The sequence below is a fragment of the Caretta caretta genome, chromosome 4, assembly GCF_965140235.1.
Source record: "Caretta caretta isolate rCarCar2 chromosome 4, rCarCar1.hap1, whole genome shotgun sequence".
Classification (NCBI taxonomy): Eukaryota; Metazoa; Chordata; order Testudines; family Cheloniidae; genus Caretta; species Caretta caretta.
This window is the reverse complement of record NC_134209.1, coordinates 77,462-220,677: the sequence shown is the minus strand read 5'-3', so window position 1 is coordinate 220,677 and position 143,216 is coordinate 77,462. Positions and strand designations below refer to the sequence as shown.

Below are 143,216 nucleotides of genomic sequence, written 5' to 3'. Positions count from 1 at the left end.
CCAACAAAGAAAGGAACAGAACGCCCCCAGCCATCAACTTCAGCCCCCAACTAAAAGATCTCCAGGGCAGGATCAAAGATCTACAATCTATTCTGAAGGATGATCCCTCAATCTCACAGATCTTGGGAGACAGGCCAGTCCTCGCTTACAGACAGCCCCCCAACCTGAAGCAAATACTCACCAGCAACCACACAACAAAAACACTAACCCAGGAACCGATCCTTGCAACAAACCCATTGCCAACTCTGTCCACATATCTAGTCTAGGGACACCATCCTCGGACCTAATCACATCAGCCACACCATCAAATGTGCCCAAATACATTTGTTAGTCTCTAAGGTGCCAGAACTACTCCTCATTTTGTTTTTGTTTTTTGCTGATACAGACTAACACGGCTCCCACTCTGAGCTAAATGAGTGCATCTCTCCCCAAAATAGATCTAGAAGCACAAAGAACACCCTGGAGACCAGGCCTTTAAACGTTAGGAAACATCAGAGTTAAGGTGACGTGTACATACTTCGCGCAGTGCTGTTGTGCATGTGTGTTATGATACAGACTCACAAGTGTGGCCTTGGGGTCAATTCCCTGCCCCCCACAGCATCAATTTCCTCCAGACTCCCAAGGGAAGTGGTGCTTCCTCCATCCCTTGATGAGATGCCTTTCTGGAGTCTGCTTTGGTCCAAAACTCGCTACTGCGCCATGCAGGAGGCCTGTGATGTGTAGGGGGCCAGATGAGATGATCTAAGAGTCTCTTCTGGCCTTCAAGTCTCCAAACCTCTGCAAAACCACGTGTGGCACATGGAGCATCCTCTGATGGTTCCACGTGTGGCGTGCTTGAACCCTTGCACGACCACTGAGTGTGTGGGGGTGACCCAGGGGGAGCAGCTCAAACACGCACAGGAGCCGGCTCGGGGCAGGACATGAGCCCTGCAGGGCAGGGGTGGGGGTGGCAGTGACATCACAAGGGCCTTTTGCAGCACTCAGCTGATTGGTGAAAGGCGGTTGGGAGGCGGTGACCTCACAGAGAGTCCACGACAACGGCCAGGGAGGACAGGCTGCAGGGCAGGGGGATCTCAGAGACCCCCGGGGCTTTGCTGCAGGGAGTCTCCTTCTTGAGGTGTCTCCTTGAGGACTGAGAGAGAATTCAGGGACTCGTATGTGAGTGCGAGGTGGAGCCTCTCTGGAGTTTTCTCCTTTCCCACTGCTCATTGAGCGAGAAGACAGACGTCCCTGTGGAGAAGGGAAGAGCCCCAGAGAGGTTTGGTACCGAGGCAGCCTGATCCGCCCGGTGCTGGCCAAATTCTCGGCACGGAAAACAGGAGGTTAAGGTTGGACAATTTTCCCCCAGCTAGGCCTTTGTCCCTTCGAGTCCTTGGGGTTTGTCTTTTTTGGTTTCCCTTTTCCTGCTTCCCTGCCTCCACTGGGGAGGAGGGGGCTGCTCTGTAGCCCTCATGATGGGAGGCCTCCCAAAGAGATGGGACAGGAAGCGTGCTCTGAGAGTGATCCTCACCGGTGACCTGAGCCATCCCTGGGCCATCTGGGGAACCCTCAGCCACCGCCAGAGTTTCCACGCTGATTGGCTGAGCAGGGGGTCTCGTGGCAGGGAGGAGATTCAGGACTTTGTTGTTCTCCTTTAAGGCCCAGCAAATAAGCCAGAACCAATCATCTGCTTGGTGAATTGTTCTCCTTCTCGCTGCTGATTGTCTCTGAGCCGTTCCTGGTTCTCACTGGTGTTCTCGTGCTTCTAAAACACTTGCTGAAGAATCAGTGTGAATGGTTGTTGGTCTGTAGCTCATTGCAGGTCCCTTTATTCTGATCATTCAGTTTGTGAAACTCCAGACTCATGGTTCGTTTGAAAGTCAGGACATCCGGTTCCTGTTCCCAAATCTATCCCGACAGGTTGTGTGATGGAAGACAAGGCCCTTCGCCTTTCTCAGCCTTTGTTTCTCCTTCTGTCAGTTGGGGAGAACAATCCTCTCACACCTGCCTCCCGGTGGGGGGCGGCTGGGGAGCTGTGGGGACCTGTTTGAGAGCGTCACTCGGAGCAGTGTATCATAGGAGGTGTCCTGTCGGGTTGAGTCATTCCAGAGGATGATGTCAGGCAGCAGAACCCCATTTTCCCAACCTGGCATGACACAGCGTTGCATGTGAACCGAACCAAGGGCGCACACAGGTCCAGAAGCCGGCGATTTCTCCTTTGGCCGCTAGATGGCGCTGCAGGCTCCCACATCCCCCTTCTCCTGGTCAGCGCAATGGGGGTTAGTCCCCCCAAAAAGAACGCCCGTCTCGCTTTGAACGTCCCTTGACGTGCACCCTGTGGACTGTCGGGATACGTGTCCAAAAGTTGCAGGGCTTGTTTCATGGTCTCCACAACGACAATCTTTCTTCCTTTTTAGACGTGACGACCTTTTTGGTCAAGAACCTTGATTATTCGGGGACTTATCCCAGAAGACCCAAAGTATTTGGAACATAAGACTTGTTTGGAAGGGCGCACAGGACTAAATTGTTTTTGGCTATAGCAGGTTCCTTGTCCCAAGAATGACGTCAATCCCCCTTCCAAACAAGCTACAAATGATCTGTTACCAGAATTGCCCTTTACCTTGGGGTACGCCCATTTGTTAGGGTTACTCTTCTGGTGGGGGGAGATTCTGCAATTCTGTCAATGTGCTGCTTTTGTCACTTGTGTTTTGCTATGGATCGCTACTCCTTCCTTCTGCAAGTTCCCTCCCAATGGAGCTACCCTGCAGGACCTCGGTTCCCCAGGGCTGGGGTCTTCCAGCCCCCAAATCTGATGAACACAAACACACACACACACACACACGAACATAGCATGTCTGAGAGGACTGGGGAATCAGCACTCACAAGCTGACCCCTTATGTGTCCCTGGACTGAGTCAGCTGGATTGAACAGCAATTTAAAGCTGTTACCCTCATATGTCCTTGGTCTCACGGGGCTGGGCTGAGCAACACCTTAATCTGCCAACCTCCTCTGCCCCCAGGTTCAGCACCTCCCTATCCCCACCTTCACCCAACAACCATTCTGCTAGTAACCCACTTGTTGAGCAAACCCCACAGGATTTTTGGGTGCTGCAGGGATCTTTGGCTTCTTTAGCAACAACAAGGAGCGTTGCTGCAGAGTGAATGGAGAAGCCAAAGACACCCATGGAGGTGGGGTGAGGGGGGAGAGCAATCAGCTTAACCATGAAAGTTATTTATTTCCAGGTAGTAACCTTACAAGGAGACCCAAACAAACAAAACCGTTCCAAGATGAAATCTAACTGAAATTTGATGACAAAAGTTAGGGCTAGCAAACTATAACTGATCACATGAGGCAGGGTCAGGAGGCTATACCTAGAGAGAGACAGAGGCAAAGAAAGAGACAGATGGATCTCAGCACTCCTTGAAGCTGGAATCGATCAGGGTTCCCAGGTGGCCTTGGTCGCTGAGGGACCGGAGCGCTGGAGCCAGGCAGAGCCCCCAGCACAATCAGTCAGGAAAAGCGAATGAGGAGGACTTGTGGCACCTTAGAGACGAACCAATTTATCTGAGCATAAGCTTTCATGGGCTAAAGCCCACTTCATCAGATGCATGCAGTGGAAAATACAGCAGGAAGTTATAGATATATCGATACAGAGAAGAGGAGAAAATGGGGGTTGCCATACCAACACTTAATGAGACCAATCGATGAAGGTGGGCTGTTAGCAGCAGGAGAAAAAAACACTTTTGTTGTGATACCTTAATCGATTGGTCTCGTTAAGAGTTAGAATGGCGACCCCCATTTTCTCATCTTCTCTGTGTATATATATCTATATATCTTCCTGCTGTATTTTCCACTGCATGCGTCTGATGAAGTGGGCTTTAGCCCATGAAAGCTTATGCTCAAATAAATTTGTTCATCTCTAAGGTGCCACAAGTCCTCCTCGTTCTTTCTGCTGAAACAGACTAACACGGCGATCACTCTGAAGCCGCACCAAAGGCTCTTACGTAAATTAAGTTGTCATGGGATAAGAGGGAAGATCCTTTCATGGATTGAGAACTGGTTAAAAGACAGGGAACAAAGGGTAGGAATAAATGGTAAATTTCCAGAATGGAGAGGGGTAACTAGTGATGTTCCCCAAGGGTCTGTCCTAGGACAAATCCTATTCAACTTATTCATAAACTATCTGGAGACAGGTTGGTAAACAGTGAGGTGGCAAAGTTTGCAGGTGATACGAAACTGCTCAAGATAGTTAAGACCAAAGCAGACTGTGAAGAACTTCAAAAAGATCTCACAAAACTAAGTGATTGGGCAACAAAATGGCAAATGAAATGTAATGTGGATAAATATAAAGTAACGCACATTGGAAAAAATAACCGCAACTATACATACAATATGATGGGGGCTAATTTAGCTACAACTAATCAGGAGAAAGATCTTGGAGTCATCGTGGATAGTTCTCTGAAGACGTCCACGCAGTACGCAGCGGCAGTCAAAAAAGCAAACGGGATGTTAGGAATCATTATAAAAGGGATAGAGAATAAGACGGAGAATATCTTATTGCCCTTATATAAATCCATGGTACACCCACATCTTGAATACTGCGTACAGATGTGGTCCCCTCTTCTCAATAAAGATTTACTGGCATTAGAAAAGGTTCAGAAAAGGACAACTAAAATGATTTGGAGTTTGGAACGGGTCCCGTATGAGGAGAGATTAAAGAGGCTAGGACTTTTTGGCTTGGAAAAGAGGAGACTAAGGGGGGATATGATAGAGATCTATAAAATCTTGAGTGGTGTGGAGAAGGTGAATAAGGAAAAGTTATTTACTTGTTCCCATTATATAAGAACTAGGGGCCACCAAATGAAATTAATGGGCAGCAGGTTTAAAACAAATAAAAGGAAGTTCTTCACTCAGCGCACAGTCAACCTGTGGAACTCCTTGCCTGAGGAGGTTGCGAAGGCTAGGACTATAACAGGGTTTAAAAGAGAACTGGATAATTTCATGGAGGTTAAGTCCATTAATGGCTATTAGCCAGGATGGCTAAGGACTAGTGTCCCTATCCTCTGTTTGTCAGAGGGTGGAGATGGATGGCAGGATAGAGATCACTTGGTCATTACCTGTTAGGTTCACTCCCTCTGGGGCACCTGGCATTGGCCACTGTCGGTAGACAGGATACTGGGCTGGATGGACCTTTGGTCTGACCCAATATGGCCATTCTTACGTTCTTATGTTCTTGTGTTTTCAAACAACGGGTCTTGGTTTTGTTTTGGTGTTTCTCCTACCTGTCCGCATTTTCATCAGCACCCTTTGCGAGCTCCCCTTCTTAGGGTGGCTAAAAATCACAACTAAAATTTTTATTTAAATTCCTGGTTCTGTGGATGAAGGGAAAGCAGTGGATGTATTGTTTCTTGACTTTAGCAAAGCTTTTGACACGGTCTCCCACAGTATTCTTGTCAGCAAGTTAAGGAAGTATGGGCTGGATGAATGCACTACAAGGTGGGTAGAAAGCTGGCTAGATTGTCGGGCTCAACGGGTAGTTATCAATGGCTCCATGTCTAGTTGGCAGCCGGTATCAAGTGGAGTGCCCCAAGGGTCGGTCCTGGGGCCGGTTTTGTTCAATATCTTCATAAATGATCTGGAGGATGGTGTGGATTGCACTCTCAGCAAATTTGCAGATGATACTAAACTGGGAGGAGTGGTAGATACGCTGGAGGGGAGAGATAGGATACAGAAGGACCTAGACAAATTGGAGGATTGGGCCAAAAGAAATCTGATGAGGTTCAATAAGGATAAGTGCAGGGTCCTGCACTTAGGACGGAAGAACCCAATGCACAGCTACAGACTAGGGACCGAATGGCTAGGCAGCAGTTCTGCGGAAAAGGACCTAGGGGTGACAGTGGACGAGAAGCTGGATATGAGTCAGCAGTGTGCCCTTGTTGCCAAGAAGGCCAATGGCATTTTGGGATGTATAAGTAGGGGCATAGCGAGCAGATCGAGGGACGTGATCGTTCCCCTCTATTCGACATTGGTGAGGCCTCATCTGGAGTACTGTGTCCAGTTTTGGGCCCCACACTTCAAGAAGGATGTGGATAAATTGGAGAGAGTCCAGCGAAGGGCAACAAAAATGATTAGGGGTCTGGAACACATGACTTATGAGGAGAGGCTGAGGGAGCTGGGATTGTTTAGCCTGCAGAAGAGAAGAATGAGGGGGGATTTGATAGCTGCTTTCAACTACCTGAAAGGGGGTTCCAAAGAGGATGGCTCTAGACTGTTCTCAATGGTAGCAGATGACAGAACGAGGAGGAATGGTCTCAAGCTGCAGTGGGGGAGGTTTAGATTGGATATTAGGAAAAACTTTTTCACTAAGAGGGTGGTGAAACACTGGAATGCGTTACCTAGGGAGGTGGTAGAATCTCCTTCCTTAGAGGTTTTTAAGGTCAGGCTTGACAAAGCCCTGGCTGGGATGATTTAACTGGGAATTGGTCCTGCTTTGAGCAGGGGGTTGGACTAGATGACCTTCTGGGGTCCCTTCCAACCCTTATATTCTATGATTCTATGAAATATAGGGTTTTTTGAAAATTTACATCAAATTTCTTATCTACATATTGCTAGTTCTTCTCTTCCATTTTATGGTCTTAAATTGTCAAAGTGGATGTTTTCTACTTGTTTGGTTTTTGGTTTCCTAAGTGTTAATAAGATTTCGGATTTTATGTCGATATTTTTCTACTAAGAAGTTTCACACTTAAAATGCTCATCTGTGCTGAAAAAGACAAGCCCAAGGCCTCATTAATATCCCCTAGTATGAGACTATACAGACGCAGAATTGAAAATCAAGAAGCCTGTGCTCTGCGCCTCCTTAGTCAAGAGCTTTGAGATCTGCTAGTGAAAAGCGACGTGGACGAGCGGGAGGATTTCTGGCCAGGACACTGTACTTCCACAAGTAAAGAGCTGAAATGCTTCAACCATCAGGATTTGCAGTTTGAAGTCAATAGGACTTGTGCCCTGAGCATTCTCGAAAACCCCTCTCTTAGGTGGCTAAAGGCAGGCTGAAGAGCCTAATTTTGGGCTCCACTTTTTGGAAACTTTGGCCGGTATAAAAAAATTGCTATTGTAAATTACTGAGAGTTTAAATAACTTTTTATTGTTAAAACAAAATTGTTTTACTGTTGAAGTGACAGATTTTATGCCACTACATGACAAGTTCTTAATAAAAATACACGGAGTCCCTGACACTGCAAACGCTCACTGAACTTTAAACCACGGGACTGTTTCTATGAGTAAAGTTCTGTGTCTGTTTAACTGTCTGCAGGATCCGGGAATTAATTTTCAATATTTGGATTTTTGCATATAGCAATTTTATAAATCATGAGACCCAGTGGCTGGGAGGTGTGGGGGCTGCGGGCTCTGGGGTGGGGCTGGGGATGAGGAGTTTGGGGTGCAGACAGGGCAGGATTAATGCAGGGGCTCTAGGGGCTGCAGTCTGGGCTAAGGGGGCCTCCGCAAAAAGATCTCCAGGCTGCCAGAAGTGCAGATCTTTTGGTGGGGTCCCCTTAGCCCGGGACCCTGGGCTGCGGCCACTAACGTCCCTGCGTCCGGCCCTTCCTAGCGGGGAGCAGGGAGGCGGCTTCGTGCACTGCTGTCCCTCCCACACCGTGCTGGGCTGGAGCTGGAGCTGTGAGCGCCTGGAAGCTCCTCCCGCCCGCTGCCCTCGCCTGCAGGCTCCACCCCCGCAGCTCCCATTGGCCCGGTACTGCAGCCAATGGGATCTGTGGGGGCGGTGCCTGCAGGCAGACGCAGGACAGCGCAAGGAGCAACCTTCCCCGCCCCCGCGGGGCTGCAGCCAGGGACATCCGTGCCGTGCCGGCAGCTGCAGGGTCACTCCGGGAGGAGCAGCGCAGGGCCAGGGCAGGCAAGGAGCCTGCCTCAACCCCAGTGCGCCCCCAAATGGGAGCTGCCCCAGGCAAGCACCCCGCACCTCACGCCCCAGCCCTGAGCCCCCTCCTGCACCCTAAGTCCCTTTCAAACCCCTACCCCCACCCCAACCTCCTGCCCTGAGCCCCCTCCTGCACCCTAACTCCCTCCCAGACCCCCACCTCTACCCCAACCTCCTGCCCTAAGCCCCCTCCCGCATCCTAACTCCCTACCAGAGCCCCACCCCTACTCCAACACTCCTGCCTGAGCCCCCTCCCTTACCCTAACTCCCTTTCAAACCCCACACCCCCACCCCAACCCCCTGCCCTGAGCCCCCTCCCGCACCCTAACTCCCTCCCAGAGCCCATCCCACCCCAACCTCCTGCCCTGAGACCCCTCCCACACCCTAACTCTCTCCCAGAGCCCCACCCCAACCTCCTGCCCTGAGCCCCCTCCCACGTTCCAAACCCCTGATCCCCAGCCCTGCCCCAGAGCCTGCACCCTCAGTCGGCCCCCTCACCACCTTCCGCACCCACCCCCATGCCTCAACCTACAGTCCCTCCTGCGCTCTGAACCCTGCATTTTTCACCACAGCTGGAGCCTGGGGGCCACAAAATTGAATAGCCCTGGGCCCAAAGAGGCTGCGCGGGGGCTCAGGCCAGAGGACTCCCCCAAGCCCTCTCCCCACCAGCAGCACGGTGCTCCAGGGGGAAGGGGCCTCTCTCCCCGCTGGCAGCAGCGAGCTCCGGGACCAGGAGAGAGGCCTGTGGCAGCCCTTCATCCCCAGCTGGCTCCCCTCCCATCTACCCCTCTCCTCTCCAGGCCCCTGCTGCGTGGCCCTTCATCGCTGGTGTGCGAGCGCGTGGCTGAGAGGGAACTTAGACTCCAACCCCCTGCTCGAAGCAGGGCCAAGCCCAACTAAATCATCCCAGCCAGGGCTTGGTCAAGCCGGGCCTTAAACACCTCGAAGGAGGGAGATTCCACCACCTCCCGAGGGAACCCATCCCAGTGCTTCACACGCTCCTAGTGAAATAGTGTTTCCTAACATCCAACCTCGACCTCCCCCACTGCAACTGGAGACCATTGCTCCTTGTTCTGTCATCTGCCACCACTGAGAGCAGCCGAGCTCCATCCTCTTCAGGTCGTTGAAGGCTGCTCTCAAATCCCCCCTCACTCTTCTCTTCTGCAGACTAAATAACCCCAGTTCCCTCAGCCTCTCCTCATAAATCATGTGCTCCAGCCCCCTAATCATTTTCATTGCCCTCTGTTGGACTCTCTCCAATTTGTCCACATCCTTTCTGTAGTGGGGGGCCCAAAACTGGACACAGTACTCCAGGTTTGGCCTCACCAGTGCCGAAGAGAGGGGAAGAATCATTTCCCTCGATCTGCTGGCAATGCTCCTACTAATGCAGCCCAATAGGCCGTTAGCCTTCTTGCTGTTAGCCTTCATGTCCAGCTTCTCGTCCACTGTAACGCCAGGTCCTTTTCTGCAGAACTGCTGCCGAGCCAGTCGGTCCCCAGCCTGTAGCGATGCATGGGATTCTTCCGTCCTAAGTGCAGGACTCTGCACTTCTGCTTGTTGAACCTCATCAGATTTCTTTTGGCCCAGTCCTCCAGTTTGTCTATCCAGCATAGGGGTAGGGTCCCACTTTTCATTTCTACTTGATAGCATGTTATTTAATAAAATGGATACATTCAGGAGCAATAATGGTCTCGATGAGGTTTGAAATGCAATGTTCTGAGCTTGGCCGTGGGGTGACGGTTTATTTGTGACTTTCCTGCTGTGAAGGAGGAGGAATAACATGGGTCTGGATTTCTCAGATTCATTCATCTGCAGAGGGGAAGAATGTGAGAATGGGCCTTCATGGGGTGAGATGGGACCTTCAGGGAAGTCTCTTGATGTGTTTCTTTTAAATTACAGAGTCTAGCAGGGCTCTGCTGTTTATTCCCTGCAGGTATCATGCATTCCTAGATCTGGAAGGTTTAGCTCAGTGGTTCTGAACCCGCGGCCCATGGGCCACTTGCAGCCCAATCAGCACACAGCTGTGGCTCATGTGACATCGTCAGGGGCATTCAGGTAGTATCTGTGTTGTGTGGATGCAGCCCACATAAGGAGGGGGCTCAGGACTGGGGCAGAGTGTTGGAGTGTTGGGGGAGAGGGCTCCAGCTGGGGGGGGGTGGGCTCTGGGGTGGGGTTGGGGCTGAGGGGTTTGGGGTGCAGGAGGGGCTCAGGACTGGGGCAGAAGGTTGGGGTGCGGGGAGTGAGGGCTCCTGGTGGGGGTGCAGGCTCTGGGGTGGATCCAGGGGTGAGGGGTACAGGCTGCAGCGGGGAGTGAGGAGTCCCCCCAGCCCTCTCTCTGTGCAGCAGCCCGGGGCCAAGGGAGAGGCACCTCTCCCCTCCTGCACGGCCTTGATAGCCTGCTGCACAGCCGCGCGGCTTAGAGGGAACTTAGGTAGCTGCCAGGCAGCATGAAGGAAACACCACTGAGTGGTGCGATCCCCACAGTCATTGACACAAACAGGCTGCTCCAGGTGTCACGGCAGTCACACAGCCAGACAGCTTTGGACGGGTTGGGAGACACCCCCAGTGATGCCCTGGATGTATGGCTGGAGGAGGAGGAGGAGGAAATTGGGCAGTTACCTCTGCATGACATTTTCCTGGAGTGGCTTCCCTGGGTGGAGTGCCACGTCTGGGCTTGGCCGACTAGCATGGGCTGGTGGGGCAGGAGAGTGCTGCAGAGCTGGGAGGAACGGCTGTGGGAACCGGACGTGGGGAGGTTGAAGTGTAGGTTCCTGGAGGCCTGTGCAGCGCTCAGCCCGGAGCTGCAGGGGTGGAGTCCTGACACGAGAGTTCCCCTCGGCCCCAAGAAGCATGTGGCCAGGGCCAGTCTTAGGGTAGGGCAGTGTGGGCCCCTGCCGAGAGAGCTGTAGCCAGGGGGCACCGTGGTGCAGAGGCTGCCTGCGGGGTGCAGCCTGGCGTGGCAAGAGCGTCTGCTTCCCTGCTCCTGAGCAGAGCCCCGCTGCTCCCCATCCCCAGGGTGTCCCTCCCAGCATGGCTCCACATTCTGCCCCTGCCCTCTGCTCCTGCGAGCCGGGTCTCCCTGTGACGCTGCACTCCGTATTCTGTACGGAAATGTGCTCACGAGTATGAATATGACGTAACTGGAATATGCTTTATGCAAACTGCCTCTTGTGACAGATCATTGAAAAAGTTCTCATCAACTGAATGAGTTCATCCTATTTGTATGCACATGTCATTTCCATGTCTGAAGTTAGAAATATGAGGTATAAACGTGGATTACTAATGTCGTCAGGCGAAGGGAGGGCCATTAATGGTATTTCAGGAACTGGATGGCTCCAGTTAACTAGAACTAGTTGTGAATGGTTTTGTTTTCCTGTAAGCCTTCCTGCGGATGTGTGGGCAAGCCCATAAAGTATGGAGACTGGGGTCTCACAGGAACATGTGACCATGTCACCTGATACTGGAATCCATCTTAAACCAGGTACTTTTCCATAAGGAACTGGGAGGGTCAAGCTGAAATAAGGACTGCCGCCTTTTGCCAAATCTATATAAAGGGGTGAAACAGGAGGGAAGCTGCGGCCAGTCAGCAGAAAGCCCCTGCTCACCATCCAGGATGTCTGCTGGAACTAACATAAACTAAACGGGGAAGGATTGGGACCGGACTAGAAATGCGTCCAGTCTGTGGAAAAAAGCTCATTGGAACATCTTTGAGGGTGAGATATTGCATGGAGCCAGTTTCTTAGTGTATTAGGTTTAGCCTTGTGTTTGTTTTATTTTACTTAGTAACTTACTTTGTTCTGTCTGTTATCTCTTAGAAACACTGAAATCCTACCTTTTATACTTAATAAAATCACTTTTGTTCATTAATAATCCCAGTGTAAGTCATTGGTCCCTGGGGGGAGAGCAGTCTGTGCAGATCTCTCTTTAGAAGGAGAAAGAGGGCGAATAATATGAACTCACACTGCGTACAACTTATGCAGGGTGAGACGAGTTTATCTGGGGTTCAGGCTCCCGGGAAGGCGCTGCACTGGGTGCTGGGGCAAGACCCTGTTAACTGAGCCGCCCCAGGGCTGAGGGTTTCTCCGTGTCTGAATTTGGCAGAGGGTGTGGCCCTATCTCTGGGTCTGTGCTGGAGGGGGCCTGCAGGGTCTGGCTCAGCAAGGCAGAGTCAAGGGGTGCCCAGGCTGGCAGAAGGGTTAGGCTCCGTGGTAGCTCAGAACATCAAGTGACAGTCCCAAGGGGGGCTCTACAAGTGAACCCGCCAAACTCCCCTTCCCCTCCCACCACCACCCCAGATTGTCCCAGTCCTGCCGTTCCTCTTTCCATGGGACCAATGGAAGATGAATGGGGCCAGCCAACGGGAGCGGGAAGTTGCCAGACTCTTCTAGGTTGGGAAGCGAGGGGAGGGGACGGGAAGGGATTGGGAACTAAAACTGCAGGGCAGAGAGACAGTAAGTCTTAGGGGGTCCCGATCCAGTCCCCCAGCTTCTAGCCCACCTCCGCTCCCAGGGGACCTCTCCCTGTGCTCCAGCTCACACCCACCCAGCTTCCAGGCCCCCCCCCCGTGCCTCTAGGTCCCAGCCCACCCAACTCCCAGGAGGCCCCTCTCTGTGCCCCCGGAGCCAGGGGGACTCCTCCCTATACCCAGAGCTCCCAGCCCCCGGCCATGTCCACACAGCTCCCAGGAGGCCCCTTCCCTGTGCCCCACAGGTCCAAGCCTCCCAGTTCTCAGCCTCCTGCTGCAATTCTCCCCAGTTTTCAAGGTCCCCTGCTGCATGCCACACTCTGACCCGACAGGTCCCCATGCTCCCCAGCTCTCAGGGGCTCCCCCTTTTTCTTACTCAGCCCAAAGGGACAGGCTAGTGCAGGGGTTTGGGGAGATTTCGGGAGTCAACCTTCCACCATCACCACTCACCCTAGCTCCCTCCATTGCGCTGGAGCGTGTTAACCGCCCCCTCCCCCAATCACCCCCTGCTCTGGGCTGGGGGAGGGGCACTTGACCATTGGTGATGCTCAGCATTGGGGTGGGAGAAATCTGCCCTTCTGGAGCCCGCATGTCACTGCCCCCTCCCGGTATCCCCACACCAGTGTGAGTCTATCCAGCCACGTCCGGTTCCTTCCCCCCCTTTCTGGGGCTCTCAGGTCACCATGCGCCCCGGCCACCACAGCCCTCTGGTGCCCTCCTGTCACAGCGCCCCCCTTGGGCTGCGACCCTCTGGGCTCTGGCAGCGGAGCTGGATGCGCGGCTGAGTGGGAGAGGTTGGGAGGTGCAGGAGAGGGACGCCGGCCCCAGAGCCCCCTCGCCCTGTCGGAGCGCGGCCGAACGCCTGCTCCATCGTCTTGGCTGTCCTGCTCAGCGACCAGACGAGGGGTCCCTGGGGCACTGGCTGGGGGAGTCAACGTGACCGCTGTGGGGTTTCCCCTGGGGCCCGTCACCGTGGCATCCAGACGTGAGTCACTGCGGGGCAAGACCGGCCCTCCGGTCTTTCCCCAGATTCAAAGCTGGTAAGGACAGAAGGCCCCATTCTGATCAGCTCACCTGCCCTTTGAGAAAGGCTAGATTAGGAAAGTGAGACACGAGGGGACATTTTAAGGAATGATTGGTTGTGAACCCTATATTTAGCCAATTTTCCCCCAGAAAATTCAGCTGCCCTGTGAGTGCTGTTGGGCCGGAGCTGGAGTCTCTGTGTGAGGATCACACTGCGGGAGAGGCAGGTCAGTCCTGCTCTTTGTGCATTTTCCAGCACAGGCTGGGGACAGAACCAGGACCCAGGACCCCGGAGACAGGAGCTGGAGTACAGGTCTGCCAGGAGGTCGCTGCTGCCCTCTGCTGGCTCCAGGACGCCTCACACCCCCCTCCCCGCAGTCCAGATCCCTCTGCCCACAGAACTGTCCTTTATCCTGTGTTTACCATCGGGGCCATGGGCATGAACCAGGGTCCCACTGCGCTCGGCGCTGTACAAACACAGAACAGACTATCCCTGGTTTCTTCGTCAGGCGCTATTAAACTGTCTTAGTTGCATTACAGTTTGACCAGCATTAGCTGTGATAATGAAGGCAAAAGCTGTGTTATAATGGGGGCTGGGAGGCAGGAATTATGGGGAGAGCTGGTCAGATCCTGGATTTTCTATTTTAGGGGAAATTTTAACATATTGAAGTTTGCTTTTGATCCAGTTCAGAATGAAAACAAATATTTCTGAAACTGCCAATTAGAGAGAATTAAAAAAATAATAATTTTAGAAAATATAACAATTTTGAAATTTCATTTAGTTATTTTAGAAGATTATTTTTACATGGTTTCTTGTATTTAATGGCTACTACGGACATATCAGAACAGACTATGTAAAACATTCTCTTTTATAAAATCATTAAGGGCAGCTGCTACTTAGGTACCAGTAAAAACATTTTAACTTTCTAGATCAATGGGTCTCAAACTGTGGTTTGGGACCCCAAAGTGGGCTGCGAACCCATTTTAGTGGGGTCACCAGGCTGGCTTAGACATGCCTGAGGGCTTCGGTGAATGGACTCAGGTTACAGGACCCCTGCCTGGGGCTGAAGCAGTGGGGACCCAGAGCAGTGGGGCTCAGGCAGGCTTGGACTTCGGCCCCCCCTCCTGGGGACATGTCATAGTTTTTGTTGTCAGAAAGGGGTCATGGTGCAGTGAAGTTGGAGAACTTCTGTTCTAGATCAAACATCCCCTGTCAGCCGCTCCCTCACCCAGAGCCCCTGGGCTGCCTGACACCGGCACAGTCGTCCTCACAGCCACAACAGAGTGAAGCTACACCGGATCACAGCAGCTGCAAGAGCCCTCCATCAAGAAGGGAACTCATCACGCAGAGAGGAGGCAGCCCCAGCTCCTGGGAGACCGCAGGGGGGTACGGATGAGCCTGGAGTGGGCTCCGGGGTGCGGGATATGGACAGGGAGCTCCCCAACCAACACCAGGCCCCCCCATCCCCACACCAACTAGTGCAAATCGCTGTCCACGCAGCTCAGACGCTAATCATCTCTTAAAGGAAGATTTGAGGGGGATTTTTGACCTTTCAACTCTGGAGAAATAGGGGTAGGGAAGGGTACAAGGCCCTGCCCAGAGTGAGCTGTTTGATGCCAGCTCACGCCCTGCGATGGGCCAGGAATCAGCTCCCTTTTGGGTGAAGGTGCCTGGCTCAGAGGCATCTTTAAGCCCAGCCACCCATGAGCAGAGGGGAAGGCTATAAAGTTTGCACTGGCTGCTCCTGTGCTCTCTGCCACCAGGAGAGATGAACCCTGGGCACCAAGCACCCAAATTCCCCAGGGAGGAGCCACCAGCACGTCCCCGTTACACTGTGGTACGATCCAGTCTCACCCCGGAGGTGAGAGTTAAACCCAGCAAGCCCTGCAGGCTGCATGGGACAGGCAGAGGGGCTTGGCCCCGTCTGCGTGTGTCCCTTGAGGGGTCTCTAGGCCATCTGTGCCTCTCACCTGCCGCCCTCCCCAGCCTGCGGTGGGTCCAGGCAGCCCCACGACGGGGGAAGGAACAAGGCAGCTGCCCTGCTGTGCTCCTGAGCGCAGGGACAAGGAATGCCGGGGCAGCTGCAGCATCACTCCCCGGGACAGACCCAGGAACGTCACAGAGCGACTGGACCGGGAGGGAGGACGGACCCGCTGCCCTGGCGTGTCTGCAAGGCTCTGACTGGGCGCCCGCGGGAGTTTGAGTTAAAAGTTGCTTCTGCTGATAAGCAGAAATTATAAGGTTTTGCTGTTGCTAGAGAAATTGCTTTCGCCCGTGAGGGGTTATGACTGGTGAGACGTCTAGTCATGCTTTGAGTAAAACACTTGGCGAAGAAGGTATTGTAAGAAGAACTCTCATTTTAACTCGATCCGGAGGGTGAGAAAACAAGCTCATTGGAACGTAACTCGGGGATTCGGCTCAAGGCCAGAACGGCTCGGATTTTTATCCCTTGCATGACCAGACTGTGGAGAAGCCAGAGCCCCAGATGACACAACGCTGACTGGCCATTAGGAGAGGTCTGTCTGCTTTATTGGGAGTGGTGAGCATTAGATGCTCGGTGAGTGTACTCTGCTGATCAGTTGCTGATTGCTAACAAATACATGTACATGTTTAAGAATATTCACAGTGTGATAAAGGCTCTTTCACTGGAAAAAGGTCCTGTTAACCCGTAGAGGGTCACTGCACCCCGAGGGGGAGGAGAGAGCTGTAAATTGTGAGGGCAAAAGAGGTGGTCTTAAGTGGGGTTCCCCAGGGATCTGTTCTGGCTCCAGCGTTTAACATCGTTATTAATGACCTGGATGTAGGTACAGAGAGCAGACTGATCAATGCTGCAGATGACACAAAGCTGCGGGGTGGGGGGAAGGAGGTTGCCAGCACTTTGGAGGATAGAGCTAAAATTCAGAGGGACTTGGATAAACTGGAGAACTGGGCAACAGACGACAAAATGAAATTCAACAAAGGCCAATGTGAGGTGCGCCACGTAGGGAAGGAAAACCAGATGCACAAATACAGAATGAGGCGAAGTGGCTCGGCAGCAGCGGTGCTGAGAAGATCTGGGAGTGGTGGTGGGTGGGTGTTTGTTCGTGGAAAGGCTTGAATCATAAATGATGAAGAGTTCAGGTGTACTAAGTGTTTCTTTCAAACTCTGATACTGATGGTAAATAAACCACAAACGGCTGAAAAAGTTTTGAATCTGTTTCTCTCTCTCTGTGCAGATACGCCTACAATAACTGTATTTGACAAAACTCACACAAAACTTAAACCTGTTGCCTGAAAGTATTTTTAATGCTAATAGTTGCATCTATTTGACATTTTTCTAAACACTTTCTCAACGGTTCAGATAAATTACATCTTTCTTGGAGACAAGTATCGGGGGGAGCCGTGTTAGCCTGTATCCCCAAAAACAACGAGGAGTCCGATGGCACCTTAAAGACTGTTGCCAGCACCCAGTGCCCAGAGGCCAAACAACAGCAGGGGTTCGTTACCCGGTGTGCGTCACTCAATAATCACAACGGGGTGGAGAAGCAGAAAAGTTTATTTGCAGCTGCAAACAAAGTGTAGGGAGAATAGAATCTCAAATCCTGCACCCAGAGCAGGTCATTACACACACTTTTATATTCCTTAATGCTACTGCACTACACATCAGCCAATTAAAACTTTACACAAATACTCTGCCTTCCTTATATGGGTTACAACAATGTTTACTTTCTGCAACCGCTAACAAGCATTCCTAGCAACTTAAACAACCAGCACGTCCTGCCTGGCCTTGTAGTTCTCTCTCCTATTATCTTTAACTTGGCGTCAGCAAACCTTACACTATAAGGCATTATCTGCGGCTGCAACATTGTTTTAAGAGCAAAAGAGCTTACTCAAACCAGCCAGGCCTAAATTCTATTCAGGGGCGTTGAGAAGAAGCCCTTCGGCCTTCAGCAGGGAGACTTCCTCGACCCTTATTGCCTTCCATCCCCTCGACTTAACTAGTGGCCATGCCCTGGGGTCTCCAAGAAGACTAACCGATTTATTTGGGCATAAGCTTTCGTGGGCCCATGAAAGCTTATGCCCAAACAAATCGGTTAGTCTTTAAGGTGCCACCAGACTCCTCATTATCTTTCTTGGAGGTTATTTTCAGGCTATACTATGGCTTGATTTTATTTTTCATTTAATGCACTAAGAATAGAAACAATATAGGCCCTGGGCACATTTCACAGCACTGCAGGCGGTCGTTGAACAGGGCACTTGTGGTGTGAAAAATGTTTCTCTTGAGTCTGGACCGTGGCTATATCATGACCAAGAAATTTGGACCTTGACAAAAAATAATTATCTACCCCGGCATTAAGGGCTGCTCTGAAGAGGACGGTGATCAAGTGTTCTCCAGGTGCACTGACAGTAGGAGACGGAGGATTTAGGTTAGACATTAGGAAAACTCTCTAGCTCTAAGGACAGTTCACTGTGGGACAGGTTGTCACAGACTCACAGGCCAGTGCCCTCTTGGCTCCGTATGACCCCTGGGGGGGAACCGGCCTTTCAGAGTATTGACCCTACATGAGGTCACACTCTTTGCTCAGGGTTTAAACTGTAGGCTTCTCCTCTGCCTCCCAGTACCACCCGCCCGTCTGAGCCTCCAGCATGCCTGCCTCTCTCGAGCCTGCAGCAACTCTCAGCCAGCGCAGCACAGAAGGATTTATTGTACGTCTGGAGCACAGCACAAGACATTCTCAGGGGCGTCCATCAGGGTCTGTCCCCATCCAGGTGGGCTCAGGCCGCTCTTTGTTCCCAGACCAAAAGTGAATCCTCCTTTCTGCAGCCCACCCCATATCACCTCCAAGGCCCCACCTCCATCTGTCTTCTTTCCCGGGAAAACAGGTCTCCAGGTGACTCTCTCTTCAGCTCTTTATTCTCTCCGCTGCCCATAACTGGCTGGCTCCAAGTTGGGATGGGCCTTCAGGTTATCAGTCGCTAAGTTACAAAGTGTCCAGGCCATGGTCTGGGGTCCAGGCTGCTAGACTGGGTCACACCTGGTCCTCTACAACAACAGACACCCCACCTCCCACCTGGGTTAGACATGCAGCACACGGGGGAAACTGAGGCACACAGTATACATACGCAACGTTAGGAAAATACCCCACTTCATCACACAGGTTGCCTAGAGAGGATGTGGAATCCCCGTCGTTGGAGGTTTTTAAGGACAGGTTGGACAAACACCTGTCAGGGATGGTCTAGGTTAACTTGGTGCTGCCTGAGATTGGGGCTGGACTTGATGACCTCTTGAGGGCCCTTCTAGCCCAGCATTTCTGTGGCTCTATGAATGGTGGAAAGGACATTAGAGGCACTTACAAACTAAACGCAGACACTTATTCCTGTCCAGCAGACATCCTCAGCTGATGATGGCAACAGCGCGACCAGCTGCGAGTAGACCCGGCCATTTACCGTGTTATAATCATGAAATTCGGCAGGAAAAAAAGCCGTCCCCACCACAGACGCACGAGCAGTTACTGCTGACAGACCTAGCTCACCGCACCGCGCAGCCAGAGGACGGCGTGCCCACACTGAATGGGGCAAACACTGAACTCTGACTAACAGAGTTTTTATCCATTAAAATGTTGGAAATTATTTTGTGCAAATAAAACATTATTACAGAAAACTATGACATCTGAAAAGCAAAACGTGGTTCAGTGAGCAGAGAGACGAGGCCGGAAATCCCACACGGGACCCTCCAATTGCCAGAGAAAAGCTAGGGAGGGGTTGACTGGTTCTTGTAGGGAGACAGAGCAGAGCTCATCCGTCTTCCTCTCGGGGGTCCCCTCAGGCCGTGGCACGGACTCCACCAGGCTCAGTTAAGCTGCAGAAGTTAAACACAGGCAACGTCTGTCAAAGGGAACCTGCCATCATGTTTTGCAATGACAGTGCACACTGCGGTCGGGGCGGTCGCCCTAGTGGCTGCAGGGTTCAGTGGACAAAATCTCTAGCCCCGCTGACAAAGCTTGTAGCTCCAGGGTCAGAGACCCGGGTTCCTGGAGCCCCAAGTGCTGGGCTCTGTCCATGCTGCTTCCTCCCTGCAGTTCACTGGAGACTGTTCTCTGAAGCAGCTGGAGTTATCCTTGCAAAAGCTGAACTCAGCCCACGCTGTACCAGCAGCCACAGAGAAATCCCTCTCACTAGAGTCTTTCACACCTAAAGTCATGGCAGAGAAAACAAGGGGGATTTGGCTGCAAACCTGCTCCTGCACCCCCAGTGTGAATAAAAGGGAAATAAGAGATCCCGAACTCCCCTGTTCTGCTCCTTGGGGCTGGTTTGCTAGAGGGGATGGGCCAGGGAGACTCAGGGTCCAATGACTTGGACTGGGTCTCTCTCTCCAGAGGCCTCAGTGAGAGCAGTGAACCCCTAGGCTAGAGCCCCCGTCACTTACCCTGGGCAGATAGGTCAGAGCCACTAGATCCTTGGTCGTTTGCTGTGCAGAGGAGGAGGAGAAGAGAGAGTATATTAGCGTCTCTCACAAGGCAGGGTTTCAGCGTAGTTAGTAGATACGGGGACTCCTATCCAAAGGGAACAGTCATCACCTGACTCTTCCCGAGCAGTGAGCTGGTTGGTGCACAGATCAGTCTACAGGGCAGCTGCCCAGGATTTCCATTATTCATGTGGAAAAAACATCACCACTGCAGGGGGACAGCACTGCTCTGTGCTCTTCATGCCTCGTCAGAACGGGAGCCCAGACTACTCAACATTCAATGGCTGGCAAAGCAGGAGATGCTGGGCTAAGGATACTCCTGCCAAACAACCTCAACTCCGCCTCCTTTGGTCTGTGCCCCAGAGGGGTCCCTCACGCAGACCACAGATGTCACCCTCCCCCCGCCAATGAACAGCAATTCCCGCCTTAATCAATGGCGCTGCACCGAACAGTGTGGACGGTATGAAGAGGAATGCAGATTTGGGGTGGTGCTGGGCACACAGACAAGGACAAGTTTGGTTTGGCATGGTGCTGGTCTACTTCCTGTTCCTATTCCCAGACCCACTGGGGCAGAGTTTGAGTTGCGTGGGAAGCATCATAATTAAGACCGTACCAAATTCACGGTCTGTTTTGGTCAATTTCAGTCACAGGATGTAAAAAATTGTCATTTTCATTATTTCAGCTATTTAAATCTGAAATTTCACAGTGTTGTACCTGTAGGGTCCTGACCAAAAAGGGGCTGGGGGGAGGGGGGCAGCAAGGTTATTGTCGATGGGTCACGGCATTGCCACCCTTACGTTTAGGGTGCTGCTGGGGGGGCACTGCCTTCAGGGCTGGGTGCCTGGCCAGCAGCCACCGTTCTCTGGCTCCCCAGCTCTGAAGGCAGCACAGAAGTAAGGGTGGCAATACTGTGATCCCCTCCAATAACCTTGCAAACCCCCTCCTCCCCCCACAACCCTCTTCTGGGTCAGGACCCCCAGTTTGAGAAATGCTGGTCTCCCCTGTGAAATCTGTATAGATTTCATGGTCCGTGATGCGTTTTTTATGGCTGTGAATTTGGCCATAATACCTCTGCATATCCTGGTTTGCCAACCTTTGACTTCTGGGAATTAAACACTCCCATTCTGAAAGGACACAGGGAGCCCAGGGCAGGGCTGAGCACCTGCAATCTTAACTCCCCATTAACAAAGTTCTTGCATGTGAATTTCCGTTCTTTTGAAGTAACGAGGAGGAGGGAGGGAGGCACGACTGAGAGCTAGCTGTAGGAGGAAGGGTGGTGCTCGGCGGAGGTTTTGTTGGCACTTCTCAAACCCCCTCCGTTACCTGCTGGAGGCACTCCGGAGAGGGTAAAGAGAGAGCTGGATGACTATACCCTAGCAGGGTCCAGCAGATCTGTGCACTTTATTCTGGCTCTTCATACCAGAAATTAGAGGGCCTCAGATGCAGTTGATAATTTTTGTAAATATTTCCCTTAATTTTAGTCTTGGTCCTGTTCATAAAGCTAATTACAGGAGACAACTGAGGAGGGGATTTGAACTTGTTGTCATAGAGGTGACAGAGTGGTGCTGATCTGAAGTCAGTGGAAAGACTCCCAAAGCTTTGAAGCCAATGGATCAGGCCCAGATTTCACAAGCACCAAAACCAACTTTCAGATAAGACAAAAGAAGTGTAACATTAAAAGCAGGTCAGACACCTTCAGGGTCACACTCAGCCATACACAGCACAGCTCTAGGGGGATAATTATTCAGCCCAAAACCACCGTATACATTCCTGACTATCGCCTTGTCTACACTACTAAAATTGGGACCCATGCCCGCAAGCCATGCAGTTCCACCAGAGAGAGCAGGGGTGGAGCAATTGAGGAGATGGGGTTCTGGTGTTTTTAACCCTTGTATCATCTAGACTTCCTCGGAGCAAGGTTAGAGAACACGTGTCTACAGCCACTCTACACTACTGAAGACGACCTCTGCTGGGAAAACAACACAGCAGGGCACAGATTATCCAACAAGTTCTTAGAATGTATTGGAGACCATTTTTCTTTCAGAATGTGGAGAAAGCTATTAGGGGAGAGGATGTTCTAGATTTGGTTTGACAAATAGGGAGGAACTGGTTGAGAATTTGAAAGTGGAAGGCAGCTTGGGTGAATGTGATCATGAAATGGTAGAGTTCATGATTCTCAGGAATTGTAGGAGGAAAACAGCACTATAAAGATAATGGATTTTGAGATGACAGACTTTAGCAACTCCCTGAGTTTGCTAAGGTAAGATCCCATGGGAAGCAAGTCTAAGGGGAAAAACAGTTCAGAAGAGTTGGAAAGTTCTCAAGGAGACATTATCAAGAGCACAAGTGCAAATTATCTCACTGCACAGGAAAGAAATGAAGGATGGCAAGAGACCACGCTGGCTTAACCAGGAGATCTTCAATAATCTAAAAATCAAAAGAGAGTCCGACACAAAGTGGAAACTAGATCAAACTACAAAGGAAAACTGTAAACAAATAACAAGTATGTAGGGGCAAAATTAGAATGGCCAAGGTGCAGAACGAGATCAAACTAGCTAGAGACATGAAGGGTAACAAGAAAATGAGCAGCACACAGCAGGAGTTTGCCTGGGATTCGTGAGTATCCGAGCGTGTGTTTGCTGGGAGGGCAGTGTGAGAGCCTGAGCGAGTGCCTGATTGGCTGGTAGCCTGCAGGGGGCGGGCACTGGGGCTGTCTGTTTGTTTGTTTCAGGGAAGCCTGGCTGTTTAAAAATAGCCAGAGCTTCACGAACCAGCTGAGCGGTGGGGGACAGCAGAGCAGCACACAGCAGGAGTTTGCCTGGAGTGAGCCCAGTGAGGCTTACATCTTGACAACTTCTCTGAGGAAGCTCATAGTAGGAAGGTGATATGGAAGGGGGGGGGTTCAGCTGTTGTGACCTGCACTGGATGTGCCATGTTTGTCTTTCTTCCACAGGACAGAAGCGACTTTGTGTGTACAAAGTGCAAGCTGGTCTCCATATTGGAAGAGAAGATTGAAGGTCTGGAGCAACAGATAACGACCCTGCGTTGCATACGAGAAACGGAGGATTTTCTGGACAAAAGTCAGGATATGCTTCTACGGGCACAAAGCTCTAAAGATTTAGAGCAGGTTGCACAGCGGAGCCAAGAGGCCAGTGAAGAAGCTTGGCAACATGTGACCTCCAGAAGAAGAAGGGGGAATGTCCGGGTTCCAGCAACGCAGACACAGGTAACTAACCGCTTTCATGTTCTCTCCACAGGTACCATTGCGGAGAGTGGACCAGATGATATGTCTGGGGGGAGAAAGCAGAAGGAGACTCCGCTGGTTGGAAGGCATGAGATGCACTGTCCTGAGATGGGGGGTTCCACGACCACCACTCCGAAGAGAAGGAGGCAGGTGGTGGTGGTCGGGGACTCTCTACTCCGGGGGACTGAGTCATCTATCTGCCGCCCTGACCGGGAAAACTGAGAAGTCTCCTGCTTGCCGGGGGCTAAGATTCGCGATGTGACAGAGAGACTGCCGAGACTCATCAAGCCCTCGGATCGCTACCCCTTCCTGCTTCTCCACATGGGCACCAATGATACTGCCAAGAATGACCTTGAGCAGATCACTGCGGACTATGTGGCTCTGGGAAGAAGGATAAAGGAGTTTGAGGCGCAAGTGGTGTTCTCGTCCATCCTCCCCGTGGAAGGAAAAGGCCTGGGTAGGGACCGTCGAATGGTGGAAGTCAACGAATGGCTACGCAGGTGGTGTCAGAGAGAAGGCTTTGGATTCTTTGACCATGGGATGGTGTTCCATGAAGGAGGAGTGCTAGGCAGAGATGGGCTCCACCTTACGAAGAGAGGGAAGAGCATCTTTGCGAGCAGGCTGGCTAACTTAGTGAGGAGGGCTTTAAACTAGGTTCACCGGGGGAAGGAGACCAAAACCCTGAGGTAAGTGGGAAAGCGGGATACCAGGAGGAAGCACAGGCAGGAATGTCTGTGAGGGGAGGGCTCCTGCCTCATACTGAGAATGAGGGGTGATCAACAGGTTATCTCAAGTGCTTATATACAAATGCACAAAGCCTTGGAAACAAGCAGGGAGAACTGGAGGTCCTGGTGATGTCAAGGAATTATGACGTGATTGGAATAACAGAGACTTGGTGGGATAACTCACATGACTGGAGTACTGTCATGGATGGTTATAAACTGTTCAGGAAGGACAGGCAGGGCAGAAAAGGTGGGGGAGTAGCACTGTATGTAAGGGAGCAGTATGACTGCTCAGAGCTCCGGTACGAAACTGCAGAAAAACCTGAAAGTGTCTCTGGATTAAGTTTAGAAGTGTGAGCAACAAGATTGATGTCGTGGTGGGAGTCTGCTATAGACCACCGGACCAGGGGGATGAGGTGAATGAGGCTTTCTTCCGGCAGCTCGCAGAAGCTACTAGATCGCATGCCCTGGTTCTCATGGGTGACTTTAGTTTTCCTGATATCTGCTGGGAGAGCAATACAGCGGTGCATAGACAATCCAGGAAGTTTTTGGAAAGCGTAGGGGACAATTTCCTGGTGCAAGTGCTAGAGGAGCCAACTAGGGAGGGAGCTTTTCTTGACCTGCTGCTCACAAACAGGGAAGAATTAGTAGGGGAAGCAAAAGTGGATGGGAATCTGCGAGGCAGTGACCATGAGTTGGCTGAGTTCAGGATCCTGACACAGGGAAGAAAGGTAAGCAGCAGGATACGGACCCTGGATTTCAGGAAAGCAGACTTCGACTCCCTCAGGGAACGGATGGGTAGGATCCCTAGGGGACTAACATGAAGGGGAAAGGAGTCCAGGACAGCTGGCTGTATTTCAAGGAATCCCTGTTGAGGTTACAGGGACAAACCATCCCGATGTGTCGAAAGAATAGTAAATATGGCAGGCGACCAGCTTGGCTTAACGGTGAAATCCTAGCGGATCTTAAACATAAAAAAGAAGCTTACAAGAAGTGGAAGGTTGGACATATGACCAGGGAAGAGTATAAAAATATTGCTCGGGCATGTATGAATGAAATCAGGAGGGCCAAATTGCACCTGGAGCTGCAGCTAGCGAGAGATGTTAAAAGTAACAAGAAGGGTTTCTTCAGGTATGTTGGCAACAAGAAGAAAGCCAAGGAAAGTGTGGGCCCCTTAATGAATGAGGGAGGCAACCTAGTGACAGAGGATGTGGAAAAAGCTAATGTACTCAATGCTTTTTTGCCTCTGTCTTCACTAACAAGGTCAGCTCCCAGACTGCTGCGCTGGGCATCACAACATGGGGAATAGATGGCCAGCCCTCTGTGGAGAAAGAGGTGGTTAGGGACTATTTAGAAAAGCTGGACGTGCACAAGTCCATGGGGCCGGACGAGTTGCATCCGAGAGTGCTAAAGGAACTGGCGGCTGTGATTGCAGAGCCATTGGCCATTATCTTTGAAAACTCGTGGCGAACGGGGGAAGTCCCGGATGACTGGAAAAAGGCTAATGTAGTGCCCATCTTTAAAAAAGGGAAGAAGGAGGATCCTGGGAACTACAGGCCAGTCAGCCTCACTTCAGTCACCGGAAAAATCATGGAGCAGGTCCTCAAAGAATCAATCCTGAAGCACTTACATGAGAGGAAAGTGATCAGGAATAGTCAGCATGGATTCACCAAGGGAAGGTCATGCCTGACTAATCTAATCGCCTTCTATGATGAGATTACTGGTTCTGTGGATGAAGGGAAAGCAGTGGATGTATTGTTTCTTGACTTTAGCAGAGCTTTTGACACTGTCTCCCACAGTATTCTTGTCAGCAAGTTAAAGAAGTACGGGCTGGATGAATGCACTATAAGGTGGGTAGAAAGTTGGCTAGATTGTCGGGCTCAACGGGTAGTGATCAATGGCTCCATGTCTAGTTGGCAGCCGGTGTCAAGTGGAGTGCCCCAGGGGTCGGTCTTGGGGCCGGTTTTGTTCAATATCTTCATAAATGATCTGGAGGATGGTGTGGATTGCACTCTCAGCAAATTTGCAGATGATACTAAACTGGGAGGAGTGGTAGATATGCTGGAGGGCAGGGATAGGATACAGAGGGACCTAGACAAATTGGAGGATTGGGCCAAAAGAAATCTGATGAGGTTCAATAAGGATAAGTGCAGGGTCCTGCACTTAGGACGGAAGAACCCAATGCACAGCTACAGACTAGCAACCGAATGGCTAGGCAGCAGTTCTGCGGAAAAGGACCTAGGGGTGACAGTGGACGAGAAGCTGGATATGAGTCAGCAGTGTGCCCTTGTTGCCAAGAAGGCCAATGGCATTTTGGGATGTATAAGTAGGGGCATAGCAAGCAGATCGAGGGACGTGATTGTCCCCCTCTATTCGACATTGGTGAGGCCTCATCTGGAGTACTGTGTCCAGTTTTGGGCCCCACACTACAAGAAGGATGTGGATAAATTGGAAAGAGTTCAGCGAAGGGCAACAAAAATGATTAGGGGTCTGGAACACATGACTTATGAGGAGAGGCTGAGGGAACTGGGATTGTTTAGTCTGCAGAAGAGAAGAATGAGGGGGGATTTGATAGCTGCTTTCAACTACCGGAGAGGTGGTTCCAGAGAGGATGGTTCTAGACTATTCTCAGTGGTGGAAGAGGACAGGACAAGGAGTAATGGTCTCAAGTTGCAGTGGGGGAGGTTTAGGTTGGATATTAGGAAAAACTTTTTCACTAGGAGGGTGGTGAAACACTGGAATGCGTTGCCTAGGGAGGTGGTGGAATCTCCTTCCTTAGAAGTTTTTAAGGTCAGGCTTGACAAAGCCCTGGCTGGGATGATTTTATTGGGGATTGGTCCTGCTTTTGAGCAGGGGGTTGGACTAGATGACCTCCTGAGGTCCCTTCCAACCCTGATAGTCTATGATTCTATGAAAACATTCTACAAATACATTAGAAGCAAGAGGAAGACCAAGGACAGGATAGGCCCATTAGACAATGAGGAAGGAAAGACAATAACAGAACATGTGAAAATGGGAAAAGGGCTTAATGACTTTTTTGTTTCAGTTTTCACCCAAACGTGTCATAGTGATTGGATGTCTAACATAGTGAACACCAGTGAAATTGATGTAGAATCTGAGGCTAAAATAGGGAAAGAACAAGTTAAAAATTATTTCGACAAGTTAGATGTCTTCAAGTCACCAAGGCCTGATGAAAAGCATCCTAGAATAGTCAGGGAACTGAGAGAGGAGATATCTGAGTCAATAGCTCTGAAAAGTCATGGAAGATGGGAGAAAGGACTGGAAGAGGTGGTTAAGCACTGGAATAAATTGCCTAGAGAGGTTGTGGAATCTCCCTCATTGGAGGGTTTTAAGAGCAGGTTACTCAGGGATGGTCTAGATAATACCTAGTCCCGCCATGAGTGCAGGGAACAGGACGAGGTGTCCTCTCAAGGTCCCTTCCGGTCCTACGATTCTATGGTACTAGAGCAATAGTTGGACATTTCCCTAAAATTCTCAGTGTAGACAAGGCCTATGAGTGGAAGCGAGGATCTCCTGTCAGTGGCTCCAGGCTAAAATCCACAAGCAAATACTGATGGCCGTTCAGAGATGGCCACTTGAAAAGAGGCGATGGGTCTCTTGTCACTTACCCTGAGCTACAGCATAGCCATCTCCCTTCTTCCCTGCAGAGAGAAGGCAAATTTCAGTGAATTCAGCTCCCAAGGCAGGAACCGACTCCGATCTGTGTCCACGGCTCAGAAACCAGGCCCCTGGCCCAGCACAGCCCCCTGGCGCTCAGTAATGGACTCAAGGTCCCAGGCGCTCACAATTGGCAGGAGAGAAAGACACAATGAGACAGTTTCCAAAGACCTCGGCGCACCGGGTGCTGAGCTCTTTGGAAAACCTAGCCCCATATAAACTGTAACCCGCACCCAGTTTCTGGGTCTGGCCCTCCAGCAGCTCCCATTGGGGGTCATTAGCTCAGTCCCGCAATGGGGCAGTTACACCGTACTGACACTGGCTCCTGTACTGCTGTTGGCCTTAGGCGGGTGTGCAGGGCCTGGCAAGTCCAGAGAATCCCCCCATCCCAGGCTCTTTACCTGGGCGTTTCTTTTTCCAGACGACTACCACTCCGATTATAACACCAATCAGGACAGCTGCAGTGATAACTCCAGCCACAGTGGGAATCAGATTGTTATTTGGTTCTGAAATGGAATGGAAAGAATGATCAATGGGGAAAAATCTCCTTCCCCCCACCACTAAAATCCCCCTTTCATCCCACTGCAGGGATCTGTCAGTCAGCTCCCCAAGTTAGGGCTGAGTCCTGCAACCCTCCACCCCTCCCAGTGCAGCCACCATGCATTGCACCCCACCATAGGAAGTCCTGGACACAGTCTCTACCACTTCCAGTCATAATAAATATTTAGCACTTAAACTCGAAGACTTTTATAACGTTAACCAATCTTCAGAACCGTGGGAGAGCATGGATGTCAGTATCGTCCCTACACGGGAAAGGGGGAAGACTTGCTGAAGATCATACAGTGAGGCAGTGCAAGAGCCAGGAATCGACCCAGGAATCCTGACTTCCAGCCCCTCCTGCTCTAACCCACTAACCCCAGCTCCCCTTCCAGAGACAGAACCCAGGAGTCCTGGCTCCCAGCCCCTAACCCCCCTTGACCATGCTGACTTTCATGACTAATGGAACACAGTCCCACTGTGGAAATCTGGTGCCAAACTGGAAACTGACTTCAAAGCTCTGGATTTCCCTGCCATGAATGGAGTTACAGACACAATGCGTGTTTTTTGAGGGGGCAGGAAGTGAAGAGGGGAGGAAAGAAATATTAATACTGTTTTTGGTTTATATAAACCTGTTAAACCCCGAGTTCTGTATACACTTTCAGTTTCATGAATCAGCTTCTCCTGTTGTCTGAAAGAGCCACATGATAATACAGCAAGAAGAAAAATATTTCGAAGAGAATAAGGAAATGTGGGTTATGACACAAAAATTGGCAGGGGACGTGGTAGCAGGATCGTGATGTGAAACCGTCTGCTGACGAGAGTCCCGGTGCACGTTGCCCGCTCAGAAATCGTTTGCACTTCCAAATGCTGCATTTTTCCCCATCCCAATTAACCAAGCAAAAAGATGGCTGGAAGGCAGCTCCATCTGTAATAAATTATTCCTAGACTTTCTTGTGCTAGGGGCATAGGAGTCTCTCCCCCGTGATGCAGGGCTCAAATCTGCCTCCTCACTCCATTCCAAGGCCATACCTCTCTTCCAGCATCACTGCGTACAGAAACAAGCTGCTCCCAACATTAAACCTCTCTCTCTGGCCACATGGGCAAGAATGAAGGGCCCGTAGAGCTGTGTTTCCGAGAACCTGCTGAATCATAGGACTGGAAGGGACCTCGAGAGGTCATCTAGTCCCGTCCCCTGCACTCATGGCAGGACCATGAGTACCTGAAGTTGAGACCGGGCTGCAAGCTGAACCAAGACCAATTCTGTCTGGAAATAAGGGGCAGATTTGAGCTTCCCCTGGGATGTGGTAAATTCTCCATCCCTTGGAGACTTTACATCTGGAATGGGCATCTCTTTCTGAAGGATGAGCTCTAGTTTGCTCACAGATGACCAGACTGGTTGCTGGGGTCCCTGGTGTGATTCCCTCCCTGCCCTGGGCTATGCAGGAGCTCAGAGCAGATGATTAGAATGGTCCCTTCAGGCCTTAATGTCCCACTGTTAATCTTCTCCCTTCAGAGACACTGTATTGCTGAGATGTATCGAACAGCCCCAGAGGCAGCAAACTGGAGAGCAAGACATGAGCCCCAGGCACTGTGGGTCCCAACTCTAGCACAAGAACTTGACTGCAGAGGGACAGGGCCAAAAAGGACAGGGCCTCACAGACCCTGAGGAAATTCCAACTTCAGCCTAGAAATCCGAATGAGAATTTTTCAGGGTTTGAGTTTAATGGATTCCCCCTCTTCCACTCGGAAAACACACAAACTCCTTACCCCAGGAGACAGAGAGTGGCTCTAACAGGCTTTCATGCTCCACATGACATGAATAATGGGCTTTGATCTTGGGATCAATCTCCATTGTCACCCAGGTCTGATAGGTCCCGTCCCCACTGGGTAAGATGCCTTCAGAGTAGGTCTCCTGCTGTCTGCTCTCCCCATTTCTCAGCCAGGTCACGGTGATGTCCCGGGGGTAGAACCCACTGACCTTACAGGAGAGGGTGGTGAGGCCGTCATGAGATGACCTGTCGCTCACTCTAACTGTTGGGCGCACTAGGAAAAAGAAGAAATTGAAGTTAGTTGTTTTCAAGCTCTAATCCAGGCAGCCTTTGCTGGAGCTTTACAGCATGAAATTCTGAGACCCCAGCGGGGGGAGAGGATGAGAGTCCATGAGACGGAATCCCTCTGATGAGAGAGAACCACCATGTTAGAGGATTTCTGTGCCCAATTCACAGCATCAGCAATGGTGAACCCCCAGTCCAGGTCCCAACCAGTGACACAAGTACCTTGAAAGTCTTCACTAAGCTCCAGATACACGTGTCAATCATGTGCTAGGTTTGTGCCCATCTCCTCTCAGTCACTGGATTTGAAAGAGACAAGAATCTTGCCCTAGCCAGGGAGCAAAAAATGGGATGGATAAACTGACCAATTAGAGATGGAAAGGGTCACAAAAAGTGTCACAAAAAGTGACAGTGCTAAACTGCTCCTCAAACTAGCTAATATTAATTGGCAAAAAGAAAAGGAATACTTGTGGCACCTTAGAGACTAACCAATTTATTTGAGCATAAGCTTTCGTGAGCTAATTTCTTGTAGGTTACCACCAAATCTATTTACCCCAATATTATGGATTTCAAAAGGAATTACATTAATGTTGAAAAATCAATTTCCTAGCCCCTTAGCACTGAAATATACATTACACTGCTGTGTTTGGCTTTTTCTTGTTGACATTTGTAAAGATGGCAAAGGACAAAATAATGTTCTGCTGAGGTTTGTGAGAGAAATAAGCAACTAGTATGTTGCAAAAAACTGGGTACAAATTTCAAATAACCTTGAACAGCAAGTGCAAACTGTTTGGGAAGGGAAAGATTAGGGTGTATAATTATGCTAACTAATTGAGGAAATTTGTGTCCATGGTAACAGACAAGGTACATACATGACTAATAGTGAGTTAACATTTTGAAGCAGACTATGTTGCAACTGTAAATAGTAAAACATTTAACCTCTTCCCTTCTATGGTTGTGCTGATTAATCTTTAACTAAAAAGCTTTGGTAATAAAGTTGAGTGTGATTATCTGATGTCTTATTGATAAAAGAATCAAGGAATAAGTAAGAGGGTGTTGCAGCAAAGGTAGGTCTTGAGGAGGAAAACTTTAAGGACAAGGGGAGCCTTCTTCCTGGTTAGTATGGGGAGGGCAATTCCACATGTAGGGGATGGCACGGAAGAAAGCACATAGGTGACTGTGGGAGAAGTCTGGACAAAGGAAACAAGAACAAAGCTACCATCATTGGTGGAACACAGGGGCTGGGGGTCACACAACGAATATGATAGTATAGACAGTGAATGAGGAAGAATTGCATGGTGAATGAAGCTAGTGTCCAGAGAAGTGGTGGCTCTTCCATAATTAAGCAAAGTGCTCTAACATGCACACGCATTGGCAGATTGCCTTGATAACTACTGTGTCACACCAGGGGAAGAGCTAGAACGTGTGCTGCAAATTTGGGCTCATTTGATCAGCTTCTCTACAGTGAGCTGCTTTTAACATTTTCAGTTTCTTATCTTTTTTTCCAGCAGCGCTGGTGGGGAAGGGGTTGTTTCCCCACCCATCCCTGGTGCAAGGTTAGCTGAATGGCCCCCTACCCCATTTTGGAACTGGGGCTGGGGAATGGAGATGTAACTTGTAGTGACCTCCTGGGTGGGGCTTGTCTTCCTGCCTTACCTTTCCTCTGCAGAGTCTCCTTCCCGTACTCTAGAGCATTCCTTAGCCAGGGAATACATCTCTCCTCCAGGTAATGTTTCCACTGCTGGTTGTCAAATACTTGAGCATCCCATCTCCTCTTAGTGATCTGAGCCCCAATATCTTCTGCTCCCAAAGTCATGGTCTCCTTATCGAAGGTAAGGAAGTCTCGTCCGTCATATGAATCCTGGTAAAACCCCCAAGTGGTGTTGTCTTCCCGGAGATCACAGCCGTATATCATCTGGATAATGTGAAACCCTGAAACACAGCTGAGGGTCAGCAGCAGCCTCTCTCTGAAAATCTCACCAAGACCCCACTGCAGGTAGCTCAGCGGGTCCTCCCCTTGCTACTGGGCCCTCCCTCCCCTGAGAAATGGGGTTCCCACTTATGCTGTTGGGTCCTAAACCCTCCCAGCTCCTTTCAGGAGGGAACCCAAACTCGCAGTGGGCGCCCTCTCCAACTGTTGGGTCTTGTACACTAAAGACCCCCCGCTGCAGAGTTCACACCCTTCAAGAGTACCTCACTGCTGCTTGTTCTTGTATGTTCCCTGCGGGGGGTGCAGGGTGGCACAACCCCAAAGGGAATACTCTGGATATTGCAGGGGTCTATCCCCTCCAGGTCTCTTCTGCTCTCTGATGATGCCCCCAATACTGTTAGTCAGGGTCATTCTGGAGGAGAGAGTTTGGGGTGTCTATACCCCACTCTCTCCTGCTCTGGTTGTATTAATTTGCAGGGTCCTCAGGGTGACTTGGTCCCCCACCTCCTCCATTCACAGTACCCCCATGTCCCTGTAGGGAAGGGGTACAGGAGATCTGTCCCCCACACTAACCTCTGCTCTGGTTTAATGATCTCACAGACTCCCCAGGGTCCCTCTGTTTCCCTGCCCCATCTTCCCCGTGCCCCCAAATCAATCTCGGAACGGCAAAGCACCAACTTCGAATGCTTGGCCTCTTTTTCACACGACCACTGTCTCCAGGTTATTCCCTGTAAGGATCAGGCCATTGACGGTCCTTAGTTAAGCTGGCCACCATTTTCCCACAGCTGGGGGCGGGGATGTGGGGATGGGGACAGGGATGCTGTGGTGAACAGAGAACACTGTGAGGATCACAAGGAAGACTGAAACGCGTGGGGAACGGATCAGACCCCTCACTTGGCAAACAGGGCAGAATGTGGGGGCAAAAAATACCCCATACAGGGTCCCAAATATTTTCACTCCTCCCCCACCCTGCATTAGATACATCGAGGTAAATGCTTAGATTTTCAACAATCACTAGTGATTATGAGTGCCCACCTGAGACCTTTTAAAGGGGCGTGATCAGAAAGTGGGAGCACCCAGCCTCTGAATCTCAGACACCCAAAAATCACTAATCACTTCTGGAAAAATGTCGGTCAAGGGATTAAAATACAATTTGGGGTCACAACCACAGGTGAGAGCCGAGCCCACGAAGCTGTGTCCCTGAACTATGCCCCAGGTTTAGACAAAAAGCAGTTACTAACATTCCTGTGACGGTTGTTCTCAGAGATGTGTTGCACACGTCCATTCCACGCTAGGCGTGCGTGCCCCGCACACAGTCGCCAGAAACTTTCCCCTCCGTGATACCCCTCAGGCCGGCTCTAGAGCCCTCTGGTGCGGCGTGCTCATGTCGCAGTGCGAGGGGACCGGTTGACCCCGCACCTTCTCAGTTCCCTCTTGCCGGCAACTCCAACAGAGGGGTAGGAGGGTGGCTCGTGGAATGGGCGTGTGCCACACGTCTCAAAGAACAACCGTTCCAAAAAGGTTGGTAACCATTTTTTCTTCCTCAAATGCTTGAACACGTCCATTCCACCTTCAGTGACTCCCAAGCAGAACCATAAGAGGTGGGCTCGGAGTTCATGGACACGTGGATTACAACACTGCTCAACCAAACCCAGCGTCATCTCTAACTAGCTGGGTGACGACATAGCTGGAAGAAAAAGTATGTCCTGACGCCCAGGTCACTGCTCTGCAAATGTCCTGGATCAAGCCTGGGCCATGAACACCACTGAGAAAGCTTGTGATCTCATAGAACGGGCCGCCAGGAAGGCGGGTGGTGGGATACCTGTCTGCTCGTACCACATGTGAATGCACAATGGGATCCACAATGAAATTCCTTGAGCTGAAATGGGTGGGGCTTTCATCCTAACAGTTACTGTCACAAAGAGCGGTGTGGATTTACGGATCGACTTCCTATATAGTTCTTTGCAGAACACTGTGCCCTGCCTAACATCCAGAGTGTGGAGATGCCATTCCTTCCTGTTCTTGTGCGGCTTCAGGAAGAAAATGGTCAGGAAAATAGCCTGATTACTATGAAACTGCGAGACTACCTTCGGGAGGAACACGGAGTGGAGGCGAGGTTGTACCTTGTCGTTAAAGAACACTTATACGGAGGTTTTGACATAAGAGCTCTGATCTCCGAAACCCTCCTGACTGAGGTAATTGCTACCAGAAAGGCGACCTTCCAGGAAAGGTACAACAGAGGGCACAATGCCAGTGGCTCAAAGGGAGGCCCCGTGAGCTCAGACAGGACCATGTTTAAGTCCCCCAGGGGGATGGTGTCAAGACTCTGGCACTTTGAGTGCAGAAGGTGGTGGCCTGCAAGGACTCTAAAAATTAATAACAGGTTTCAGAGTAGCAGCCGTGTTAGTCTGTATTCGCAAAAAGAAAAGGAGGACTTGTGGCACCTTAGAGACTAACCAATTTATTTGAGCATGAGCTTTCATGAGCTACAGCTCACTTCATCGGATGCATAAAGTGGAAAGTACAGTGAGGAGATTTTATATATACACACAGACCATGAAAAAATATACATTGTAAGGAGAGTGATCACTGTACTTTCCACTTTATGCATCCGATGAAGTGAGCTGTAGCTCACGAAATCTTATGCTCAAATAAATTGGTTAGTCTCTAAGGTGCCACAAGTCCTCCTTTTTTAAAAATTAATACTGGCCACTCCCGGCTGGTAATGCTGCCACCACCCAAGTGAAAATCTGCCTTTTGCCAATCCAGAAAAACTCACTTGGGAAGTTTTTCTGAGACCCCTCAGCTTTTCCATCCCTTCCTCAGGGAAGCCGAGAAAGGAAACAAAAGAAAAGGGGAACCCAGCTGTTGTATCAGCTGATCAATATATGCACAACCTCTTGACCTCATAAGAGGCAGAAATCCAATCGTGCTCTTAAAAAAAGGAAATTTTATTAAAAAAAAGAAAAAGAAAACCCCTTTGGAAAAGTTAGGTTATTGCTAGATCTTAAACGAGCAACCGCAAGGATTAATCACTGAGAGTAGCTTTCTTGGGGTCCAGCTTAAAGGTTACAACAAAACAAAAGCACCTGGGGTTAGCACAGAGGAATCCACAAGCCATAAAAAGAGACAAGCCTAATTGCGTCTACCTGAATATTTCCTGTTCTACTTCCATATCTGTGGTTCCAAATGAGTAGTTTCTAGGTATGATCCAGATGACTTTTCATACCTGGCCCAGAGCTTTTTACAGCATAACTGCTGCCCTGTCCCTCTGCAGCCGAGAGAACAAAAGACCCACACACCCAGCAGTCTTTCCCAATTTGAGAGGGTACAGCTTCCTTATTGGTTCCCCTGGTCAAGTGCCAACTCATTTGACGTTTACCTCTTAACCCTTCACAGGTAAGGCAATTAGGGTACAGCGGCTAAGGAGGATTCTAAGGCTAACTGAATGGTTGGGGAGTTACATAAGGGTGCTACCCACCCTCATTTATCACAGACGGGTTCCCAAATTTGTGGGTAAAGCCTTTCAAAGCCTTTCAAGAAGTGAAGGGACATTTCATGTGAAAAAACTGACCACCCACCCACGCACCTGGGGGTAGAATGCAGAGATGGCGGCTAGCTGCACCTCAACAGATGGAATCGCTAGATCTGGCTGTTCCCAGACTGTTCTGGAGAATCTGCTTCATCTGAGAGATGACTCAGCCGGTGAGAGGCAGGGGTGCCGGAACAGGGGGACCGAGGGGCCAGGGCCCTGCCACTTCAGCAGCAGGGGGAAGGGGGCAGAGCCTCAGGAGAAGAGCTGGAGCGGGGCGGAGGGTGTCAGGGGAAGAGACGGAGTCACAGTTTCAGCCCCGGCCCCCCCCCCACTCATAGGGAGGTTCTGGCACCCCGGTGAGAGGCCTTGCTGGGTCGACCAAATGGAGAAACGCTTCCACTCGGGGAGGTAAGTAGCTCTGGTAAATGGTTTCCTACTGCCTAGCAAGACCTAGCAGACCTGCTCCACACAGGCCAGTTCTGCAGGCTTCATCATGGAGCTGTCAGGCAGATGGAGCATTTGGCCATGATCTTGCGAGATCAGGTCCAGAAGGGGAGGGAGCGGCATTGGAGTAGCTACTGACAGGTCTAGAAATAAGCCAGACTAGTGCTGACGTGGCCAGGCTGAGGCTATGAGAATAACCTTCGCCCCGACCTCAGCAAGACCTTGTGCACAAAAGGAATGGGGGGGAAGGAGCAGAACAGGTGCTTTCTCCAAGGGAGTAAGATGGCATCTGTGAGCGATCCCGGGTTGCAGTCATGCAGACAGCAGAACTGCTGACATTTCCTGTTCTGTTTGGTCATGAACAGGTCTACGAGTGGAGTGACCTACCACTGGAAACTGGCCCGTGCTATGTCGGGGCATAGGGACCATTCGCGGTGAGAAGAGCTGATCTGCCAGCTCGTTCTGGGCTCCCGAAGGTGAGAAGCTTCAAGGTGGATCGAGTGCTTTATGCAGAACTCCCACAAGCAAATGGCCTCCTGACACAGGGGGGAGAAGAGCGGGCCGCTCTCTGCCTGTCGATGTAAAACATGGCTGCCATATTCTCTGTAAGAACTCACACCACCTTGCTTGCGATGGGGAGTAAGAACACCTGATGTGCTAGGCAGACCGCCCTGAGCTCTCTGATGTTTATCTGTAGCAAGAGTTCCTTGCTGGGCCCACTGACCTTGTGTCCTGAGGTGCCTGAGATGGGCCCCCACCAAGCTTGGATGCATCTAACATTACGGATACTGAGGGTTGGGGCCTGACGAAGGGAACGCCCAAGCCTACCAACCAGGGATCTCTCCACTAGTCAAGAGGGGCAAGGACTGGGGTAGTCACTGTGAGCACCGAGTCCAAATGATGGCAGTTTGGCCGGTACACTGAGGCCAGCCAAGCCGGAAGGGGTCTGAGGTGCAACCTCGCATAATGCACCATGTATATGCACGCGGCCACGTGACCCGACAGCCTGAGTGGGCGTTGGCCTGTGATGACACTGACTGGAAGTGGGCTTCTGGGAGGAAGGCCCTGTCCTGGGTAGAATTGAGCACCGCTCCGATAAACTCTATCCTCTTAGTTGGGATGAGTGTTGACTTCTGCTCGTTTATCAGCAGGCCCAGTGCTCGAAAGGTTGCTTGTACAAGGTGGATGCTGGCTTTTATCTTGGACTTGGACTGGCCCTTGACCAGCTAGTCACTGAGATACGGATACACCTGTACCCCTCACCTTCTCAGGAAGGCTGCCACTAGAACTATGCATTTCATAAACTCCCATTTGGCTGCTGATAGGCCGAATGAGATGATGGTGAACTGGTAACGAGTCTGGTTCACAACGATCCTGAGAAACCTTCTGTGGTCTCAGAAAATAGAGATATGGAAATAGGCATCTTTCAAATCGAGGGCGGCGTACCCATCCCCTGGATCCAGGGAAGGAATGATGGAGGCCAGGGAGACAATGCACAACTTCAGCCTTTGAGGTGTTGCAGGGCTAGAATGGGTCAGAGACCCCCTTTGACATTCAGGATGAACTGTGACGTTGCACTCCATATGCTTTATGGAAATATGCTTATGAATGTGAATATGATGTACCTGGAATATGCTTTACGCAAAATGGCTCTTGTATGATGTCATTAGAAAGCTTGTAATCTACTGAGTGTGTTCATCCTATTTGTTTGCATGTATTATTTCTATGTCTGGAGTTGGGGAAATAAGATATAAACTTGTATCACTGTTGCAGTCACACCAGGTGAGGGCCGTCAATGGGGCATTAGGAACTTGATGGCTCCAACTGATTAGGACAATTGATGGTAAATGGTTTATTTACCTGAAAGCCTTCCTGTGTACGTGGGGGACAACCCAGGAGGAATGGAGACTAGAGGTCTCAGAGACAGGTGACCATGTCACCTGGTCGTGAAATCCATCTTAAATCTGGTACATTTCCATTTAGCAGGAGGGGAGGGGACCCAGAGAGACAAAAGATTCCCACCTTGTGCCAAAGTTATAAAAGGGGGTGGCAGTCATGAGAAACCCCTGCTTATCACCTGAGATGTCTGCTGGATCTGACAAAGACTGTACCAGGGGAAAGGATTGGGCCCAGACTAGGAAAGAGTCCAGTCTGTGAAATAAACTTATTGGAACATCTTTGAGGGTGAGATATTCCCTGTAATCAGTTTCTTAATGTATTAGGCTTAGACTTGTGTGTTTTGTTTCATTTTGCTCTATGACTTACTTTGTTCTGTCATTACTTGAAATCACTTAAATCCTACTTTTTATACTTAATAAAATGACTTTTGTTTATTAATAAACCCAGTGCAGGTGATTAATACCTGGGGGAGCGAAAAGCTGTGCGTATCTCTCTATCCATGTTATAGAAGACGGACAATTTATAAATTTGCCCTGTATAAGCATTTATCTGGGGTTTGGATACCATTGGGAACTGGGTGTCTGGGCACTGGAGACAGGTAATCTTCTGAGCAGTTTTCAGCTAAAGCCCGCAGCTTTGGGAGCGTGGCCCAGACCCTGGGTCTGTGTAAACAGGCTAGCATGTCTGGCTCAACAAGACAGGGTTCTGGAATTCCCAAGCTGGCAAGGAAAACTGCCTCAGAGATGATTTCAGCATATCAGTGACAGTCCCAAGGGGATCTCTGTGACTGAACCCATCACAGGAATAACAGGAGTGAAACCCTGTCCCTCTTAAGTTCCGGTGCACCTCCTCCATGGCTCCTACCCAGAGAAGACCTGGCACCTCCTGGGCTAAAAGTTGCTCATGAGAAGGGTTCCTGAAGAGAAACAGGGTTGGAGGGTAGGAGGGAGGCATGGAAACGAACTGAAATGTATAACCCTCCTCCACCGTACTCAGCACCCAATGGTCTGTGGTGATAAGGGACCTGCTGAGCTGAAGCAGGAGAGATGGACCAAAAAACAAAAGGGGGGCAGGATCTGGTATGGGAACTGATTATCTGGGAGGACCAGGCAGCGAGGCTGAGGCAGATGGGGGGGCTGTCTGCGCCTGTAACTTCTGTTCTGCTTTTTGAACAGGCCCTGACAAGGCGGCAGGCATGGGAAGCGGGCAGGCTGTTAGAGCTTGAAATGTTTCCTCGAAGGCACCGGGGCAGGGAGATTCAAGGACTTGAGGGTGGCTCTGGAGGCCTTCAGGCTGTGAAGTTTGCCATCCATCTGCTCTGAGAAGAGCGAAGTCCTTTCAAACGGAAGATCTGTAGGCCAGAGGACTGAAGCGAGGAGCCCCTTTGTATGGGCACAGCTGACGCGATAGCCCCGGCTGTCGCATCCGCTGTGTCAAGGGTGGCTTGTAGGGAAGCCCTGGCCATCGCCTGCCCTTCCACCAGAGCAACAATCTCCTGCCTGGACTCTTGGGGAAGCGAGTCTTTACATTTCAACATGGAGTGAAAGTCATATCTGCCCAGCAGGGCCTGTTGGCTGGAGCTGTAGTCCATTAGCAGAATACATTTTCCTACAAAAATGGTCTTGCTTGTTTGAGTCTTTTGACTTGGGCCTTACAACCCTGGCCTTTCCCTCTCATTGGCTTCCGAGGCCACCAAGGATCCAGGAGGAGGATGGGACCATACGTACTCCTACCCTTTGGTGGAGACATAGTACTTCCTTTCTGCCTTCTTTGACATGGAGGGCAGTGAGGAAGGGGTCTGCCACAGAGTTTTAATTGGACCCATGATAGCCTCACTGAGAGGCAGAGCTACCTTCGATGAGGCCATTGCCGTTGACCGGGCTGTTGGAAGACTTTTTAACTACCTCCCCCTAAGTTCAAGGCCACCTTCTTCAATAACTTCTGGTGTGCCTTGAAGTGTCCTGGGGAGGGAAAACACCCATCCCTGCCTCTTCTGGGGAGGAGGAGGAGGCAGCCTGCACCAGCGTGGGACCTTCCTCTTCTCCTTCTGCACCAACTCGATCCCGTAGCTCCAGGTTCTGAGAGTCTGTGCCTGGCTCAATATCGTAGTCGGGATCAGCTGCTGTTCAGTGTGCCAGAGGAATCCTTCTCTCAGACACCACTGAGTAGGGGCACCTAGACGGTGGGCCAGGCAGCGGAGGAAAACCCCAGGGGTTTCAAAAAGGCCACTGTATCTGCATGGGCCATTGCCCACTGGGCCAGGCGCTCGGAGGAACCCCCACCCCAGGATCCACCATTGCATAGGGCTGGTTGCTGGGGTACTGGTACTAGGTCCCTCAGCTGAGTGAAAGATTCAAACTCCAACTTGGATGATGAGTCATCTTGTGGGGACGAGGGGGGAGTGGTACCCGTCGGCTCCAAGGGACGGTGCTGAGGATCCAGGGATCGGGCCGAGATGGGGAAGCTGCTTCGACATAAGCAGAGAGCAAGGGGCCTGGTACCAGACGGGAGCTCGGGGCAACATGCTCCCTTCTGCTTCCCCCACAGCGGGCACCAACTCTTGCACTGCCAGCAAGGGTGGTAGCGACCATGCCAGCCAGTCCCTGGCCACCGCAAACCCCTTTGGGATGGACGGCACCGCGACCCTGCTGTGCCTCACGGCCCCTCTGGTGCCGGCGGCTGGTCGGGCACCGGACTCCACAGGGCCTGTGGACAGGGCGGAATCGACGGTATCGCCGCGGAGCAGGGGCAGAGGAGTGGCCAGATGCAGGTCGCACTCCCCGGCACTGAACCGGTGGCAGAGCTGACCACGATCCGCAAGAGGAGTCTCATCCATGCACTTTAGACAGCTGGAGTGCAGGTCGCTCAAAGGCCTGGGCTCGCTGCAGGGAGCACCGGGTTTAAAGCCCGGAGATCGAGACATGCCCAGTTCCAGGAGCAGAAGAAACTCTGCTACGAGAGTCCAACTAACTATTTACACCGAACAACTAAAGTCAAAAGGTGAAAAAACAACAGAGGGGAAAAGGGATGGAGTAACAACGAGAGAACAATTGAGAATCTTGAGAGGTGCAGGGCGGCTGGTCACAGAACATGCAGAGATCCCAAGCCAGGCACCCGAGAGGAGTGGGGTGGGTCAGGCAGCCCCACCCACCCCTCTTCTCCTCCATGCTGCACTAATGGGGTCTCAGAGGGACTAGACCCTGAATTCCCCCATGTGCATGTTGGGGGCAGACACAGCTAGAGAGGGCAACACTGTTGGTGGCCAAGATGCAGGACTCAGGACAGTCTCCGGCGAGCTGGCAGCCCCAGGACTTCGAGGACGGGGTAAATGGGGGGAGGAGGGCAGGAGGGGGCATTCGGGACCTTGATCGGGGAGGGGGCAGAGGGGACAGAACAGCAGCTCCCCAGCGCAGGGTTAGGGGCGAGCGAGCAGAGCCCCTCTCTCAGCACTGGGGAGGCCAGTGTCCGTGTGAGCAGGTCAGGCTGGACAGGCTCAGCAGCAGGGGTCCAAGGGGCGAGACTAGTCAGGAGAGGGTTAAACTAGCTACAGAGGGGGCGCGCTAGGGGGGCAGACACTTGGCAACCCTCCGCCCTGTCGCTTAGTCCCGGGGCAGGGCCACCAGGAACCCAGGTGTCCAGGACAGGATGGGAATTAGATCTCATCGCTGCTGTCTCAGTGCTGGGAGCCAGGAGGGATTGGGGGGAGGGTACCAGGAGGGGCTGGGGAGACTCCTGGGTGAGGACCAATGTCACAGGCCAGTACCACTGACACGGGGGAATCAGGGATTTTCACTCGCCAGTCCCCTGTCAGGAAGGGCAGAGCAATTACATCAGGGAGACCCTCACCTGCCAGGGACAGTTCAGCAGCGCCAGGCACTGAACGCTTATGGATCATCCCCGGGCTAAGTGAGACAGCACAATCTGGTGGCTACAACCCCACACATCAGGGACCGAGCAGGAAGAACGGCTCTTTACACATCTATCAATAGTGTGCAGGGGAACCTGCCTGACCCTGGGGGCTCCAACCGGGGGACACGGGCTGGGGTTTGTGCTGCCAGGAGTAAGGAAGCCCGGGAGTCTCTGCACGTTGCAGGGGCTGATTCTCTCACTAACTCTCCAGCCCAAGTCAATGTCAGTCCCTCACTCTGCGGAGTGAAGAGGAATCTGACCTTCGATAAACTCACTCTGGAAATAAGACAAAGCGAACAATGAAGGAGGCTCATAGGTGAGCAGCTTCTCCCCAGGGCTGGGTGAATGCAGCACTGTTTGCTCTTGTGACTTCACTGTGTGTCTCATGATAGCGGGTAGTTTTATTAAATCCCCAGTTCCTGGACTCATGGGATTAGAGGAGCGTCTCAGCTCTCTTTTCTTACAGCAGTAACTTCTAGTCCTTCTAGGAGCAGGGAAAACCCTGGAAATGTGTCCCCTAAAGGCTCAAACCAGAGGGCAAATAAAAATAACCTCCAATATTATTCCCAAAATACTCACAACATTTAAGCCAAACTCAGGATTTTGGGGACCTGACTCGTGATGTCTCAACACTTGGGGCTGTCAATACCGGGATTCCCCATCACTCGGTGTCTGGGAAATGAGACAAGACGTCTCAGATCCCTGCTCTAGCTCTAGGGTCTGACAGCGTCACTGTCGTAGTCGGGAGGAACAAACCCCTCCATGCAGGAATCGCTGGGTGCCATTCTCTGGCCTGTGTGACCAGGAGGTCAGACTAGCTGGGTCTGATGGGAACTTCTGGCATTTGCACATCTGCCACTGTGCCTGGGAAATGACCACACATGAGGGGCGGGGGGGTCCCCCGAAGGGCAGCAGAGGCAGCTGCAAGTGGGACTGGTAGCACAAATCTGGGGTGTTTGAGGAGGGGACAGTATGAGAGTCCCACTTTGGAGGGTGTCAAAAAAGGGCTTTCGCATGAACCCTCCATCCTGCAGCTCCTCCCCCCGCCCCATGTCCGTCTGTCCCCCACATTCACACGGACTCCTGCGAGAAAATGCCCCTGAGGGCTGTCCCTTCCCCCCATCCCCAGCATGCATCCCTGTGTCCATTCAGCCTGTTTACGTCAACTGCGCCCCCGCACCCCATGTCCCTGTGTCCCTAGGTCAGGTCGTGTCCCGCACTCACCCTCGCTCTGGTTGTAGAGCTGACCCAGGGTGTTCAGACTCGCTTTGAACCACTTCTGGTGGCGCTGTGCCCACCAGGTCCTCTCGTCCCAGAACTCCGGACCCTCGTTCTCCGCCATCCACGCTGTGCGAGGCTCCGCCCTCTGCATCCCGCTGGTGTAGACGTAGATGACCTGATCGTCCACGTACACAACACGGCTGTACCAGGGCAGCCCCGGGCCGGGCTCCGACACCACCGTGTCCAATACACGCCTGGAGTGCAGGCCTGGGGGGGGGGGGGGGGAAATTGGGGGAGGGGAGAGTCAGACCCAACCAGACCCTGCCAGGGAGCCCCTGGCAATACACAAGAGGCGGTGCCAGCCCTCAGGAGCGCTCCTGTGGGAGGGAGACCTGGGAAAGGGCTCACAGACCCGCCTGACTGGGGAGCAAGAGATGGTGGGGTAAAAGGAGAAAGGGAGGCAGGGTTGGAGGGGGAGTGAGGAGGGGAAGGGGTGGGGAGGGTACAGGGCGGCTGGAGCATGTGTGAGGAGTAGGGGAGTATATTGGGGGTACAGGGGAGTGTGAAGAAGGAAAGGGGGCCCAGGAGGAGGGGCAGGACTGGAGTGCGGTGTGGGGAAATGGAAGGGAGTGTTATGGGAGAGGGTGGGGCAGGAGGACTGGGGGATGGGAGATGCAGGAGCTGAAGCTGTGGAAGGCAAGGTGGGCAGGGGGATGGTCCAAGCTACAGGTGGGAGCCAGGACACTGGCTGTGCACACAATTTACTATAACTTATTCAGAACATAAGAACGGCCAGACTGGGTCAGACCAAAGGTCCATCTAGCCCAGTATCCTGTCTACCGACAGTGGCCAATGCCAGTGGACCGAGAGGGAATGAGCAGAACAGGTCATCATCAAGTGATCCATCCCCTGTCACCCATCTTAGAGACACCGTCCCCGCCCATCCTGGCTAATAGCCACTGACGGACCTGTCCCCCATGAATTTAGCTAGTTCTTTTTTGAATCATGTTATAGTCTTGACCTTCACAACATCCTCTGGCAAGGAGTTCCACTGGTTGACTGTGTGCAGAAATAGTTCCTTTTATTTGTTTTAGACCTGCTACCTACTAATTTCCTTGGGTGACCCCTAGTTCTTGTGTGATGGGAAGGGGTAAATAACACTTCAGTATTCACTTTCTCCATACCAGCCATGATGAAGACGATGATTTTGTCATGGATATTTTTAGTAAAAGTCACAGATAGGTCACGGGCTTCCGTGATCTTTTCTTTGATGCCCGTGACCTGTCCAGGACTTTTACTAAAATATCCATGGCAAAACGGGGTGCTCAGCTGCGTCACCCACACACCGCCTGCAGGGGCTAGGCAACTGCGGGCCACTCAGAGGTCCGGGGTCCCCCTGCTGCCCACTGCAACTGGGAGCGGTTGGTCCCCCCACAGCCCACGGAGCCCCCTCACCGCTCCTGGCTGCTACAGGTGGCAGGGGGACCCAACAGCTTCCGGCCGCCACGGGCTGAAGTCACGGAGTTTGCTGGAAGTCACAGATTCCGTGACTTCCGCGACCTTTGTGAAAAAAACATAGCCTTAGTCTTGATTTTGTAGACTTTCAGCATATCCCCCTTAGTCGTCTCTATTCCACCCTGAAAAGTTCCAGTCTTATTAATCTCTCCTCATGTAGCAGCCATTCCATACCCCTAATCATGTTTGTTGCCCTTTTCTGTACCTTTTCCAATTCCAATAGATCCTTTTTCAGATGGAGCGACCACATCTGCACACAGTATTCAAGATGTGGGCATCCCATGGATTTATAAAGAGGCAATATGACATTTTCTGTCTTATTCTCAATCCCTTTCCTTATGATTCCCAACATTTTGTTAGCGTGTTTGATTGCCACTGCACATTGAAAAAAACAAGGAGTCCTGTGGCACCTTAAAGACTAACGCATTTATTTGAGCATAAGGTTTCGTGTATGCATCTGACGAAGTGGGTTCCAGCCCACGAAAGCTTATGCCCAAATAAATTTGTTAGTTTTGAAGGTGCCACAGGGCTCCTCGCTGTTTTTGCTGAAACAGACAAACACGGCTACCCCTCTGAAACTGCACATTGAGTGCATGTTTTCAGAGAACTATCCACAATGACTCCAAGATCTCTCGAGTGGTAACAGCTAATTTAGACCCCGTCACTTTATATGTATAGTTGAGATTATGTTTTCCAATGTATATTACTTTGCATTTATCCACACTGAATTTCACTTTCCATTTTGTTGCCCAGTCAACCAGTTTTGTAAGACCATAGAATCATAGAAGATCAGGGTTGGAAGAGACCTCAGTAGGTCATCTAGTCCAACTCCCTGCTCAAAGAAGGACCAACCCCAACTAAATCATCCCAGCCAGGACTTTGTCAAGATGGGCCTTAAAAATCTCTAAGGATGGAGATTCCACCAGCTCCCCAGGTAACCCGTTCCAGTGCTTCACCACCCTCCTAGTGAAATAGTATTTCCTAATATCCAACCTAGATGTCCCCCACCACAACTTGAGACCATTGCTCCTTGTTCTGTCATCTGCTACCACTAAGACCAGTCGAGCTCCATCCTCTGTGGTACCCCCCGTCAGGTAGTTGGGGCTGCTATCAAATCCCCCCTCACCCGTCTCTTCTGCACACTAAATAAAACCGGTTCCCTCAGCATCTCCTCAGAAGTCATGTGCTCCAGCCCCCTAATCATTTTCGTTGCCCTCCACCGGAGTCTTTCCAACTTGTCCATATCCCTTCTGCAGTGGGGGGCCCAAAACTGGAAGCAATACTCCAGATGTGGCCTCACCAGTGCCGAATAGAGGGGAATAATCACTTCCCTCGATCCGCTGGCAATGCTCCTACTTATACAGCCCAATATGCAGTTAGCCTTCTTGGCAACAAAGGCACACTGCTGACTCATCTCCAGCTTCTCGTCCACTGCAATCTCCTTTGTAACGCTTCACAGTCTGCTTTGGTCTTCACTTATTCATGCTGTGGCTGCACACCAGGTCCCCTGTAGGGATCGGGCCCCTTGTCGTGCCAGTCACTTCACAGGCCCTGCCCCACAGAGTTCACAGGCTGATCCCCCGGCCCCACAGATCCACAGGCAGGATCAGGGCCAAAGGGGATGGGGAAGGACGACAGCTCCCAAAGCGCCTGATGATGCAGAGACTGAATCCCTGATCCCTTCACCCATGTGAGTGTCCCACTGACGTCAGACACGGCTCTGGGGAGTTACGCACACGTCTGGGGGGGGCATCAGGACCTGGGGAGGCGGCGGGACAGGCTGATGCAGGCTGGTAACTTATTTGATCCCGTTAGTTTCTCAGTGTCTCAGGGGTTTTTTAGTTTCAGATCCTGCAGACTCGCAGTGTGGACCCTCACTCACTCTCACAGCCCCCTGGAGCCTTCCCTCACCTCAGTAACGTGACACACAGCGCCTGCAGGATCGGGGCCTTGTTCCAGAGTTCCTAATGGCCAGTTACAGACCAGAGCCTCCCCGCCCCCATGCTGGGCATCGGACACACACAACAGGGACAGCCCTGACCTGGCTTATGTATGAGCTGAAGAACAGACGGATCTAACGGGGACAGAGCTCTCCCCTTTTCTTCCCCTCAGCTCCTCTGGCTGCCGAACGCCCTGCGTCCCTCCTGCCACCACCAGCCACTGTCCATTTCACTCCCCTTCAGTCACAATCAGATGCCGGATCCGGCGAGCAGAGCTGCTGACGCTGCTCCTCCCTAGCTAACTAATTAAATAGTCAGTGGAGCAGAGGGACTGGACCCGGGATCTCTCACCTCCCGGGTGAGGGCTCCAAACACCCGGCTACGCACAGAGCTGTTCTCACGCCCCTGCTCTCTGGTCCAGTTCTAGTTCTCCCCAAAGAAATGGCTCCCACAGGAGCGATGGAGGGGGCCCCACAGCAGAGTGCCCCACAGCTCAGGGGCTAGGGCACCCTGTGAGGTGCCAGAGGCCTGCTCAAATCCAGTCTCCCCCGCAGGCAGAGGGGGCCTGGAACCAGGAGTCTCCCACCCCCCAGGTGATGCTCAAACCACTCGGCTCCTCCCACACTGTTGTGTGATCTCATGTGAGAGTCCGATCCAGGAAGCGGCCTGAGCACACCCACCGCATCGGGCCCCCAGACGAGTTAGGTGGAGGACACCTGTCGTCCCTCGGTCCATGCATCGCACTGGGGCTCAGGCGTCCGGGTTCCTAGCAGGAAGCTGCAGGGCGCAGGCCCAGAGGCAGGAACACAGATCCCGAGAACTGTTACTGCACGAACGAAGGTGCCAAGTGTGTTCAGGCACCTACAGGGCTCAGCAGCAGCCAGGGGGAACTCTGTGAACCCCAGAGGGGCCTGATTCTGGGATTTAGGCATCTTAGCCCCTTTACGACTCTAGCCCTTGGACACTGTAGTGACGGGAGCGACAGCCACAGCATGGATCAGAGTCTGATCCCGCTCCTGCCTCTCAGAGACCTGGCTCCCTGCCTCTGACACTGCCCTGCAGCGGCCTCTGCTCCCCACTCGCCTGCTGCTTCCAGCCCCTCCCTCTCCCCTCCTCACTCCATCTCTTCTTTTGCAGGGCCCTGCACCTAACTTCTCTCCTTTCTTCTCTCCACACTGCTGTTGTCGACCATCCATCCCGCTCCTCCCCTCAGTCACCCTCTGTGATCCCCACCCCGGCTCTCCCTTCCTTTCCCCAGCTTCCCACACTCATCCTCCGTAACTTCGGCTTCCAATATGGCCCATCTGACCCTCTGCTCTTTATCTCCTCCCCTCCCCTCCGCATTCACCTGGCCGCCCTGGGTCAGCTCCCCCACTCTCCGAAAGGGCCATGCACTGGACTTGGGTTCACCAAGCCCTGCTCTGAGTTCTCCAGTGTGGATTCGCCTTTTTCGACCATCCCTTGGTTTCTCAGCATCACCCACCGATCACCTCTCCCCTTGATTTGTAATGTGTGTGCCTCAGTTTCCCCTATGAGCTGCATGGTTAAAGAGGTGGGGGAAAAGGTTGTTTACTCTGCAGAGATCCAGGTGTAACTGACGCTTGGCTGTCTGGGGTCTGGGCCCCATGCCTATGGGGACTGCCTGGACATTCGGAACCTAGCGACTAATGAGACCCATCCTCTGCAGGAAAGCCAGTTGTGACCAGCTGGAAAACAAAGGGCTGAGGAGGCAGCCAGGGGACAGTGTTTGCCAAGAACAAGAACAAAGGACGGGGCAGGTGGAGGCCCTTGGGGTTAAGTGTGGAGTTTTGGAAGGAGGAGAAGCTTTGTCAACAAAACGATCACCCCTCCTTGGGAGTGGTTTTATTTTGTCAGCGGGAGAACTCTCTCCTGCCGACAAAGAGTGGCGACACCAAGTGCCTTACAGCTGTCAGGTGAGCAGTGTAGACATAGCCCAAGTGGTGATTTAGGCTAAGTCTACACTGGACAGTTCCAAGTGCTGCCCGCAGGAGCGTTCCCACGGCAGTGCTTTGACCTGACCGTGTGGGCACCCGCAAGCACTGGGAAGAGAGCTCTCCCAGCGCTCCTGGCAAACCAGGCCGACTAGAAGAATAGCTCCGAGCACTGGAAGCCTGTCTACACTGGCGCTTTACAGCGCTCTAACTTGCTGCACTGTGAATTGCCAGTGTAGACAAGCCCTTAGCTATGATGCTTTCAAATTGTGTAGAAATGGTACAAACACTGCATGTACAGCCCATGTTTATTCCACCTGTTTAAACTTCATTGTTAACACCTTGGCCTTCTCTACACACATTCACACCAGTTTACATTAAGGTGCGAGTTAAACTGGTTTAGTTAAATCAGTGCAAGAGGCCCTGTGGACACTACTTTTCCAGTTTAAGAATGGCTTTTTTCTGTTGACCTTAAGTCAGCTCCAAACTCTCCCCTTGCCCTGTGCTCACCGCCAGAGACCAGACACATCCCCTCCCTAAGCTGACACCTCTAATTAGACTTGTCTCCATTACAGACACACCCCATCACTGACCCTGGGGTCGGACTGGCGCTGACGGAGCCCAGCTGGACGGAGCCAGGGACAAGCCGCACTCAGGAGCCCCAGGCCCTGGGGGGAAACCCGGCGTGAAGAACCGTCCGGGAGCCATTAAAGTTCCGAGAGACCCAAGAAGCCTTTTTCCTTCATTTCATCCTGGTCTCTCTGGGGGGTCAGTTTACTCCAGCCACTAATCCTCAGCCCGGCTCTGCCCACGGGACTCGGCCGCCCAGCCCAGAGACGCGGGCAGGGACCCAGCCTGGGCAGCGCCTGGCCCCGGGGATGCCGGGCAGCGCCTGGCCCCGGGGATGCCCCGCAGCCCGGGAGCCGCACGGGGCCGCGAGGGGCTCGTCGGCGGGTGCAGCACCCATGGGTGCCGGTCCGAGCGGGGCCGCACCCCCCGGCTGGGGGCGGTCGGCGGGAGACGCCGGGGTCACCGCTCGGGTCAGGGGCGCTCCGCCCCCCACGGCACATTGTCCCCGCAGCCCCCGGCAGCGCCGGGCACAAGGGGGCCAGGAACCCCCCCCCGGTCACTATAGCAACGTCACTGATCCCTGTCAGCGACCGCTCAGTGCCGGGGGGGGCGCGGGGGGGGTTTCCCGACACCTCTGAAGGCAGAGCCCAGAACCGCCCCCCCCGGCACCCAGCTCCCACCACCACCCCCGACACCCCCCTGGCCCGGCTGCTCCCCGACCCGACCCCCAGCTCCCCCCGGCCCGGCTGCCCCCCCCCGACACCCAGCTCCCCCCCCCCGCACCCCCCGGCCCGGGGTCTCCCCCCGATGCTCACGGGATCGGGCCCCCGGCAGGGCTGCAGCCCCCAGCAGCGGCAGCAGGAGGCGCAGCGCCAGCGCCATGCCCGGACCCCCCGCAGCGCGGCCGGACGCGGCCCCGGGACCCGAGAACGCCGCGGGGGGCGGAGCCAGCTCCTCCCGCGGCAGCCTCCGGCCTGCAGGGATTGGCTGGGGGGGGGAGCATCCCGCCAATAGCGACGCGGAGCCCCGGAATCGTCACCGGTCGCTGGGCAGACCCGGGCGGGCGGCGAGGGGAAGCGAAAGTCTGAGCCGGGGGGGAAACGGGGGATTTGGCCTCACCGGAGTGTCCCGCTGGGGAGAGCCTGGGCGGCCCCGGCCCCGGAGACTACAACTCCCATGATGCCCCGGGGCGGGGGAGGGGCCGGCTCAGCTGCGGGGGGCGCTCTCTGGGGAGGGGGGGGCCGGCTGTGTGCGGGGGGGGCGCTCTCTGGGGAGGGGGGGCCAGGCTGTGTGCGGGGGGCTCTGTCTGGGGGGGGCCCGGCTGCGGGGCGGCGGGGGGTACTGTCTGGGGAGGGGGCCCGGCTGGAGGGGGGCCCTGTCTGGTGAGGGGGGGCCCAGCGGTGGGGGGTACTGTCTGGGGAGGGGGGGCCCGGCTGCGGGGTGGGCGCTGTCTCGGGGGGGCCCAGTTGGGGGGGCGCTGTCTGGGGAGGGGGAGCCCAGATGTGGGGGGCACTGTCTGGGGGGAGGCCGGTTACGGGGGGGCACTCTCTGGGGAGGGGGGGCCCAGTTGTGTGCGGGGGGCTCTGTCTGGGGAGGGGGGGCCCGGCTGCGGGGGGGGCTCTGTCTGGGGAGGGGGCCCAGCTGCGGGGGGGGCCTTATCTGGGGAGGGGGACCCGGCTGCAGGAGGCGCTGTCTGGGGAGGGGGCCCAGCTGCGGGGGGGGCCTTATCTGGGGAGGGGGGTCCCGGCTGCGGGGGCCGCGGGGGCTACTGTCTGGGGAGGGGGGGTCCAGCTGCCGGGGGTGCTGTCTGGGGAGGGGGGGTCCGGCTGCGTGGGGGGGGGGGGCGCTGTCTCTCCCAGGCGGTGCCGCAGGGTGACCCGCTGCCCGGACAGTGGTGGGACCGACCCGGCTTTGGGGCGTTATCTCACATGGGCACCTATGGCCCCCCGGTCTCTCCCAGACCCCGGCTGGTCCGGCCGCTGCTGCCAGGAAGCTGCCGGGGCCTGCGGGACTTTGGTGGAGCAGGGAGCCCCGAGGCTGCGGGCGGCTTCCCGGGAGTCGGAGCAGAGCCTGTTCCTGCTGCCTGCAGATCTGCGGGGGCTCAGCGTCCTGTGCAGCGCCGAGCCCCGCCAGCCACACTGCGAGCAGCCGCCCAGGAGAGAGAGGGCCACAGCTCACCACGGGCCCCACAAGGTGCCGCACCAACCCGACACTCCTTTACATTTGCCGTATCGGGGAAATTCACTGTATTGTCAGCATGGGCACCGACGCCCCTGCGAATAGTGTTTACCTCCTGTTTCCTGTAATTACTGTGTTGAATTGTGTGCGCCTGTGTGTTATTTCTTGGGAGCCTCCAAATATCTGGCAGGTAAGTGGGGGACTGGAACGCATGAGGAGAGGCTGAGGGAACTGAGGAAGAGAAGAATGACGGGGGATTTGAGCGTTGTTTTCAACTACCTGAAAGGGAGTTCCGAAGAGGATGGATCTAGACTGTTCTCAGTGGTAGCAGATGACAGAACAAGGAGTAATGGTCTCAAGTTGCAGTGGGGGAGGTTTAGTTTGGATATTAGGAAAAACTTTTTCAGGAGGAGGGTGGTGAAACACTGGAATGCATTACCTAGGGAGGTGGTGGAATCTCCTTCCTTAGAAGTTTTTAAGGTCAGGCTTGACAAAGCCCTGGCTGGGATGATTTAATTGGGGATCGGTTCTGCTTTGAGCCGGGGGTTGGACTAGATGACCTCCTGAGGTCCCTTCCAACCCTGATATTCTATGATTCTACCCTGGTGTTAGAATTTCCCTCCTACGCTGCCCTAATGACCCTGCCAGGAAGGGGCACGGGGTGGAGGCACTGCCAAATAAATTCACATGGGAAGAAAATAAGGAAGTTGCACCCTGCTGAGCTGGAGGCAGGATACAGAAGAACCCAGGCCTGTCCATCAAGGCCTATACGGAGATTACCTCCTTTAGGGCTAACCTGGCGGAGGGGGGGCACTGTGATGCTGTGGAATGTGGGAGGTACTTCATCATATTGTTGATACCAGTATTATAAAATTGCGATGAATTGTGTGAGATATGCCATGTAAGGTATCTGTGAAAATGTTATGATTAGCTGTGACAAAGTGGGACTGTTCTTAATATTTCCCCTGAATCGTGTGGGGAGTGCCTCAGTTTCCCCTATGCAGTTCTTAAGTATATAGGTGGTGGGGTAAGGGCGTATGATCATTGCAGAGCCCTAGAGGGCAGGTGTGTGCAGGGGTCTGGACACAGAGAATGGCCGACACCCTGTTTCCTGGCCACTGATGGCCTGGGCCCTTCCCCCCTGCGAGGTGAGAGCTAAAGGGTTGGAGAACAAAGGAATCAGGTGACCTCCTGTCCCCGGAAAGGGACAAAGCCCAGAGGAGGAGGGGCTGGAGGGAGTTTCAGTTTGTGGCTGGCTGGAGATATGGAGTGAAGGGCAGACGTGGTTGTCTGGCTCACTGCCCCCCACAAAATGGACCAGCTGAGGGGTCCTGTTCTCTGCACTTACAAACTCTGTTTTAGACCATGTTTCTGTCATCTAATAAACCTTCTGTTTTCCTGGCTGACTGAGAGTCACATCTGACTGTGAAGTTGGGGGGCAGGACCCTCTGGCTTCCCCAGGAGCCTGCATGGGCAGACTCGCTGTGGGAAGCGCACAGAGGGGCAGGGGATGCTGAATGCTCCGAGATCAGACCCAGGAAGGTGGAAGCTGGGTGAGCTGTGTGTCCTGAGGACAGGCTGCTCACAGAAAGGAGACTTCCCCAGAGTCCTGACTGGCTTCATGGGGAGCAGTTCCAGAGCATCGCCCGGGGACTCCGTGACGTTAGCCAAGTATGATCATCTTATTGATACGTTTGTATCTCCTTTGTAGTGTGTGTTATAGATATGTAGGGTATATCTGTGTTTCCAAACTTGTGCTGGGTTTCTGGGTGACTTGTGCTGGGTTTCTGGGTGACACCCCTACACAGACTGGCATCAGCACTGCCTGGCCGGTTCAATGGCCCATCGAGGATCATCATCTGTACAATGAACTCACTGAAAGGCCAGGGACTACACCTTCTGACTCAGCAGGACTTGTAGGGCCATGTCTATGGACAGGGGACTCTAAGGCTTTGTCTACACTCCCCAGCTTTTAGCGACACGGCCCTGTCACTAAAACTTTGTCAGTGTGAACTTTTTTTGTTGGCACTGTTGGCGACAAAAAATTTCCACCCCCTATGAGCGGGTTTGCATTGTCGACAGGACTGGGCTCCTGCTGACAAGGTGACATTCACACTGCTGCTTGCTGTGACAAAACTTTTGTCTTTCACAGGGGGGCTTTTTTAAGCACCAGGGAACAACAAAAGTTTTGTCGTTCACTTGGCAGCGTAGACAAGCCCTAAGACCTTTCCATGCCCGTGTTCTGTAAGTTTGTGTTTGAGACACAGGAAGCACAAGCCACCTGGAAAAGGAACAGAAAGGTTAGCTGCATCATCTCCATTTTCTCGTCATTCCTGCTCCTTATCTCTGGAGTGACTTTTCTACAAGCCGAAGCTCTGAAAAAAGGACTGAATGACCCTTCCAAGCTGAGGATCTGTTCCAGAGGGATTTTCAAGTCAGCGAACTCACCAATACTGCTAAGAGCTTGATATACGGACCTTGAAGTTTCTGTATGTATCGGAGTGCTTTATCGTTTAACAACCCTCTTCTTTTTTCCTTATAATAAACCCTTCGTTTTAGACACTCAAGGATTGCCTGGCAGCGTGGCATTCTGGGTAAAATCCAACCTAATATTGAGCTGGCACGGGGCTGACCCTTTGGGGTCAGCAGAATATTCTGTATAGCGAGCAGAGTTTTTAAATAACTATTCACTGTACTGGCCCTAGGTGCTGATTGGGAGCCAGACAACTGAAACAAAATGTGATTTCTTTTTTCAGCTTCTCAATTACCAGTATGGGGGATGAGAAGCACAGTTTATGACTGGTTAGTGAGTGTCATAAATATAAAGGGAAGGGTAAACCCCTTTAAAATCCCTCCTGGTCAGAGGAAAAATCCTCTTACCTGTAAAGGGTTAAGAAGCTAAAGGTAACCTCGCTGGCACATGACCAAAATGACCAATGAGGAGACAAGATACTTTCAAAAGCTGGGAGGAGGGAGAAAAACAAAGGGTCTGTGTCTGTCTGTATGCTGCTTTTGTTGGGGACAGAACATGAATGGAGTCTTAGAACTTTTAGTAAGTAATCTAGCTAGGTATGTGTTAGATTATGATTTCTTTAAATGGCTGAGAAAAGAACTGTGCTGAATAGAATGACTATTCCTGTCTGTGTGTCTTTTTTGTAACTTAAGGTTTTACCTAGAGGGATTCTCTATGTTTTGAATCTAATTACCCTGTAAGGTATCTACCATCCTGATTTTACAGAGGTGATTCCTTTACTTCTATTAAAAGTCTTCTTGTAAGAAAACTGAATGCTTTTTCATTGTTCTAAGGTCCAAGGGTTTGGGTCTGTGGTCACCTATGCAAATTGGTGAGAATTTTTACCAAACCTTCCCCAGGAAGTGGGGTGCAAGGGTTGGGAGGATTTTGGGGGGAAAGATGTGTCCAAACCACGTTTCCCAGTAAACCCAGATAAAGTTTGGTGGTGGCAGTGGAAATCCAAGGGCAAAGGGTAAAATTAATTTGTATTTGTAATTTTTTGTATTAATTAATTTTTAATTAATTAGGAGGTTTTCATGCAGGTCCCCACATCTGTACCCTAGACTTCAGAGTGGGGAAGGAACCTTGACATGGTGGCAGAGTGGTGGGATTAACCTGAAATCCTTTTGAGATCAATTTGAGATTTTCTGAACCAGAAAAACAGATTTTAAAAAGGAAATATTTTTTTTCCTTTGGGGCTGCTGGAAAGGAGGTCCAACTGAAAGCAGCTAGTTTTTTCTCTGCTTTGGGGCCAAGGCAGAGACAAAAGGGGTTATCTTTGTGAATTGCAGGTTTTCTTTGCCTGGAGGCAGAGTAATTAACCTCCTGCAGGGAAATTCACAGTCTTCGCAAACCAGAGGTGTTTTTTCCCCCCTAAAAGTAAATAGGGGGGTGTTCTACCCATTTGCCTGGAGACAAAAGTGGCAGGGTTTTTTTTTTTAGGATTTTGATTTTATTTTTTTACAAGGAGCACAGGTTTGAATAGGATTTTTTTTTTCCTTTGGGCTGCTGGTAAGCAGGTTTCCAAGTAGTTGGAGGTTTTTTGCTTTGATTTGGGGCCAGAGCAGAGACAAAGGGAATCGTCTTTTTCTGAGGCTGACAATCATTATCAGAGAATAGATATCCTATTCCAGCACAGCAAAATTTTACAGCCAATTTTTGTTTGTTTATTTCTAAACCTCGGGTGTAAAGTTAGTTAAAACAGAGAGGTTAGGATGACAGAATCCACGGCTCAACAAAAGCTGGAATCAGCCAGATTGCAGGCTGAGGAAAAACAAAAGGAACATGAAAGACAGATAGAACTCATGCGGCTGGAGAAGGAGGTACAGGAGGCTGCCCACAGGAGGGAAATGGAGGCAAGGAAGCATGTGGAGGAGGAGAAGGAAAAAGAGAGGAAGCATGAACTGGAGATGGAGGAGGAGAAGGTAAAGGCTCAGCAGAATATACCAACAAACCCTAGCAATCCTTCTCCAGGTACCACTTCCCATCCCAGAAAGTTTCCCACCTACAAGGCAGGCGATGATACGGAGGCCTTCTTAGAAAACTTCGAAAGGGCCTGCCTTGGGTACAGCATCTCTACCGAGCAATACATGGTAGAGCTGAGGCCGCAGCTCAGTGGACCCTGAGCTGAGGTGGCGGCTGAAATGCCTAAAGAACACATGAACAAGTATGAACTGTTTAAATCCAAGGCGAGAGTCAGAAAGGGGATAACACCCGAGCATTCTCGTCGGAGGTTCAGAGCCGTAAGGTGGAAACCAGATGTGTCATTTACCCGACATGCCTACCACATTGTGAAACATTGGGATGCCTGGATATCAGGAGCAAGTGTTGAATCTCCAGTAAATTTGCCCTTCCTAATGCAAATGGAACAATTCTTAGAGGGTGTTCCTGAGGAAATAGAAAGATACATCCTAGACGGGAAGCCCAAAACTGTAATCGAGGCAGAAGAGATTGGAGCCAGATGGGTGGAGGTGGCAGAGAAGAAGAAAACTGGTCGCAGTTGGAGCAGAGACCAGAAGGGACAACCCCAGACCACACCCTATTACCAGGGGCTGCCCAAGGCCCCACCTACCTCCCAAAGAACCTTCCAGACCCCTTATCGTCCCACCACCCCGTTCTCCAGCAACCCACCTCACCCCAGTGACCCGTCAGCTGGACGATGTTTTAAATGTAACAAGCTGGGGCATGTAAAAGCCAACTGCCCCAAGAATCCCAACAGATTACAGTTCATTGCACCGGAATCACACCAAAGATCCGCAGGCCCAGATACCTCCCAGATACCCTTGGAGCGGAGGGAAACTGTGAGTGTGGGCGGGAGGAAGGTCACCGCGTGGAGGGACACCAGAGCACAAGTGTCAGCTATCCATGCTTCCTTAGTGGACCCCAATTTAATCAACCCAGAGATCCAAGTGACAATTCAACCCTTCAAGTCCAACTCTTTCGATTTGCCTACAGCCAAGTTCCCTGTCCAGTACCAGGGCTGGTCAGGAACATGGACTTTTGCAGTCTATGATGATTATCCCATCCCCATGCTGTTGGGGGAAGACTTGGCCAATCATGTGAAGCGGGCCAAGAAGGTGGGAATGGTCACCCGCAGCCAGGCTAAACAAGCCGTGAGGCCTAGCTCTATTCTGGAAACTTCTATCAGGACCCGGTCAGAGGTGATGGACCCGGACCCCAGGCCAATGTCTGCAACAGCAGTAGTGGATCCAGTCCCGGAGACCCAAACGGAACCAGTCCCAGAACCGGAACCAGCGGAACAACCAGCACCAGACCCATTGCCAGCACTGAATCCAGTACTTGCAACCTCAACACCAGAGGGCACCACCGAACCTGAACCGGCAGCATCCCATAACCCTACACAAGAGGCTCAGCCAGAGCCTAAACCCCAACTTAGTGTCCCAGTGGAGAGCGGTTCACAGTCAACGGAAACAGCCCCATCCCCTACATTGCTTCCAGAGGGACCAAGCATAGGTCCACAATCCAATGAGGAACTGATGTTTCCAGCATCAAGGGACCAGTTCCAGACTGAACAGGAAGCAGATGAAAGCCTCCAGAGAGCTTGGACGGCGGCATGGAGCAACCCACCGCCTCTCAGCTCTTCTAATCGATCGAGGTTTGTTGTAGCAAGAGGACTTTTATCCAAGGAAACTCTTTCTGGTGGACACCAGGAAGACTGGCACCCTCAGAGACAGTTGGTAGTTCCAACTAAATACCAGGCCAAGCTCTTGAGCTTAGCCCACGATCACCCTAGTGGCCATGCTGGGGTGAACAGTACCAAAGACCGTTTGGGGGGGTCATTCCACTGGGAGGGAATGGGCAAGGATGTTTCTACCTATGTCCAGTCTTGTGAGGTGTGCCAAAGAGTGGGAAAACCCCAAGACCAGGTCAAAGCCCCTCTCCAGCCACTCCCCATCATTGAAGTTCCATTTCAGTGAGTAGCTGTGGATATTCTGGGTCCTTTTCTGAAAAAGACACCTAGAGGAAAGCAGCACATACTGACTTTCATGGATTTTGCCACCCGATGGCCAGAAGCAGTAGCTCTAAGCAACACCAGGGCTAAAAGTGTGTGCCAGGCACTAGCAGATATTTTTGCCAGGGTAGGTTGGCCCTCCGACATGCTCACAGATGCAGGGATTAATTTCCTGGCAGGAACTATGGAAAACCTCTGGTAAGCTCATGGGGTAAATCACTTGGTTGCCACTCCTTATCACCATCAAACAAATGGCATGGTGGAGAAGTTTAATGGAACTTTGGGGGCCATGATATGTAAATACGTAAATGAACACTCCAATGATTGGGACCTAGTGTTGCAGCAGTTGCTCTTTGCCTACAGAGCTGTACCACATCCCAGTTTAGGGTTTTCCCCATTTGAACTTGTATATGGCCGTGAGGTTAAGGGGCCATTACAGTTGGTGAAGCAGCAATGGGGAGGGATTTACACCTTCTCTAGGAACTAACATTCTGGACTTTGTAACCAACCTACAAAACACCCTCCGAACCTCTTTAGCCCTTGCTGAAGAAAACTTACAGGATGCTCAAAAAGAGCAAAAAGCCTGGTATGATAAACATGCCAGAGAGCGTTCCTTCAAAGTAGGGGACCAGGTCATGGTCTTAAAGGCGCTCCAGGCCCATAAAATGGAAGTATCGTGGGAAGGGCCATTCACGGTCCAGGAGCGCCTGGGAGCTGTTAATTATCTCATAGCATTCCCCACCTCCAACTGAAAGCCTAAGGTGTACCATATTAATTCTCTAAAGCCCTTTTATTCCAGAGAATTAAAGGTTTGTCAGTTTACAGCCCAGGGAGGAGACGATGCTGAGTGGCCTGAAGGTGTCTACTACGAAGGGAAAAGTGCTGGTGGTGTGGAAGAGGTGAACCTCTCCATGACCCTTGGGCGTATTCAGTGACAGCAGATCAAGGAGCTGTGCACTAGCTACGTGCCAGCGTTCTCAGCCACCCCAGGACTGACTGAACGGACATACCACTCCATTGACACAGGTAATGCTCACCCAATTAAAGTCCAACCTTACCGGGTGTCTCCTCAAGCTAAAACTGCTATAGAACAGGAGATCCTGGATATGTTACAGATGGGTGTAATCCGCCCCTCTGGCAGTGCATGGGCATCTCCAGTGGTTCTAGTTCCCAAACCAGATGGGGAGATACGTTTTTGCATGGACTACCGTAAGCTAAATGCTGTAACTCGCCCAGACAACTATCCAATGCCACGCACAGATGAACTATTAGAGAAACTGGGATGGGCCCAGTTCATCTCTACCTTGGACTTAACCAAGGGGTACTGGCAAGTACCGCTAGATGAATCCGCCAAGGAAAGGTCAGCCTTCACCACACATCTCGGGCGGTATGAATTTAATGTACTCCCTTTCGGGCTGTGAAATGCACCCGCCACCTTCCAAAGACTTGTAGATGGTCTCCTAGCGGGATTAGGAGAATATGCAGTTGCCTACCTTGACGATGTGGCCATATTTTCAGATTCCTGGGCAGAACACCTGGAACATCTACAAAAAGTCCTTGAGCGCATAAGGGAGGCAGGACTAACTGTTAAGGCTAAGAAGTGTCAAATAGGCCTAAACAGAGTGACTTACCTTGGATACCAGGTGGGTCAAGGAACTATCAGCCCCCTACAGGCCAAAGTGGATGCTATCCAAAAGTGGCCTGTCCCAAAGTCAAAGAAACAGGTTCAATCCTTCTTAGGCTTGGCCGGTTATTACAGACGATTTGTACCACAATACAGCCAAATCGCCGCCCCACTGACAGACCTAACCAAAAAGAAACAGCCAAATGCCGTTCAGTGGACCAAAGAGTGTCAGAAGGCCTTTAACCAGCTTAAAGCGACACTCATGTCTGACCCTGTACTAAGGGCCCCAGACTTTGACAAACCGTTCCTAGTAACCACAGATGCGTCCGAGCGTGGTGTGGGAGCAGTTTTAATGCAGGAAGGACCTGATCAAGAATTCCACCCTGTAGTGTTTCTCAGCAAAAAGCTGTCTGAGAGGGAAAGCAGCTGGTCAGTCAGTGAAAAAGAATGTTACGCCATTGTCTACACCCTGGAAAAGCTACGCCCATATGTTTGGGGACGGCGTTTCCACCTGCAAACCGACCATGCTGCACTACAGGGGCTTCATACCACCACGGGAAATAACAAAAAACTTCTTCGGTGGAGTTTAGCTCTCCAAGATTTTGATTTCGACATCCAACACATCTCAGGAGCTTCTAACAAAGTGGCTGATGCACTCTCCCATAAAAGTTTCCCAGAATCAATTGGTTAAAATCGTCCTTGAGATGTGGAAAATATTGTTAGTCTTTATGTACTTGGTAGTATATTTAGAGGTGCATGTGTCTTATTAACTCTGTTTTTCCTAGAGCTCCAGGAAGAAATCCCAGCCAGCGTTTCACCCTAGCTGAGATTTGGGGGGCGTGTTATAAATATAAAGGGAAGGGTAAACCCCTTTAAAATCCCTCCTGGCCAGAGGAAAAATCCTCTTACCTGTAAAGGGTTAAGAAGCTAAAGGTAACCTTGTTGGCACCTGACCAAAATGACCAATGAGGAGACAAGATACTTTCAAAAGCTGGGAGGAGGGAGAAAAACAAAGGGTCTGTGTCTGTCTGTATGCTGATTTTGCCGGGGACAGAACAGGAATGGAGTCTTAGAACTTTTAGTAAGTAATCTAGCTAGGTAGGTGTTAGATTATGATTTCTTTAAATGGCTGAGAAAAGAACTGTGCTGAATAGAATGACTATTCCTGTCCGTGTGTCTTTTTTGTAACTTAAGGTTTTGCCTAGAGAGATTCTCTATGTTTTGAATCTAATTACCCTGTAAGGTATCTACCATCCTGATTTTACAGAGGTGATTCCTTTACTTCTATTAAAAGTCTTCTTGTAAGAAAACTGAATGCTTTTTCATTGTTCTAAGATCCAAGGGTTTGGGTCTGTGGTCACCTATGCAAATTGGTGAGGATTTTTACCAAACCTTCCCCAGGAAGTGGGGTGCAAGGGTTGGGAGGATTTTGGGGGGAAAGATGTGTCCAAACCACGTTTCCCAGTAAACCCAGATAAAGTTTGGTGGTAGCAGTGGAAATCCAAGGGCAAAGGGTAAAATTAATTTGTACCTTTGGGAAGTTTTAACCTAAGCTGGTAAAAGTAAGCTTTGGAGGTTTTCATGCAGGTCCCCACATCTGCACCCTAGAGTTCAGAATGGGGAAGGAACCTTGACAGTGAGTTTAACCTCCGTGTTAACCACCAGTTTTGTGCTCCCTTTTGCAGCCTGCCCTAACCTTGGCATTTTCAGTGAGGGCTGTCCCAGGCAATGACAATACAATAATCCCTAGCACTTCTAGAGCATTATTGGCTCCATTTTATTGATGGGGATAAAGGCACAAAGAGAGGAAAACGACTGATTTTCTGTGGAAGCAGCAGAAATGGGAACAGAATCCAGGAGTCCTGGCTCCTGGCCCCCTGTTCTGATCACTAACAATTCTTTCCTAAAACTCTGTGTGGGTTATGCTGGCAAAACCCAGCAACCGACCCCACTGCGCTGGGTAAGGTCACTGAAGGAGTGGGGAGCATGTGGGGTAAAGGTGGGGTGAGGGGTGCAGTGTTTGTAGAACAGCCTCTAGACCCAACCCAGCTCGGGGAGGACAGGCTTGTTTCTCTGCAGCTATAGCCAGCAGGAGAGTGCCTAGCACTGTTTTTGTGCAGATCCTACACCAGCGCTGGCTCCACCTTGCACCTCCAAAGCACCAACTCCAGGACCACTCTCCTTTTCAGCTGGGGTAAATGGAACCGTATCTGTTCCACTGAGCGGGTGAGGAAGGCGGATTGGGGCAGCCCCACAGGGACCACACCCACCCAGGGGATGCTACAGGAGGGAAGGGGTTATTCTGCTTAGCCAGAGTAAAGGTACAAACTCCCTTCCTGTATTGGATACCCGGGTCAGAGACAGCAGCAGAAGGAATGGGAGCCCACGGCTGCATCTGTATCTCACATAGGATGGTCTACACTGTTTATGGCTCAGGGCTAGATGAAATGACTGTAAAGACTCACAGTAGTTATCAATGGTTCACTCTCACACTGGGAAAACATTGCTAGTGGGGTCCCACAAGGGTCGGTCCTGGCTCTGACAGGTTTCACTGTTTTCATTAATGATTTAGATGCTGCAGTGGAGAGTATAACTTAGAAATGCCGCGGGCACCACCAAACTGGGAAGGGGTGCTAGCAGTTTTGAGGACAGGATTAGAATTCAAAACAATCTTGACAAATTGGAGAATTGGGCTGAATTTATCTTGATTAGTGCAAATATTTCAGCCAGGAGGACAAAATGAAATGCAGTAAACAGCCTTGGGATCGATATTACAGAAAAGGAGCTGGGGTTCCAGCGGACCACAAACTGAATATGCGTCAACAGTGTGAGGCTATTGTGAAAAAGGCAAATATCATTTTGCAGTGTATTAACAAAGGTGTCATATGCAAGACAGGAGGTTAAAAAATGGACATATTTATTCTTGAGAAATGAATACTGAGAGGGGTACCTGATAACAGTCTTCATATAAATTAGGTTAAGGGCTGTTAAGGAGAGGATGGTGATCAACTGTTCTCCAGTTGCACTGAAGACAGGAGAATGGGGAATCAGCTTACTTTGCAGTGAGGGAGATTTAGGTTAGACATTAGGAAAAACTTTCTATAAGGATAGTTAATCTGTGCAACAGGTTGCCACAGACCCACAGGCAAATGCTCTCTCAGCTTTGACAGCCTGTGGGAGGAACCGCTCTTTAGTGTATTGTCTGTACTCTCTGCTTGGGGCTTAAGCAGGAGACTCCTCCACCTCCCAGTACCACACCTCTGAGCCTTCAGCATGCCTTCCTCTCTGTGACCTCGCCTCAGTGAGTCGACTTGGCCTGGACCCCTGGAGAAGGCTTCACACCCAGAGGAAGCAACGTAACCCCATCTCTGGACTGCAGTGACTCCCCCCCCGTGCAAAACAGAAGGGTTTATTGTTCTCAGAACCTGGCACAGGTAGTTCTCAGGGGCCTTGAGCAAGAAACTCTCAGCACCGTCCTGCTGGGCTTGTCCCCACCCAGGTGGGCTCAGGCCGCTTTTTGTTCCCAGCCCAGCAGTGACTCCTTCTTCCTGTGTCCTCCACCCTGTATCACCTCCCAGGCCCCTCTTCCCTGGGCAAACAGGTCTCCAGGGGACTCTCCTGCAGCTCTTTGTTCTCTCCGGCGACCATAACTGGCTGGCTCCAAGTTGGGATGGGCCTTCAGCTCATCAGTTACTAAGTTACAAAGTGTCCAGGCCATGGTCTGGGGTCCTGGCTGCTAGACTGAGGCCTGGAGCACCCACAGAAAAAAAAATAGGGGGTGCTGAGCACCCACCAGCAGACCCCCCCCCCACCCCAACCCCCCAGCACTGGGCCCCACCGATCAGCTCGTCCCCATTCCCCGCAGTGCCTCCTGCCGGCTGCCATCAGCTGTCTGGTGGCAGGCTGGGGGAGGAACGGGCCTGACCGATGCATGGCCCAGATGCGGGGAGTGGAAGGGGCAGAACCAGCCCCCTCCAGCCACTGAGACGCTGCTCTGCAGCCCTGCACGGCCGCTGCCTGAGAGAGCAGGGCTGGGGAGGTGACTCCGGCTGCCTGCCCGGGCTCGGGTGCTGGGGTCCCTGGCAGCTGAGCCTGGCGGGGAGCGGAAGCCACCTCCCCCTCAGCCAGGCTCACTCAGGCAGCTGCTGGGCAGGGCTGCAGAGCAACGACCAGGAGGGGCTGACGTAAAAAGGGGCTCCTGGGGAGCAGCAGAACGTGCCAGGAGGGCAGGTGCAGCGGGAGGACAAAGCTCCCTGCCCCCCCCCCCCCCCCCCCGCAGGTAACATGGGGCAGGGAGAGTGTGGTGGCCCCAGGGCTGGGCGCAGGGAGACATACACGTGACCTGCCCTTTTGCTTGTATCCCCCCACTATGGGGAGGCACCAGTTGAATATGGAGCACCCTCATGGGAGGGAGCAGAGCAGGGGCGGGAAGAGGTGGGGTGGGGGTGGGGGTGGGGGTGGGGCACTGGGCAATGGGTAGAGTGGGGATGCAGCCTAGGACAGAGCAGGGGGTCGAGCACCCCCCGGGAAATCTGGAAATTGGTGCCTATAGTGACACCTGGTCCTCTGCAACAATAAACACCCCACACACCTTGATTAGAAATGCAGCACATAGGGGAAACTGAGGCACACAGTATACATACGCAACATTAAGAAAGGTTTCAGAGTAGCAGCCGTGTTAGTCTGTATTCGCAAAAAGAAAAGGAGGACTTGTGGCACCTTAGAGACTAACCAATTTATTTCAGCATAAGCTTTCGTGAGCTACAGCTCACTTCATCGGATGCATAAAGTGGAAAGTACAGTGAGGCGATTTTATATATACACACAGACCATGAAAAAATATACATTGTAAGGAGAGTGATCACTGTACTTTCCACATCTGATGAAGTGAGCTGTAGCTCACGAAAGCTTATGCTCAAATAAATTGGTTAGTCTCTAAGGTGCCACAAGTACTCCTTTTCTTTTAACATTATGAAAATCCCCCACTTCGTCACACAGGTTGCCTAGAGAGGATGTGAAATCCCCATCGTTGGAGGTTTTTAACAACAGGTTGGATAAAAACCTGTCAGGGATGGTCTAGGTTTACTTGGTGCTGCCTGAGATCAGGGGCTGGACTTGATGATCTCTTGAGGGCCCTTCTAGCCCAGCATTTCTATGGCTCTATGAATGGTGAAAAGGACATTAGAGGCACTTACAAACTAAACGCAGACACTTATTCCTGTCCAACAGACGTCCTCAGCTGATGATGGCAACAGCGCGACCAGCTGCGAGTAGACCCGGCCATTTACTGTGTTATAATCATGAAATTCGGCAGGAAAAAAAGCCGTCCCCACCACAGGCCCCGTCCAGGGTGTGCAGACAGCACCACCCAGCCAGAGGACGGCGTGCCCACACTGAATGGGGCAAACGCTGAACTCTGACTAACAGAGTTTTTAATCCATTAAAATGTTGGAAATTATTTTGTGCAAATAAAACATTATTACAGAAAACTATGACATCTGAAAAGCAAAACGTGGTTCAATGAACAGAGAGACGAGGCCGGAAATCCCACACGGGACGCTCCAAGTGCCAGAGAAAAGCTAGGGAGGGGTTGACTGGTTCTTGTAGGGAGACAGAGCAGAGCTCATCCGTCTTTCTCTTGGGGGTCCGCTCAGGCCGTGGCACGGACTCCACCAGGCTCAGTTAAGCTGCAGAAGTTAAACACAGGCAACCTCTGTCAAAGGGAACCTGCCATCATGTTTTGCAATGACAGTGCAGGCTGCGGTCGGGGCGGTCGCTCTAGTGGCTGCAGGGTTCAGTGGACAAAATCTCTAGCCCCGCTGACAAAGCTTGTAGCTCCAGGGTCAGAGACCTGGGTTCCTGAAGCCCCAAGTGCTGGGCTCTGTCCCTGCTGCTTCCTCCCTGCAGTTCACTGGAGACTGTTCTCTGAAGCAGCTGGAGTTATCCTTGCAAAAGCTGAACTCAGCCCACGCTGCACCAGCAGCCACAGAGAAATCCCTCTCACTAGAGTCTTTCACACCTAAAGTCATGGCAGAGAAAACAAGGGGGATTTGGCTGCAAACCTGTTCCTGCACCCCCAGTGTGAATAAAAGGGAAATAAGAGATCTAGAACTCCCCTGTTCTGCTCCTTGGGGCTGGTTTGCTAGAGGGGATGGGCCAGGGAGACTCAGGGTCCAATGACTTGGACTAGGTCTCTCTCTCCAGAGGCCTCAGTGAGAGCAGTGAACCCCTAGGCTACAGCCTCCATCACTTACCCTGGGCAGATAGGTCAGAGCCACTAGATCCTTGGTCATTTTCTGTGCAGAGGAGGAGGAGAAGAGAGAGGATATTAGCATCTTTCACAGGGCAGAGTTTCAGCATAGTTAGTAGATAAGGGGACTCCTATCCAAAGGGAACAGTCATCACCTCACTCTTCCCTAGCAGTCAGCTGGTTGGTGCACAGACCAGTCTACAGGGCAGCTGCCCAGGATTTCCATTATTCACTTGAAAAAAACCTTACCACTGCAGGGGGTCAGCACCGCTCTGTGCTCTTCATGCCTCATCAGAACGGGAGCCCGGAATACGCAACATTCAACATTCAAAGTAGGAAATGCTGGGCTAAGGATACATAAGAACAGCCAAACTGGGTCAGACCAAAGGTCCATCTAGCCCAGTATCCTGTCTTCTGACAGTGGCCAGTGCCAGGTGCCTCAGAGGGAATGAACAGAACAAGGAATCATCAAGTGATCCATCCCCTGTCTCTCATTCCCAGCTTCTGGCAAACAGAGGTTAGGGACACCATCCCTGCCCATCCTGGCTAATAGCCATTGATGGACCTATCCTCCATGAATTTATCAAGTTTTTTTTTCAACTCTGTTATAGTCTTGGCCTTCACAACATCCTCTGGCAAGGAGTTCCACAGATACCCCTACCAAACAACCTGAACTCTGCCGCCTTTGGTCTATGCCCAGAGGGGTCCTTCAAGCACACCATAGACTTCACCCTCACCCTGTGTGCCCTCTGAGCTCCGTGGTCGTGCAGCCACCCAGGAGTGAATCAAATGCCGCGCACTTAATTAGCAGAGCCGTGCATGGCAGCATGTGTTCACGTGCCCCTCCACCCGCTGCTCTGCAGCCGCGTTGCTCCTGCCCTTTGCCTTGGAGCCCCTGGCCAGCTGCTCCCGGGACCCTCCTCCTGGCTGTGCAGAGCGGGGATGAAGTGGGTGGCGCTGATGTCAGGGTTTCCCCCTCCCTCCATCCATGTGACCCATCTCTGCAGTGCAGGCCGGGGGAAGGGGGGACAGGGATCAGGAGCAGGAGAGCTCAGCTTCTGGGGTCTGAGCCTTCTGGTGTGAGTGTCTTAAAGAGACAGTCTGATAGTCTCTCAGACTTCCCCAGCAGCCAGCACACATGCACATTGTCTCTCTCTCTCTCACACACACACACAGAGTCTGGTGTCTCATACACAAACTGTTTCTCTCTCTCTCTCTCGTTTCATACCAGGCATTAGATGGCCTCCGAGACGGTCCATCATTTATGTAAATATTTCCCATAGTTTTAGTCTTGGTCTGTTCCTAAAGCTAATGGCAGGGAAAGCAGGGATTTGAACTTGTGGTCATTGAGGTGACAGAGTGGTGATGATCTGAAGTCAGTGGAAAGACTCCTACTGGCTTCAACAGGCTTTGGATCAGACCCACATTTCACAAGCACCAAAACCAACTTTCAGGTAAGTCAAAAGAAGTGTAACATTAAAAGCAGGTCAAACACCTTCAGGGTCACACTCAGCCATACACAGCACAGCCCTAGGGGGATAATAATTCAGCCCAAACCCACCATATACATTCCTGACTATCGCCTTGTCTACACGAGCAAAATTGGGACCCATGCCCGCAAGCCATGCAATTCCACCAGAGAGAGCAAAGGTGGAGCAATTGAGGAGATGGGGTTCTGGTGTTTTTAACCACTGTATCATCTAGACTTTCTCTGAGCAAGGTTAGAGAACATGTGTCTACAGCCACTCTACACTACTGAAGAAGACCTCTGCTGGGAAAATAACAAAGACAACAGGGCACAGATTATCCAACAAGTTCTTGGAATGTGTTGGAGACAATTTTTCTTTCAGAATGTGGAGAAAGCTACTAGGGGAGAGGCTGTTCTAGATTTGATTTTGACAAACAGGGAGCAACTGGTTGAGAAGTTGAAAGTGGAAGGCAGCTTGGATGAAAGTGATCATGAAATGGTAGAGTTCATGATTCTCAGGAATTGTAGGAGGAAAACAGCACTATAAAGATAATGGATTTTGAGACGACAGACTTTAGGAAACTCAGGGAATTGGTAGATAAGATCCCATCATGGGAAGCAAGTCTAAGGAGAAAAACAGTTTGAGAGAGTTGGAAATTATTCAAGGAGACTTTATCAAGGACACAAGTGTAAACTACCCCAGTGCATAGAAAAGAGATGGCAAGAGACCACCTTGGCTTAACCAGATCTTCAGTGATCTGAAACTCAGGATTCCTACAAAAGTGGAAACTAGGTCAAATTACAAAGGATAACTGTAAACAAATAACACAAGCATGTAGGGACAAAATTAGAAAGGTCGAGGCACAAAATGAGATTAAATTAGCTAGAAATAAAAAGGGTAACAAAAAATCCTTCTACAAATACATTAAAAGCAAGAACAGGGTAGGCCCATTACTCAGTGAGGATGGAAAGACAACAACAGAAAATGTAGAAAAGGTAGAAGTGCTAAATGACTTTTCTGTTTCAAGCTTCAGAGGGGTAGCCATGTTAGTCTGGATCTGTAAAAGCGGCAAAGAGTCCTGTGGCACCTTATAGACTAACAGACGTATTGGAGCATGAGCTTTCGTGGGTGAATATCCACTTCGTCGGATGCATCAGGCAGTGGGGTCGGAGTCCACTACCGATTGAAGCACCGCACGAGGGAAGGCCACATCACCTCTGGCCTGGTGGGTAATGGCGTAGTGTGGCGTGAACCTATGCATTGAGGACCATGTGGCTGCCCTGCAGATTTCCTGAGTGGGAACCTGAGCCAGGAACGCTGCCGAAGAAGCCTGGGCCCTAGTGGAGTGGGCTGTAATCAAAGGGGCAGGTACCTTTCCCCGATCGTAGCATTCACGGATGCAGGATGTGATCCACGAAGAGATACATTGCAACGAGACAGGGAGACCCATCATCCTGTCAGCCACAGCCACAAAAAGTTGAACCGACTTTCTGAACGGTTTGGTTCTTTCGATATAGAAGGCCAGGGCCCTTCAAACATCCAGAGAGTGTAGCCCACGCTCCCTGCTGGAAGAGTGTGGCTTGGGATAAAACACAGGGAGAAAAATGTCCTGGCCCATGTGGAATTGGGAGACCACCTTAGGAAGGAACACCAGATGTGGTCTGAGTTGGACCTTGTCCTTGCGAAAAACAGTGTAGGGAGGCTCTGACGTGAGGGCCCTGAGTTCCGAAACATTTCTGGCCGAGGTAATGGCCACGAGGAACGCAACCTTATATGACAGGTACAGCAAAGAGCACTTAGCCAAGGGCTCAAATGGGAGGCCCCTGAAGGCAGAGAGGACCAAATTAAGATCCCAGGCAGGGACAGGCTGACAAGTCTATCCAGGCCCCTAAGGAAGCGACTGACCAGGGGGTTCGTGAAGACAGAGAAGCTGTCAGCTCCTGGGTGGAAGGCAGAGATGGCGTCCAGATGGGCCCGAACCGAGGAAAGTGAGAGGCCCTGCTGCTCCAGGTGAAGTAGGTCGTCCAATATAAATGGAACAGGGGTGAGCAATGGTGCCTGTCCTTGCTGCTCTGCCCAGGTGGAAAAACGTTTCCATTTGGCCATGTACGTGGCCCTGGTGGAAGGCTTCCTGCTACCGAGGAAGACTTGCCTAACTTGGTGGGAACAGGCCATTTCAGCGGGGTTTAGCCATGGAGCATCCAGGTTCTGAGGTGGAGCGACTCCAAGTTTGGGTGCCGGAGGCGTCCGTGATCCTGCGTGATCAAGTCCGGGAGCAGGGGAAACGCAGGGGGCGCCACTATGGACATCTGCAGAAGTGACGTGAACTTGTGCTGGCTCGGCCACTCTGGCGCTATCAGGATGACCCGTGCACGGTCTCTACGAATCTTGAGGAGCACCCTGTGGACCATTGGAATTGCTGGGAAGGCGTAAAGCAGGCAGCCCCCCCAAGAGAGGAGGAAAGCATCCGCGATTGACCCCAGACTGCGCCCCAAGAGGGAGCAGACCCTTCAACACTTCTTCTTGTCCTGCGTGGCGAACAGGTCTATCTGGGGAGAGCCCCAGAGATGGAACATTGAGACCGCTACATCTCGCCGGAGAGAACACTCATGGCCATGGAATGACCGACTGAGAGTGTCTGCCAGACCATTGTGCACTCCTGGGAGGTAAGACGCCATCAGGTGAATTGCGTGTTTCACACAGAAGTCCCACAGTGCGAGGGCTTCCCAGCACAGGGGAGAGGAGAATGCACCCTCCTGTTTGTTGATATAGAACATCGCCGAGGTATTGTCTGTGAGAACCACGACACACCTGCCCGCCAAATGGGATTTGAAAGCCTGGCAGGTGTGAAAGTAGAATGAATTATATTGAAATTATAATTCATTAAAGAAATGCTACTTGAAGGGTTTGTTGAAATATAGCTGTCAGGAAGAGAAACATTAAGGAGTGTGAGACAATGGGTCATAGAATCATAGAATCATAGAATCATAGAATATAAGGGTTGGAAGGGACCCCAGAAGGTCATCTAGTCCAACCCCCTGCTCGAAGCAGGACCAATTCCCAGTTAAATCATCCCAGCCAGGACTTTGTCAAGCCTGACCTTAAAAACCTCTAAGGAAGGAGATTCTACCACCTCCCTAGGTAACGCATTCCAGTGTTTCACCACCCTCTTAGTGAAAAAGTTTTTCCTAATATCCAATCTAAACCTCCCCCACTGCAACTTGAGACCATTACTCCTCGTTCTGTCATCTGCTACCATTGAGAACAGTCTAGAGCCATCCTCTTTGGAACCCCCTTTCAGGTAGTTGAAAGCAGCTATCAAATCCCCCCTCATTCTTCTCTTCTGCAGGCTAAACAATCCCAGCTCCCTCAGCCTCTCCTCATAAGTCATGTGTTCCAGACCCCTAATCATTTTTGTTGCCCTTCGCTGGACTCTCTCCAATTTATCCACATCCTTCTTGAAGTGTGGGGCCCAAAACTGGACACAGTACTCCAGATGAGGCCTCACCAATGTCGAATAGAGGGGAACGATCACGTCCCTCGATCTGCTCGCTATGCCCCTACTTATACATCCCAAAATGCCATTGGCCTTCTTGGCAACAAGGGCACACTGCTGACTCATCTCCAGCTTCTCGTCCACTGTCACCCCTAGGTCCTTTTCCGCAGAACTGCTGCCTAGCCATTCGGTCCCTAGTCTGTAGCTGTGCATTGGGTTCTTCCGTCCTAAGTGCAGGACCCTGCACTTATCCTTATTGAACCTCATCAGATTTCTTTTGGCCCAATCCTCCAATTTGTCTAGGTCCTTCTGTATCCTATCCCTCCCCTCCAGCATATCTACCACTCCTCCCAGTTTAGTATCATCCGCAAATTTGCTGAGAGTGCAATCCACACCATCCTCCAGATCATTTATGAAGATATTGAACAAAACCGGCCCCAGGACCGACCCTTGGGGCACTCCACTTGATACCAGCTGCCAACTAGACATGGAGCCATTGATAACTACCCGTTGAGCCCGACAATCTAGCCAGCTTTCTACCCACCTTATAGTGCATTCTTCCAGCCCATACTTCCTTAACTTGCTGACAAGAATACTGTGGGAGACCGTGTCAAAAGCTTTGCTAAAGTCAAGAAACAATACATCCACTGCTTTCCCTTCATCCACAGAACCAGTAATCTCATCATAAAAGGCGATTAGATTAGTCAGGCATGACCTTCCCTTGGTGAATCCATGCTGGCTGTTCCTGATCACTTTCCTCTCATGCAAGTGCTTCAGGATTGATTCTTTGAGGACCTGCTCCATGATTTTTCCAGGGACTGAGGTGAGGCTGACTGGCCTGTAGTTCCCAGGATCCTCCTTCTTCCCTTTTTTAAAGATTGGCACTACATTAGCCCTTTTCTAGTCATCCGGGACTTCCCCCGTTCGCCACGAGTTTTCAAAGATAATGGCCAATGGCTATTATCCTCAAACTAATTAACTTAGAGCTCCTACTGAGCTAGGAGATTGGTAAACGTTAGTATGCAAATAAGATATGTATGTATATTTGTCAGTTTCTGCTTTCTTTTGTCTCTTATGTTAAATTGGCTTTGGCTTAGCTGTATAAATAAGTTATCTTGAGCCTCAGAGAGGGGCTCACATCTGGGTGCATTAGCAAAGCGCTTTGCTAATAAACAGAGTGGTCTGACAAATTATGTGAGTCCTGAATCTGACTTTGACAATTTGGAGGTTCCACCGAGATGGCAATCATCTTCACTGGGGCCGTGTGACTCCTGACTGTTCTTATGACGGCCGTGGCAAGCCGGCACCTGGGCATTTGGCCCGAGCGGTCCTCCACCAGAACGGAAGAGTGCATGACCATAGTGAAGTCTATGCCATCGAACCTGTTGGTTCCCACTCTGTTCTGGTAGGGATCCCAGGATCTGACATCAGGAATCTGGTCAGTTAATTATTTCTGTGTTTTGTCTGGACTGAGGACTGTCTTGTCTCTGTGTCTATCCGTCCTCCCTGTGGTGTGTTTGAGTCTGGGCGCCGTCTCCGTCCGGGGATCAGCTGACCAAAGGGTTCCTGTCCCCATGGTCTGAATGAGTGAAATCTGCACAATCGCAGCCGCACCACGCCTTGGGTAAAGCCCTTGGTGTGAAAGCAAGGGCGATTGAGGCAGTAGCCTGTGGGCTCCTTTTGTGTGTTGCACCGGGCATCGCCCTGATGAACCCGACTTTCCTTCTTGTGTGATTTGTGTGTGAAGTCCTCCTGTATGGGTAACCAGACGTCTAAGTCGGGACAGTTCCCTAAAGGAACGCTGGCTCATTTTATGTATTTTAGGAAGAGTCCGGACTCCTGTAAATTTCTGGAAAAATGGTCTAGGCTAAGGGGGTCAGGTAGAGTGGCTACTACCACCACTACGCTTCTGTCCCCAGAAGCCTTTACAGCTATTCTGAGGGAAAATGGGCCCTTTTCCCACAGAAATGGTCTATAAGGGACTGCTGCAGGCAGCAGGCAGAGAGAGAATCTGATCAAAATTGTTTGACTATTGGGTAATGTAATCAAAATCACTAAAGGATGTAAGGGGTTTCTATTGGAACTTAACTTGGCTGCTCCTGGTTGTGTCTAGTTGTACAAGATGGAAGTGTAATCGGGGTACAGTTGTGTAAAAAAGTAATCACAGCGCAAGGGATGTTAGGCAAAAGAGAATTTTGTGTGTGTGTATAATGCTAAAATCTGAAGCTGTGTCTCAGCTATTACCTGAGAATAAACCTATAGCTTGGTACAGCAGAGAAACTATTGCAAACCTGGTCTGTTGCACAAGAGGGGAAACTGAGGTACACCACCTCATTAATTTCATAAATGATCAGTGAGTGGGGTAATTCACTAGCCTGACTATAGAACAGCCTGACTATAGAACAAAATCAGTACAGCCTGGAGGTAATTCTTCTGTTTTTCCTGCAATTAGCAAGGAAATTTGTAAAAGAAAGTGGTATTATTATGAAGTAATAATCTGTCCCCACCAGGGCGGTAGAAATTGTTTCTTTTGTTTTTAGACTCTACAAGCAAGCTGGCGCCAGCGGAAGAAAAACTCAGAATACCATGGATCTATGTTTTGTGTTGTTTGTCTGTGGTGTTTGTCTTGTTGCTAGCATTGTTGTGTTTTAATGAACAGAAAACCTCATGACATGGGTGGGGGATGGCTTCAAAAGGCTGACCTTGGGGGGCGGGGGGGAGATGTGTATGTGAATGCAAAAGGCTAACTCAGGAGAATCCCAAAATTCAGTGGCCACTGTTGGGATCTTGGGACAAAGACCGAGTAGACGTCTTAAAAGACAAACTCAGCCAACCTAAAACTAAATTCGCGAAAGGAGAGGTTGATTGTTTCATGCAGTGGTGGGAAGAGGCAAATCATAGGTGGACAGAATCAAAACTTGCCCCTCTCAAAGATTCTGGCTTCTATCCCACCAGATGCAATTCATTTTACTGTTGTTGATTTGTGCTCTGCTTTCTTTTCTGTCCTGGTTCACCCTGACTCCCAGTTCCTGTTTGCCTTTTCTTACAAGGGGCAACAATACACATGGACCACACTGCCCCAGGGGTATACTGAAAGCCCGTCATATTTTTCCCAGGCATTAGCCCGAGACCTTGCTGACCTTGTTTTCCAGGTCCACGCTAGTCCAATATGTAGATGATCTACTCCTCTGTTCCCCTTCATTGTCTGCCTCTGAAACTGACTCTTTAGTGCTCCTTACTGCCCTAGCAAATAAGGGTCACAAAGCTTCTCGCTCTAAACTACAACTCTGTCAAGCTTCTGTCACATACCTTGGATTTCTCCTCTCCCAGGGTTCCTGTGTACTTTCTCTCACCTGCGTCCCAGCTATCCTTAGCTTTCCCCGACCCCGCTCCGCACGCCAGGTCCGCAAGTTTTTAGGCATGGCTGGATTTTGCAGACAATGGATTCCCCAATATGCCTCCCTTGCAAAACCTCTCCAGGAACTCACTCGATTCTCTGTGCCTGACCCCATGCCGTGGCCCCCTGAGGCCAATTCTGCCTTTGTTTCCCTCAAACAGGGTTTGGCTTCTGCCCCGACTTAGGGCTGCCTGACTATTTTAAGCCTTTTACCCTTTTCTGCCATGAACAATCTGGGTGTGCACTTGGAGTTCTCACTCAGATGCACGGAGAAAAGAACCGCCCAGTGGCTTATTTCTCTGCCACTTTAGACTCTGTTACCCAAGGCTTACCCCCCTGCCTGCGTGCTGTGGCTGCTGCAGCACGCCTAGTCGAAATGTCTGATTCCCTTGTTCTCTGCTCTCCTCTTACCCTCCTGGTCCCTCACTGACCTCACCCTGCTCCAAGGCTCTGCCCCAGAAACCGAGAAAGAATCCTGGGTTGACCAAGGTTGCTCTCCACATCCCGATTCTCTTTGGCACTCGCCTACTGGTGCCTTTGTAGCCCCCTTTTCACTCTACCCATCTCTGGCCGTCCTGCTACACGGTGTTTCGCATGTCGGAAAGGAGGGGATGGTCTCTGCTGTAACAAAGACAGGATGGTGGGCCCCCCCATTTTAGCTCTTTTGCAGCCCACCACTGTGCAGCCTGTACCATTTACCAAAGCCATAATATTGGTAAACCTGTAAAAGTGGCCCAGGGGTTCCGGGGCCTGCCTCAAGCACCGTTCTTGCACAAATGCCTAAGTGTCAACAATATGAATTTATATTGGTTATGGTATGTTTATTCTCTGGTTGGATTGAAGCCTTTCCTTGTCGCAAGGCTGACTCACTGTCTGTTGCCAAATGTTTGTTAAATCATATTATGCCTGCCAAGGGAATTCCTACTACTCTGTCCAGTGATTGGGATACACATTTTACTGGAGAACTTGTTCAACACCTGGACCGTATATTACATATCAAACACCTGCTGCACTGTCCCTACTACCCACAGAGTGCAGGTGCAGTTGACAGACGAACTGGTGTACTTAAGAATAAGCTTGCTAAAATTTGTGACTTTATAGGATTAAGCTGGCCCGTAGCCTTACCATTAGCTCTTATGGACATGAGATCCACTCCATCCCAAAGGCATAAATTAAGTCCCTTTGAAATTGTTATGGGATGCCCTATGCGAGCTATGACGACCATTACTCCCGTTCCAGTTTTGAACTTGACTCACAGTGCGCTCCTTCAGTATTGCAAGGGACTAATGCAAGCTGTAAGTCACTTCCATTCACAGGTTCGAGCCGCCTGGCCCACGGAACCCACCTCCGACGCTTGCCACAACCTCGAGCCAGGTGATTGGGTCTACGTACGGCGCCATCATCGAAAGCACGCCTTGGAGCCCCGGTGGAAGGGTCCTCATCAGGTACTGCTTACTACACAGACGGCTCTTAAACTATCTGGCATCGCAGCGTGGATACATGCTTCACAGTGTAAGAAGGCACCATCCCCAGAGAACCAGTCATCACCTCAGGACAATGCAGAGTCAATTTTGACTCCAGAAGAAGACGTAGAGGAACAGTCTGCAATACCTTACAATCTACGCTCTCGTAAGGGTTGCCAGAAGCAGACGCTGTTCCTCGGCTGCTAGTATCTTATGGTCTGGGGAGACCACGATGACAATTCTTTTATTCAGCAGCAGGTGTGGATAGCTCAGACCCTTAATATTTCTAATTGCTGGGTCTGCAGCCACATCCCAGCCCACTCTCAAACTGGTGTTCCTGTCCTGGCTATCCCACTCAAGTCCCCAGACCTCACTGGAGGGCCTCGTCCGTTTAACAGAATATGGAACAGCAATGACACTTGGGAAGCGGTAGGAACAAATGCATCTCAATGGATAAGTGTGGTGGAGGGAAAAGGTCATTGGTGTTGGGTGTGTAATGGGACAGGGCTGGATCTGGGGAAAAGCCGTTGCCTTCAGCATATTGTGGCCAATGGTGTATGGGATTATTCAAACAAAACTAAAAAGTGGCGGGCCGGATATGGAGATATGAATTCAAACAGAGAAATCAATCTCATGTTCCCCCTACAGTCATGCAAATAACACCACTCCTTGTAAGGAGAATTACCCTGTACCCTTTGTGGGGAAACTCCTCCTCCTTTACAAACACCTATATGACAAATGGGTGCAACCGACCCTTCCCGACCTTAATAGGCCATCATTGGGTGTGTGGGACCAGAGTTTATACTGCACTACCAGCTAATTGGTCAGGAATCTGTTATCCTGCCCGACTCTTCCCACAATTCCGAGTGCTAGGAACCTTCCCTCGAGAACGCCTCCGCAATTTCAGGCGAAAAAGAAGGGACTTAACAGATGCCCAATGGTATGTAAATAACATAAGCCCCTTAACCTGGGAAGAGGCCATAGGCGGTTCCTTCATACCATTAGGGGGAGTAATACACCATGCAAAAAGGCTCCTAAGGTTACAAGCAGTAGTTGAAATAATGGCAAATGAAACCGGAGAAAGTTTAAGAGCCCTGGCCAAAGAAACAGGGGCAATCCGACAGATGGCCCTCCAAAACCGTCAGGCATTGGACATAGTGCTGGCGGCAAAAGCAGGGACTTGTGCTCTCATTGGAAAAGACTGCTGTGTGTATATACCAGACAACACCAATGAGGTAATAGATCGTGCTAGCCACTTAGAACAAATCACATATCTTCCCCAAAGAGCCAAGTTCTTTATGGAAGTGGCTAAGTAACCTTTTCAATTTCTCTGGCATAGGAAACTGGTTGTTTCAGGGAGCCCTAATTCTCCTGTTTGGAATCCTAATAATTTTTGTATGTTTTCAGTTACTTTCCTGTTGTATCCAAAATTGTGTCAGGCATGCTACACAGATAGCTGCCCCAAACCAGAGTGCTAATTTGATGACTTTAAATATCACTGATGAACAAAGAGATAAAGAACGATTGATATGTGGAACCCAGTCATTGTTGGTCGTTGCGTAGCTTGACCAAAAGGAGGGATTGTGAAAGTAGAATGAATTATATTGAAATTATAATTCATTAAAGAAATGCTACTTGAAGGGTTTGTTGAAATATAGTTGTCAGGAAGAGAAACATTAAGGAGTGTGAGACAATGGGTCCTCAAACTAATTAACTTAGAGCTCCTACTGAGCTAGGAGATTGGTAAACATTAGTATGCAAATAAGATATGTATGTATATTTGTCAATTTCTGCTTCCTTTTGTCTCTTATGTTAAATTGGCTTTGGCTTAATTGTATAAATAAGTTAGCATGAGCCTCAGAGAGGGGCTCACATATCTGGGTGCATTGGCAAAGCACTTTGCTAATAAACAGAGTGGTCTGACAAATTATGTGAGTCCTGAATCTGACTTTGACACAGGCAAGGCACACCGCCCTCAGCTCCCTGACATTGATATGTAAGGTGAGGTCCTCCAGTGACCAAAGGCCCGGGGTCCTGAGACCCCCCAGATGTGCCCCCCAACCCAGATCCAACTCATCTGTCGCCAGTGAAAAGGAGGGCTGGGGGCTGGTGAAGGGCACTCCCGCACAAACCTCTCTTGGGTTGAGCCACCACCTGAGGGAGTCCAGCACCGCACGGGGCAGCATCACCACAGCGTCCAGAGCATCCCAGGATGGCCGGTACACTAACGCCAGCCGGGACTGGAGAGGGTGGAGCCTGAGTCTGGCATGACGCACCACGTAGGTGCATGCGGCCATATGTCCCAGCAACCTCAGGCAGCTCCTCGCTGTAGTGGTCGGAAAGCGCCTGAGACCTAGGAGGATGTTGGACAATGACCGGAACCTGGACTCCGGGAGATACGCCCTGGCTTGAGTCGAGTCCCGGACTGCCCCTATGAACGCTATCCTCTGAATGGGCGACAGGGTAGACTTGGCCTCGTTCAGCAGGAGGCCAAGCTCTAGGAAGGTCTGCCTGATGAAGGCCACCTGCACCTCTACCTGAACTCTGGAGCAGCCCTTGATGAGCCAGTCGTCGAGGTAGGGAAACACCTGGATATGGTGTTTGTGCAGGAAGGCGGCCACGAAGGCCATGCACTTCGTGAAGACCCTCAGGGCCATCGACAGCCCAAACGGCAGGACTGCAAACTGGAAATGGGTGCTGCCCACCACAAAACGGAGGTAGAGTCTATGTTGAAGTATTATTGCAATATGGAAGTATGCGTCCTTCAAGTCGAGGGCGGCGTACCAGGCTCCTGGATCCATGGAGGGAATAATGGAGACCAGAGAGACCATGCGGAACTTGAGTTTCTTTACAAACTTGTTCAGACGCCGGGTCCAGAATGGGTCTGAGGCCTCCTTTTGCCTTCGGTATTAGGAAATACCAAGAGTAGAACCCCTTGCCCCTGAGCTCCTGAGGAACTTCCTCCATTGCCCCAACCGAGAGGAGGGACTGCACTTCCTGAGTTAGAAGCTGCTCGTGAGAGGGGTCCCTGAAGAGGGACAGGGAGGGGGGCTGGTGGGGCAGAAGGGAATAGAATTGGATGGAATATCCCCATTCTACTGTGCAGAGCACCCAACGGTTTGAGGTAATTCGGGACCAGGCACGGTAGAAGGGGGATAGATGGGACAAGAAGGTAAGGCTGTGAGGATCCAGTGTCCTGACTGGTAGGTCGTCCTCGACTGCACCATCAAAACTGGGGTCTAGGCCACGACGGAGGTTTTGGTTGGCCGGAGGACTGTCCAGCAGGCGGCTGTTGTCTTCTCCTTCACTTCTACTCTGCCTGTGTGGAGCCTCGGGACGGTTTTGAGGCTGGTAAGGTCGTAGGGCAATTTGCGGCCTAAAGTGCCTGCACTGTGTGGCCGGCGTATGCAGGCCCAGTGAGCGCAGGGTAGCCCTGGAGACCTTTAAACTACGGAGCCGTTTGTCCGTTTTCTCCGGGAACAGGGTGGGACCTTCAAAGGGGAGGTCCGGGATGGTTTGTTGGACCTCGTAGGGGAGGCTGGAAACCTGTAGCCAGGACCCTCTCCACATCATCACGCCAGTGGCCAGCGAGCGGGAGGCCGCATCAGCCACATCCAGAGCAGCCTGGAAAGAGGCTCGAGAGATCAAGTTCCCTTCCTCCACTAGGGCAGAGAACTCCGTCCGCGAGTCCTGAGGAAGGAGTTCTGCCAACTTGGATAGCGCTGAGCATGCGTTGTGGCCATAGCAGCTCACAACAGCCTGTTGGTTGGCTATTCGTAGTTGCAAACCCCCTGTTGAGTAGACCTTTCTGCTGAAGAGGTCCAGCTTCTTGGCCTCTCTGTTCTTTGGGGTAGAACCCTGGAACCCCTGCCTCTCCCTTTGGTTAGCCGAATTGACGACCAGAGAGACCAGGAGAGGGTGGGCATACAGGTGCTCATGTCCCTTGGACAGTATAAAGTATCGCCTTTCTGTCCTCCTGGCCATAGGGGCCAGAGAGGCTGGGGTCTGCCAGAGTGTCCGGGAGGTGTCCACGACTGTTTTGATCAATGGCAGAGCGACCCTGGACGGGCCTGAGGGAGCTAAGATTTCCACTACTGGGTCCACATCTACTTCCACCTCCTCCGCCTGGATGGCCAGGCTCTGGGCAGCCCTTCTAAGCAGCTGCTGGAGTATCCGGTTGTCCTCCAGGGCCGGTCCCTGCAACCGCTTCGTCTGGCGAGGAAGAGGAGGAAAGCACCGGTAGGCGACCTTCCTCGCTACCCTCCACCCCGTAGGGTCCCGCGGCACAAGGTACTGGGGTTGCGTGGCCGGTGCTGACGGAGGATTCGGCACCGCGACTGGTACCTGGGTTGACACGGATCGCCGAGGCGTGCTCGAGGGTGCCGGCGTCTGAGGAAGCAATGCCGGATCTTGTTGAGCAGGTGGTACTCCCCTTTCAGACGGCAGTGCCGCTGGCAGAGGCACCTGCGCCGGTGCTGCCGACGTCGAGCAGACCGACGCGGACCTGGAACGCGGGCCCTGCACCTGTCCCTGGCTCTGGTGGTAAGCCCAGGGAGTCCAGAAAGGTCACTGGGAGGGCAGTTGCCACTGTTGTTGCCACGGAGCCGGGTAAGGTTGGTGGTTTCGTTGGGATGCGGACCTCCTGCTCCTCGATCTACTGGACTGGTAGGATTCCACCTCCGACTCCGAGGTCTCCGAGGTGCCGTGAGGCCAGGGAACAAGGAGGTCCTCCTCTCTGCACCGGCAGTGCCGGGGTTTGCTGTGCCATCATGGCTGGTTTTCCCCTTGATGGAATCAGGGGTCGGGCAGTCACTGGCGGCTCGTCCTCCCTGTGTGGGGAGGCCGGTACCGGCAGATGCATGAGGTCCAAAGCCACCTCACACGCCTCTACGCCATGTTGGATAAATACCCACAGTGCACTGAATCATAGAATCATAGAATATCAGGGTTGGAAGGGACCTCAGGAGGTCATCTAGTCCAAACCCCTGCTCAAAGCAGGACCAATCCCCAACTAAATCATCCCAGACAGGGCTTTGTCAAGCCTGACCTTAAAAACTTCTAAGGAAGGAGATTCCACCACCTCCCTAGGTAACGCATTCCAGTGTTTCACCACCCTCCTAGTGAAAAAGTTTTTCCTAATATCCTACTTAAACCTCCCCCACTGCAACTTGAGACCATTACTCCTTGTTCTGTCATCAGCTACCACTGCGAACAGTCTAGATCCATCCTCTTTGGAACCCCCTTTCAAGTAGTTGAAAGCAGCTATCAAATCCCCCCTCATTCTTCTCTTCCGCAGACTAAACAATCCCAGGTCCCTCAGCCTTTCCTCATAAGTCATGTGTTCCAGTCCCCTAATCATTTTCGTTGCCCTCCGCTGGACTCTTTCCAATTTTTCCACATCCTTCTTGTAGTGTGGGGCCCAAAACTGGACACAGTACTCCAGATGAGGCCTCACCAATGTCGAATAAAGGGGAACGATCACGTCCCTCGATCTGCTGGCAATGCCCCTGCGTATACATCCCAAAATGCCATTGGCCTTCTTGGCAACAAGGGCACACTGCTGACTCATATCCAGCTTCTCGTCCACTGTAACTCCTAGGTCCTTTTCTGCAGAACTGCTGCCTAGCCATTCGGTCCCTAGTCTGTAGCGGTACATGGGGTTCTTCCGTCCTAAGTGTAGGACTCTGCACTTGTCCTTGTTGAACCTCATCAGATTTCTTTTGGACCAATCCTCTAATTTGTCTAGGTCCCTCTGTATCCTATCCCTACCCTCCAGCATCTCTACCTCTCCTCCCAGTTTAGTGTCATCTGCAAACTTCCTGAGGGTGCAATCCACACCATCCTCCAGATCATTTATGAAGATATTGAACAAAACCGGCCCCAGGACCGACCCCTGGGGCACTCCACTTGACACCGGCTGCCAACTAGACATGGAGCCATTGATCACTACCCGTTGAGCCCAACAATCTAGCCAGCCTTCTACCCACCTTATAGTGCATTCATCCAGCCCATACTTCTTTAACTTGCTGGCAAGAATACTGTGGGAGACAGTGTCAAAAGCTCTGCTAAAGTCAAGAAACAATACATCCACTGCTTTCCCTTCATCCACAGAGCCAGTTATCTTGTCATAGAAGGCAATTAGATTAGTCAGGCATGACTTGCCCTTGGTGAATCCATGCTGATTGTTCCTGATCACTTTCCTCTCCTCTAAGTGCTTCAGAATTGATTCCTTGAGGACCTGCTCCATGATATTTCCAGGGACTGAGGTGAGGCTGACTGGCCTGTAGTTCCCAGGATCCTCCTTCTTCCCTTTTTTAAAGATGGGCACTACATTAGCCTTTTTCCAGTCGTCCGGGACTTCCCCCGATCCCCATGAGTTTTCAAAGATAATGGCCAATGGCTCTGCAATCACAGCCGCCAACTCCTTTACCACTCTCGGATGCAACACAGCCGGCCCCATGGACTTGTGCTCGTCCAGCTTTTCTAAATAGTCCCGAACCACTTCTTTCTCCACAGAGGGCTGGTCACCTCCTCCCCATGTTGTGCTGCCCAGTGCAGTAGTCTGGGAGCTGACCTTGTTCGTGAAGACAGAGGCAAAAAAAGCATTGAGTACATTAGCTTTTTCCACATTCTCTCTCACTGGGTTGCCTCCCTCATTCAGTAAGGGGCCCACACTTTCCTTGACTTTCTTCTTGTTGCTAACATACCTGAAGAAACCCTTCTTGTTACTCTTAACATCTCTTGCTAGCTGCAACTCCAGGTGTGATTTGGCCTTCCTGATTTCACTCCTGCATGCCCAAGCAATATTTTTATACTCTTCCCTGGTCATTTGTCCAATCTTCCACTTCTTGTAAGCTTCTTTTTTGTGTTCAAGATCAGCAAGGAATTCACTCTTAAGCCAAGCTGGTCGCCTGCCATATTTACTGTTCTTTCTACACATCGGGATGGTTTGTCCCTGTAACCTCAATAAAGATTCTTTAAAATACAGCCAGCTCTCCTGGACTCCTTTCCCCCTCATGTTATTCTCCCAGGGGATCCTGCCCATCAATTCCCTGAGGGAGTCAAAGTCTGCTTTTCTGAAGTCCAGGGTCCGTATTCTGCTGCTCTCCTTTTTTCCCTGTGTCAGGATCCTGAACTTGACCATCTCATGGTCACTGCCTCCCAGGTTCCTTGTAAGTACCAGGGTATCTTTAATCATTCCAAATGGTTACAATTAGAGTTAGGTGAAATTTTTCAGCCAGAACATTTTTCACCAAAAAATACAAATTAGAGTTGAAAGAAACATTTTGTAAATTTGTGCTCAATTTGCTGAATTGTTTTGGTAAAAAATAAAAATTAAAAAAAAAATTTTCTATATGTTTCTCTATTTTCTATGTTCTGATTTTTCCATTTGAAACTAACTTTTGTTTCAAATTTTACTCCATTTTCATAACTTTCAAAAATAGGTTAATAAAAAAGCTCAGACATTTCGGGCCTACATGAAATGATTTCTTTTTCCAGAATGGCCAGGGCACTGAAAAATCAGTTATTTACCCAACTCTAGTCAGGACCTCCGTTATGCATTTCCTCTGAAAGACGGCATTGGGCTCAGTACTGACACAGCTATAAGAGCACCATGTGCTCTCACCCACACCACTTCCTGTAGAAGCTGAAATAGTTTACCTTAGAAATAAAATGACATTAAAAAATCCTATGTTAAAAACATTGTTTATGTTGCAAAATCAATGCTATATTAGAAGGCAAGCGACATTAGCGTTATCAGGTCACTCATTGACTGAGATACAGTAGATCCCTCTACATCATCTTCGGTGCCAAGAGGTACTATTGCCAGTCACTCAAATGTCAATACGTCTAACGATCAGATCCCCCACCTCCACAGCCTGTCTTTGTCACCCATCTGTACCCCTCTCTTGCAGCAACCTCCTTGGTTCATAAGAAATTGCCAACCTCCACTCTCTCAGGCAGAGGTCAGGTCTCTTCTAAGGGGTTTGTGCGGTAGCAGGGCTACTAGGAGGGGCAAGGGAGGTAGCTGCACCCCCAATGGCCGTTATGGGTATGTGTGTGTGTTGGGGTGCCTTTTCATACACATTATGCAATTGAGAAAGGAAGGTGTACAACATGAATTTTCACATGGGGCTGGTAGCATGCCTGTCTCATACTCACTTAGAAGAGGTGGCTCCTGTTCTGTGGGGCTGAGCCAGCTTCCTAGTCTGGGTGATGTAACATGGTGTGCAGGGTTATGTGGAACTGTGACCCTGTATGTTGGGTCGCAATGCCAAGAGCAGGAAGCTGGTCCAGCCCAGACAGAAGCCATTGCTTCCAAGTGAGCGGGGGGCAGGCGTGCTATCCAGTCTTAGGTTTCAGAATAGCAGCCGTGTTAGTCTGTATTCTCAAAAAGAAAAGGAGTACTTGTGGCACCTTAGAGACTAACCAATTTATTTCAGCATAAGCTTTCGTGAGCGACAGCTCACTTCCTTGGATGCATGCAGTGGAAAATAGAGGGGGGAGATTTATATACACACAGAACATGAAAAAATGGGTGTTATCATACACGCTATAAGGAGAGTGATCACTTAAGACGAGCTATTTCCCCATGTTTATTTCCCCCACCCCTCACTGCTTCTCGGACGTTCCTGTTAACTGCTGGAAATGGCCCACCTTGATTATCACTACAAAAGGTTTTCTCCCCCCACCCCGCTCTCCTGCTGGTAATAGCTCATCTTAAGTGATCACTCTCCTTACAGTGTGTATGATAAACACCCATTTTTTCATGTTTTGTGTGTATATAAATCTCCCCACTGTATTTTCCACTGAATGCATCCAATGAAGTGAGCTGTAGTTCATGAAAGCTTATGCTCAAATAAATTGGTTAGTCTCTAAGGTGCCACAAGTCCTCCTTTTCTTTTTATCCAGTCTTAGAATCATAGAATATCAGGGTTGGAAGAGACTTCAGGTTATCTAGTCCAACCCCCTGCTCATGGCAGGACCAATCCCCAACTAAATCATCCCAGCCAGGGCTTTGTCAAGCTGGGCCTTAAAAATCTCAAAGGAAGGAGATTCCACCCCTCCCTAGGTAACCCCTTCCAGTGCTTCGCCACCCTCCTAGTGAAATAGTGTTTCCTAATATCCAACCTAGACCTCCCCCACTGCAACTGGAGACCATTGCTCCTTGTTCTGTCATCTGCCACCACTGAGAACAGCCAAACTCCATCCTCTTTGGACCCTGGGACTCCACCCTCCTTGCATCCTAGGACTTCCCCTCTGCACTAAGCTGTGATTAGGGTTGGGGTGCTGGGGTGGAGGGTGCTGCTGTAAGTGGTTGGTGCCCCCTCACCTCTCCTCACAGAGGTGACACTTGCTCTGTGATTTTGTTTAATCTCTTGTCCCTGGGAAGCTGCACAATTCATTTCAGGACAGAAGCATCACATTTTGGTAAGACTTGAAAAAAGATTTTAATAAGAAAAAAGCAGAAATTCAAGCTGAAAAAATTACATGAATAAAAAAAGCAGGAAAATTCTACACAGTTTGATCAATGGAAAATTATACAGAGGAAATTTGGCAACGTTTTCCTAGATGCTCTTATATTTCCTGCAACTTTAGAAGCCTCTCTGTGATGGGATGTTAGATGCGGTGGGATCTGAGTTACTACAGAAAATTCTTTCCTGGGTATCTGGCTGGTGAGTCTTGCCCACATGCTCAGGGTTTAGCTGATCGCCATATTTGGGGTCGGGAAGGAATTTTCCTCCAGGGCAGATTGGAAGAGGCCCTGGGGGTTTTTTGCCTTCCTCTGTAGCATGGGGCACGGGTCACTTGCTGGAGGATTCTCTGCACCTTGAAGTCTTTAGACCACGAGTTGAGGACTTCAATAGCTCAGACATAGGTGAGAGGTTTATTGCAGGAGTGTGTGGGTAAGATTCTGTGGCCTGCGTTGTGCAGGAGGTCGGACTAGATGATCATAATGGTCCCTTCTGACCTTAGTATCTATGAACAGTATTATATCAGTGTGCCACGGCTGACCTTTTCTCAGAGCAAGAAGCTGATCACAAAGAGTTTGCTGACTCATGCTGTATTTTATCTGAACTCAGTATTCTTCTATTGATGATCCAAGGGTGCTACTATGTTCAGATTCTTCACAGTCTGGGTCATGAGAGGTTGTCTTTCACGAACCCAGAACCATTTTCACTTCTTAGTGAATGCAGACTCTAACCTGAAAATAGTATCTTAAATATATTGAATGTGTATATTATATTACAAGTATGTATAAAATATTCTAATCAATTTACTCGCTCTATATCTAGATGCATTAGTATAGCAAGGCTGAGCACCCTTCAGTATGGATAAGATGTTATCCCCTCTTTATTCGTCTAACTGGGCCCAGGGCAAGTATTGACCCATTAGGTTTATGTGCATCCCAATAACCACTAGCAAGATTTGCTGAGTGACAAAACTTACTGCACCACATCGCGTGTAAAACTCAAGCACTTAAAAGCAAAGAACTGAATATCATACATTGACCAGTGGTTTAAGAGTAGAGAGGGAGGAGGTGGCTTCCTGGGTGGGGGCCACTGGCGGATTGTGCAATGGGAGGACAGCACCAAGGAGAACTGTGGTAAACAACCTCACCATGTCTGGGTTGTACATTAAGAGACATTTCTGGGGAAAGAGCCAGAGGAAAAAGAGACAGCACATTTATCCTTCTAACAAGATCCTGCCCAAGCTTTTGAAAACTTTGCAAAACAGATAAGGGCAGTTTGTACACAAACGGTGGCCTTTAGAAAGAGGGAGAACATCAGAGCCAGGAGAATACAGCACCACTGAGTAGTGAGGTTTTGAAAATTCAGTGGTTGGGCAACTTGTCAAGTCTAGACAAACTGGATGCCAATGCTAAGAGTAGGTTTGCAAAGACCAAACACCTCTCCAATTCTGCTGTGAAAACAACACTTCCTGTCTTAGGGCTGGTCTACACTATGGATACTATAACTATGCCATTGTAGCATCCTAATGTGTTTGTATGTGTAGATCAGGCATGAGTTCCCAAAAGTGGGTGCCTGAATCTTCAATAGAGTATCCAAAGGAGGGCCTGTGAAAATTCCCCTCTAAATTGCTGTAATGGGCCTGTCTAAAGAGGAAACCCACTCAGAAGAGTGTGCGTGGACAGGTTCAGGTAGGTACAGGAGCACAATGATGGCTGGGAACAATTTAAAAGGAATCTGTCCCCCAGATAGTTTTTGTATAATTAAATACAGAGATAAATCTTTTAAAAAAATGTGTTCTCTGTTTATCACTTGCACCCTAAACCTGACATCATTTACAAAAGTTTTAATTTCAATACATTTCCCTGAAAAAGCATGGCCAATAAACTACCCTCAGTCTGCACCACACTGACATCAGTGGGAGATGAACCTAGTATTCAGGGAAGGATATGCCTGTTCCAGCGGCGTGTGAAAGAGCAGCTAGAGGGAACTGATTCTGGCACACATTAAAGGCTCATAAGGGACATTATGAGAGAACAGAGGACTGTGCTTACCATTCTTATTGTTTCGTACATTTGCAAAACGTTAAATCAACACACTGGACCAGATTTTTCAACAGAGCTCATTTAGGCTCAGTAATAGGGGGCCAAATTTTCAAAAGAACTCTGCCTGATACAACTCTCTGCTGCTCCAGCTATTCACCTTTCTTGAGCAGAGATTGCCATTTATGCAGAATTGTGTGGTGAAATTTGTGGTATACTCAATGGAGACTAACGTGAAAAACACCGGACTACTCACTTCTGACCGAAAAATGGATTTGAACTCTGCCCTCAGGAGTTGAACGGTTAGTTATCATTCCAATGAAAAAATTCCAGAAGCCATCATGTGACAAGCAGAGTGTTTCTCTTGTGTCACATACAGCTATCTTCTCATTCTACCGCTTCTCTCTTAGTTTTGTACCCAACATTATATTAATTCCCTGTTCAGCACAGCTTTTGAAGGATCCAGAGGTGAGGGACAAAGATGATCAAAGGGATGGAATGCAAGCTGTATGAGCAAAGGCTGAAGGAACTCGATATGTTTAGTTTGGAAAAGAGGAGAGTAAGGGGGGACGTGACAGTGGACTTCAAATACTTGAAAGGCTGCCACAAAAAGATGGAGAAAAATTGTTTTCTCTTGCCACAGAGGGCAGGACAAGAGGCAGAGCGTACAAACTATAGCATAGCACATTTAGATTAAATCTCAGAAAAAAACTTCTTAACTGTAAAAACAGTAGGACAATGGAATATGATGGCTGTCTACGGAGGCTGTCTGTGGAAGCCCCTTTGCTGGACATTTTGAAAAGGAGGCTGGATTCCACTAGATGACCCTTGTGGTCCCTTCTAACCTTGTAATTCTCTGATTTTAAATCACATTATTTTTAGACATTTTCTGATTTTGCGGGCCTGATTCATGATTTTTGAACACGGGTTTGGCAGAGCTGGAAAGTCTGGTTACCATTTCACAGGAATATATAACAAAAGAATTGTGTGACCAGGAAGGAGACTCTTCACTGTCATACTCATTTTATGGATTTTCTGTTAGTTAACACCCCCCTTTTATATAATCCCCCTATTAATTAGATTCAGTAAAACTTTCAAAGAACAGACCTGAGCAGAGAACGCCAGCATCTTCGCTGTGCCCACAGTTATGCTGACCCCATCCTCTGGAGGAACAGTCCTGCAGATAGGATTCACTTCCAGAGCAATTCACATCATCCAGCCAGATCTGCCCTGATCCTTCTCCATAATAAGATGAGCCAGTTGCATTGATAGCGTGTCCACATCCCAATTCTTTGCAAACGACATTGGCATCTGATGTGTCCCAGGAATCATCACAGACTGTCCCCCAGGTGCCATTGTAATGAATCTCCACTCTCCCAGAGCATTGATCTGTCCCATTCACCAGTCTGATCTGTTTGCTTCCTGTAGGGAAAAAATCCAACTTTTAATATCATATTCCTGTGTTCTTCTGACTAATTTGAATGAATTCAAGTCAGCGAGGCCCAATGTTGTTCACCTCTGTCTGCTAAAGGAATTAGCTGAAGAAATCTCAGCCCACTGGTAATAATATTTACAAACTCAGAGATGACAGGAGAGGTCCCAGAAGACTGGAGAAGGGCTAACATAGTGCCCATCATTTAAAAATGGGGGAAAAAGAAATATGGGGAACTATAGACCTGTCAGCCTGACCTCCGTACCTGGGTAGCCACTAAAGCAAAGTATAAAACATTCCATTTGTGAATACCTGCAGGATGAAGGGATGATCATTAGAGCCCAGTATGGATTTACTACAAACAAATGCCAAACCAGTTTGATTTCCTTCTTTGACAGGGTAACTTTTTTGGGCAAAGGGGGAATATGATGCATACAATATACCTGGACTTTAGCAAGTTTTTGTCTCACGTGACAATCTGATAAGTAAGCGGGACAAATGCCAGTTTGGTGGAACTAACAATAAGAGAATACATAATTGGTTAAACAATCATAAACAGAGAGTAACTTTTTAATGGAATGGTGTCAGATTGGAGGGAGGTCTCAAGTAAGGTTCCACAGGGATCTGTTCTGGGCCCAGTGTTCCTTAACACATTAATTCTGTGACCTGGATGTAGGAATATAGAGCATACTGATCAAATTTGCAGATGACACAAAACTGCGGGGGTTGCCAACAATTTGGAGAATTGAGCTAAAATTCAAAAGGATCTAGATAAATTGGAGAACTGGGCTATAGATAACAAAATAAGATTCAGCAAAGACAAATGTAAGGTGCTACAGTTAGGAAAGAAAAACCAAAGGCATAACTACAGAATGGGGGATAACTGTCTTGGCACCAGCACAGCTGTGAAGGATCTGGGAGTTTCTAACCATCAGAGGAGTGAAGTTCTGGAACAGCCTTCTAAGGGGAGCAGTGGGGGCAAAAGACATATCTGGCTTCAAGACTAAGCTCGATAAGTTTATGGAGGCGATGATATGATGGGATAGCCTAATTTTGGCAATTAGTTGATCTTTGACTATTCACGGCAGATATGCCCAATGGCCTGTGATGGGATGTTAGGTGGGGTGGGATCTGAGTTACTACAGAGAATTCTTTCCTGGGTATCTGGCTGGTGAGTCTTGCCCACATGCTCAGGGTTTAGCTGATCGCCATATTTGGGGTCGGGAAGGAATTTTCCCCCAGGGCAGATTGGCAGAGGCCCTGGGGGTTTTTCGCCTTCCTCTGTAGCATGGGGCACGGGTCACTAGCTGGAGGATTCTCTGCACCTTGAAGTCTTTAAACCACGATTTGAGGACTTCAATAGCTCAGACATAGGTCAGGGGTGTGTTACAGGAGTGGGTGGGTGAGATTCTGTGGCCTGCATTGTGCAGGAGGTCAGACTAGACGATCATAATGGTCCCTTCTGACCTTAAAGTCTATGAGTCTATGAGTTGGGGTGGGTCACAACCTCAACATGAGTCAGCAATGCAATGCTATTGCAAAAACAAGCAAATGCAATTTCAGGTTGCATTAATAAAGGCGTAGTATGCGACTCATGGGAGATGATAGTAACACTCTACTTGGTGCTGGTAGAACCTCAGCTGGAGCAGTATGTACAGTTTTGGTCACCAGTGTATAGAAAGGATGTAGAGAAACTGGGAAGGATCCAGAGGCGAGTGACAAAGATGATCAAAGGGATGGAACACAAGCCATATGAGCAAAGCCTGAAGGAACTGGGTATGTTTAGTTTGGAAAAGAGGAGATTTAGGGGGTACATGATAACGATCTTCAAATACTTGAAAGGCTGCCCAAAAAGAGATGGAGAAATATTGCTCTCTTGCAACAGAGGGCAGGACAAGAGTGGGACAGGACAGGCAGGACAACTACAGCATAGCAGAATTAGATTAAATCTCATGAAAAATTTCCTAACTGTAAGAACAGTAGGACAATTGAACAGACTGCCTGGGAGGTTGTGGAATCTTCTTCACCAGAGGTTTCTGAAAGGAGGCTGGATAGCCATCTGTCTCGGATGGTTAGGCAAAACAAATCCTACATCTTGGTGGGGGGTTCAACTAGATGACACATGTAGTTCCTTTTAAGCCTATGTTCTGTGATTCCATGATTTTAAATCATATGATTTTCAGCCAATTTCCTGATTTGGGGGACCTGATTCATGGTTTTTGAACACTTGGTTTGGCAGAGCTGGAAAGTCTGGTTACTATTCTACAGGAATATATGTCAAAAGAATTGTGTGACCAGCAAGGAGACACTCCACTGCCATACTCAGGGTTCTTCTCATTTTATGGCTTCTCTGTTAGTCACCACCCACCTATAAAGCTTTCAAAGAACAGACCTGAGCAGAGAACTCCAGAGAGCATACTAATCAAATTTGCAGATCATACAAAGCTAGAGGGGTTTGCCAACATTTTGAGGTTTGAGCAATAATTCAAAAGGATCTTGGTAAATTGTAGAATTGAGCTAAAGACAACAACACAAAATTCAACAAATAGAAATGTGAGGTGCTAAAGTTAGGGAACAAAATTCAAAAGCATAAATACAGAATGGGGGGAAACCAGCTTGGCAGCAGCACTGCTGAGAAGGATCTGGGAGTTGTGATGGATTGCAGCCTCAACATAGTCAACAATGCAACGTTGCTGGGAAAAAAGGAAATGCAATTTTAGGTTGCTGTGATGAAGCAGAAAAACTGCCAAACTGCAGAGCAGGTGTTAGAGAGCCTTTGGGCCCAGCTAGCCCGACTGTGCTGTACCTGCAGTCAATGCAAGGCCTGGAGGCAGCATGGGGAGAAGAAAGCCTGGCTTAGTTTGGGCTAACTGGTGAAGAAGCAGGAGCTAGCTGTCTCCCCACCTGAAGGGAAAAAGCACTAGCTGGCCAGCCTGGGCAGCCATCTGGGAGTAAGCACGATCTCCCAAACAAAGGTAGACTGTGAAGGAGGTGAGCCTCCAGCACCTTGGGTAACTGAGTGAGCAGACCACAGAGACACTGAGGGTTCACTCTTACCAAATTGCTTCTGTCTGGGACCACAGCTAGGCACCGCCAAAGACCCAAGAGGGAGTCCTACATAAAACAAGCCGCCCAGCAAAATGGACTACAGGGTCCATACTTCAAACTGAACGGAGTGGTAGGAAGTAGCCCAGGACAGTGGATTCTGACTCCCAGCTGGGTTGGCCCCCACCTTCCCCCCTCCATTCAGAGATTCAGCAGCAGTTGGTCCAGCAGATGGTCAGGGGACTATGGCCACACACTCCAGTGGAGCCCCCACTGTGACTGCCGCCCCTATCAGGCTTACCAAGATGGGGCCCGATGATGATCCCGAGGCCTTTCTTGAAACCTTTGAGCCGGTGATCACAGTAGCCCCCTGCCCTGAAACCAGTGGCATGTGGTGCATGGCCCATACTTAACAGGAGTAGCCCAGATGGCGTATTGTGCATTAGACCCTGGTGAGTCCAAAATTATATTTATGTCAAGGCAGCCATTTTCAATGCCTTGGACATCTCAGAAGAGACGTTCTGGCTACGCTTCCCTGGGGAGCAGTGCCCACCAGGAACAAGACCCTGCCAGGTCACCATGGCTGGGGCGGTGGGTGAAGCTTCCATTTAGGGAGCCAGTAGCTTCCCAGACCGCCTCTTCTGCCTGTGGCCCTGCCCATACTCCACCCCTGCTCTGCCCCAAGCCCCACCGCCTGCTCCCTCCCCAGTCTCCCTCCTCTCTTCCCTCCCCCTCCCTGCTCCCCCCTCCCGCTCACCACATGCACGTCTCCTTCCAGCCAAACCCCTGAACCCAGGCAAATGATATTTGAAAATAACCCTCCACTTTTCTGCAATTTCCTTCCAAAGAAAATGGAGCACGTTTTGCACTGTGTGCCAGAGGGTGTGTGTGAAGACTGGACACACAGAAGGTACCTAACTAAAAGCACTACACTTGGGAATAAAAAAAATGTCAGTCACAGGTTTTTTGATATACCCTGACATGCGGGCAGCCTAAAAAAGGCCTTTTCAAGTGCCCCGACCCCTCTCCTTGATCCTGGGGGACGTACAACGGCAAGCAGCAGTTAGAGCTAATTGAGAAAGCTCTGCCCTTTCTTCACAAAGAAACAAGGTGTCAGGCCTCATCCTCAGCTGGCATTTGCACCCTGCCAAGAAGAAAATGGCTGGAATCAGACTGCAAAAGCTGCCACCTCATTTTCACTTCTTCGCACAGCCAAGCTGGAGCCTTCCTGTGTCTATTGTTTTAACAGCAGGAAGCACCTCGGCAATGAATAAGAGCTGCCAAAGGGACATGGCTCCGGGCAGGAAAATAAAGGCTGGCTGCTACTTTAACAATGACACCCGCTCAGCTCACAGAACCAAGGAGGCAAAAAGTCCCACGGAGGCAGCATGGTGGTGCCAGCAATATGCACCAGACCGGCAGACCCTATATCCCCGGGGAGAAGGAACCAAATCCCCAGCCCCATTCTCATGGCCAACAGTCAAATCCCATCCACTGAAAAGAGTTGAGTTATACCCTACCAATGCCTTCTTTCCTCTCCTCCCCACCACCACATCCCTCCTCCCTCGGCCTCCCTTTCTTTTCTCCATACCCCTCTCCCCCGAGCTGAGTGCTCCTCCACCCCACCCATTGTAGAATTTGAACAAGAAACCTAATTGCCCCTGGTCCACAGCTTACCCCTGGGCACGCTCTGAAGGGCTCTGGCCCAGGGGGAGGGGGCTGGGGATCCATTCCTCCTGGCCATTTATTTCTCCTCCTCAGCTGCCCAGTCCTGCTTAGCTGGCCCTGAGGACAGGACAGCATAGGGTGCCTGGTGCCACAAGTGATCCAGCCCTCCCTGCAGCACACTGACTGACAGCACACAGAGCATAAGGCTGGCTGGCCTGCCTGCGTCTTTGCCTAGCCCTCCCTCCTCCTACTTGGAAAAGTGACAATGGGGGCAGGCCCGGTGGGGCCCTGCTTCTGCCCCTTTCTGTGGAGTTGTATGGGAGGAGTCTTGGTCCCATACAGTCCCACACTGAAATTCTCCGGTGATCCAGGAGGAGGGCCTACTGCATGAATAAAGCATAAAGGTTTTGGAATTGTAAAAAGCACTCTGCAAAATTGTAGCACTTTTAAGCACTTTCCATCTGGTAACCTCAAAGCACCTAACCGAAACCCATGAAATTACACAAACTCCTGTGAGGCAGGCAAGTATTATTATTATCCCTGGTTTTGGATGGAGAAACTGAGGCAGAGGCTAATTAAGTCCCCTATCCGCTGCCTTTTTACATCAGTGGAAAGACTCTCCTTGAGATCAAGCCTTAAATGATGGGTCCACTGCCACACTGGAAGTCTGGGATGTGGGGGGAGGGCATAAATAAAATCCCAGATCTTCACACTTCTACCTCTGCTTTCAACACCAAGCCAAAGATGATGCTGGAGCAACTCAGGTAGGGCAAGCGAGGGAGGAGGAAGGCAGGTGGAAATGGAGAGCAGTGAGGGCGGTTGCAGGGGGAGCACAGAGGCAGGGGTGAAAGTAACTTAAATTTCTTACAGGTACTGTCCTATCACAACCCCCCTGGTGGGGGCTCAGGGCAGGGGTGCGGGGAGCTGCCTGGCTGCCAGATCCCCCAGGCTGGCCGGGGCAGAGGGGACCATGCTGCCCGGCCGCCCCAGCACTGGGGCTGGAGCCTGGGGGTGCTGCGGCTGTGCTGCCCAGGGGCTGTGGGTGCCGGCTCAAGCCCACCTGGGGCTGGGGGCTCGAGCCCAGCACCCCGGCGGCCATCCAGCGCTGGGGCTGAGGGCCAAAGGGGGGTGGTGATTTGGGCTCCTGTGCGGGATGGCAGAGGGGGAGGGGGTGGGCCGGCTATGCCCAGCACCGGGACAGGAACTTTACTGGTCAGCTGGCAGCATCCAGAGCCCTGCCCCCAGCCAGCCACTCTCTTACTGGTGCACCGCACCGTGGCGCACGGGCCTACTTTCACCTTTGCACGGAGGAGAGGACAAGGAGAGCAGTGGATGGGGGAAGAAGTTGGGGGCGGGAAGGAAATCCACCTAGCGAGTGGGAGGGAGCCGAGGGCTGGCTGAGTGAATGGGGAGAGGGGGACTGCAATGAGTGAGTGGCAGGGGGCTGAACACGAGCAGGAAGAGGAGAGGCCTCATCTGGAGTACTGTGTCCAGTTTTGGGCCCCACACTACAAGAAGGATGTGGAAAAATTGGAGAGAGTCCAGGGGAGGGCAACAAAAATGATTAGGGGACTGGAACACATGACTTATGAGGAGAGGCTGAGGGAACTGGGATTGTTTAGTCTGCGGAAGAGAAGACTGAGGGGGGATTTGATAGCTGCTTTCAACTACCTGAAAGGGGGTTCCAAAGAGGATGGACCTAGACTGTTCTCAGTGGTAGCGGATGACAGAACAAGGAGTAATGGTCTCAAGTTGCAGTGGGGGAGGTTTAAGTTGGATATTAGGAAAAACTTTTTCACTCGGAGGGTGGTGAAACACTGGAATGCGTTACCTAGGGAGGTAGTGGAATCTCCTGCCTCAGAAGTTTTTAAGGTCAGGCTTGACAAAGCCCTGGCTGGGATGATTTAGTTGGGAATAGGTCCTGCTTTGAGCAGGGGGTTGGACTAGATGACCTCCTGAGGTCCCTTCCAACCCTGATATTCTATGATTCTATGAGGAAGAAGAACCCGGGGAGCAGGTGGACAGGGAAGGGGGCGAGGAGGAAACCCATGCAGCAAGTGGCAGGGAGGAGAGGCTGGGTGGGGAGATGGGAGAATTGTAGCAAGCGCTGCAGGGCAAGGGGAGGACAGGAGGTGCAAGCAGGAGCTGGGTGCATGAGTGGGGGGGAACCCACCGACCAGGCATTCGCAAGGGGAGGGAGACAGACTAAGCAGGGAGGGGACTGTGGTGACCGTGCAGAGCGGCTGGATGGGGGAAACCCCCATCACCACTCCAGGCACTAGCAAGAGGGGGTGTGGGAGGGAGGCTGAGCAGGGAGAGCAGGACTAGGGTGGGGAAGAGGGGAAGGGGAGGAGGACCCCAGTGAGCAGCAGCTGGGCTGGGGGAATGAGGCAGGAAAGGAGGAAACCCCACATAGAGCAATCAGGGGGGAAGCTGAGCAAAGACAGGGGGACTCCCTGGCTGTGGCTGGGGATGCCAGGAGGAAGCCCATTTAGCCGACCTAAGGAGCAGGACGGGGTCAGGGGCCAGCAGCTGGGGAAGCATACCTGACTTGAAATTTGAGATTGCTTGCCCGTTCAGGGGCAGCTGAGGAGACTATCTGCTACTCAGCCTTCCCAGGCACCCTGAGAACCTGCATGAACCATAAACAAACATCCGAAGTGTGGAAGGCAGGGAGGGGAAGAAGCGGGGCCACCAGGGTCCCAGCTTTTGGCTGCACATCTGTGACACCTGTTTGGGAAGTCAATGCCTTTCCTTGCCTTTGATATGGGCCCCCCAGGCCGGTCACCCAGAAGTTACAGGATGCATGCTGGAGGTGGCTCAAACCCAAAACATGGATGGGGGCTCAGGTAGCCAGCTGCTCCTACCTGAGCAGTTCACCCAGATACTGCCCACTTGGAGAAAGGAGAGGGTGTTATGGCATCTAGAGATCATAGCAGACATCATTCGGCTCACTGAAAATTACCTGGCTGCCAAGACCCCTATAAATGATCCTGCAACATTGGTCTGGGGGAACTTAAAGCCACACACAACCACAGGAGGGAGCAGCCCAGGGAAACCAGGATCTTGAGGCACTCAAATCTGGGGGTATTGCTGGAGCCTGAACTCAGCGGATTCCTAGGGGATGGGACCCCTCAAATACATGGGTGTGGTGCCAGTCACCACAGCCAAGGCCAAGACTGGTATTTCACTTGTGACTGTCCCGGGCACTGGTCCCAAGATTGCCCCTCCATGGAGTGCAGTTTTGGGAAGATCTGGACACTAGGGGGACAAGCTTGACAAGGCAGACCTGCAAAGTTGACCATCCCTGTACAAGTGAATGGATAGAAATTGTGGGGCTTGTTGACTAAGGGTGTGGCCAGATCCTTGGCCAGACCTTGGTGATTCCTAATCCTGGACCAACTTGTGGCTTCATCCTGCTACAATGTGTCGATGGGGATGTGAACCTTATCCGCACATTTAAGTGACTCCAACAGTAGGGAACACAGAGTCCCTGTTGGCTGGCACTGCACCTGTGGCAAATGAGGAGGCAGGTAGCATCCTTTTATGGACACCCAGCCAGTTAGCTATAAAAATCCTTCTCAGTATTTGTACTCTTCTTGCCTTATCTGTAAAGGGTGAAGAAGTCTCACTGAAATGCTTAGGTAAGAGGAAGTGAGTTGGCACCTGGCCAAAAGAGCCAACGGGAAGACTAGCAACTTTCAAATTGGAAAAAAATCTGCCCCTCTGTCGGCTGGTCTTTTGTCTTTTGTCTGAAAGAACCAAGCTAGCAGGTTTGCTGTAAGAAGCTCAGGACCAGGTCTGGAAATTTCCCAGCATCCATACCTAGAATAATTTATGTGGAACTACATAGATGTAAGTAGGGCAGGGAATGTTTAGATAGACGCGAACAAGTTTATCTCTTTATTTTGGCTTGTGAATTCCTCTGTGCTGAACACAGGTACTTCTGTTCTTTTGTAATGGTTAAGCTGAACCCCAGGGAAGCAATTCCTGGTGTTTAATCCTTCCAGTTGCTTTTTAACATCAAGCAGCAGCCCTGATTTTCCAGATGTGTTTTCTTTCTTTCTTTCTTTCTTTCTTTCTTTCTTAAAAATACAAATAATCTTTTTAAGAACATGATTTCATTCCTGTGTCTTAGGAAGAAGAGGGGGTCTGTGCACAGGTTATTCTTTTAGCTACTAAGAGGAACAAAGGATTCCAGGGTCAGCTGGTGACAACAGCTGGTTTCTTTGCGCTTTTCTTTTCTCTGCTCTTCTCCGGACAGGGGGGTGAAAGAGCTTGGGGGTACCCCACAGGAAGGAATTCCCAAGTGAGCCTTCCTGGGCTCTCAGAGGGGTTTTGCATTTGGGTGGCGACAGCAATACTCCAAGGCCAGGAATCTGTAAACTTGGGAGTTTAATATAAGCCTGGAGTGGCAAAGTATTTTTTAAGGACTTTGTGGGGCCCCCCCTTCTGTACTCAAAGTGCCAGAATGGGGAATCAGTCTTGACAGCACCAATGTTTGCCTACCCTGCTATTGTTGGCTGAGGCTGGAACTGTTTTGGGGAGTTGCTAAAGGAGCTTGTGAGACCCCCTTCAGACTGCGGGATCTCCCTGTCTCCAACCACAGGTCCTGCTGAGACCCCAACCCTTGCAGTTGAGTGGGCATCCCATGTATCAAAGATGTTCCAGATTTCTGTGCCTCATGCCTGCAGTGCCAGCCTAAAGCTCCTTAGCCCACAGAGAGCCTCTCCCTCCTGCAAGTAGGTATGCCATTTGGCTGGATTGGAATGGACATTTGGGGGGAGGGATAGCTCAGTGGTTTGAGCATTGGCCTGCTAAACCCAGGGTTGTGAGCTCAATCCTTGAGGGGGCAATTTAGGGATCTGGGGCAAAAAATTGGGGATTGGTCCTGCTTCGAGCAAGGGGTTGGACTAGATGACCTCCTGAGGTCCCTTTCAACCCTGATAGTCTATGATTCTATGATAGTCAACTCCCTGGAGAACAGTGCCTCAGGCGACTAGTTCATTTTAGTTACAGTTGACTATGCAACTAGGTGCCCTGAAGCAGTACCATTCCATTCTGTGAATGCCAAAATGGAGGCCACTGCACTCATGAAAATCTTTGCTTGGATTGGGATGCCATGGGAGATTGCAACAGATCAGGGAATGAACTTTATGCCCCAGATGATCAAGCAACTGTGCTGACTGCTGAAAATCAAGGTTCTCAGGACATCTGTTCAACACCCCCAAACAGATGGTGTGGTGGAAAGATTCAACAGAACACTAAAGAGGATGCCCTGGAAGTTCGTCCTTACAGACGGATATGTGACACTGAGACCAGTTACTCCCTCCTCCCCTGTTCTCCAGGCAAGAAGTCCCCCAGTCCTCCACTGGCTTCTCACCATTTGAGCTGTTATATGGGAGGCAACCCCTTCCCCAGGAGTTGAGGGGAACCATGAAGTGAGAACCCCAATCAATGCTAGAACTAGGAGTAATCGGGGAATCATTCAGAGACTGGAAACGCCCCGTAGTATTGGTCCCCAAGCCTGATTGGACCACCTGGTTTAGTAATGACTTCCAAAAGGTCAACACAGTCTCAAAATTTGATGTGTAATTCATGCCTCGCATTGACAAACTACTTGACAGGGTAGGGGAAACAGAGTACATCACCACCTGGATCTGAAGAAGAAATGTTGGCACACCCCCATCACTACAGAATCCAGAGAAAAGGCAGCTTTCTCCACTTCCTTTGATCCAGCCTTCCCCGCCCCGCCCCGCCCCGCTCCCAATCAGGGGTTGACATACACAGGGCCCTCAGCTGGGGGGAGTGGAGAGGGAGGACCTGGGTTCCCCTACCCTGCAAGCCTTAAAGACTTAGGTTGCTCAACCAATCAGGGGAAGAGAGAGCCAGGCACTCCAACAACCAGGCCAACTGGCCCTCCAAGCCACCTGTTAAAATTCCATTAACAGAGGCACAGCATGCAGATTACAGGAGGTGACAGTAATGCTCTAGCTGCTGCTGGTAGGGCCTCAGTCAGAGCACTATGTACAGTTATGGTCACCAGTGTATAGAAAGGATTTAGAGAAACTGGAAAGGATCCAGAGGTGAGTGACAAACATGGTCAAAGGGATGAAGCGCAAGACATATGAGCAAAGGCTGAAGGAACTGAGTATGTTTAGTTTGGAAAAGAGGAGATTAAGGGGGCACATGACAATGATCTTCAAATACTTGAAAGGCTGCCATAAAAAAGATGAAGAAACATCATTCTCTCTTCCCACAGAGGCAGGACAAGAGGCAGTGGGTTCAAACTGCAGCACCGCAAATTTAGATTAAATCTCAAGAAAAACTTCCTAACCGTAAGAGCAGCAGGACAATGGAACAGAGGCCTCAGGAGGTTGTGGAAGCTCCTTCATGGGAGGTTTTCAAAGGAAGGCTGGATTGCATCTGTCTTGAATTGACCGTGGTAAGTAGGTCAGCTTCAGCTATGCTATTCACGTAGCGGAAGTTGCGTAACTTAGATAGACCCCCTTTGGTAGCGTAGACAAGCCCTAAGACATGGCAGTTGGGTTTGTGGAGGAGGGAATGCAATGGCCATAATATACCTGGACTTTAGCAAGGCTTTTGACACAGTTCTACATGGACATTCTGATAAGTAAGCTGGAGAAATGCCGGCTTGGCAACACTACCACTAGGTGGATACGTAATTGGTTAAACAACCACAAACAAAGGTTGACTATTAATGGAATGATGCCAGATTGGAGGTGTCAAGTGAGGTTCCACAGGGATCTGCTCTGGGTCTGGTGTTATTTAGCATCTTTATTAATGACCTGGATGGAGGAATATAGAGCATACTGATCACATTTGCAGGTAGCACAAAGCTAGGGGGGTTGCCAACACTTTGGTGAATTGAGCTAAAATTCAAAGAGATCCTGATAAATTGGAGAACTGGGCTACAGATTAAAAAAAAGGAAGTCAACAAAGACAAATGTAATATTCTATATTTGGGGGAGAAAAACCAAAGGTACGAAGGTAGAATGGGAGGTAACTGGCTTTGCAGCAGCACTGCTGAGAAGGATTTGGGAGTTGTGGTGGATCACACCCTCAACATGAATCAACACTGTGATGCTGTTGGGAAAAAGGCAAATGCAACTGTAAGTTGCTTGATGAAAAAGAGAAACTGCCAGCCTGCACAGCAAGTGTTAAAGAGAGCCTTTGGGCCCAGCTAGCCCCACCATGCTATATCTGCAGTGTAAGCCAGGCATGGGGGCAGGGGTGAAGAGAGCCTGGCTCAGTTTGGTGCTGACTGGTGAGGAGTCAGGAGCTAGTTGTCTCCCTACTTGAAGGGAAGGAGCAGTAATCGGCCAGCCAGGGTAGCTGACTCAGAATAAGCACTGTCTCCACAACCAAGGGAGACTGTGAAGGAGCCTCCAGCACCTGAAGTAACTTACTGAGTGGAAACCAGAGACGTTGTGGGGTTTGCCCTGCCTGAAGGAGCTGGAGATCGCAGCAAGGCGCTGCCCTAGTCCAAGAGGGAACCCTGCAGGAAACAAGCCATCCAGCAAACTGCACTAGAGGGGCCATTCCTCAAGCTGAACAGACCAGTAGGAGGTAGGCCATGGAAGAGGATTTTGACATCCTGCTGGGAGGGATCCCTCCCTGTTCAGGGGCTGACTTACTGAGGGACCTGGGTTTGGACCCAATGGAGAGGAAGGGCCCTGATCTCAATACCCCTCTAGGCCATAAACACTGAGGCTGCTCAACCAATCAAAGGGCTGAGAGCCAGGCACTCTAACCACTAGGCTGTTCGGCCCTCCAAGCTGCCTGCTACTGCTGCATTAACAGAGGCACAGCATGCAAACCACAGGAGGTGACAGTATTACTCCACTTGGCACTGGTTGGGCCTAAGCTGGAGTACTGTGTCCAGTTATGGTCACCAGTGTATAGAAAGGCTGTAGAGAATCTGTAAAGGATCCAGAGGAGAGCGACAAAGAGGAGCAAAGAAAGAGAATGTAACCCATATGAGAAAAACTGAAGGAACTGGGTATGTTTACTATGGAATAGAGGAGACTCCGTGGGGAAGTGATAGCAGTCTTAAAATACTTGTAAGGCTGTTGTTAGTACGTAGACCTCTTTGTTTGCCTGAGATAGAATTTTGAGTTTGATTTTTTATACTCTTATTTCCTTACTAATATGTGTGAACAAAGACCAAAGACGCTGTGTGTTATATTTCTCACAACCAAATGGGGCTTTTAGCACAATGAGAAAAGATAAGAAATAGAGTTAAAGTGTTACTGGGTATGCTGGGAGTATGTATGAGCATACACTGGAAGGCTGCCTGGCTTCTCTCTCAAGCCAAGATCAAGCAACCAGTTAGGAGGAGCAAGAGCGGGTGGGGAGAGACATAAGAAACATTAAAAGCCAAAGAAAGGCCTGGCGTTGGCCAATACACAACCTCTCTCCCTACCCCTCCAATGGGATACAAAAGAGGTGGGACCAACTCAAGACCTTCCACAATGGAACTCGACCATAAATTGTAAGGGGTGGGACCAACACTATGCATTACAGGTATAATTATGCCTGCTAAGGAAGGGGGAACTGGAACACTGGGACAAAGGCTCTGCAGTGTCAGAGCTATGGATATGCTTGCTTGAAACTAACCCCAATAAATATCGCATTACTGCACTGCGGACTTCCGGTCTTCTGCTTTCTGTCAGCATGACACGAATACATGGAGAAAAATCGTTCTCTCTTGCCACAGAGGGTAGGGCAAGAGGCATGGGTTCAAACTATAGCAGAGCAGATTTAGATTAAATCTCAGGAAAAACTTCCTAAGTTTAACAACAGTAGGACAATGGAACAGACTGCCTAGGGAAGTTATGGAAGCTCCTTCCCTGGATGTTTTCAGAAGGAGGCTACATAGCCATCTCTCTTGGATGGTTTAACCACAACACATCTTTCATCTTGGCAGGGGTCGGACTCAGTGACCCTACTCATCCCTTTTAACACTATGGCACTATGATTTGAGGATTGTATGATTTTAAAACTCTTTATTTTTAACCAATTTCCTGATAATTTAGTCGTAACTCATGATTTTTGAACACTTGGGTTAGGCAGAGCTGGAAAGTCCGGTTACCATTCCAAACGAATATATCTCAAAAGAATTGTGTGACAGGCAAGAAGGTTCTCCACTTTCATACTCAGTTTCTTCTCATTTTATGGCTTCTCTGTTAGTTAACACTGACCTCTTATATTAATGCCCTATTAATTAGATTCAATAAAGCTTTCAAAGAACAGACCTGAGCAGAGAACTCCAGCATCTTCACCATGCCCACAGTTATGCTGACCCCATCCTCTGGAGGAACAGTCCCGAAGATAGGATTCGCTTCCAGAGCAACTCACATCATCCAGCCAGATCCGCCCTGACCCTTGCCCATAATAAGCTGAGGCAAGGACATCAATGGCAGGTCCACATCCCAACTCTTGGCAAACGACGTTGGCATCTGATTTGTCCCAGTAATCATCACAGACTGTCCCCCAGGCTCCACGGTAATGAATCTCCACTCTCCCGGAGCAACGATCTGCCCCATTCACCAGTCTGATCTGTTTGCTTCCTGTAGGAAAAAATGCCAGCTTTTAATATCATATTCCTGTGATCTTCTGACTAATTTGATTGAATTCAAGTCAGTGGTGCCTGATGCTGTTCAGCCGAGGGTACTGAAGGAATCAGCTGAAGAACTCTTGGCACCACTGGCAATAATATTTGCAACTCATGGATGACAGGAGTGGTCCTGGAAGACTGAAGAAGGGCTCATGTAGTGCCCGTCTTTAAAAAGGGAAAAAAGGAGGAGCCAGGGAACTATACACCAATCAGACTGACCTCGTTACCTGGGAGCTACTAGAACAATGTATAAAACATTCAGCTTGTGAATACCTGGAGGATGAAGGGGTGATCACCCAGTATGGATTTACTAAGAACAAACCATGCCAAGCCAGCTTGCTTTTCTTCTTGGACAGGGTAAGTGGTTTGGTGGATAGGGGAATGCGGTGGACGTAATACACCTGGACTTCAGCACGGCTTTTGACACAGTCCCACATGACATTCTGATAAGTAAGCAGGAGAAATGCAGGCTTGGCCGAACTACCATTGAGGGGATGCAGAACTGGCTAAACAACTGCGAATAAAGATTGATTATTAATGGAATAATGTCATATTGGACTGAGGTCTCACGTGAGGGTCCACAGGGATCTGTTCTGGGTGCAGTGTTATTTAACAACTTTATTAATGACCTGGATGTAGGAATAGAGAGCAGACTGATTAAACTGCAGATGACAAAAAGCTAGTGGTGGTTGTGAACACTTTGGAGGATAGAGCTAACGTTCAAAGGAATTTTGATAAATTAGAGAACTGGGCTATAGACAACAAAAAGAAATTCAGCAAAGACAAATGTAAGGTACTCTACTTGGGGGAGAAAACCCAAATGCACAAATAGAGAACGGGGGATAACTGGCTCGGCAGCAGCACTGCTGAGAAGGATCTGGGAGTTGTGGTGCATCACATCCCCAACAGGAATCAGCAATGTGATACTGTTGCAGAAAAAACAAACAAACCCACAAATGTAATTTTAGGTTGCATTAAGAGAGGCATAGCACTCAAGTCATGGGAGGTGATAATACCGCTCTACTCAGCACTGGTTAGGCCTCAGCTGGAGAACTGTGTCCAATTTTCGTCACCAACGTATAGAAAGGATGTAGATTTCAGAGTAGCAGCCGTGTTAGTCTGTATTCGCAAAAAGAACAGGAGGACTTGTGTCACCTTAGAGACTAACAAATTTATTTGAGCATAAGGTTTTGTGAGTTACAGCTCACTTCATCGATGCATCTGTTCTTAAAGGATATAGAGAAACTGGAAAGGGTCCATAGGAGAGCAAAAAAAATGATCAAAGGGATGGAAGGCAAGCAGGGCCGTCCCTACCCACATGCAAAGTACACACCTGCGTGGGGCACCAGGAAATTTGGGGCATCACATTTCCTGGTGCCCTGCACAGCTGCATTGCTGCTCTAGCCCCTGCCTTGCCTCTTCCCGACCCTGCTCCGCCCCAGCCCTGGCCCACTCCAGCCCTTCCCCAAAGCCCCCACCCTGCTCTGCTCCTTCCCCGCCCCTTCGTGCCCCTGCTCCAGCTCCACCGGCCTCTGCCCCTGCTCTTCCCCAGCCCAGGCCCACTCCACCCCTTCCCCAAAGCCCCTGCCCTGCTATACCCCCGCCCTGACCCTTCCCGCCTCTGCGCCAGTGGTGGGAAGCGCTGCGACCTGGCCCAAGCCTGCTCTGCGCCACCGGTGAGTGCTGGGGGTGGTGGTTACCCCTGCCCCCAAAGCCAGCCCTGCCCCCCGTGGAGGCCTGCCCCCCCACACCCATGAGGGGGCTGCGTAGGGCCCCAGAATAGCTAGGGACGGCCCTGAAGGCAACTCATATGAGCCAAAATTGAAGGAACTGGGTATGTTTAGTTTGGAAAAGAGGAGACTAAGGGGGCACATGACAATGATCTTCAAATACTTGAAAGGCTGCCATAAAAAAGATGAAGAAACATCATTCTCTCTTCCCACAGAGGCAGGACAAGAGGCAGTGGGTTCAAACTGCAGCACAGCAAATTTAGATTAAATCTCAAGAAAAACTTCCTAACCGTAAGAGCTGCAGGACAATGGAACAGAGGCCTCAGGAGGTTGTGGAAGCTCCTTCACGGGAGGTTTTCAAAAGAAGGCTGGATTGCATCTGTCTTGAATTGTTTAGAAACAAATCCTTCATCCTGGCACGGGTTAGACTAGATGACCATTTCAGTTCCTTCTTATTATTCTATGATTTTAAATCACATTGTTTTAAACCAATTTCCTGATATTTTTGGGCCTGTCTCCTGATTTTTGAAAACTTGGATACGGCAGTGCGGGAAAGTCTGTTTACCATGCCACAAGAATATATGAATGTTAAAGGCTGTTTTCCCTACAAGCTGAGAGGGAGTTAGCCCAGGTCAGCTAGGGGCACCTGATCCCAACTAAGGGCCTTTTAAAACCCCTCCTCTGAGTAGAGGAAAGGGGAAGAGAGAAACAAGTTGCTGCCAGGCTAGTGGCAGTAGGGAAATAAGCTTCTCCAGGGTGAGGGGCTGTGTTCCTTCCCATAGGGGAAACAGCCAAACCTGAGTGCCTACTAGGTAAGGACTGAGAGCCCAGGGAAAACCAACAGGGCAACACCCTGCACCAGTGAGGAGGCAGCAAAAGGTACCTTACTGGGGTTTTAGTTTATGAGACTGTTCCTTTTTTGTTTGGTGAAGGATCACCCCTTGGGCCAACTGTCAGGGCTACCCTGAAAGTATGGCCAAGGGAACACAGAAGGGGAATGGCAAACCCTGCACAGAGAGGAGCTGATTAACCCCAGGCTCACCATTTCCAGAGGGGAAAGCCATTTTATGGCTTCTCTGTTAACATCAACCTTTTACATTAACCCCTATTAATTAGATTCAATAAAACTTTCAAAGAACAGACCTGAGCAGAGAACTCCAGCATCTTCACCATGCCCACAGTTATGCCGACCCCATCCACCAGAGGAACAGTTCTGAAGATAGGATTCGCTTCCAGAGCAATTCACATCATCCAGCCAGATCTGCCCTGATCCTTCCCCATAATGAGCTGAGCCAGTTGCATTAAGGGCGTGTCCACATCCCAACTCTTGGCAAACGACATTGGCATCTGATGTGTCCCAGTAATCATCACAGACTGTCCCCCAGGTGCCATTGTAATGAATCTCCACTCTCCCGGAACAACGATCTGCCCCATTCACCAGTCTGATCTGTTTGCTTCCTGTAGGAAAAAAATCCCAGCTTTTAATATCATATTCCTGTGATCTTCTGACTAATCTGAATGAATTCAAGTCAGTGGTGCCTGATGCTGTTCAGGCGAGGGTACTGAAGGAATCAGCTGAAGAACTCTTGGCACCACTGGCAATAATATTTGCAACTCATGGATGACAGGAGTGGTCCTGGAAGACTGAAGAAGGGCTCATGTAGTGCCCGTCTTTAAAAAGGGGAAAAAGTAGAAGCCAGGGAACTATACACCAATCAGACTGACCTCGTTACCTGGGAGCTACTAGAACAATGTATAAACATTCAGTTTGTGAATACCTGGAGGATGAAGGGGTGATCACCCAGTATGGATTTACTAAGAACAAACCATGCCAAGCCAGCTTGCTTTTCTTCTTGGACAGGGTAAGTGGTTTGGTGGATGGGGGAATGCGGTGGACGTAATACACCTGGACTTCAGCAAGGCTTTTGACACAGTCCCACATGACATTCTGATAAGTAAGCAGGAGAAATGCAGGCTTGGCCGAACTACCATTGCGTGGATACAGAACTGGCTAAACAACCGCAAATAAAGATTGATTATTAATGGAATAATGTCATATTGGACTGAGGTCTCACGTGAGGGTCCACAGGGATCTGTTCTGGGTGCAGTGTTATTTAACAACTTTATTAATGACCTGGATGTAGGAATAGAGAGCAGACTGATTAAATTGCAGATGACACAAAGCTAGAGGTGGTTGTGAACACTTTGGAGGATAGAGCTAACATTCAAAGGAATTTTGATAAATTAGAGAACTGGGCTATAGACAACAAAAAGAAATTCAGCAAAGACAAATGTAAGGTACTCTACTTGGGGGAGAAAACCCAAATGCACAAATACCGAATGGGGGGATAACTGGCTCGGCAGCAGCACTGCTGAGAAGGATCTGGGAGTTGTGGTGCATCACATCCCCAACAGGAATCAGCAATGTGATACTGTTGCAAAAAAAAACAAACAAACCCCAAATGTAATTTTAGGTTGCATTAAGAGAGGCATAGCACTCAAGTCACGGGAGGTAATAATACCGCTCTACTCAGCACTGGTTAGGCCTCAGCTGGAGAACTGTGTCCAGTTTTGGTCACCAACGTGTAGAAAGGATGTAGATTTCAGAGTAGCAGCCGTGTTAGTCTGTATTCGCAAAAAGAACAGGAGGACTTGTGGCACCTTAGAGACTAACCAATTTATTTGAGCATAAGCTTTTGTGAGTTACAGCTCACTTCATCGATGCATCTGTTCTTAAAGGATGTAGAGAAACTGGAAAGGGTCCATAGGAGAGCAAAAAAAATGATCAAAGGGATGGAAGGCAAGCAGGGCCATCCCTACCCTCATGCAAAGTACACACCTGCGTAGGGCACCAGGAAATTTCGGGCATCACATTTCCTGGTGCCCTGCACAGCTGCATTGCTGCTCTAGCCCCTGCCTTGCCTCTTCCCGCCCCTGCTCCGCCCCAGCCCTGGCCCACTCCAGCCCTTCCCCAAAGCCCCCACCCTGCTCTGCTCCTGCCCCGCCCCTTCCTGCCCCTGCTCCAGCCCCATGGCCCCTGCCCCTGCTCTTCCCCAGCCCCGCCCCCACTCCACCCCTTCCCCAAAGCCCCTGCCGTGCTATGCCCCCGCCCTGACCCTTCCCGCCTCTGCTCCAGCGGTGGGAAGTGCAGCGACCCTGCCCCAGCCTGCTCTGCGCCACTGGTGAGTGCTGGGGGTGGTGGTTCCCCCTGCCCCCAAAGCCAGCCCTGCCCCCCGTGGAGGCCTGCCCCCCCCACCCACGAGGGGACTGCGTAGGGCCCCAGAATAGCTAGGGACGGCCCTGAGGGCAACTCATATGAGCCAAAACTGAAGGAACTGGGTATGTTTAGTTTGGAAAAGAGGAGATTAAGGGGACACATGACAATGATCTTCAAATACTTGAAAGGCTGCCATAAAAAAGATGAAGAAACATCATTCTCTCTTCCCACAGAGGCAGGACAAGAGGCAGTGGGTTCAAACTGCAGCACAGCAAATTTAGATTAAATCTCAAGAAAAAACTTCCTAACCGTAAGAGCAGCAGGACAATGGAACAGAGGCCTCAGGAGGTTGTGGAAGCTCCTCCACGGGAGGTTTTCAAAAGAAGGCTGGATTGCATCTGTCTTGAATTGTTTAGAAACAAATCCTTCATCCTGGCACGGGTAAGACTAGATGACCATTTCAGTTCCTTCTTATGCTATTATTCTATGATTTTAAATCACACTGTTTTTAACCAATTTCCTGATATTTTTGGGCCTGTCTCCTGATTTTTGAAAACTTGGATACGGCAGTGTGGGAAAGTCTGTTTACCATGCCACAAGAATATATGCATGTTAAAGGCTGTTTTCCCTACAAGCTGAGAGGGAGTTAGCCCAGGTCAGGTAGGGGCACCTGATCCCAACTAAGGGCCTTTTAAAACCCCTCCTCTGAGTAGAGGAAAGGGGAAGAGAGAAACAAGTTGCTGCCAGGCTAGTGGCAGTAGGGAAATAAGCTTCTCCAGGGTGAGGGGCTGTGTTCCTTCCCATAGGGGAAACAGCCAAACCTGAGTGCCTACTAGGTAAGGACTGAGAGCCCAGGGAAAACCAACAGGGCAACACCCGGGCCCAGTGAGGAGGCAGCAAAAGGTACCTTACTGGTGTTTTAGTTTATGAGACTGTTCCTTTTTTCTTTGGTGAAAGATCACCCCTTAGGCCGACTGTCGGGGCTACCCTGAAAGTATGGCCAAGGGAACACAGAAGGGGAAAGGCAAACCCTGCACAGAGAGGAGCTGATTAACCCCAGGCTCACCATTGCCAGAGGGGAAAGCCATTTTATGGCTTCTCTGTTAGTTAACATCAACCTTTTACATTAACCCCTATTAATTAGATTCAATAAAACTTTCAAAGAACAGACCTGAGCAGAGAACTCCAGCATCTTCACCATGCGCACAGTTATGCCGACCCCATCCACCAGAGGAACAGTTCTGAAGATAGGATTCGCTTCCAGAGCAATTCACATCATCCAGCCAGATCTGCCCTGATCCTTCCCCATAATGAGCTGAGCCAGGCGCATTAAGAGCGTGTCCACATCCCAACTCTTGGCAAATGACATTGGCATCTGATGTGTCCCAGGAATCATCACAGACTGTGCCCCAGGTGTCATTGTAATAAATCTCCACTCTCCCGGAGCAACGATCTGCCCCATTCACCAGTTTGATCTGTTTGCTTCCTGTAGGGATAAATTGCACATACTAATATAACACTCCTTTGATCTTCTTACTAATTTGCATGAATTCATGTCAGGAGGGCCAGATTTTATTCACCCCAGTGTGCTAAAGGAATTAGCTGAAGAAATCTTGGTGCCACTGGCAATAATATTTGCAAATGCATGGATGACAGTAGAGGTCTGGGAAGACTGGCTAGGAACTAACATATTATCTTTAAAAAGGGAGAAAAGGAGAACAGAGAACTATAGACCAGGCATCCTGACTACATACCCAGGAAACTACTAGAGTAATGTATAAAGCAAGCAATTTGTGATTACCTGGAGGATGAAGGTATGATCACTAGCATCCTGCATGGATTTATTAAGAACAAATCATGCCAAACCAGTTTGATATTATTCGAAGGGCTTGTCTGCACTTCACGCTGGATCAACGGGCAGCAATCAATCCAGAGGGGGTCAATTTATTGCATCTAGTCTAGACGCGATAAATCTACCACCAAGCGCTCTCCTGTCAACTCCGGTACTCCACCAGAACGGAGTTGACAGGGGAGCGTCAGCTGTCGACTTAACGCAGTGAAGACACCGACACCGTGGTAAGTAGGTCAGCTTCAGCTATGCTATTCACGTAGCGGAAGTTGCGTAACTTAGATAGACCCCCTTTGGTAGCGTAGACAAGCCCTAAGACATGGCAGTTGGGTTTGTGGAGGAGGGAATGCAATGGCCATAATATACCTGGACTTTAGCAAGGCTTTTGACACAGTTCTACATGGACATTCTGATAAGTAAGCTGGAGAAATGCCGGCTTGGCAAAACTACCACTAGGTGGATATGTAATTGGTTAAACAACCACAAACAAAGATTGACTATTAATGGAATGATGCCAGATTGGAGGTGTCAAGTGAGGTTCCACAGGGATCTGCTCTGGGTCTGGTGTTATTTAGCATCTTTATTAATGACCTGGATGGAGGAATATAGAGCATACTGATCACATTTGCAGATAGCTCAAAGCTAGGGGGGTTGCCAACACTTTGGTGAATTGAGCTAAAATTCAAAGAGATCCTGATAAATTGGAGAACTGGGCTACAGATTAAAAAAAAGGAAGTCAACAAAGACAAATGTAATGTTCTATATTTAGGGGAGAAAAATCAAAGGTACAAAGGTAGAATGGGAGGTAACTGGCTTTGCAGCAGCACTGCTGAGAAGGATCTGGGAGTTGTGGTGGATCACACCCTCAACATGAATCAACACTGTGATGCTGTTGGGAAAAAGGCAAATGCAACTGTAAGTTGCTTGATGAAAAAGAGAAACTGCCAGCCTGCACAGCAAGTGTTAAAGAGAGCCTTTGGGCCCAGCTAGCCCCACCATGCTATATCTGCAGTGTAAGCCAGGCATGGGTGCAAGGGTGAAGAGAGCCTGGCTCAGTTTGGTGCTGACTGGTGAGGAGTCAGGAGCTAGTTGTCTCCCTACTTGAAGGGAAGGAGCAGTAATCGGCCAGCCAGGGTAGCTGACTCAGAATAAGCACTGTCTCCACAACCAAGGGAGACTGTGAAGGAGCCTCCAGCACCTGAAGTAACTTACTGAGTGGAAACCAGAGACGTTGTGGGGTTTGCCCTGCCTGAAGGAGCTGGAGATCACAGCAAGGCGCTGCCCTAGTCCAAGAGGGAACCCTGCAGGAAACAAGCCATCCAGCAAACTGCACTAGAGGGGCCATTCCTCAAGCTGAACAGACCAGTAGGAGGTAGGCCATGGAAGAGGATTTTGACTTCCTGCTGGGAGGGATCCCTCCCTGTTCCGGGGCTGACTTACTGAGGGACCTGGGTTTGAACCCAATGGAGAGGAAGGGCCCAGATCTCAATACCCCTCTGGGCCATAAACACTGAGGCTGCTCAACCAATCAAAGGGCTGAGAGCCAGGCACTCTAACCACTAGGCTGTTCGGCCCTCCAAGCTGCCTGCTACTGATGCATTAACAGAGGCACGGCATGCAAACCACAGGAGGTGACAGTATTACTCCACTTGGCACTGGTTGGGCCTAAGCTGGAGTACTGTGTCCAGTTATGGTCACCAGTGTATAGAAAGGCTGTAGAGAATCTGTAAAGGATCCAGAGGAGAGCGACAAAGAGGAGCAAAGAAAGAGAATGTAACCCATATGAGAAAAACTGAAGGAACTGGGTATGTTTAGTATGCAATAGAGGAGACTCCGTGGGGAAGTGATAGCAGTCTTAAAATACTTGAAGGCTGTTGTTAGTACGTAGACCTGTTTGTTTGCCCGAGATAGAATTTTGGGTGTGATTTTTTATACTCTTATTTCCTTACTAATATGTGTGAACAAAGACCAAAGACGCTGTGTGTTATATTTCTCACAACCAAATGGGGCTTTTAGCACAATGAGAAAAGATAAGAAATAGAGTTAAAGTGTTACTGGGTATGCTGGGAGTATGTATGAGCATACACTGGAAGGCTGCCTGGCTTCTCTCTCAAGCCAAGATCAAGCAACCAGTTAGGAGGAGCAAGAGCGGGTGGGGAGAGACATAAGAAACATTAAAAGCCAAAGAAAGGCCTGGCGTTGGCCAATACACAACCTCTCTCCCTACCCCTCCAATGGGATACAAAAGAGGTGGGACCAACTCAAGACCTTCCACAATGGAACTCGACCATAAATTGTAAGGGGTGGGACCAACACTATGCATTACAGGTATAATTATGCCTGCTAAGGAAGGGGGAACTGGAACACTGGGACAAAGGCTCTGCAGTGTCAGAGCTATGGATATGCTTGCTTGAAACTAACCCCAATAAATATCGCATTACTGCACTGCGGACTTCCGGTCTTCTGCTTTCTGTCAGCATGACACGAATACATGGAGAAAAATCGTTCTCTCTTGCCACAGAGGGTAGGGCAAGAGGCATGGGTTCAAACTATAGCAGAGCAGATTTAGATTAAATCTCAGGAAAAACTTCCTAAGTTTAACAACAGTAGGACAATGGAACAGACTGCCTAGGGAAGTTATGGAAGCTCCTTCCCTGGATGTTTTCAGAAGGAGGCTACATAGCCATCTCTCTTGGATGGTTTAACCACAACACATCTTTCATCTTGGCAGGGGTCGGACTCAGTGACCCTACTCATCCCTTTTAACACTATGGCACTATGATTTGAGGATTGTATGATTTTAAAACTCTTTATTTTTAACCAATTTCCTGATAATTTAGTCGTAACTCATGATTTTTGAACACTTGGGTTGGGCAGAGCTGGAAACTCTGGTTACCATTCCAAAGGAATATATCTCAAAAGAATTGTGTGACAGGCAAGGAGATTCTCCACTTTCATACTCAGTTTCTTCTCATTTTATGGCTTCTCTGTTAGTTAACACTAACCTCTTATATTAATGCCCTATTAATTAGATTCAATAAAGCTTTCACAGAACAGACCTGAGCAGAGAACTCCAGCATCTTCACTGTGCCCACAGTCATGCTGACCCCATCCTCTGGAGGAACAGTCCCGAAGATAGGATTCGCTTCCAGAGCAACTCACATCATCCAGCCAGATCCGCCCTGACCCTTGCCCATAATAAGCTGAGGCAAGAACATCAATTGCAGTTCCACATCCCAACTCTTGGCAAACGACATTGGCATCTGATTTGTCCCAGTAATCATCACAGACTGTCCCCCAGGCTCCACTGTAATGAATCTCCACTCTCCCGGAGCAACGATCTGCCCCATTCACCAGTCTGATCTGTTTGCTTCCTGTAGGACAAAATGCCAGCTTTTAATATCATATTCCTGTGATCTTCTGACTAATCTGAATGAATTCAAGTCAGTGGTGCCTGATGCTGTTCAGCCGAGGGTACTGAAGGAATCAGCCGAAGAAATCTCGGCCCACTGGCAATAATATTTGCAACTCATGGATGACAGGAGTGGTCCTGGAAGACTGAAGAAGGGCTCATGTAGTGCCTGTCTTTAAAAAGGGAAAAAAGGAGAAGCCAGGGAACTATACACCAATCAGACTGACCTCGATACCTGGGAGCTACTAGAACAATGTATAAAACATTCAGTTTGTGAATACCTGGAGGATGAAGGGGTGATCACCCAGTATGGATTTACTAAGAACAAACCATGCCAAGCCAGCTTGCTTTTCTTCTTGGACAGGGTAAGTGGTTTGGTGGATGGGGGAATGCGGTGGACGTAATACACCTGGACTCCAGCACGGCTTTTGACACAGTCCCACATGACATTTTGATAAGTAAGCAGGAGAAATGCAGGCTTGGCCGAACTACCATTGAGGGGATGCAGAACTGGCTAAACAACTGCGAATAAAGATTGATTATTAATGGAATAATGTCATATTGGACTGAGGTCTCACGTGAGGTTCCACAGGGATCTGTTCTGGGTGCAGTGTTATTTAACAACCTTATTAATGACCTGGATGTAGGAATAGAGAGCAGACTGATTAAATTGCAGATGACAAAAAGCTAGAGGTGGTTGTGAACACTTTGGAGGATAGAGCTAACATTCAAAGGAATTTTGATAAATTGGAGAACTGGGCTATAGACAACAAAAAGAAATTCAGCAAAGCCAAATGTAAGGTACTCTACTTAGGGGAGAAAACCCAAATGCACAAATACAGAATGGGGGATAACTGGCTCGGCAGCAGCACTGCTGAGAAGGTCTGGGAGTTGTGGTGGATCACATCCCAAACATGAATCAGCAATGTGATACTGTTGCAAAAAAACCAAACAAACCCACAAATGTAATTTTAGGTTGCATTAACAGAGGCATAGCACTCAAGTCACGGGAGGTGATAATACCACTCTACTCAGCACTGGTTAGGCCTCAGCTGGAGAACTGTGTCCAATTTTGGTCACCAACATATAGAAAGGATGTAGATTTCAGAGTAGGAGCCATGTTAGTCTGTATTCGCAAAAAGAACAGGAGGACTTGTGTCACCTTAGAGACTAACAAATTTATTTGAGCATAACGTTTTGTGAACTACAGTTCACTTCATCGATGCATCTGTTCCTAAAGGATGTAGAGAAACTGGAAAGGGTCCATAGGAGAGCAAAAAAATTATCAAAGGGATGGAAGGCAAGCAGGGCCGTCCCTACCCACATGCAAAGTACACACCTGCGTAGGGCACCAGGAAATTTCGGGCATCACATTTCCTGGTGCCCTGCACAGCTGCATTGCTGCTCTAGCCCCTGCCTTGCCTCTTCCCGCCCCTGCTCTGCTCCAGCCCTGGCCCACTCCACCCCTTCCCCAAAGCCCCCACCCTGCTCTGCTCCTGCCCCACCCCTTCCTGCCCCTCCTCCAACCCCTGCCCCGCCTCTTCCCCATGGCCCCCGCCCCTGCTCTTCCCCAGCCCAGCCCCCACTCCACCCCTTCCCCAAAGCCCCTGCCTTGCTATGCCCCCGCCCTGACCCTTCCCGCCTCTGCGCCAGCGACGGGAAGTGCAGCGACCTGGCCCCAGCCTGCTCTGCGCCACCGGTGAGTGCTGGGGGTGGTGGTTCCCCCTGCCCCCCAAGCCAGCCCTGCCCCCCTGGGGAGTCCTGCCCCCCCCCACACCCATGAGGGGGCTGCGTAGGGCCCCAGAATAGCTAGGGATGGCCCTGAAGGCAACTCATATGAGCCAAAACTGAAGGAACTGGGTATGTTGAGTTTAGAAAAGAGGAGATTAAGGGGGCACATGACAATGATCTTCAAATACTTGAAAGGCTGCCATAAAAAAGATGAAGAAACATCATTCTCTCTTCCCACAGAGGCAGGACAAGAGGCAGTGGGTTCAAACTCCAGCACTGCAAATTTAGATTAAATCTCAAGAAAAAACTTCCTAACCGTAAGAGCAGCAGGATAATGGAACAGAGGCCTCAGGAGGTTGTGGAAGCTCCTTCACGGGAGGTTTTCAAAAGAAGGCTGGATTGCATCTGTCTTGAATTGTTTAGAAACAAATCCTTCATCCTGGCATGGGTTAGACTAGATGACCATTTCATTCCTTCTTATGCTATTATTCTATGATTTTAAATCACATTGTTCTTAACCAATTTCCTGATATTTTTGGGCCTGTCTCCTGATTTTTGAAAACTTGGATATGGCAGTGCGGGAAAATCTGTTTACAATTCCACAAGAATATATGAATTTTAAAGGCTGTTTTCCCTACAAGCTGAGAGGGAGTTACCCCAGGTCAGCTAGGGACACCTGAACCCAATTAAGGGCCTTTTAAAACCCCTCCTCTGAGAAGAGGAAAGGGGAAGAGAGAAACAAGTTGCTGCCAGGCTAGTGGCAGTAGGGAAATAAGCTTCTCCAGGGTGAAGGGCTGTGTTCCTCCCCATAGGGGAAACAGCCAAACCTGAGTGCCTGCTAGGTAAGGACTGAGAGCCCAGGATAAACCAACAGGGCAACACCCTGCACCAGTGAGGAGGCAGCAAGAGGTACCTTACTGGGGTTTTAGTTTATGAGACTGTTCCTTTTTTCTTTGGTGAAGGATCACCCCTTGGGCCAACTGTCAGGGCTACCCTGAAAGTATGGCCAAGGGAACACAGAAGGGGAATGGCAAACCCTGCACAGAGAGGACCTGATTAACCCCAGGCTCACCATTGCCAGAGGGGAAAGCACTAAGGTGTGGCGAGACAAAGGAGGTGACTTGCCACAATATGTCAAAGAATTGTGTGACAGTAAGTAGATTTTCCACTGTTCTTTTCATTTTATGGCTTCTCTGTTAGTTAATATCAACCTTTTACATTAACCCCCTATTAATTAGATTCAATAAAACTTCCAAAGAACAGACCTGAGCAGAGAACTCCAGCATCTTCACCATGCCCACAGTTATGCCGACCCCATCCTCTGGAGGAACAGTCCCGAAGATAGGATTCACTTCCAGCGCAACTCACATCATCCAGCCAGATCTGCCTTGATCCTTCCCCATAATGAGCTGAGCCAGGTGCATTAAGGGCACGTCCACATCCCAACTCTTGGCAAACGACATTGGCATCTGATTTGTCCCAGGAATCATCACAGACTGTGCCCCAGGTGCCATTGTAATAAATCTCCACTCTCCCCGAGCAACGATCTGCCCCATTCACCAGTTTGATCTGTTTGCTTCCTGTAGGGATAAATTGCACATACTAATATCACATTCCTTTGATCTTCTTACTAATTTGCATGAATTCATGTCAGGAGGGCCAGATTTTATTCACCCCAGTGTGCTAAAGGAATTAGCTGAAGAAATCTTGGTGCCACTGGCAATAATATTTGCAAATGCATGGATGACAGTAGAGGTCTGGGAAGACTGGCTAGGAACTAACATAGTGCCTATCTTTAAAAAGGGGGGAAAGGAGAACAGAGAACTATAGACCAGACATCCTGACTACATACCTGGGAAACTACTAGAGTAATGTATAAAGCAAGCAATTTGTGATTACCTGGAGGATGAAGGTATGATCACTAGCATCCTGCATGGATTTATTAAGAACAAATCATGCCAAACCAGTTTGATATTATTCGAAGGGCTTGTCTGCACTTCACGCTGGATCAACGGGCAGCAATCAATCCAGAGGGGGTCAATTTATTGCATCTAGTCTAGACGCGATAAATCTACCACCAAGCGCTCTCCTATCAACTCCGGTACTCCACCAGAGCGGAGTTGACGGGGGAGCGTCAGCTGTCGACTTAACGCAGTGAAGACACCAACACCGTGGTAAGTAGGTCAGCTTCAGCTATGCTATTCACGTAGCGGAAGTTGCGTAACTTAGATAGACCCCCTTTGGTAGTGTAGACAAGCCCTAAGACATGGTAATTGGTTTTGTGGAGGAGGGAATGCAATGGCCATAATATACCTGGACTTTAGCAAGGCTTTTGACACAGTTCTACATGGACATTCTGATAAGTAAGCTGGAGAAATGCGGCTTGGCAGAACTACCAGTAGGTGGATACGTAATTGGCTAAACAACCACTTTGTTTGTTAAACAAACAAAGATTGACTATTAATGGAATGATGCCAGATTGGAGGTGTCAAGTGAGGTTCCACAGGGATCTGCTCTGGGTCTGGTGTTATTTAGCATCTTTATTAATGACCTGGATGGAGGAATATAGAGCATACTGATCACATTTGCAGGTAGCACAAAGCTAGGGGGTTGCCAACACTTTGGTGAATTGAGCTAAAATTCAAAGAGATCCTGATAAATTGGAGAACTGGGCTACAGATTAAAAAAAAGGAAGTCAACAAAGACAAATGTAATGTTCTATAGGGGAGAAAAGCCAAAGGTACAAAGGTAGAATGGGAGGTAACTGGCTTTGCAGCAGCACTGCTGAGAAGGATCTGGGAGTTGTGGTGGATCACACCCTCAACATGAATCAACACTGTGATGCTGTTGGGAAAAAGGCAAATGCAATTGTAAGTTGCTTGATGAAAAAGAGAAACTGCCAGCCTGCACAGCAAGTGTTAAAGAGAGCCTTTGGGCCCAGCTAGCCCCACCATGCTATATCTGCAGTGTAAGCCAGGCATGGGGGCAGGGGTGAAGAGAGCCTGGCTCAGTTTGGTGCTGACTGGTGAGGAGTCAGGAGCTAGTTGTCTCCCTACTTGAAGGGAAGGAGCAGTAATCGGCCAGCCAGGGTAGCTGACTCAGAATAAGCACTGTCTCCACAACCAAGGGAGACTGTGAAGGAGCCTCCAGCACCTGAAGTAACTTACTGAGTGGAAACCAGAGACGTTGTGGGGTTTGCCCTGCCTGAAGGAGCTGGAGATCACAGCAAGGCGCTGCCCTAGTCCAAGAGGGAACCCTGCAGGAAACAAGCCATCCAGCAAACTGCACTAGAGGGGCCATTCCTCAAGCTGAACAGACCAGTAGGAGGTAGGCCATGGAAGAGGATTTTGACTTCCTGCTGGGAGGGATCCCTCCCTGTTCCGGGGCTGACTTACTGAGGGACCTGTGTTTGAACCCAATGGAGAGGAAGGGCCCAGATCTCAATACCCCTCTGGGCCATAAACACTGAGGCTGCTTAACCAATCAAAGGGCTGAGAGCCAGGCACTCTAACCACTAGGCTGTTCGGCCCTCCAAGCTGCCTGCTACTGATGCATTAACAGAGGCACGGCATGCAAACCACAGGAGGTGACAGTATTACTCCACTTGGCACTGGTTGGGCCTAAGCTGGAGTACTGTGTCCAGTTATGGTCACCAGTGTATAGAAAGGCTGTAGAGAATCTGTAAAGGATCCAGAGGAGAGCGACAAAGAGGAGCAAAGAAAGAGAATGTAACCCATATGAGAAAAACTGAAGGAACTGGGTATGTTTACTATGGAATAGAGGAGACTCCGTGGGGAAGTGATAGCAGTCTTAAAATACTTGTAAGGCTGTTGTTAGTACGTAGGCCTGTTTGTTTGCCCGAGATAGAATTTTGGGTGTGATTTTTTTATACTCTTATTTCCTTACTAATATGTGTGAACAAAGACCAAAGACGCTGTGTGTTATATTTCTCACAACCAAATGGGGCTTTTAGCACAATGAGAAAAGATAAGAAATAGAGTTAAAGTGTTACTGGGTATGCTGGGAGTATGTATGAGCATACACTGGAAGGCTGCCTGGCTTCTCTCTCAAGCCAAGATCAAGCAACCAATTAGGAGGAGCAAGAGCGGGTGGGGAGAGACATAAGAAACATTAAAAGCCAAAGAAAGGCCTGGCGTTGGCCAATACACAACCTCACTCCCCACCCCTCCAATGGGATACAAAAGAGGTGGGACCAACTCAAGACCTTCCAAAATGGAACTCGACCATAAATTGTAAGGCGTGGGACCAACACTATGCATTACAGGTATAATTATGCCTGCTAAGGAAGGGGGAACTGGAACACTGGGACAAAGGCTCTGCAGTGTCAGAGCTATGGATATGCTTGCTTGAAACTAACCCCAATAAATATCGCATTGCTGCACTGCGGACTTCCGGTCTTCTGCTTTCTATCAGCATGACACAAATAGATGGAGAAAAATCGTTCTCTCTTGCCACAGAGGGTAGGGCAAGAGGCATGGGTTCAAACTATAGCAGAGCAGATTTAGATTAAATCTCAGGAAAAACTTCCTAAGTTTAACAACAGTAGGACAATGGAACAGACTGCCTAGGGAAGTTATGGAAGCTCCTTCCCTGGATGTTTTCAGAAGGAGGCTACATAGCCATCTCTCTTGGATGGTTTAACCACAACACATCTTTCATCTTGGCAGGGGTCAGACTCAGTGACCCTACTCATCCCTTTTAACACTATGGCACTATGATTTGAGGATTGTATGATTTTAAATCTCTTTATTTTTAACCAATTTCCTGATATTTTAGTCGTAACTCATGATTTTTGAACACTTGGGTTAGGCAGAGCTGGAAAGTCTGGTTACCATTCCAAAGGAATATATCTCAAAAGAATTGTGTGACAGGCAAGGAGATTCTCCACTTTCATACTCAGTTTCTTCTCATTTTATGGCTTCTCTGTTAGTTAACACTGACCTCTTATATTAATGCCCTATTAATTAGATTCAATAAAGCTTTCACAGAACAGACCTGAGCAGAGAACTCCAGCATCTTCACTGTGCCCACAGTCATGCTGACCCCATCCTCTGGAGGAACAGTCCCGAAGATAGGATTCGCTTCCAGAGCAACTCACATCATCCAGCCAGATCTGCCCTGATCCTTCCCCATAATGAGCTGAGCCAGTTGCATCAAGGACGTGTCCACATCCCAACTCTTGGCAAACGACATTGGCATCTGATTTGTCCCAGTAATCATCACAGACTGTCCCCCAGGCTCCACTGTAATGAATCTCCACTCTCCCGGAGCAACGATCTGCCCCATTCACCAGTCTGATCTGTTTGCTTCCTGTAGGAAAAAATGCCAGCTTTTAATATCATATTCCTGTGATCTTCTGACTAATCTGAATGAATTCAAGTCAGTGGTGCCTGATGCTGTTCAGGCGAGGGTACTGAAGGAATCAGCTGAAGAACTCTTGGCACCACTGGCAATAATATTTGCAACTCATGGATGACAGGAGTGGTCCTGAAGGACTGAAGAAGGGCTCATGTAGTGCCCGTCTTTAAAAAGGGAAAAAAGGAGAAGCCAGGGAACTATACACCAATCAGACTGACCTCGTTACCTGGGAGCTACTAGAACAATGTATAAAACATTCAGTTTGTGAATACCTGGAGGATGAAGGGGTGATCACCCAGTATGGATTTACTAAGAACAAACCATGCCAAGCCAGCTTGCTTTTCTTCTTGGACAGGGTAAGTGGTTTGGTGGATAGGGGAATGCGGTGGACGTAATATACCTGGACTTCAGCACGGCTTTTGACACAGTCCCACATGACATTCTGATAAGTAAGCAGGAGAAATGCAGGCTTGGCTGAACTACCATTGAGGGGATGCAGAACTGGCTAAACAACTGCAAATAAAGATTGATTATTAATGGAATAATGTCATATTGGACTGAGGTCTCACGTGAGGTTCCACAGGGATCTGTTCTGGGTGCAGTGTTATTTAACAACTTTATTAATGACCTGGATGTAGGAATAGAGAGCAGACTGATTAAACTGCAGATGACACAAAGCTAGTGGTGGTTGTGAACACTTTGGAGGATAGAGCTAACATTCAAAGGAATTTTGATAAATTAGAGAACTGAGCTATAGACAACAAAAAGAAATTCAGCAAAGACAAATGTAAGGTACTCTACTTAGGGGAGAAAACCCAAATGCACAAATACAGAATGGGGGATAACTGGCTTGGCAGCAGCACTGCTGAGAAGGATTTGGGAGTTGTGGTGGATCACATCCCCAACATGAATCAGCAATGTGATACTGTTGCAAAAAAACCAAACAAACCCACAAATGTAATTTTAGGTTGCATTAAGAGAGGCATAGCACTCAAGTCACGGGAGGTGATAATACCGCTCTACTCAGCACTGGTTAGGCCTCAGCTGGAGAGCTGTGTCCAATTTTGGTCACCAACGTATAGAAAGGATGTAGATTTCAGAGTAGGAGCCATGTTAGTCTGTATTCGCAAAAAGAACAGGAGGACTTGTGGCACCTTAGAGACTAACAAATTTATTTGAGCATAAGGTTTTGTGAGCTACACCTCACTTCATCGATGCATCTGTTCTTAAAGGATGTAGAGAAACTGGAAAGGGTCCACAGGAGAGCAAAAAAAATGATCAAAGGGATGGAAGGCAAGCAGGGCCGTCCCTACCCACATGCAAAGTACACACCTGCGTAGGGCACCTGGAAATTTGGAGCATCACATTTCCTGGTGCCCTGCACAGCTGCATTGCTGCTCTAGTCCCTGCCTTGCCTCTTCCCGCCCCTGCTCTGCCCCAGCCCTGGCCCACTCCAGCCCTTCCCCAAAGCCCCCACCCTGCTCTGCTCCTGCCCCGCCCCTTCCTGCCCCTCCTCCAGCCCCTGCCCCGCCTCTTCCCCATGGCCCCCACCCCTGCTCTTCCCCAGCCCAGCCCCCACTCCACCCCTTCCCCAAAGCCCCTGCCCTGCTATGCCCCCGCCCTGACCCTTCCCGCCTCTGCTCCAGCGGCGGGAAGTGCAGCGACCTGGCCCCAGCCTGCTCTGCGCCACCGGTGAGTGCTGGCGGTGGTGGTTCCCCCTGCCCCCCAAGCCAGCCCTTTCCCCCCGTGGAGGCCTGCCCCCCCCACACACCCACGAGGAGGCTGCGTAGGGCCCCAGAATAGCTAGGGATGGCCCTGAAGGCAACTCATATGAGCCAAAACTGAAGGAACTGGGTGTGTTTAGTTTGGAAAAGAGGAGATTTAGGGGGCACATGACAATGATCTTCAAATACTTGAAAGGCTGCCATAAAAAAGATGAAGAAACATCATTCTCTCTTCCCACAGAGGCAGGACAAGAGGCAGTGGGTTCAAACTGCAGCACAGCAAATTTAGATTAAATCTCAAGAAAAACTTCCTAACCGTAAGAGCAGCAGGACAATGGAACAGAGGCCTCAGGAGGTTGTGGAAGCTCCTTCACGGGAGGTTTTCAAAAGAAGGCTGGATTGCATCTGACTTGAATTGTTTAGAAACAAATCCTTCATCCTGGCACGGCTTAGACTAGATGACCATTTCAGTTCCTTCTTATGCTATTATTCTATGATTTTAAATCACACTGTTTTTAACCAATTTCCTGATATTTTTGGGCCTGTCTCCTGATTTTTGAAAACTTGGATATGGCAGTGCGGGAAACTCTGTTTACCATTCCACAAGAATATATGAATGTTAAAGGCTGTTTTCCCTACAAGCTGAGAGGGAGTTACCCCAGGTCAGCTAGGGGCACCTGATCCCAATTAAGGGCCTTTTAAAACCCCTCCTCTGAGTTGGAATTAATTTGCAAAAGGATACAATTAACTTAGGCTTGAATAGAGACTGGGAGTGGATGGGTCATTACACAAGGTAAAACTATTTCCCCATGTTTATTTCCCCTCCTACTGTTCTTGTAAAGTGCTGGAAATGGCCCACCTTGATTATCACTACAAAAGTCCCCCCCCCTCCCCCTGCTGGTAATTGCTCACCTTTCCTGATCACTCTGGTTACAGTGTGTATGGTAACACCCATTGTTTCATGTTCTCTGTGTATATAAAATCTCCCCACTATATTTTCCGCTGTATGCATCCGATGAAGTGAGCTGTAGCTCACGAAAACTTATGCTCTAATAAATTTGTTAGTCTCTAAGGTGCCACAAGTACTCTTTTCTTTTTACAGATACAGACTAAGACAGCTGCTACTCTGAAACCTCCCCCACAATGTCTGTCACTAAGTATGGTAATTTTGTCAAGTGTCTGTCACACAACACAGTGGTGCAAACCCCTGGTGGAAGGTGTTGCCTTCTGAATCCCACTCATCTTCTCCTGTACCATCCAGCTGGGCTGTTGCATATTGAGCATAGTCACAGCCGAAAGATACACAGCAATGTTTCTGGCAGTCCGCAAGAGACCTTTCACTAGATCCAATTCCTCCAGACACCAAGTACCTTCCTTTCCCTCCAAATCACTGTAAACCATTCTCATTGGGAACCAGCAAACCTCCCCTTTACCTGAGCACCTGCAGTTACCCACTGCATCAGCCACCCCCACCAGCTGTTGAATCGCTTGCTTCTCACAGAACTCTCCAGCAAGGGGGCATTTCAGAAAAAAGTAAGGGGTGTGGGAATTATGTCAGCTTATGGACCTTTATATAGGATAGTCTGTCCTGCAAAGGCTTGGTGGCGCTGGAAGACATTATGGGACATATATGAAAAGTTGGGGGTGGGGGCAACTGCTCCACTTGCAAATGGTTCCCCTACTCCCCAGCCTGCCTGTTTCCCTCACCACCCTCCCCTAATCAGTGCCGTGCATGACCTCTCTTCCCTGCTCACCCATCCTTCCTGTACCCAGTCAGTGGACCTCCCTCACGCCCACTACTGCCCCTTTCCCTCCCCAGTCATTGCCCAGAGAGTAGGGTAACTAGATTTTCAAAGTGAAAAGACAGACATTTGACTCAGGCTAGGAGGTTGGGAAGTTTCCTACAGGATGGTTTAGTGTGGGTCAGAGAGGGGCATACAGGAAGAATTTGGCAGTTGGGGGAGAGGGTTGGAGTGAGAAAAAACAGCCAAAGGCCTCCCTCCTTTAAGGCCAGACTCTCTTCCCCCAGGCTGCTCCTTTTCAGTTGCTCGGGAAGTGCAGAGTGGCCACTTGGTGCTAACTGCCCTGCACAGAATTCTCCCAGAGAGGAAGAGCTCTCAGCTGGTGTAAAGCTAGTGTACCTGGTTCCTATACCAACTCTTGGTGTGGGGAGCATTTAGGGGATGGAAGGAGACCTGCTGGAGTACAGCTACACACTGCCATTTCCCAGGTGGTCTAAGTCAGAGCAGTCCCTGGACCTGCCTCATTCTTCTGTCTTGTACAGAGGAGAGAATCTGGCCCTAATGCTTTTACTTGAGTGGTAATTAGTTCTGGAGTCATTGGGTCTGCTAATAAACAGCTCCGGGCTCACAGTGCTCCAGGAGCAAGATATTTTGTACAATATGCAGATTATTGAGTGAGAACAGTCCCTAATTATTGAAGTACCGGTATATAAACTTTCTCTCTGGTACTTATCTACAGGAGACAGACACAACTTTAGTTTAATTTTCTTTCTATGAGATGACAGTTCTTACTTTTTACATCACTGGTGACTGAAAGCAAAAAAAAATCACTAAAACGTATTGGATCCCCAATTACAACAACCCTTTAGGGTCAGTTTGTCTAAGTTCTATGTGTGAACTAAAGCAGGTACTTACCTGTGGTGGAGTGAAAAGAAAGGAGAAGCCAAAGCAACTGAAGAGGGAGACCTTCCTTCATCATCACCATGACCCGTCTCCCTCTGACACTGCACGGGTCGCACCTAAACTCCCTGCCAGGGCTTCTCTGCATCTGAGACCACAAAGAAGTGGAAGGGAACTTTATAGATTCAGCTGCTGGCGTCAGTAACAGGAAAAAACAAAGAACTCCTGAAACCTCTGACCCACAGAGCAGTGTGGGGGCCACCCGCAGCCGCACCCACATCCGCTACATCAGAAAAGAGGAATTTCTTCGGCTCCTCCTGTGGTGGTGTGAGAGCGTCATGCATGGACCACGAAGACCAGTCGTGGAAACACAGGTTCTTAAGATTTCCTGTATGGCCCATGTCTATCAATTATAGCAGGTAGAAGAAGTTCTTCAGTTACTCTTTTCTGAGCTGTGAACATCGCCGATGGTAGGGACTCTGCTTTGGCTGTTATAATCAAAGATGATACCATTGATTTGTCTCGGTGCATTTTTTCCGTTCTTTTTACACGATTAAAAAACACTGTAGACAAATGCTACCCATGCATAATCGATATTGTAGCAACGGTCCCATTTGACATTTTCTGAATACAACATTTCAATTTTTCATTTAGCAATTAATTGTATTTCATACTGTTTTTTTAAAGTCTAAATTGGAGCAAAATGTTTTGATTTTAGCAAAATGAAACATTTTGCTTGACCCAGAATGATTTTCCCCCCAGAATTTTGTTTTGTGGGAAATGTTGAATTCTTTGGGTTTTGGTCCATTTTGTTCAAAATTGCAGGATGTCCTGCAAAATGGAACAATCTAACTTTCATTCCTTAGTCATTTGCTGTCGATACTGTTTAACATTGTATCCAATGTTTCTGTCCTCCCAGCCATTATCTTCAAAACATGCCATCTTGCAAGATGTCAGTTGGCAAGTGCTGAAACCTAATCTGGCTGCTCATAGAGTTCTGCAGCTGCCCTGCATTAATTAGTATTTATTTATTTATTTATGTATTTCCTAGTGACTTCCTTTAGTGTTAGCAGCAGGAGCACAGTGTCCATTTGATTTTTATAGCTAAAAGGCAAAAGTGAATATATTAGAACTACCAACTTAAATTCATTCACCTCAATAACATCGAAATCACAATACAAAACTTTAAAAATAGATCGCTTTAAGGGTGCAATTATCTATCTCTGTCTTTAACACCCATTAGCATAACTATAGGTATGGTGGGTTTGGGCATCTGTTTCATTGCAACTGAGCCTTGGAAAAAGACCAGGTTTATGTCCTCAAGTGACAAATGTGGAGAGAAATGGGAGAGTGAGCTCCTGAGACCAGCAGGCTTCTCTTTTAGCCTTCTAGTTCCCTTCCTGCATGACTGAAAGTGCTGCATTTTTTGCAGAAAGCTACCTGCCTGGCAGCTGCCAGTTGCTGGGAAAGAAAGATTTATTCAAGTGCACAAAATGAGGAAAAAAGAAAAGGAAGCCCAGGAAATCCTGGTATGAGTCACTGTCCCTAAAAGGCAAAGGGAACTTGATCAGAAACCAAACTAAAAATGGGAAGTGAATGTGCACTAGTCATGGACATTTTCCTCATTAAAATGTTCCTCTCCAAAAGCAATAAAGGATGCAAAGTTTGCTAACTGCTTTGTGCTGACATTACCAACACCAACTGCAGTGCTCTGGGAAATGCCTGAAACTTTGCTCAACTAGTTTCCGCAAGATTTTAGAGAAAGGAAGATGTTGAATTCTTCTTATTTATGCAAGGTATTACTATAACACTAATTTCACCATAAATTCCTTTATTAAATAAAAAGGCTGAACTGTATTTATACAATTGCTCTAAATAATAAGCAATTTACTACACAAACAGGAACAAAACATTGATAAGCATTTGATCAAGATAATTACAAAGAGGATAAACCCAGGAGTGCTTAGACCAATATTGGTCAGCTCCAGCTTGGTCAGGTAGCTATTAACAACGAACCTGTTAAGAGATTATTTTTGTATACTCTTGAGCAAATAAGTGGTGTCATTACCAATTATCAGATTTTAGCTGGGGACAGTGAAAGCAGTTTCTTAGATAGCCAGTTATTTCCTGCACCTGGTACCCAATGAACCATGTTTTATTTCTATTACTTCAGTCCAAACCTTAAATAAGTTAACACTAGTATTTTGAAGGGTCCCTACTTTGAAGTTTATCGCAATAACTTCTTTCTCATGATATCATTCTTTTTTATTACATGCTTTGGGCCTGTGGCTCATGCTAATATCTCAACTCAATTAAAAACCATAGCTCACCTAACTCTAATGTGGGCCTGTATTCCTACAGAAGGGGATCACTCTTAACATCTCATTTTGTGCCCCAAATGGAAAAAGATCTATAACTTGATAGGTTAATATGCTTTGAACTTTTCCACAGTCTAATACATCTTTTTGGAGATGGGGTGACGAGAATGGCATGCAGTATTCAAGGTGTGGGCATACCATGGATTTACATAGTGGGATTTGTGATGTTGCACTCCATATGCTTTATGAAAATACGCCTATGAATATGACTATGACATAACTGGAATATGCTTTATGCAAAATACCTCTCATAACATATCATTGAAAAAGTTATAATCTACTGAATGTGTTCATCCTATTTGTATGCATGTATCATTCTTATATGTGAAGTTAGAAATATGAGGTATGCACTTGTGTTACTGATGTAGTCACACCAGGTGAGGGCCGTTAACGGGGCATTAGGAACTTGATCGCTCCCATTTACCAGGACAATTGGCAGCAAATGGCCTTGTTTACCTGAAAGCCTTCCTGTGTATGTGTGGGCCAGCCCATGGGTAATGGAGATTGGGGTCTCACAGAGACATGTCACCATGACACCTGATGCTGGAATCAATCTTAAACCTTGTACCTTTCCATTCAGAAGTTGGGGAAGGGGTCAAATGGAAACACAAAACTTCTGCCAAATATATAAAAGGGGATGGAGCAGGACAAAGGGGCCTGCCACTCATGAAAAAAACCCTGTTTACTAACTAAGATGTCTGCTGGAACTAACAAAGATTGAACCAGGGGAAAGGCTTGGGCCCAGACTAGGAAGGAGTCTAGTCTGTGAAAGAAGCTTATTGGAACATCTTTGAGGATGAGTTTCTTAGTGTATTAGGCTTACACTTGTGTGTTTTGCTTTATTTTGCTTTGTGACTTACTTTGTTCTGTCTATTACTTAAAACCACTTAAATCCTACTTTTTATACTTAATAAAATCACTTTTGTTTATTAATAAACCCAGTGTAAGTGATTGTTACTAGGGAGGGGGGCAAATTGCTGTGCAATCTCTCTTTCAGTGATAAAGAGGGCAAATATTTATGAGTTTACCCTGTATAAGCTTTCTACAGAGTAAAATGAATTTATTTGGGGTTCAGGCTCCCAAAAAGGTGGTACACTGGTCCCTGGACAAGTCCCTGTTAACTGAGACACCCCAGGGCTGAGTGAATCTCAATGTCTAAGGAACAGCAGAGGGGTGCCCATTCTGGCAGGGAGGTTACTCTCAGTGGTATCCCAGCACATCAAGTGGCAGTCTTAAGGGGATCTCTGTGACTGAACCCGTCACAGTATTATGATATTTTCTGTCTTCTTATCTATTCATTTCCTAATGGTTAAGAACATAAGAATGTCCATACTGGGTCAGACCAAAGGTCCATCTAGCCCAGTATCTTGTGTACCAACAGTGGCCAGTGCCAGGTGCCTCAGAGGGAATGAACAGAACAGGTAATCATCAAGTGATCCATCCCCTGTCGCTCATTCCCAGCTTCTGACAGAGGCTAGGGACACCATCCTTGCTGATCCTGGCTAATAGCCATGGATGGACCTATCCTCCATGAATTTATCTAGTTCTTTTTTGAACCCAGTTATGGTCTTGGCCTTCACAACATCCTCTGGCAAGGACTTCCACAGATTGACTGTGCGTTGTGTGAAGAAATACTTCCTTTTATTTGTTTGAAACCTGCTGCCTATTAATTTCATTTGGTGACCCCTAGTTCTTGTGTTATGAGAAGTAGTAAACAACACTTCATTATCTACTCTCTCTACACCAGTCATGATTTTATAGACCTCAATCGTATCTCCCCTTAGCCGTCTCTTTTCCAAGCTGAAAAGTCCCAGTCTTATTAATCTTTCCTCATACGGAAGCTGTTCTATACCCCTAATCATTTTTGTTGCCTTTTTCTGTACCTTTTCCAATTCCAGTATATGTTTTTCACAACATCCTCTGGCAAGGACTTCCACAGATTGACTGTGCGTTGTGTGAAGAAATACTTCCTTTTATTTGTTTGAAACCTGCTGCCTATTAATTTCATTTGGTGACCCCTAGTTCTTGTGTTATGAGAAGTAGTAAACAACACTTCCTTATCTACTCTCTCTACACCAGTCATGATTTTATAGACCTCAATCGTATCTCCCCTTAGCCGTCTCTTTTCCAAGCTGAAAAGTCCCAGTCTTATTAATCTTTCCTCATACGGAAGCTGTTCTATACCCCTAATCATTTTTGTTGCCTTTTTCTGTACCTTTTCCAATTCCAGTATATGTTTTTGCCACTTCTGCACACAGTATTCAAGATGTGGGCATAAAATGGATTTATATACAGGCAATATGATATTTTCTGTCCTATTATCGATCCCTTTCTTAATTATTCCCAGCATTCTGTTCGTTTTTTTGACTGCTGCTGCACATTGAGTGGATGTTTTCAGAGAACTATACACAATGACTCCGAGATTTCTATCTTGAGTGGAAACAGCTAATGTAGACCCCATCATTTTATCTGTATAGTTGGGATTATACTTTCCAATCTGCATTACTTTGCATTTATCAACATTAAATTCCATCTTCCTGTAGCAGGATGTGACTCACCACCCTGGCGCCTCCTGCTGGTCAGTATGGGAATTAGCTCATCCAGCTCAGAAGCGCCCTCCTCTGGCCGGTTTCTTCCCTGCCCTTACCTGCCCTTCTGCAGTCCCTTTATATCCACCAGTTCAGACCCCGCATCCCTCCTGGACCCCAGTGCCTCTTTCCTTGGGGTGCTGCCCCACAGCAGTGTCCCCACACTCTGGGTCTCCCCTCCTAGGGGAACCCCCAACCCTCTATCCCCACCTTGCCTCAGTGGCTACTGCCAGTCATCATCTAGCCCCTTCTCTCAGGGGCAAACTGCACTCTGTAATGGCCGCTCATCACTGGCAATGTGTTAGGACTGGCTGCCTTTTCCTGCCCTGGCTGCATCCCTGGTACCTCCTCAGGCCTTTGCTGCAAGGCCTCAGCGTGGGAGGTCACCAGGCCAGAGCTCCCCTGCCCTTTCCCAGCACTGCTCTGTCCAAGGTACCCCTGTCTCGCTAGGTCCTTCTTGCTCCACTGCTGGAGCGAGCCTGACTTCCTTCTCCACAGGAGCCCTTAGAATCATAGACTAGCAGGGCTGGAAGGGACCTCAGGAGGCATCTAGTCCGACCCCCTGCTCAAAGGAGGACCAAACCCAACTAAATCATCCCAGCGAGGGCTTTGTCAAGCTGGGCCTTAAAAACCTCTAAGGATGGAGATTCCACCACTTCCCTAGGTAACCCATTCCAGTGCTTCAGCACCCTCCTAATGAAATAGTGTTTCCTAATATCCAACCTAGACCTCCCCCACTGCAACCTGAGACCATTGCTTCTTGTTCTATCATCTGCCACCACTGAGAACAGCCAAACTCCGTTCTTTGGAACCCTCCTTCAGGTGGTTGAAGGCTGTTATCAAATCCCCCCTCACTCTTCTCTTCTGCAGACTAAATAACCCCAGTTCCCTCAGCCTCTCCTCATACGTCGTGCCCCAGTCCCCTAATCATTTTTGTTGCCCTCCACTGGACTCTCTCCAATTTGTCCACATCCCTTCTGTAGTGGGGAGACCAAAACTGGACACAATACTCCGGGTGTGGCCTCACCACATAAAGGGGAATAATCACTTCCCTTGATCGCCTGGCAATGCTCCTACTAATACAGCCCAATATGCCATTGGCCTTCTTGGCAACAAGGGCACACTGCTGACTCATATCCAGCTTCTCGGTCACTGTAATCCCCAGCTCTTTTTCTGCAGAACTCCTGCTTAGCCAGTTGGTCCCCAGCTTGTAGCGATGCATGGGATTCTTCCTTCCTAAGTGCAGGACTCTGCACTTGTCCTTGTTGAACCTCATCAGATTTCTTTTGGCCCAATCCTCCAATTTGTCTAGGTTACTCTGGACTCTATCCCTACCCTCCAGCCTATCTACCTCTCCCCCCAGCTTAGTGTCATCTGTGAACTTGCTGAGGGTGCAATTCATCCCATTATCAACATCATTAAAAAGATGTTGAACAAAACCTTCCCCAGGACCGAACCCTGGGGCACTCTGCTTGATACCATCTGCCAACTAGACATCAAGCCATTGTTCACTACCTGTTGAGCCTGACAAACTAGCCAGCTTTCTATCCACTTTATAGTCCATTCATCCAATCCATACTTCTTTAACTTGCTGGCAAGAATGTTGTGGGAGATTGTGTCAAAAGCTTTGCTAAAGTCAAGATATGTCACATGCACCAATTTCCCCATATCCACAGAGCCAGTTCTCTCATCACTGGCCTGGCCAGGTCCTGATTGGCTACCTCAAGCCCACTCGTGATTGGCTTCCTTGGGCAGCCCTTTCCCAGGGCTGTTTTTAACCCCTTCCAAACCAGAGCGGGGTGACCGCCTGTCAAGGTTCCTTCCCCACTCTGAATGCTAGGGTACAGATGTGGGGACCTGCATGAAAACCTCCTAAGCTTACTTTTACCAGCTTAGGTTAAAACTTCCTCAAGGTACAAACTATTTTACCCTTTGCCCTTGGACTTTCGCTGCCACACCAAACGTCTAACACCGGTTACTGGGAAAGAGTTTGTTTGGAAACGTCTTTCTCCCCAAAATCCTCCCAAATCTTACCCCCCTTTTTCTGGGGAATGTTTGAAAAATATCCTCACCAATTTGCATAGGTGAACACAGACCCAAACGCTTGGATCTTAAGAACAATGAAAAAAAATTCAGTTTCTTAAAAGAAGAATTTTAACAGAAGAAAAGGTAAAAAGAATCACCTCTGTAAAATCAGGATGGTAAATACCTTACAGGGTAATTAGATTCAAAACAGAGAATCCCTCTAGGCAAAACCTTAAGTTACAAAAAGACACAAAAACAGGAATATCCATTCCATTCAGCACATATTATTTTCTCAGCCATTTAAAGAAATCATAATCAAACGCATATCTAGCTGGATTACTTACTAAGGTCTAAGACTCCATTCCTGTTCTGTCCCCAGCAAAAGCATCACCCAGACAGACCCAGACTCTTTGTTTCTCTCCCCCGCTCCAACTTTGAAAGTATCTTGTCTCCTCATTGGTCATTGTGGTCAGGTGCCAGAGAGGTATCCTAGCTTCTTAACCCTTTACAGGTGAAAGGGTTTTTCCTCTGCCAGGAGGGATTTTAAAGGGATTTACCCTTCCCTTTCTATTTATGACACCGCCCCACTACACTGCCATTTTGTTGTGCAGTCAGCTAGTTTTGAGAGCTACTTTTGTAGTTCTTCGCAGTCTGCCTGGGTTTTAACTGTCTTTAGTAATTTTGTATCATCTGCAAATATTGCCACCTCACTGATTACCCCTTTTTCCAGATCATTTAGGAATATGTTGAATAGGACTGGTCCCAGGACAGACCCCTGGGGGACACAACTATTTACCTCTCTCCATTCTGAAAACTGACCATTTATTCCTACCCTTTGTTTCCTATCTTTTAACCAGTTACCAATCCATGAGAGCACCTTCCCTCTTATCCCATGACAGCTTATTTTGCTTAAGAGCCTTTGGTGAGGGATCTTGTCAAAGGCTTTCTGAAAATCTAAGTACACTATATCCACTAAAAGAAAAGGAGTATTTGTGGCACCTTAGAGACTAACAAATTTATTTGAGCATAAGCTTTCGTGAGCTACAGCTCACTTCATCGGATGCATGTAGCTCACGAAAGCTTATGCTCAAATAAATTTGTTCATCTCTAAGGTGCCACAAGTACTCCTTTTCTTTTTGCGAATACAGACTAACACGGCTGCTACTCTGAAAACTATATCCACTGGATCCCCACTGTCCACATGCTTGTTGACCCCCTCAAAGAATTCTAGTAGATTGGTTTGGCATGATTTCCCTTTACTAAAACCATGTTGACTCTTCCCCAACAAATTATGTTCATCTATATGTCTGACAATATTGTTCTTTATTATAGTTTCAACCAGTTTGCCCAATACTGAAGTCAGGCTTACAGGCCTGTAATTGGTGGGAACACCTCTGGAGCCCTTTTTAAAAATTGGCATTACATTAGTTATCCTCCAGTCATCTGGTAGAGAAGCTGATTTAAATGATAGGTTACAGACTACAGTTAGTAGTCCTGCAATTTTTGGATTTGGCCAAAAGAAATCTGATGAGGTTCAACAAGGACAAGTGCAGAGTCCTGCACTTAGGATGGAAGAATCCCATGCACCACTATAGACTAGGGACCGAATGGCTCGGCAGCAGTTCTGCAGAAAAGGACCTAGGGGTTACAGTGGGTGAGAAGCTGGATATGAGTCAACAGTGTGCCCTTGTTGCCAAGAAGGCCAATGGCATTTTGGGATGTATAAGTAGGGGCATTGCCAGCAGATCGAGGGACGTGATCGTTCCCCTCTATTCAACACTGGTGAGACCTCATCTGGAGTACTGTGTCCAGTTTTGGGCCCCACACTACAAGATGGATGTGGAAAAATTGGAAAGAGCCCAGTGGAGGGCAACAAAAATGATTAGGGGACTGGAACACATGACTTATGAGGAGAGGCTGAGGGAACTGGGGATGTTTAGTCTTCGGAAGAGAAGAATGAGGGGGGATTTGATAGCTGCTTTCAACTACCTGAAAGGGGTTTCCAAAGAGGATGGCTCTAGACTGTTCTCAGTGGTAGCAGATGACAGAACAAGGAGTAATGGTCTCAAGTTGCAGTGGGGGAGATTTAGGTTGGATATTAGGAAAAACTTTTTCACTAGGAGGGTGGTGAAACACTGGAATGCATTACCTAGGGAGGTGGTGGAATCTCCTTCCTTAGAAGTTTTTAAGGTCAGGCTTGACAAAGCCCTGGCTGGGATGATTTAGCTGGGGATTGGTCCTGCTTTGAGCAGGGGGTTGGACTAGATGAACTCCTGAGGTCCCTTCCAACCCTGATATTCTATGATTCTATGAATTTCACATTTGAGTTCCTTCAGAACTTTTGGTAAATATCATCAAGCCCTGGTGATTTATTGCTGTTTAATTTATCTATTTGTTCTAAAACCTCCTCTAATAATACCTCAATCTGGGACAGTTCCTCAGATCTGTCACCTAAAAAGAATGGCTCAGATTTGAGAATCTCCCACACATCCTCAGCTGTGAAGACCGATGCAAAGAATTCATTTAGTTTCTCTGCAATGGCCTTATCATCCTTGAATGCTCTTTAGCACCTTGATCGTCCAGTGACCCCACTGATTATTTAGCATTGTTTGCTTCTGATGTACTTAAATTTTTTTTGCTATTACTTTTTGAGTCTTTTGCTAACTGTTCCTCAAATTCTTTTTTGGCCTTCCTAATTGTATTTTTACACTCCATTTCCCAGTGTTTATGCTCCTTTCTATGTTCCTCACTAGGATTTAACTTCCACTTTTTAAAGGATGCATTTTCACCTCTCACTGCTTCTTTTACCTTGTTGTTTAGCCATGGTGGCTCTTTTTTGGTTCTCTTACTGTGTTTTTTAATTTGGGGTATACATTCAAGTTGAGCCTCTATTATGGTGTCTTTAAAAAGTTTCCATGCAGCTTGCAGAGATTTCACTTTTGACACTGTACTCTTTAAATTCGGGTTAACTAATCTCCTCATTTTTGTGTGGTTCCCCTTTCTGAAATTAAATGCTACAGTGTTGGGCCGCTGTGGTGTTTTTCCTGCCACAGGGATATTAAATGTAATTATATTATGGTCACTATTACCAAGCAGTCCAGCTATATTCATCGCTTGGACCAGATCTTGTTCTCCACTTAGGACTAAATCAAGAATTTCCTTTCCTCTGGTGGGTTCCAGGACCAGCTCCTCCAAGAAGCAGTCATTTAAGGTGTCAAGAAACTTTATCTCTGCATCCCATCCTGAGGCGACATGCACCCAGTCAATATGGGAATAGTTGAAATCCCCCATTATTATTGAGTTTTTTATTTTAATAGCCTCTCTAATCTCCCTGAGCATTTCGCAGTCACTATCAACATCCTGGTCAGGGGGTCGGTAATATCTCCCTACCGATATTTTCTTACTGTCAGAGCATGGAATTTCCATCCATAGAGATTCTCTGGTAAAGTTTGATTCATTTACGATTTTTACTTCATTTGATTCTACGCTTTCTTTCACATATAATGCCACTCCCCCACCAGCACGACCTGTTCTGTCCTTCCAGTATATTTTGTACCCTGATATTACTGTGTTCCATTGATTATCCTCATTCCACCAAGTTTCTGTGATGCCCATTATATCAATATCCTCATTTAATATAAGGCCACACGTCCTTGCTCCAGACAAGCCCAAGGAAGAAACCAACAGAACTCCACTGGCCATCATAGTAACTCAAACAGGGAAAATTGGCTGGACGCTTGTGGTACCTCTCGAATAGCCTGTAGCAACGGTGGGAGGAGTTGGTCCCATTGGCGCAACTCTTCTGGGGGAAATTTTCACATCATCCCCATTAGTGTCTGATTGAATCATTCCACGAGGCCATTGGTTTGAGGATGATAAATTGAGGTTTGCAACTTCTGGATCCCTGACAGGCGACAAACTTCATGGAGCAGCCGGGAGGTGAAATTTGTTCCCTGGTAGGTTAGTATCTCCCTCAGTAAGCCCACCCAAGCAAAGATCTTCAAAAGTTCCACCGCAATGCTCCGGGTGGTGATGGACCTCATGGGGATGGCCTCGGGGAAGCTGATAGCATAGTCCATGACGACTAGGATGTAACGAAAGCCTGCTGTGTGCCTCACGAGGGGTCCGATTAGGTCCATAGCGACCCTTTCAAAAGGGGCCCCCACCACTGGCACAGGCACCAGGGGCGCTTTCGGGACTCTGGCCAGCGTGGCCCACTGGCGTTTGGGACAGGAAGCACAGAAGTTCTTGCTGTCCTGGTGTACTCCTGGCCAGTAGAACCTGGCTAGTATTCAAGCCAGGGTTTTGTCTTGGCCCAGATGGCCCATAGTGGGGATATCATGGGCCATCCTCAACACAGTCTGCTGGTGACAGCCTGGTATCACCAGGTGCGAGCGGGGTTCATGGGTATGAGGTTCCTGGTAAACCCGGTAGAGGCAATCACCCTTGAGTTCAAACCAGGGCCACTGAGTCGCACACCGGGGGTCTGTAGCGACACTGTCGACATATACCACCTGGTCATAGGCCCGGCTTAAGGTGAGGTCCTCTCTCTGATCTCGACAGAAGTCCCCCTCTATGCCCCAGAGGGGTCCCTGGTCTTCAGGCACCACCCGGGGTTCATCTGGAGGGTTGGTCAGACCTCCCTCAGGGAGTCTAGGGGTTCTCCGGGGTTTTGTCCTTCCTCGTCACCCTCAAGGAGGTCTCCTTTCAACCCCAGCCTCTCCGGTCCAGTCTGGAGGGTTCCTGCACGCAGGACATGGCTGAACTCCAGCCAGTCTCTTCCAAGGATGACAGGATAGGGGAGGTTCGGGGTGATTCCCACCGTCATTCACCAGGTCACGCTCTCAATTGAGAGGGACAGCAGAGCACTGGGGTACACCTTCACATCTCCATGTACGCAGCGGAGTCGGATGGGCCTGAGGGTCAAGTGGTCAGCTGGGACAAGGCTTCCCTGCACCATCGTTAGGCTGCACCCCGAATCCACAAGGGCCTCCACCAGCTTCCCCCCCGAGACCGGCCAGGACGGTCACTTTGGGACTGGAATATTGGCAGGCATGGGTGTCTCCGGCACAGACCTCGCCGAAGGAACAATCCATGGCAGGGCACTGCCTCTGGAGGTGCCCTAATTGGCCACACCTGAAGCAGGGGCCGATCACGGTGGGATCCAGTCTAGCCTCCATCCGGGATCTCTCTCGGAGGAGTCCTTCGTCCGCTGTCACAGCTCCTAGAGGGCCGGGGGGCTTCAGGGTTGAACTAGAGGGGCCCCCATCGTGTCGCCTGTTTTTGTGGCCTGAGGGTGGGCGGGGTGTTGCCAGAAGTACGGAGTGCTTCCCCCAATTTGGCAGGGGCATCAGCGCCGGGCCTGGAGGTCTGGGCTTCACTGGGGTCTCAGCCACTAAGAAGTCTTCTATGAGTCCAACTGCCACCTTCAGGGTTGTAGGCCAGTGCCGCAGAACCCGTCCTCCCTCGGGGGGGGAGGATGTGGATAAATTGTTCCACTACCATCTGCCAGTTCTGTAGTCGTGTGTCGCTCCAATTGGAGCCAGTGCCAGCAGGCATCCTTAAGCTCCTGGGCCATGACACAGGGTCATGCCCCCAGCAGATAAGTCTTCCCACAAAACCTATGCCAGAAGGTTTCAGGTGTTATGTCCAGAGCATCCAAAATAGCAGCCTTAATGGCCCTGTAGTGTCGGGCCTCATCGTTAGGGAGGCCCCGGTAGGCGGCCTGGGCGGCCCCCATCAAATATGGGGCTTGGAGTGTGGCCCATTGTTCTGGGGCCCAAATGGCAGCTGAGGCAACCCTCTCAAAAGTGATCAAAAATGCCCCTGGGTCATCTTCAGGAGCCATCTTTGTGAGCCAGATGGGTAGGGTGGGGGTCATCGGGGCTCCTGCCCCTCCGGGACTGGGGTTCTGGGGAGCAGGGTGGAGAGTTGTTGGAAGCATTGCCTCTGTTGGTCTTGCTGCTGGGCCCCCAACTCCAGGAGTAGCTGCTGCTGCTGCTGGGTTTCAGCCCACCGTTTCATCAGTTGCTGGAGCTTCATCCTGCCATTCAGGTCTCTCCTGGGTTAGACACACTCATAGTCCCCCCTCTGTCTCAGGGCGTGGGTGCTGCCTGCATTCTCTGCCACGTGTAGGAGAAGTGCGGGTCTCTTCCCCTTCCGGCAGGACGGGAGACCATGCCTCCTTGCTGTTTCTCAAGCAGGGCCAGCAGCCCCCGGGTAGTGCCCTGCTGGTGATCAATCCAAGTACTAGTTAGTCCCTCCGCCCAATCCCTCCATCAGGACAGGGCAATTAGCAGGTCTGGCCTGCAATCAGCCCAGGCCTTAATTAGTCTTTCGGCCCCAGTCCCTCAGTCAGTGCAATTAGCAATTAGTGGGTCTGGCTGGCAATCAGCAAAGGATGTGAGAAGTCTTTCTGCCCCCGTCCTTCCCTCAGGGTGGGGCAGCTAACAGTCTATAGCTGTGGCTTGGTCCATACCACGCAGCCCAGTAGTTCAGGGTAGGGGAATTAGCTCCCAGGCGGGAGCAACAGCAACAGCGCCTGGCACCCTAGCTCCGGCAGGCACCAGACCAATCCAGGCTTCTTGGCCTATCAGTGGGGAGGTGGCCACCCTTCACGAATGGGGTGGCCAGGGTAGGGGGACGCAAGCCTTCCCACTCCACTGCATCCCAGCCCAGGGCCCAATTAGTGGCAGGGTAGCATGCCACTAGGTTAGCGGGGCTCCTCCTGCAACACACTGGCCAGTTACATATAGTCCACAGCCGAACCCTATTCAGCTTCCCTGGGCTCCTTTCTACCCTTCCCAGCTTGGGGTACCTGGGTTCCGGGGTCATCCTCGGTCTTCCCTGGGTAGACGGGCAATGGAAGCCCTGGCAGCTCATCAGTGTTGCTGGTCTCCGGCAATTCAGGTAGCTCCTCTGGTCCCCCAGTCAGGCAGTCATCTCCTTCCTTTCCTGACTCCGGCAGCGGGAAAGAGACGTTCTGCTCCTCCGGCAACTCTCCCCATACTGAGCTAGGGGGCTGGCCTTTTATAGTCCAGCTTCCTGTCCCGCCTCTCTGCTTCTGGCAGTGTGGCTGCAGATGTCCCAGCTCTGCCCACCAGGGGGTGATTGCGGGTCTCTCCCCTTCTGGCAGGGCGGGAGACCATTCCTGTGTAGGCTCCCCCTTTCCCAAAAGTTTCCCCAGTTCCTAATAAAGCTAAACCCCTTTTCCCTACACCATCGTGTCATCCACACATTGAGACCCTGCAGCTCACCTATCATTCTGTATGTCATTGGTACCTATATGTACCACGACCACTGGTTCCTCCCCAGCACTACACATAAGTCTATCTAGATGTCTCGAGAGATCCGCAACCTTTGCACCAGGCAGGCAAGTCACCATGCGGTTCTCCTGGTCATCGCAAACCCAGCTATCTAGCAAAAAGAAAAGGAGTACTTGTGGCACCTTAGAGACTAACCAATTTATTTGAGCATGAGCTTTCGTGAGCTACAGCTCACTTCATCGGATGCATACCGTGGAAACTGCAGCAGATATTATATACACACAGAGATCATGAAACAATACCTCCTCCCACCCCACTGTCCTGCTGGTAATAGCTTATCTAAAGTGATCATCAAGTTGGGCCATTTCCAGCACAAATCCAGGTTTTCTTACCCTCCACCCCACTACACACAAACTCACTCTCCTGCTGGTAATAGCCCATCCAAAGTGACAACTCTCTTCACAATGTGCATGATAATCAAGGTGGGCCATTTCCTGCACAAATCCAGGTTCTCTCACTCCCTCACCCCCCTCCAAAAACCACACACACAAACTCACTCTCCTGCTGGTAATAGCTCATCCAAAGTGACCACTCTCCAAGTTTAAATCCAAGTTTAACCAGAACGTCGGGGGGGGGGGGGTAGGAAAAAACAAGGGGAAATAGGCTACCTTGCATAATGACTTAGCCACTCCCAGTCTCTATTTAAGCCTAAATTAATAGTGTCCAATTTGCAAATGAATTCCAATTCAGCAGTTTCTCGCTGGAGTCTGGATTTGAAGATTTTTTGTTTTAAGATAGCGACCTTCATGTCTGTGATTGCGTGACCAGAGAGATTGAAGTGTTCTACGACTGGTTTATGAATGTTATAATTCTTGACATCTGATTTGTGTCCATTTATTCTTTTATGTAGAGACTGTCCAGTTTGACCAATGTAAATGGCAAAGGGGCATTGCTGGCACATGATGGCAAACATCACATTGGTGGATATGCAGGTGAACGAGCCTCTGATAGTGTGGCTGATGTTATTAGGCCCTGTGATGGTGTCCCCTGAATAGATATGTGGGCACAGTTGGCAACGGGCTTTGTTGCAAGGATAAGTTCCTGGGTTAGTGGTTCTGTTGTGTGGTATGTGGTTGTTGGTGAGTACTTGCTTCAGGTTGCGGGGCTGTCTGTAGGCAAGGACTGGCCTGTCTCCCAAGATCTGTGAGAGTGTTGGGTCATTTACCATGCACATTGTAGGGAGAGTGGTCACTTTGGATGAGCTATTACCAGCAGGAGAGTGAGTTTGTGTGTGTATGGGGGTGAGGGGGTGAGAGAACCTGGATTTGTGCTGGAAATGGCCCACCTTGATTATCATGCACATTGTGAAGAGAGTGGTCACTTTGGATGGGCTATTACCAGCAGGAGAGTGAGTTTGTGTGTAGGGGGGTGGAGGGTGAGAAAACCTGGATTTGTGCTGGAAATGGCCCACCTTGATTATCATGCACATTGTGAAGAGAGTGGTCACTTTGGATGGGCTATTACCAGCAGGAGAGTGAGTTTGTGTGTAGGGGGGTGGAGGGTGAGAAAACCTGGATTTGTGCTGGAAATGGCCCAACTTGATGATCACTTTAGATAAGCTATTACCAGCAGGACAGTGGGGTGGGAGGAGGTATTGTTTCATGATCTCTGTGTGTATATAATATTTGCTGCAGTTTCCACGGTATGCATCCGATGAAGTGAGCTGTAGCTCACGAAAGCTCATGCTCAAATAAATTGGTTAGTCTCTAAGGTGCCACAAGTACTCCTTTTCTTTTTGTGAATACAGACTAACACGGCTGTTATTCTGAAACCAGCTATCTAGGTTTCTAATGATCGATCGTCCATAACTGTCACCTGTCACTTCCTAATAGCTGGAGTTCCCTCCTCCGGAGAGGTATCCTCAGTGCGAGAAGGTACTGCAACATCATCTGGAAGGAGGGTCCCAACTATGGGATCGTTTCCCTCCGCTCCAGTTGGATGTTCTCCTTCCCTGGGACTGTCACCCTCTTCAACAGCACAGAGGCTGTCAGACCGGGCATGGGAACGTTCTACTGTGGACCAGAAAGTCTCCTCTATGTACCTCTCTGACTCCCCCAGCTTCTCCAGCTCAGCCGCTCTGGTCTCCAGTGCCTGTACACGGTCTCTGAGGGCCAGGAGCTCTAACATTCGCAGGTTCCTAACATTTTGTTTGTTTTGTTGCCTGCTGCTGCACTTTGAACATATGTTTTCAGAGAACTATGCACAATGACCCAAAGCTCTCTTTCTTAAGTGGTAATGGCTAATATTGACTCCATCATTTTGTATGTATAGTTGGGATTATGTTTTCAAATGTGTATTACTTGCATTTTTCAACATTGAATTTCATCTGCAGTTGTGTTGCCCAGTCCCCAGCTTTGTGAGATCCCTTTGTAACTTTTCACTTAAATATCTTGAGTAATTTTGTATCATCTGCAAACTTTGTCACCTCACTTTTTACCTCTTCTTCCATTCATCATTTAAGGATATGTTGAACTGCACTGGCCTAATATGGCCTAGTCCTTGGGGGGCCCCACTATTTATCTCCCTCCATTGTGAAAACTGACCATTTATCCCAAAACAGCTTAGTTTGCTTAAGAGCCTTCGGTGACAGACCTTAAGAGCTTTCTAAAAGGCAAAAGGAACTAGATCAAAAATAAAACTAAAATGGGAAGTGAATGTGCACTAGTAATGGATATTCTCCTCACCAAGATGCCTCCTCTCAGTTAGAAAATGCAATACAGGATGCAAAGTTTGCTGACTGCTTTGTGCTGACATTACCAACTTGCTCTGGCCCAGGACCCCAGGAAACCTTCATCCACCTCTGTTCACTATGTGCTTCTGCATGGAGCCAGGGAATGTGCATGTTAGACATGAAGGTTTATGCTGCAGTTAATGGCTGTGTAACTGAAATATTTACTTCCAAAACCATTGAAGATTAACTCAATAACTTCTTTGTTCTCATGATCTCATTTCTTTTTGATCACATGCTTTGGACTCCTGGCTCATGCTAATATCCCAACTCAGTTAAAAACCATAGCTCACCTAAATCTATGTGGGCCTGTTTTCCTACAAAAGGGGATCACCCTTAACATCTCATTTTGTACCCCAAATGGAAAAAGATCTATAACTTGATAGGTTAATATGCATGTGGTCCTTCCACTCTTAGCTCTTAATATAATGTACCTGGAAACAAAAGCTAGGAAAACAGGCCCACATAGATTTAGGTGAGCTATGTTTTTCTTGTTTGCTCTGTCACCCCACAGCTTCTGCCAGGAATGGGTTGGGGGCGCTGGTGGGGGCTTCCCCCATCCCGCAGCTGCTGCTGGGGAAAGAGATACTGTGGGGAGCTTCCCTTATCCTTCAGCTTCTGCCGGAGATGGGGTCAGAGGCTGCTGGGGATGGACTTTCCCCATCCTGCAGCTTCTGCCGGGTACGGAGTCGGGGGCCACTGGGGAGAGGGGCTTCCCCTGCCAGCACTGCTGCCACAGAGTGGGGTCAGAGGGCAGGGACGTCCCCTGTCTTATCCACCCGGCAGCCAGGGCTTCAGGTTTATGCCGGTGGTGGCAGATTTTTCTGGCAGGTCACCAGTTGTCCAGGACCTCTGGGCACGGGCCCAGTCAGCCACTAATAGTGAATATTCTAAGCAAACTGTTTTACAACAGATAGCATTAGAGGAAAACAGGCAGTGGCTGTAGATTTCAAAGTGGAAGCCGGCTAGAACAGAGCCATGCAAATGCCTGTTCTCACTTTCAGGTGACATTGTCAATAAGAAGCAGGCAGCAGTATCTCCCATAAATATAAACAAACTTGTTTGTCTTAGCAATTGGATGAATAAGAAATAGGACCGAGTGGACTTGCAGGATCTAAAGTTTTACATTGTTTTATTTTTGCATGAAGTTATCTTAAAAAAATCTACATTTCATAGAATCATAGGACTGGAAGGAACCTCAAGAGGCCATCAAGTCCAGCCCTCTGCACTCATGTCAGGAGCAAGCATCGTCTAGACCATCCCTGACAGGTGTTTGTCTAAGCTGCTCTTAAAAATCTCCAATAAGGGAGCTTCCACACACCCTAGGCAATTTATTCCAGTGCCTAACCACCCTGACAGTTAGGAAGTTTCTCCTAATGTCCAACCTAAACCTTTCTTGCTGCAATTTAAGCCCACTGCTTCTTGTCCTATCCTCAGAGGTTAAGGAGAATTATTTTTCTCCCTTCTCCTTGTAACAACCTTTTAGGTACTTGAAAACTGTTATCATGTCCCCACTCAGTCTTCTCTTTTTCAGACTAAACAAACCCAATTCTTTCAATCTTCCCTCATAGGACATGTTTTCCAGACCTTTAATCATTTTTGTTGCTCTTCTCTGGACTTCCTCCAATTTGTCTACATCTTTCCTGAAATGTGGGGCCCAGAACTGGACCCAATACTCCAGTTGAGGCTTAATCAGCACAGACTAGAGCAGAAGAATTACTTATTGTGTCTTGTTTTCACCACTTCTGCTAATACATCCCAGAATGATGTTTGCTTTTTTGGCAACAAAGTTACACTGTTGACTCATGTTTAGCTTGTAGTCCACTATGA

General features: G+C 49.6%; 2 protein-coding genes across 2 annotated transcripts; both read right to left on the bottom strand.

Annotated features, from left to right (window-relative positions):
• Window positions 1–16,663: 16,663 nt before the first annotated feature.
• On the bottom strand, window positions 16,664–49,954 carry LOC142068336 (class I histocompatibility antigen, F10 alpha chain-like). The gene is made up of 8 exons (XM_048834984.2): window positions 49,812–49,954; window positions 43,023–43,286; window positions 31,738–32,013; window positions 29,798–30,073; window positions 27,892–27,996; window positions 27,442–27,474; window positions 19,808–19,849; window positions 16,664–19,240 (listed from the first exon to the last, which is right to left on the bottom strand). Exons 1-8 carry the CDS (start codon window positions 49,876–49,878, stop codon window positions 19,236–19,238), a joined length of 1,068 nt encoding a protein of 355 aa, XP_048690941.2. The 5' UTR covers window positions 49,879–49,954; the 3' UTR covers window positions 16,664–19,235.
• A 14,744-nt stretch (window positions 49,955–64,698) lies between these two features.
• Window positions 64,699–124,467, bottom strand: LOC125629608 (scavenger receptor cysteine-rich domain-containing protein DMBT1-like). The gene is made up of 10 exons (XM_075127378.1): window positions 124,358–124,467; window positions 119,614–119,928; window positions 115,863–116,177; window positions 112,514–112,828; window positions 108,777–109,091; window positions 105,532–105,846; window positions 102,297–102,611; window positions 87,981–88,295; window positions 65,538–65,579; window positions 64,699–64,970 (listed from the first exon to the last, which is right to left on the bottom strand). Exons 1-10 carry the CDS (start codon window positions 124,425–124,427, stop codon window positions 64,966–64,968), a joined length of 2,322 nt encoding a protein of 773 aa, XP_074983479.1. The 5' UTR covers window positions 124,428–124,467; the 3' UTR covers window positions 64,699–64,965.
• Between the last annotated feature and the right edge of the window lie 18,749 nt (window positions 124,468–143,216).

What these genes read in the sequence shown, in the direction of transcription:
- LOC142068336 (XM_048834984.2), bottom strand. Translation starts at nt 49,878, where the DNA reads ATGGCGCTGGCGCTGCGCCTCCTGCTGCCGCTGCTGGGGGCTGCAGCC. An exon ending in CCTGCCGGGGGCCCGATCCC is followed by an intron (nt 43,287 to 49,811) that starts GTGAGCATCGGG and finishes CCCCCCCCCCAG; the next exon opens with GCCTGCACTCCAGGCGTGTA. An exon ending in CTGGAAAAAGAAACGCCCAG is followed by an intron (nt 27,475 to 27,891) that starts GTAAAGAGCCTG and finishes TTCTCTCTGCAG; the next exon opens with GGAAGAAGGGAGATGGCTAT.
- LOC125629608 (XM_075127378.1), bottom strand. Translation starts at nt 124,427, where the DNA reads ATGGTGATGATGAAGGAAGGTCTCCCTCTTCAGTTGCTTTGGCTTCTC. An exon ending in TGCTGGAGTTCTCTGCTCAG is followed by an intron (nt 109,092 to 112,513) that starts GTCTGTTCTGTG and finishes TTATCCCTACAG; the next exon opens with GAAGCAAACAGATCAAACTG. An exon ending in TGCTGGCGTTCTCTGCTCAG is followed by an intron (nt 65,580 to 87,980) that starts GTCTGTTCTTTG and finishes TCCTCTGCACAG; the next exon opens with AAAATGACCAAGGATCTAGT.